Genomic DNA, 144,179 nt, shown 5'->3' with positions numbered 1-144,179 from the left:
AGTGAGGCTAGACACACGTCCCACACACACACACACACACACACACACACACACACACACACACACACACACACACACACAAAGAGAGAGAGAGAGAGAGAGAGAGAGAGAGAGAGAGTCTCCTGAACCAATCAACCTTGGCAATGAATAATTGAATGTGTATACAATGGAGGCAAGGGGTTTCTTATATAGCAATCCTAGTAAAATTTCCCTACTCAAGACTTTGACAAATAAGTAAAATAAATACCTTAAATCCAAACTAAATAATGGGATCACATTGGGCAGTTCACTTGAGATGAAAAAATGGTAACACCCTCTCTGCAACTCATCAATAGTGAGACCAAGTCAATGAAGAAGCTACCATGAACACCCCAATAGAAGGCCTTGAACTACTGGATATACCTCGGAGAGCAATACTACGTCCAATAATACCCCTTTGTAAACTATGAACACATCACGTCCAAAATATAAAACTCCAAAATAATGAACTATTGGAACACATCTTGTCCATAATCTGACCAACAACAATGAATTGGCATACCCACCTATAGTTTTTTAGACGTCTGATTGGTTCCCTGCTAGATGCATGTGCATTGAACTCCGACCTATGGGTCCAAACACCAATAACTTGAACTCCAACACAAGGGTCCAAATTAATTATAGGGAGCAATGATTACCCCTCTCTGCCACTCACAAGCCTCTCTCTAGCTGAAGCTAGTGGTGACACCTATCATTTGACTAGAAATATGACATCGAGGCCACTGTGGCCACAACCACGAGTGCCATGCCGATCTCCTCTGTCAAATCTTTATTACTGTAGTCTCTGTCCAGCTTGCCTTTGACTTTGTCTTTAAGTAAATTTTTGATTTTTTCTTTGGCTTCAAACTCTCGATCCAAATAAATCATCGAATCACAATCATGACAAATGTGGTCATACCTCGTGAGTACTAAGGCAACTAACTGAGTACTGGTACTGTCATCCTTGTCCAGTGACCTTTTTCGATGTCCTCTAGAGAACTCCTCCATTTGCTTTTGACTTCATAAAATCAAGCCAAACAAATTTATGGGTTCCTTGAGAACTGTGCCGGTGCATGGGCCGCTAAATGGATGGTTGACGATCTATTATCGATAGCCACTTGTTGCTTTTGGTTGTTGTCATCATGGGCACTCGAGCAAGGGGGGCCTGGTTGAAGCTGCAAAACTTGGTATTTTGTACCTTCTCGCACTCCAATAGGCCGCATAATTCCTCCAAGCCACACAAAATCTCCAAGAAATTCCACTCCTCTTCTACTTGGCAAGCCGCTCCACACCCTCTCTCAACTCCTACTCCCAAGCTGTTTTCACACCTCTTGCAACTAGTCAAAAGACCCACCTTTCCACCAAATTCTGCAAGTCAGGGATGTGCTCCGCAAATTTGGACTCCAGAAATCCAAGACAGTCACCCAAGGAGATCACCTCTATCGCTGAGTGGGAGTCAAAAGCCTTCTACCTTTGAGCGTTTCAAAATGCAAAGGGTGGGTGAGGATTCTTTTGCTCGTCGGCTGGAGTTTTTTCACCCTGTGTTTTGAAACACAAGTGGATTGGGGGGGGGGGGGGGGGGGGGGGGGGGGGGGGGGCGTTTTTGACATGGCCAGGAGTCCGCCTTAGTTGGCGTTTCAAAACGCTGTGTGCAGGGAGGGAAAGCGCCTAGCAGTCGCTTCCTGGCAGCGTTTCAAAATGCATGGGAGAGAGGAAACCATCGGCAGAAGCAGGTGGTAGGGCATGTTGCTGCTAACCAAGTGTCTCAAAACATAGGTAGGGAAAGAGGGGTCATCAAGATGCTGCCTTGTAGCATTTCAAAACGTTAAGAGGAAAGCTCTCAGCACCGCTGCACACAGCAACGTTTTAGAACGCAAGCATGGAAGGGGGGAGTCTTCGACGTTCTTCTCCAGACTTCTCCTCCATGCCAAGGACTTCAAGCCACCTGCTCTGATACCACAAGACACCAAGTGTGACTCCTTGCGGTAGGCAAGGTTGAGTTTTTTTGTGAAGAGTGGCTTTCTATAGGTGAAGAGGTGCTTCACATCAACCATATTGAATTGCTCAAATGGCTACCAGCAGCAGTACTTCAAGATCTAAGCCGGAAGACTCGCTTACTACTAATCCGAACGCATGCCTAAGAATTTGAGAGGTAAATTCATCCACTGGTTACAAACGATCCAAGAATAGATACAAACGTGGAATCCTTGACCTCCATTGCTCTACCAATGCCAATATCTAAACCTGTGGAAGATGATTGGCAAAAATGACCTTGACCAAGCAAATAAAGCTTATGCACATAGCTTGGTCGATAAGTTTTAAACTTTAGATCCCTTTTTTTGTAAAGCACTTACTTGTGTGTCTATGCTCGGGGGACCTTGTGTTCGGGGGATGTTGTGCTCCTTACCTTATTTTTTGTGCTAGGGGAGACTTGTGTTTGTGTCTACACCCTGATGTGTGAGGAGAAGTTTTTGTGCCTACACCCTATGTGTCAAAGGGATGCAAATTTATGTTCCTTCATCCTTGTTGTTGTAAATTTTTAAAATTTTAATCCCTATTTTTGTAAAGCAGTCACTTGTGTGTCTATGCTACCCTCTATGTGTTTTTAGGGGAGGATTTCTATGATTTCACCTTGTGTTTGGGGGATCTTGTGCTCCTTACCAGTGGAGACTTGTGTTTGTGTCTACACCTTGATGTGTGAGGAGAAGTTTGTGTGCCTACACCCTATGTGTCAAGGGGATGCAAATTAATGTTCCTTCATCTTCATTAAGGGGAGGTGATTGTGAAATATGTGAGTGTTGTTTTGTGTATCCAAAACCTAGGATCCACACCTTATTGTCATTGTACATATTACACAAGCCATACCTCTCGCTCATACTACAAATAAAACATGCAATCTCAATCATGAATAGTATAACAACTACCGTATTGTAGGCAAGATATTAATAAGTATAAGAGAGCACACATGAATGTTAGAGATGAGGAGGCCATCCATAATATAATTTGCTTCAACCTTGCGACATAAATTCATGCCACTTTGCATCATGGCATATACGTTTTTTGAAGGACTTGATCAACATGGTTGATGTCTGAGGTTTATATATCAATTACACTCATAACAAATGAATCTACTAGCACCAAATGGACATAGATCCAATCAATTGAGGATATAGTTCAAACATTCAACTTTGATTTCTCTTGGAAAGATGGCCCAATGGAATGTGCACTACTCTTCCAAAATCGACTATGGCAGTTTATGAATCGTTACATTTTACATAGAACCAAAGTTCTGGGCCATGTCCATGGATATGAGATTTAAAATAGGGAATTTCTTCATGACCACATTATTTTGTGGGCGGTGAGAATGACATCGAGCAAACATAATAAAAAATTTCTACGCATATCGTTGTAGCAACTGTGTTGCTAGACATGCAGAGACACTTCAAGAGCTTGTTTTGAAAAAGCAAATGCATGTTTGTCTTGGTGCATGTCACACACACAATAACAATGGTAAGTGCAAGTATGGATACTTGTATGACATTCAACCAAACATTGTTCCAATTCTAAACCCTCATTGCTTGAAGTGGATGTACTACCGGCCAAGTTATGAACATCAAAATGTTATGTCGTATCACATGACCATTCTCGTTCTTTGGGGGATTTAGATAAATATCCAACGCATCACAAAATCATTGCTATTTTATTATTTGATCAAATACAAAATGAAGTCTGAACAATTAGAACATTAAACATATGTACAAAGCCGCTATGAAACTAAGCTTAGAAGGACTTGACAATATTAAATTATGAGTCAAAGCTGTTACAATTCTAATAAAACCAAGTTTAGCGATAGAAATTGCTCTAAAGACTTGTTGAAAGTTTTGGTTATACCAAAGAGCAAGTTTTTTCACTATGTATATTCCTCGTCGCCGGAGCTCCAACATCATATCTTGTCAAAATCACATAATGTAGTGATGAACACTATTGACTTGTATTGGGCTAGACCAATTGCCCCTGAAAGTTTGACATCCTTTGAGTATCACAGAAATCACATTATTAAAAAACAGTCATCTTCAACCATACAAACTTCTACCGTACTGGATAGCTATGGGAATGTTATCAAGCATAAAAAAAGGCTTGTCAGATTTTTTGATTACCACCCATGACACCACACGAAGGCCTTCTTTTACAACAAATTATTATGTCATATATGATTTCGTAAAGAAGTCAAACTCCTATTCCTTGAAAATTCAACAATTATATACGTCTTAGAATGTTGGACAAGGAATCTCATCCAAAGCAAGAAGGGATCTGATCCTAACTTTTGAGAAGGCACCTACTATCTCCACCCGACCACCCATAGACTCTTAACGCATTGACTCTTGTTCTATCCCACATGTTCATAGCTAGTAGGCCTTTGGTCCTCACATTACTTCCCCCTCAGAAAGAGTTTTTTCATAAAAAACATCAGTGAAAAATCTCTTGTCAAAAGAGCATCAATGATTTCTTAATAAACCTTGGTTAGGTTTGTTAGCCTTCTCGTAGTAAAGGTGCATTGTAGAGCTATATGATTGCAATTTGACCAACAACTAGAAGCTCTAAAGAGGTTTTGTTTTTTGGGCAAAGTGAATGTCAAACCAATAGAAAAGACTATTGTGATTGAGGGCCCTATTTGAGTAAAATTGAATACTCCTGGTCTGTAATCCATTCCTTTCAAAAATCAAAATTCTTACATACTTGTACAAATTAAACAACCTAATGATTGGTGCTTGAACTTGGTTTTGCCACATAAAAAACGTTTAGTGCAGAGTAAATTGCCAAATTAGTGTTTTTCCACAGAAAGAAGAGCCTTGAGTGGAGTGAATTAACAAAATGCCAAAAACTTCTTAAATACATAAACACATATTCTCTTGCTTGCGCAAGAATTTACATGCCTACACAAGAACGGTCTTTACCCGTATAGCTACACAATGCTTCTAATTGGAGTTGCTAAAATCTTATGCTACTTTAATGAACATGACTAATTCAGAATGCATACTAGTAGTGTCCTTACAAAGTGAGAATGGATCTTGGTTTGAGCTTTAACCAAGGCATTGAACTCATAAATCTTATCATACCATCTTGTTGATTTTACTTAGGTGTGATGCCCGTAGTAGAAACTCCCTATCCATTTCCCATAGACTTGTAGCCTTGTCTCATTGGCTCACAGCCAACAGGACCTTTGTCCTGACAACTACCTTGGTAATGCAAAAAGCATTATGGAGTTAGAAATCAAGTGTAACAGCATATTATGAACACTTCTATTGCTTTTCTCACGTGGAACCAAGGCTTCAATCCTAAAGAAGCCAATTCTAGCTATTGTTATCATGGATTGCTGCCTTGATCGTCTATAACATGAGGATTATTGACAAAGACAAACCTCTAATCAGAAATAGCAATAGGAAAAGGGTCATCAGGTTCTCTACCTTCTTGAAAAACCATTTGATGCCACACATACTTTTCAAAACATCCATTCCACAGAGGATAACACCATTAGTAACTCAAGATAATGAGAGCTGGCAAGGTCACAACCTAGTTAAAGGTGAATGTATGGGTGCCAAAAGACCAAGACCTTGATGCATTTCTCAACAACACCTTTCAGATTTCAATTGGCCTCCAAAGAATACCTCAGTTGAAAATATTCTCGGAAGACTCATTGAAATTAAGCAAAAAGTCCTAGCAAAAACTGATTTTTTAGATTCACATCGAAAAGTCCTTTCTAGTCACAATTATGTTCCTAGGTGTTGAGAAGGCATTGTTGATGGATATTGATATGAATTTTAATTAAGAAAATGATATATGCTACGACAACAATAAAAGAAAAATCGCCTTCTTTTTAATGAATTCCCATGATTCTTTTTAATGTGTTCCATGTGTATGTGACTATGCGTGAGAGGATGCAACCTGCTTTGATACCAATTTTTGGAATTAGGGTTGTAAGGAAACACACAGAGCTTGGAGAAGATGAAGAAGCTTAAGACACACAACAGAGAGTGTATTGCGTAGTACAAAAAATGGAAAGATAAGTTAGCCCTAGAATGGTGGACGTATATACAATACATGGGGGAAAAACCTCCTAGTGAGGGAAAAAATACTCCGACGGTCCTAAGTGTGACCACACACATCACTACCACATATATGGGAGAGAGGTAGGGGAGAGGGAGAGGGAGAGGAGATGAGAGGGAGAGGAGAGGTAGGGGGAGAGGAGGGAGAGATTTATTTCTTAGGATGGAAAAGGAAAATAGAAAAATTGGCCTTCTAAAGAATGTAAGGCCAAAAAAGGACAAAAATGCTTTTTTATGATATGTATAGTGCTCCATACCACTAGAATAAACTATACGTGCCATTTCTAACTTATCACAATATCATTGGCCACAATAATGATCCAAATGTTTTTCACCAAAGACTAATGTACATAACAATAAAGATCCGTACACTTAGCATCGCCATGGGCTCTCTCCAATGAGCCAATTTTCTAGAATTGGGTGACTAATTACTTGTACAACCAAGTACTACATAATGTTGTCTAAAATGCAAAATCTATACAAGGGAAACATGTTGCCTAAATTGGAAAATTAGGACTATCAGTTTTAATTTGAAAAAAAAAATCCCTACTCATCAATGCTACCTAGAACAAAAAATTCACAAGAAAATGGCATGTTGCACAAATTTGCAAATTTACACTATCAAGTTTGATTCCAAAACAAAACCATGTATTGTGTTGCATAAAGTAGACTGTTGATGCCAAGTAGGTATGTTGCCTGAACTAGCAATGTGCACATATTAATAGTTTGCAGTACATAAGCCAACAAATCTTGTGTACATGGAATAGGTAGGACATACAATACAACAAATTTTTTGCTAATGTAGCTTTCTAGTTCAAAAAGAATCTATTTTTAGTAGGGGAAGACTTTACAATAGTTTTGCATTGTTGGAAATTTCCTTATTTTTCTCCTAAGACTCGATGATAACTTCATAGCAAACTAGAGAAGGTTTTATGTTGCTTGATTGAGGTACAAGCCAGTGTCTAAAGATAGAATTTCTAAGTGTGCTCTTTAGAAATACATGGCTGTAAATGATACACTAAGTAGTTAGGAGCATATATTATTTGTGCATAGGCTTACACAAAGTTGACTTGCACATTAACAAGAGATGCCCCCTTAGATGCATGAGCATAGGCTAATTACTAGGTGAGCATACTTGGAATATCTTTTTAAAATCAAAGCAGCTAGCAAAAGTCCATCAAACTAATCCAGCCAATTAAAAAGCTCTAATAAAGATGAAAGTAAATAGCCAATGAGGCGTACAAATTGCATATATATTATTTGCTAAAAAAAAGTAGTGGTCATGTCTAAAAGATGGTTATGTTAAGTCTCAAAAATAATATTTTATGAAGGGTGTCTATATCTTGAATTATATGAATAAGAGCTATACCTCCTACTCTAGAAAAGGTCCCTATTTTTTGAATGTATCATGAGTCCATAAATATCTGTTCTTTAGATCCGCCTATTTTGAGCTTCTCTCAAACTTTAAAACTAGTATTACGGTGGGTTTGCATAATTGCACACACAAAAGAGAGAAATATACACACAACAATATCTCATGAGTCCATAAATATACACTCCATAAATATGCACTCCCTCTCACGATAGAAGTACATATATATACATTCTTTAGATCCACCTTTTTGCTCTCAAACTTTAAAACTAGTATTACGGTAGGTATATTTTCATCACTGCACACACAATAGAGAGAAATATGCACACAAGAAAATATTCTCTTTCTTCTCTATGATCAAAATCAAAAGAGATTTAAGCTCAAATGATCAAATTATTTGCATCTCTTATTCTTGATAAAAACTGTTGGAAACAAATTGCTTTGTGCTCAACCATTGATTCATCCTCAAAGAACAATGGGATTGAAATGTTTGAAGGTGTTAACTTTCATAGTTGGAAATGTAAATTGAAGATGCTTCTTATGAAGGAAGGACTTTCGGCTACTAAAACAATCACCATCTAAAACTTGGGAAAACTATATGATTGGACTTTTTCAAATCAAAATGTGGCTTGCATAACTTGTTCACAGTTTAGGTTAAACTTGTTCACAGTCTAGGTTAAAATTTTACCATCACATTGATTTTTTGACTATATAAAAAGAATTTTATGATTTCATAACTTGTTCACAGTCTAGGTCAAACTTTTCCATCACATTGGTTTTTCGGTTATATAAAAAGAACCTTAGGAAAAAAAAAATTAAGCTCAAAATCATGACCAATGAGTCTGTGGAAGATTTGATTAACAAATTGAAGTCAATCTGGGTGTAAGCATGTTAACTTGTCATGCTTTTTGTGCTAGTTATCATGTGGAACCAAGCATATCTTGTAAGCATAATGAGAGTGTAACTTTTCAAACGTGTGGGAATCCATCAAATATTTCAAAATAGGGAGACCACCCTGAATCCACTTTCCTGACCATTTATGCAGTGTTACTCTGAGGGGAGTGGGGCAGTCAAAATGCATGGAGAGAAGCGGAGTGGGGCAGACAACATGCATGGAGAGAAGCGGGGCGCAGGGGCCAGAGGTAAGAGAGAACCAAAAACAAAGTCGAGGGCTGAACTTTCTGCTGCTTCTTCTCCGCCCTGAAAAAGGGTGAAGCTCTCTGATTCCCCAGCATCCCCAATGGAAAAGACCTTGCATACAAAGGGGAAGGATGACTCAGGTACTCTCTCTCTCTCTCTCTCTACCTCATTATCATTTGCGAGGATAGTTGCTGGTGCTGTCTTGGCTGGAGAATTGTCCCTTGATGTCGGCTTTAGCAGTAGGACATCTTGTGAATAGTCACTTGAAATACAATCGCTAAAGTCGAAGTCTAGCTCAAGAAGCACAAACCAGTGTTTGATTTGAACCTTGAAATTGGAAGGAAGTGCTCAATACTGCACTTTCCTACTGTTAACACACTCCTGGATACATTATTTTTTACCTACCAACAAATAGAAAAATCTTCTAATCTTGTGACATTGGGGGTGTGCAGGCCGATGGAAAGCTCCAAAGTTTACAATCCCAGTACAGAGCAAGTTCTGTATTACAGCAGAAGAGTTCAATGATGTTCATGGCCTCTCCTTGGCTGGTGCCAACCCCAAACTAGTGAGGTGGGATCAGATCAGTGATGTGGAGTGGTTCGGTGTTTTCACAGAGTCAAAGAATCGTAGTCACTATCGCATTAAATGCAGTTGTTTGCGTACTGATATGTTCAACCAGGTGATGCAATTGCATTACAAGGTGTACCAGAAGCCCCCAACAAACATGGAGATCAACTCTGCATTCGCCAAGGGGTTTGTAAAAGAATTCAGCCCGGCGGCAATTGCAAGTAGCTCAACCATGCAATTCAATTGGGCTGAATTCGCTATCCAGCATTTGCAGGACCTCCGAGAGAAAGGGTACTACGAGGCCCATGTCGAAAAGTGGAGGATGCGCAATGTATGTCAAAACATCGAGGAGGCGCAAGCTGAAATGAAGGAGAATACCAAGGAGACACCCATCTCTTGCAACAACACTCACCAACAAGCTGAAAGCCTGTCATTTTTTGGCGTTGAGAATTTGTAGCACATAAAGGCTGCCTCTGAAATTCTCAGCAAACAACTGCAAGATGCTAAAGAACATCTTCTAACTGCAAAATCAGAGTTTGAAGCTGCGAGGGTTGTCCAAGCAAGAAATGCTAGGGTCACCCCAATTGTGCTTGCTATGAGACAAATGCTTCACGACGCTGAAAATGAATTACAGAGGTTACTACAAAGCGACAACGTGGATGCAAAGAGGGAAATAGAGTGTAAAGTAAAAATAGAGACATTGGAAGGTTTGGCATTTCTTGACAGTGAGGACACTCTTGCTGCTGACTCAACTTGTCAGCGTGTCAGTGCGTGACTTTTATGCTTCCACCGTATGATTGGAATATGTGCACAACAAACCTATGTACTTACCATGCTCCTCTTTTTTTGGTGTGCAGATTAATGTGGAGGTTATGGAAGCAAAAGTGAATGCATGTGAAGGTCAACTGCAGCTCCTAATGCACATGAGCAAGATGCTACAAGGCTCCTCCATTCCCACTGCCCTGTGTAATATGGCTATGGGCACTTTTACAGAAAGTATAGAAGGGTATGCGATGGGACGATGATCAACCCGTGCAGTGGCTGCAGTTTGCCACTTGAAGTAAAGGGAACCAATGCCACGGTCAAGATGCCTTGGGGGCATAGCTACCACTTTCTTTGCTTTGCAGCTACATGCTCCTTGTCGACAAAATGTAGAGTTGTGACCTGCCAGCAAAGGATACCACAAGAATGGTGTTGGAAACCCACAAGGCAAAGACATCCAATCACACCGACATTTGGTAAGATTGTACAGGGTGTGCTAATTAGCATACCCAGTGTGTTAATTAGAATATTGAGTGTGTTAACTGGATATTCTAATTAGTATATCTTGTATGCTAATTAGCATACTGGGTATGCTGATTAGCATACTGGGTATGCTCATTAGCATACTGGATATGCTGATTAGCATACTTGATATGATGATTAGCATACTTGATATGCTGATTAGCATACTAGGTATGCTCATGAGCATACTGGGTATGCTAATTAGCATATTGGATATGCTAATTAGCATACTGGGACTGGTAGTAGCTACAAGATATGATAATTAGCATACAAGATATGCTAATTAGCATACTAGATATGCTAATTAGCATACTGGGTAAGCTAATTAGCATATTGGATATGCTAATTAGCATACCCAGTGAGAATATTGAGTGTGTTAACTGGATATGCTAATTAGCATACCCTGTGCTCAGTGTACAGATTAGAGTAAGTTTGGCATATTAGCATATGTAGTAAGTTAACTATCATATCCAAATGCTAACTAGCAAACTGTATATGCTGATTAGCATATTGGGTATGCTGATTAGCATACTGGGTATGCTGATTAGCATTCTGGATATGTTTATTAGCATATTGGATATGCTAATTAGCATACTGGATATGCTAAATAGCATACTGGGAATGCTCATTAGCATACTGGGTATGCTGATTCACGTACTGAGTATGCTGATTAGCATACTGTATATGCTTATTAGCATATTGGATATGCTAATTAGCATACTGGATATGCTAATTAGCATACTGGGACTGCTAGTAGCTAGCATACAAGGACTGTCTTTTAGCGTACAGGGTGTGCTTATTAGAATACCCACATTGTTAATTAGAATACTGAGTGTGCTGACTGGATATGCTAATTACCATATCTTGTATGCTAATTAGCATACTTGTGCTTAGTGTACAGACTAGAGTAAGTTTGTCATAATGGCAAATCTAGTAAGTAAGCTACCATCTCCAGATGCAAACTAGCATATTGGATATGCTAGTTAGCATACTCAGCAATTCGAATTAGCATACTGGTCTTGTCAGCATAATGGATTCCAATGTATGCCAGGCCGCACACATAGTCACAGCATATCAAACATTTTCTAGCATACATGACATGCTTATATGAGTCTTAATCCACGTTTTTTGTTGCAGGCCTGTGGCAGTCCCTCTGTGATGTGGGCACTGTGCATTACACGAAGGGCAAGGGAAAGGCTGTAATGGAGGACCTTTCGATCGAGGAGAGTGATGAGCTAGATACAGGTGAGAACCCTTCAATGGAGAAGGGTGTTGAGCTGGATGCAAGGAGTGAAGTGGTGGATGAGGGCTCCCAGCAGATGCCAAATGAAAGCATGAAAAAAACGGAGGAAGGCGGTGATGTGAGCAGGAACTTAGAAGATGAAAAAGAAGATGATTTTTTTGTCATGGCTCCTCGTGTGCCAGCGATGCCTGCTGCAACTGACAAAGCAGAAGCTTCTCAGCAGACAGTGGCTAGTGGCTCAGGGGAAACTTTGAAGAATGACAACATAGAAGATGAGCAAGAAGTTGGTGACAACAGCCCTCTCGAGGGTTTTTTGCGTAAAGCTCAGCTGAAAAGAAAAGTTGGTCTTGAAGAGGTACCCGAAGACATTGCAAGCACAGCCTGTGGTTCGGAAAGCTTCAAAGGTGAAAAGAAAGCCACCTGCTCAAGAGCTTGCAAAAAATTGTGTTAAGACTTATTGGTCCCTACCTTGTTGTGCCCTTCATTGTATATGCTAGACCATTTTGAAACCCAAATGCGTATTGTAACTGACATGCATTTTGTTGTCCAATGAAAATGTATTTTTGTGCAATATAAATCTGAGCAACAGTTCATTGTAATAGTTCATTATAATTTTTGCGGTTTTTTTTTAACTTGTTCATTTCGTATCGCGGTTTCCCTGTAGAGGAAGAGAAACAGGCGTTAATCGTCATGCCTGATGCAACTGTGGCCATGCAATGGCAGAAATTATGGAGATGGCGAGTCCACAAAGCCAGACAGTTAAGGAGACAGAAAATGGAGATTGAAAAACGCCTTGAACGATATTCACAGCTTGCCCGTAGTATTATTGAGCGCCTAAATTATGTGGACCCAAGTGGGCCGGTTATTTTTGCTGAATGGTATCCTCTACCAAACCTAATATGGGTGCCTAAGCATTTATGTGATGAAAAAAGGGCTCTGGTGCTAGACCTAAACGGTCTTTTGGTGGCAGTGGTAGAGCCTCGCTTTGGTGAAAAGCCCCCGGCATATGCAGATGAAACGCTGAAGTACGATGTACTTGATAAGCAGGTGTTCTGTCGCAAGGACAACCATTTTTTTTTTGGACAGGTGCTTGCAGTTCTTTAATGTGTTTATATAGAGCACAAGCCTCCATAGTAAAGTCATGAGTATTTGTCGTACTGTTTTTAAAGAGCAGGTGCCAAAGATTACTGGGTTTTTTGCTCAAGCGCACTGTACAAAGCAATCCTGGTAGATCCAGAGAAAACCTGTGTTTATGAAAGACTTATCCTTGTTCTGGAAACACACTCCTGGGTATAATGCCCAAAACACACTTATAATTGATAATAGCTTCTACGAAGTGTTTCAGAACCCACCACAAACTTGGCTTATTACTCCCAGTCTAGAGCACAAAGTGCTGAGCAGAGGGAAAATTTCCTTATAGAAATTTTGAAGTCCTGGCTTTTTCTTTGGCTGCAAACGGATGATCGGAAAGCATATGTTGCTGATAATGTGTTTGAGACAGGCTCAGATGAGTTTTCTGATGCAGTCGTCAAACGCTTGCTTGACATTCAAAAGAGGGATATAGAGGCTAAAAGACTGGAAGAAATTCATCGCAAACAGCGGGAAGCTGACCTAGAAGCAGAAAGAGAGAAAGAAAAGCTGGAGAGGGAAAGAAGAGAAAGTGAGCAGCATAGTGCCAACCTAGAAGCAGAGGAGGAAGCAGAGAGAAAAGAAAAGAGGAAGCAAGAAGAATACAAACAGCGAGAAGGAAAGCCCGATCACTACAAGCGCCCTCCAAGGAGGCCTTAAGGGTTTTTGGGGCAGTGACTGTCATTGTAAAATTGAACCCTATGTAAATAATTTGATGCTGGCAATTAATGTAAACAGTTTGATAGTTAGCATGCTCACACAAAACCAACTTTATAATAAAACTGCATACCCTTACAGCAAAGTGGTATATAGAAAATCCAGTGGATACAACTTAAAATCTGAAGGGCATGCTATTACAGATTTCTTCATAGCTTTCTGGAGTGATTGTGTACACCTGCCTTCTCCTTGGGACGTGCTCCATGGGTATTTTGATACATCGCACCATATGTGAAAGTAGGTGGACGATAGGCTGCTTGTGGTCTAGCTTGAAGGTGTATGCATCCAATTGCTTGTAATACAGTCCTTGCACAACATATGAGCCTCTGTCAATTACATTGCTCCATTCATCAATGTACCCCTTCTCCACCTTCTCCTTTTCTGCACACTTGACCAGATAGAAATCCACATCTTCGGCGTTGGTTAAAGCATCTGGATTTATAGCAAATGTGTCTCCAGAACATAGAGCGCTACTCAACACATCATGATGACCTTCGTATGTGAAGTCATCATAGCCAACGACTTCCTCTATCGAAACTTCATCTGTTTGCTCAAGTAATGGCTGCAGAATCTGATAATCCCAAGCCTCCACGTGAGCTTTATTGATGCAGTGATTCCACCTTCCGTTCATGCATACATCACAAAAGCATGCCAACTTTCTTGTCGCAAGGGCAGTTGGATCCTGCAGGTTGTGACCATGAATAGCATGCAAAAAGAGAGTTTTTGCCACAGTGGCACAATTCCACTTAACTTCCCTGTTAACATCTCCCTCTTTAACCTCCCAGAACACACGAGCACATTCCCTTTCTTTTGAAGGATATGATGCAGGTGCTCCCTGCGATAGGTTGGCCTGGCAATAAGCAACCACATCTGCTGCACACTGCAATATAGCTCCATTAGGTTTTAGTTGTTCATGGGTCAAGGTTCTTTTCACAACTGCTCTTGCACCATCATGCTCGCCCTTGCCATTGCCCTGATCCAAAGAACCAGCTCATCCCAATCCCTGTGAGTCCACCATATCTTGCAACAAAACAGAAAGGCCTGGCTCCCTTGAATTGTGAGGCCACACCATCTGACCACACCCAATGTTGTTTACAAGTGACACCCTCTTGTTGTAACCAGTCACGGTGTAGCATGAAGCAATGTTGCACAAACAATGTGTCATGCACCCTATCATTTAATATGAAGAAGTGGATTGTTTTGACTACCTCCCCTGCCTTGCGGTAGTACGCTATGTGCACAAAAATAGTTACTTGACTAGAGTGCCAATGCATTGACTGAATCTCATTTTTCTCCTTGAAGGCGTAATTTTCAGCAAAGTCAACAACTGAGACAATGACATCATCTGGAAAGCGAAGTATACAATCCTTAAATTGTTGTCCTTGCCATCATGCCACATAGTTATGAGTGATGAAGAGCTTCAACTTGGTCTGCAACAGTCGAAGAAACTCCCAACACTGCATTTCTTTATGCAAAAGATCTTTTCTTTTCTTACTATTTCCATGCCTGTCTTTTGCTTCTACATATGCAAATACTTTCACATTAATACTCTTACCTGGCTTTGCTGTTTCTAAGCAACATACTTCTAACTTCTTTACTCCACATATCTTACAGTCTCCCATCAGGCATTCCCTTCTATGGAAAGCTGCATCTGCTGGCTTTGGACAGAGAACGGACTCCCACATCTGTGTGACACCTTTGAACGTGTGATGTGAAGCCAGGAAGCCCCGCTGCTAATGTTCTTGCCTGTAGCACAGATATTGCATACACAGTTGCAACATGTATCATGTAGCCCAAAAGCATGAGCGCGTGTGGTTCAGTGCATCTTTCAAAAAGGTCATCTGCACATGGTATTCGCAACAGCATGTGTACCTATCCTTCAGCCTCCTGCAAAAGAATGGCTTTAACATCTCAAACATCCTCATGCCAATCTTGCAATCTGGATGTTTTTGTTTGAATCTTTGAAAGAGCTCAACCTCCAATATCCATATTTGATCAGTATGTTTACTAGGAGAAATAATCCAAACAGGACTATACACATTGCTACTTAATACATCCACCATAGAAACAAACTGGTGTGTTAAACAGCACATTGTATGGTCCTAACATGCATGTAACTGGGTATAACATTGTATACTAAGCATGCTAGTTATCATGCTGAGTATGCTAACTAGCACAACTGAGTATGCTAACTAGAATACTAGATGTGCTAACAAGCACAATCAGTGTGTAGTGTATCATACGAGGCATACTCATCAGCATGCTGAGTCTACTCATCAACATGCTAGTTAGCATGCTGAGTATGCTAACTAGCATGCTGAGTTAGAATACTAGCTGTGCTAACTAGCATACTCATCAGCATACTAGTTAGCATACTCATCAACATGCTAACTAGCATGCTGAGTATGCTAACTAGCATACTAGCTGTGCTAACAAGCACAATCAGTGTGTAGTTTAGCATACGAGGCATACTCATCAGCATGCTAGTTAGCATTGTTGAGTATGCTAGTTAGCATACTAGCTGTGCTAACAAGCATAATCAATGTGTAATTTAGCATATGAGTCATTGTTAACCACATGAATGTGTGCTAAGAAGAATAGAAGGTATGCTAACTAGCATACATATTGTGTTAACTAGCACACTTATTATGTTGAACAACATAGCCAGCACACTACAAATTCTAACTAGCATAAATCAGCTTACCCGTTATGCTACTTAGCATTCTCAACTGTGCTAACTAGCATACTCATGAGCATGCTAGTTAACATAGCTGAATATGCTAACTCGCATACTAGCATAAACCAGCTTACCCGTTATGCTACTTAGCATTCTTAGCTGTGCTAACTAGCATACTCAGCATGCTAGTTAGCTAGCTGAGTATTCTTACTAACATGCTATATTGCTAGTTAGCACAGCTGAGTATGCTAACTAGCATACTAGCTGTGCTAACAAGCAAAATCAGTGTGTAGTTTAACATATGAGTCATGGTTAACCACACAAAGTGTGCTAAGAAGAATAGAAGGTATGCTAAGTAGCATACATATTGTGTTAACCATCACACTTGTTATGTTGAATAGCATAGCCAACACACTAGCATAAAAGGTGTTAAAGTATTGTGCTAACCAGCGTCGTCTTCAAGATCACTAGGCATGCTAACTAGCAGAAGATTTATGATGAACACCATACCCACCATACAGGAATGCTAACTAGCATATACCATAAACTAGCTTACCCATTATGCTAGTTAGCATACTATGAAAGGTAGCTAGCATACTCATTGTGTCAAAGAACATTTTGAGCATGCTAGTTAGCATAATAGGTATGCTAACTAGCATAAAGGGTGTTATAGTAGCTTACATATTGTGCTAGATAGCATACTTATCATGCTAAACAACATACCCAACATACTAGGAGTGAGACTATGCTAACTAGCACACATGCTAGGTGGCATAGATAGCATAACATATTGTGATAACTAGCATGCTCTGTATGCTAGGTAGATTACTAGCATGCTAGAATGCATAAGTTATGGCGCAAGTATGTCATTGATCACCTGAGACTCATCCAGGAGGTGCACAGGGTGTTTTATGTAGCTTTTCCTTCCCACTCTCTTTCGACAAACATCCTTCTTGTTGGGTGAAACACGAGTCTCCTCTGTCCAAAATGTGTAGAACAATTCCTTAATTTCATCTGTGATAGGGCTATGATGGTGTTGCTTGTGATATCCAGCCAATGAAAACAGTCGAGCATTGACACCAGACTTCACCTGCCATGATTTTGCTTTGAACAAGCTGCGACGGTTGACTTTTAGGACCTTGGAGAATTTGGCAATAGGCATGTTTTCCTTTGAATTTATCATCATCTGCAATGCTGCATTCTTCAAAAACAGCTCCTTGTTAGAAGCTGGCTGCTTGACGATAGCTAGTGTGTTGTGGACATTGGAGACAATTGCACTCTGCACAGCAGCCTCCTCCTCTAAAGACTGATCACGGATTGCCAGAACAAGCAGATGTTGAGCAACAAGATTCCAGATTTCACACTTTGCTTCTTTGTTGAGACCTTCAGTCCTACTCTTGAAAGCTTTGACAATCTTGAAGGAGATTTTCCTTTTCTCCTCATCGTTGACGGCATGATGTCCTCGTTTAGTTGTCATCTGTCGGTGCTCCCGCTGTTTACGCTTTCTTTCTGTCTCATATTTCCTGATAATAGAAAGAGCTGGATGCTGGTAGTTGTGATTCATTTCCTGTAATGGCTCCCTTCTGCCTCCATTTCTAGTGGCAATAATGTTGTTTTGCTGGTTTTCCATATCTGCAAGTCTGCTAAGCTTTGACAACTCAACTTCGAGGCAAGAAGCAATGCGAGAGAGAGAGAGAGAGAGAGAGAGAGAGAGAGAGAGGGAAGGAGGGAGGGAGTAGGAACAGGGCAAACTGTAAACTGGTCTGAGAGTGAGACAGAGAAGGAGTCTGCGCCGCAGAGAGAGAGAGAGAGAGAGAGAGAGAGAGAGAGAGAGAGAGAGAGAGAGAGAGAGAGAGAGAGAGAGAGAGAGAGAGAGAGAGAGAGAGAGAGAGAGAGAGAGAGAGAGAGAGAGAGAGAGAGGCCACACCCCACGTCGTCATCGTAACTGAAAACAGAGGCCACACCCCATATGGGAGGGAGCAAATAATATATCTTATGGTTATTAAAATTTCAAACTTCACTTGCTCTTTGGTTTTGAATAGATGCTAACAAGCACCTCTTACTAGCGTTGTCCGGGACACCAAAAAGCATGACAAGTTAACATGCTTATACCCATCTACTCTTAAGTACAAGATCTGAAATAAAATATGATAATGATGATGCTACTGATATTGTATTTTCAAGCATAGAACTTGGATTCTAGAAATTGCAAGGAGACAATGCTTTTACCAGAAATGGATTCATATAGACACATTATAACCTTTCTTGATGAAGAAAGGTGTACCCACATCAGCATTCACCTTATGGGCACATTGTATATGCTGTTAATAATATCTTTGGTTGAATCTTTTGTCATCAAAATAGAAATATACCAAAAATTATTGAAGTAAAGCTTTAGCATCTCTCAAGTCAACTTTACTAAAGCAAATGGTATGCAAAAAGTTACTAAAGATATTGATGTGGATACCTTTTTATACATTGATGATTATTATGTCTTCTTCTAAGAGGAAATTTTTGGCTAACACATTCTCTATACCTTAGATAAGAAGGATAATAGCTATACCCCATATTTTAGAAAAGATCTCTTTTTTTAGGATAATTTTCTTGACCATAAACTTGTCCTCGGTCATAATAATGCTTAACACTAGTATCTTTCTAAGGTAGTTTTAGTCCGTGCAATTAGAGCATTCAAATACTCGGGGCATGTGATGCCATGCATTTTTACTTGGGCATAGGCATGCCACAAGATCACTCTATATTTAGCAAAAGGAATATGAATTAGTTGTAGGTGGTAGAAGCATATGCCACATTACAAGACTTCTACATTGTATAGAATTTTTAATAGATCTTCCGCAGTTTGAGTGTCTACTATAGACCTTGTCCAAAATGTCAAGATGTAACTTTCAAGTCTAGAACATAACACAAATTGATTTACCACCTTAAAGGATTCGAAAGACTTTTGACACATTTTTTCTTAGTGCTTTGTTCCATCAATGGTCTTCCAAGGATAAATTTTGCATAATCAAAGTTTGTGGAAATAGAAAAGTAAGGATGACATCAAGATTTGAGGCAAATACTATCCAAACTTATATATATGGGAGGACATTGTGGTTGAATCATTCAACCCACCTTCTTCATAAGTCAAGGATTTGGTTTAAGGCTTGGATACTAACATTGACAAAGGAAAATACTTAAGGAAATGAGTAATGATTGAAAAGTCTTTTGAGAGTGTAGTCTCAAATTGCCTTTTTTTCTCTCAAACTTACAACTAGTATTTTTGTGGGTTTATTTGCATCATTGCACACACAATAGAGAGAGATATGCACACAGGAAATTTTTTTCTCTTTCTTGTCTATGATCAAAATCAAAAGAGCCTTAAGCATTGCAAGTGATCAAATTATTTGCATCTCTTATTCTTTATAAAAACTATTGAGAACAAATTGCCTTGTGCTCAACCATTGATTCATCCTCAAAGAATAATGGGATTGAGATGTTTGAAGGTGATAAATTTTATACTTGGCAATGTAGATTGAAGATGCTTCTTCTGAAGCCTAGGACTTTGGGCTACTCTTTCAAAAACAATCACCATCTAAAACTTGGGAAAATTATTTGAATGGATTTTTTCAAATCAAAATGTGGCTTGCATAACTTGTTCACAGTCTCATTGATTTTTTTAATTATATAAAAACTATCTTCGGAAATGTTTTTCTAAGCTCAACATCATAGACAATGAATCTGTGGAAGAGTTGATTAACAAATTGAAGTCAATCTACTCTTAAGTATACGATCTCAAATAAAATATTGATGATAATGATGCTACTGATATTCTATTTTCAAGCGTAGAACTTGGATTTTAGAATTTTCAAGGAGACAATGCTTTTCTGGAAATGGATTCATATAGACATATTTCTTTTATGAGAATAATTGTTGTGCATAATAACAAGTCTTTCACAGGCATTATCTCTAGCTTTTCACGTTCGCTTCTATGTCTAGTAGCTTACATAACACTAGCAACCCAATTGCCTCGACAATATTTTGCAACGTAAACACCCATGATACATGATCTGTAGTAGCACTCTCATGAGGTACTCTTCTCTCTCTCTCTCTCTCTCTCTCTCTCTCTCTCTCTCTCTCTCTCTTTCTCTCTCTCTCTCTCTCTTCATGTCAAATTTTTGACATGTAGTTGCCATCTCCCATCTACTACAACATGCTCTTCTTTACTTTTATGCCTATATTGAGGTGGTCATTGATGTGCCATCACTCCTACACTATCTCTTGCTTGGCCTTTTTGATATGGTTGAGTAAGTCATGTTTTTAATACTCAGATATCCACAAGATAGTGAACTCAGACAGGTGGTTGATTCCAGTGATTAATTGAATGAGAGGGGCTCCCACATGAGAGTGGTTGTGGCTATGTTGGACAACATAAACAAGACAACCAAGCATGAAAGTTAAGAAAGAGGGCATGAACAGAGGGTTGCTAGGGTTTATGGGGTAAACTTGAGTGATAAGATGGGGTGATGAGAAAGTGGAACTTTTTGATTCCCCCTCTGTCATCAAGGATGGAATGTTGAGGGAAGGCTGAACCTGAATGGTTGGTTATGTGTTTCTCCTTGTCTATAGTCTTTCTAACCTTGTTGTTTTGTGATTATCAATGGGTTCTCTACTCGCACTTGCACATATTCTCTACCTCAGATTGAGTTTATTGCATAGTGATTCCGTCATTAATTTTTTAAAAACATGAATAGGTTCCCATGTGTGATTATAGCATGCACTCACATGTGAAACAGCTCCTTTGGACCTACCAATCGACATATTTTCTCTCTCTTGTGGATTTCAATGCATACCAAACTCTTGATGCTACTTTTTAATTAAACAAGAAGGGGTTCCCACATAGTGATACACCTTGTAGTGATGCAATATAATGACTAAGTTGTTTCCTCTAACCCCACAATCCGATTCAACCTATTCAATTTCCATGTGATGCCCGTTATCTCCTTTGTATCAGGTTTTATAGCTAGTGGATAACCTCTCTAAAATTTCCTCACTACAATCACCAATTAGAATTACAAGACAAATCCTATTTTCTTGATCGTATTACAAGCTACAAGAATTAATGTTTAACAACTTTAAGTTTTCATCACAGCAGATAGTCTATATTATGAGATGCTTGAGTAGGTCACAATTAATAGCATGCTTCTAAAGTAGATCCACTCTCTTTGTCTCTCTCTATGGATAAGTAATTTCTCTACCTCTCTCTCTCTCCCCCTATTTTAAACAATAGCAAAAAATTGAGCAACAAGCAAGTCCTCTATATGCTATTACATCATCAATGCTTATGAAACTCTTTGACCTTGCCCTATGATAGCCATCATTACTTTCTATATCAATTTTAGAATTGCATTCTACATTGGCCATGATATCTCATTTTGGAAAACTTCATCTTTGTTCAAATTCTAAATGTATTGTAGATGTTTTATCTCTTATAGTACACATATAGTAGCCGTGGAAATTTTGAAGATACAGACACGACTCAACATAAACAACACTACAAGATCCATAATATGCAGATACAGACATATAGTAGCCGTGGAAATTTTGAAGATACAGACACGACTCAACATAAGCAACACTACAAGATCCATAATATGCACCCAAATCTCCATGACTCTGTGCTTGCTTGGGCACCACACCTAAACTACACGGCAAGGCACAACTTCTGTTTCTTATAATTCTTGGGGAGACATAGTGCCAACTCTCCACCATACTTTTTGTATTGCACTTCTGTGTGACATGCATGATATAATAATTTGTATCTTCATTTCCTATTGCATAATAAAAAATTTAGCTATTTACATTGTTTTCTTGTAGCTTAACTACAACAACATCCTCTACATCAATCACCCATGTGAGACTTCTACTTGATTACAAGGCGAGTTCTACACTATAATTCCATTTGCTTTTCTAGTGCTTCATCATCAATGTTTTCACTTCACCATTACTACCGTCAATTTTCTTTTGCACATATTTTTCACAATACTAGACTCAATGTCGATCAATGTATTCAATCCAAAAACACATATATCTTACTTTTGTTATCACTATTATGCTCTATGTTAGATCATAACATGAGAATCTCAAGGCATGCAAGACAACAATCTATACGTTGTAAAGCTAGGAACCGAAGTGCAACCAGATTGAAACTTGCTCAACATCCATATGCTAGATCATGGTTTGAAATTAGTACACACAAATTGGACCAGACAATGTGACATTTTTCCCATGATTCAAAAATATGTTCGTCTTGCATAGCACTAGATTTCACATACCAAGATAAACAACGACATTGAAAAATTGACATAGAACCCCATGTTGAACTCACTTTAGTGTTATTTCTAGATGCTTTGAAACATGTGCATGTTAAATATTATTCATGGATAACATGCACTTCCTACAAAATCTAACTCCCATGCTCATGATTACATACCAAGGCTTCTTTTTTCATGACAACTACATGTACAATTGCTCAATGTTGTTGGCATTTCAATTAATGCATCAAAAACTACCCATGATATTACATGTGGATTACTAGAGAGAGGTCTCTACTAGATAATCCATTGATGTCTTGGACAAATAGTGCTACCCTACTCTCTACGACCCATGAGTTCCGTATTTCAAACATTTTAAATGTCCTTGATTTCAATATCAAAGACAAACCTATAGTGCAAAAGTACAAATGCATGGATCAGAGGACACATAGAAGAATAGAATTGAGCAGATGATCACAAGCTGTTTTAGGTGAAAGGATCAGACATCACAGAGAATTAAAACCTGTTGACATCATGACACAAGTGGTGAACAAGAGCATCTTTTCAATTCTGCAGACATTAATTGAGTCGTCAAGGTGGCCTGCATATACCATGTTTGATATGCATGAGTTGAACTCCATACAACTTCGCAATGCAGATATGCATCATGACCGTGTAAATTGCCAACTTGTAACTTGGTCTTCAAGGACATCATTGTTTCTAGATCTCTTTTGTTGTGATGGAAACACATCAAAACCACTGTTAAGGATTTCCATGGTTTTTACACTTTGAAATTCCACAGGAAGAGTGGTGTTCCCATCGTCTTCCTCATAGTACTTGCCTACCTTGTTTAATGGCACTAGCCTAGTGTTTAGCAAAGGCATTTCAAGCTCTTTGATCCCTTCCTCAATTTGAGTCATTGGGTTTTTTGTTAAATTTCTCTAGGCATTTTCCCACATTTCCCACAGTAGTCCACATGTTTGGTCTAATTCTGAGCAACTTGGCTAACGTTATCGTACATGTGACTGGGGCAGATAGAATACCTATTAACCCTTTTGAATTGATGACCTTGTTTGAAGACAATATCTATGATGGGACTGCAATAACATCTGACTTGGCCTCGTGTTCTCCCGTATAGGATAATAATGTTCTTAGTGAATGGAGTTGACTGTCCATAGATTGTACAGATTCTTTGTCTCCTCGATATGATTGCACTTCTAGATTCATTTGAGATCCAGCCTCAATTTCCTCTACTGGTGAAAGAATCACTTGTCTTCCATCATTAGTCTGGTTTACTCGTCTGCTTAGCTCACTCACTTCATTTGTCTCTCTGACTTATTTCCACAATTCGTCAAGACCATCCATTTCTTTACAACCCTCTAGTATAGCTAGGTGAAATCCCTCAAAAGAGTTATCCGTCGTATTCAACACTATCCTTGGTTCTAAAGTTGAGTCCTTGAGCTTTGGTACGTGATCATGACTGGTATCTAGCTTTATTCACTCTTGGTTTGGTGGGATTACTGGTGTAGGTGGGACAAGTATCACATCCTCAAGTTTTCCAACTGGTGGTTGTTGAGCCAGCAGAGGATCACACCCACATTTTTGCTCACACTCATCATTTTTGTAACCATTGATTGTAATAAATGTCTTTCCGACATTGATATTGAATTGAGCCATTCATTAAGTAACGGGACTCAATTGAGTTTCCAGCTTGTAATCCCGAAGTAATTTCACTTGTTGATGTAATTAGTTAGAGATGTTCTCACCTCCAAGGCTGAGGTATATAAGACAAAGTTTTTGTAACCTAAGGAGATTCAGTTTTTAATCAAAGGTGAGTTTTTGAGCGCCGTGACTGTGTCTGAGAGAGAGAGAGAGAGAGAGAGAGAGAGAGAGAGAGAGAGAGAGAGAGAGAGAGAGAGAGAGAGAGAGAGAGAGTCTTATCTACTTGCTACGCGAGCTACGGAGCCGCCATTGGAGAAGCGACACCGCCATTGTGTTAGCAACGGCGAGAGCTACGCACTGATACCAAGAGTGCGCGCTATCGGCTTCTATGTGTGGTAAGTTCCTACGAGCTTCGGTGTGAGTTTTCTTCCAACTCGTGTGTCGGAATAGAGCGTGCAGCATATCTATAGAACCACAACAAGTAGAGCTACACATTAGTACCATCGGGGTCAAGTTTCGATCACCTGTATTTTTCGGCCTGTCTTCATACGCGTTTACCGCACGGAGTGGTTATAGGTTGATTTTGCAGTTCAAGTCTTTAGGGTGTTGTTCTTACCTAGTGTATAGACTTCCCCTTGAGTTTGAGATCGATTCAATGATTCTAGATCCTGTTTCGTATAGCATTCGTTCGTAGTACGGATTTCAGTCACTTGCGTATTTTAGAACTTAGATTTGATTTCCTTAGTAGTGATTGTCATTAGAAGGTCGAGTAGGTGATTTGACACCCACCTAGTTGTTTCCATGCGCCTACGGGTCAAGCTCCGTCCTCGTCTGACAAATTCTGTTGTTGGTTGAGTTCTTGCTATTTAGCTTCCGCTAGCGGCGTAACCGCCTTAACATTTGGCGCCGCTGCCGGGGACGAGAGCCCTAAGTAGGTGACCTTAAACTAATCCTACGAGGTGAGCCGTATAAACTACTTTGTATACTTTAGTTAGAAAAGATCTAGGAGTGGTGGACTCCGAAGATCTCGAGAGATACTAGGAAGTGGGGTATTCCTGGGTCTTCCGTGTTGACAGTATTTTTAGTTTAGCTTAGATTTGTTTGTTGTTTTGTTGGTGTTGAGTAGTTGTTGATAGAAGAAGAATTTGCTAGTCCGTGAGTGGCAGTGGATCTCTTTAAAATCACAACTACCAAACCCATTTTATGATTAGGAATAGCTTAGGTAGGACTTCATTTGATCCTGATCTAGAGCTAGGAATCATTGGAGTATTTGCTTGATATGGTTGATTGCATGTTAAATCACTAAACCGTCGAGTTAGTAGTGAAACTTGCAATAAACAAAAGTCAGAGAAATTTTCTGTGTATCGGGGAGTTGCTGAGCACTAGAGAAAGCTTTAGGAAGGATTCTGTGCCAAAAAACTAGAAATCTGCAACTTTAGACATCATACGCGTATGATGTCTAAATGACCAAACAGAGACCAAAACAAAAATTTTGACTTTACCAGAGTGTTCAAAAGGGGGGTTATACCCTAATTTCAACTTAAAACAAGAGCATTAACACTCAAAGAAACCCAAAAAGACAAGTCGGAGTCCAAGAAACGCAAAGAATAGGAAATTTTGGATTCAGATCTTGTTTTTACATTCAAACCTGACAAAAACACTTGAAACTCAATTGTAAACATTGGAGAAGGCTTAAAACCAAGAATAGTCAAAATCTGGGACAAAAGACATCATACGCGTATAATGTCTTTTGGCACATCCACTGCTTATTTTTGATATCTGACCTGACAAGATTGTTACAAGCACTGTAGGAAGCATAAATATCAAGTTTTGACCCAAATTGATGAAAAAGACATCATACGCTTATGATGTCTTTGACCTAATTTTGGACATATTTTGATACTTTGCCAACACAGATCCATTGTAATAGCTGTCTAGAGGTTATATTTCAAGTTTCATCTCATTTGGATCACAATTGACCCAAAACAAGTCAAAAGCGGAAAATTGCCAAGAAAAGCCTAAATTAGCCATAACTTGCTCAAACAGAGTTCAAACTAAATTTTGTGAGTGGACAGAGCATAAGGGGGTTACTGAGAGTGAGCATAACCAAAATAGTCTAAATCTGTGAAAAAAGACATCATACGTGTATAATGTCTTTTTCAGCATAACTGCAACAAAATTCTCACTTGATGAAACAGAAGTTGTCCAACTGAAAAGATTAAACAATTGACAAAGTATCAATTAGTTTGGATCAATTCTGACCACAAAAACTTGAGGAAAACAAATTGCCAAGACGGAAAAGTTAAAGTCCTTTAGGGGAATTGATGAATTTGAGATCGGGCAGGAACCTCCAGAATAACCAACCAAAACAAGGGGAACCAGCAAGTGTCATATCAACCGAGGGAAGTGTAAACCAAAGTTGGGTGCAACCATTAGAGCCGATCTTTGAAGGAAGTGTCTCTGATACTTCTTCGGAGAGATCTTATGAGATTTTCACCGAACACGTGGAACACCTGAACCTGAACAACAGAGAAAATATGGCAGCAGGATCATCAAACCCTTCCGCCACAATGAAGCTATTGTTCATAAAATATCAGTACGACAATGAGCAAGGTGCCAAGATCTACAAGGATGGAATGGACCGCTATTGTGTGAAGATAGAAGATAGACCTAGTGAGTTCAAGGACTTAGTGCCTGTGAGCTATAGCGGAGATAGATATCTAGATGACGAGGGTACCATGTACTTGGTAGTCCTAAACCCTAACATTGTGGACAAGTGGGGTTTGATGGGTACCAAAGCCAAAGTAGATGAAGAACTTGAGGAGAAAGCACCAATAATGAACTTCCCTGATGAGAGGTTAAGAAGAGAAAATGAAACTACAAGGATCAACACTGATAACATCTATGTGGGGCTATAAAAATATAATAATGGGGAGCAGGATCTCTATTATAGATGTGAAGAACCCTACACTGGAGAGTTGACAGACCGAAAAAGACTTTATGTCTTTACCTACACAGAGGGATCGGAAGTGAAAATTGCCGCTTACGACAAGTATGGGAGGCAATACTCAACAATGGGCAAGAAAGAATTAGAAGGATATACATACTTTGGGGGACCACTACATCAGTATTATGTTACTTCTAGCTCACAAAGACCAGCACCAACAAATGGAGTGCAAAACTCAATGACAACAGGGGGACAAAGAACTCAGGTTGCTGACTCTTTCAGCCAACGTTCGTACTCGAAGCTTGGACCAATGGGATCATTACATTCCAGAGAGTCAATGGATACGAATCGAGGTAGTGCAGTTCCAATCCACACATATACCACTCCAGGTCCAAGGTTCGAAGCGGACCCATCACATTTACCTCCTAGTAGTAGATTCAGGACAGGGGAACCGACAAGGGTAACCCATGAAGTCCATGCTGCTAGAGAAGGCTTTAGCTGGGACACAGGAGCAATGAGATTGGTAGCCGACCATAGACGCATGAGACCATCTCAAGTAGCCCAGTGTATGCCAAAGAAGTATGGTGGTTCAGGAGATCCGTATGCCCATGTGTCACTCTTTAAGCAAGTCTTAAGAGCTGAGCAGATAACAGATTTCCATACACAATACGAGGGATTTGGTCTTACTCTAGAAGGTACGGCATTGACATGGTTTCAACCACTGAACATAGGGGGATTCCATGACATTGACCATTTGCTAAGAGAGTTTGCTGAGGAATTCTCAAAACGAGGGATTAAGCACAATACGGTCTCACAACTATATGCTTTTAAACAGAGAGAACACGAAAAAGTGAAGGAAGCTTCACTTCGCTTCAAACAATACATTGAGAGATGTCCAGTACGTGAACGACCACAAGATGACAGACTATCTGTTCTCTTTATTGAGGGACTGAGAAACGACACTCTCAAGAAGGACTTGCACTTGAAAGCTTGTACAAGTTTCGAGCAAGTAACGAGAGAGGCATTATACTTAGTGGATAACTGTACGGTTTATGGAGAGGTGTCAGCAGATACAGATTTTGCATCCAGTAGCTCCTCCTCCGTAGCGAGCGAGACTACCACTAAAAAGAATGTTCAAACAACAACCATGCCAAATGTAGAGCAAATGATAGAAGAGGCTCTAAAAAGGATGGCACAATACCAAAAACCATTGCCAAAACCACTGAAATGGTGTGCTATTGAACAAAAATGGACAAACCATCCAACAGAGGAGTGCTATTACAACAAAGGGTATGTAAGGGAGCGTCAGTATGCACCTCCTGCTCAATTAGCACCACCTCAAGTACATCCAGTACCTCGATACCCAACGGGAAATGTACCAGGACCTATGGGGATAGAAAGACCGCAACCGGTATTGGGACAACAACCACCTTTACCAGGAGCAAGACCAGTGGGCATTAGATATGCACCAACCTTAGAGAATCAGGAAGAACAAGCCTTAGTGCCTGTTCAAGCCTATTATGAAGAATCTGGTGCACACATGTCTCCAACTGTGTATTACCCACCAGAAGAACCCAAACAACCAGAACCATGGGGCATGATTGGGAATGTTGGAATACCAACAGTTATAAGTGCTTCTGATGAAGAGAGATACAATTTGGACGCAAGAACATTGATGTTCATAGCTCATGGAGGGTTAACAGGACAAAGACCATCCTATCTACAAAGGACGAATCAAATGGGACCAAGACCAGCACTAGGACCCTGTTACAAGTGTGGAGGTGACCATCAGATGAATGTTTGTCCACGTACGGAAATCATTAAAATTAACGCTTATTGCACTGAGTGTGGGGTTACTCACTTCATTGAGGATTGTTCAAAGAATCCAAACAAAGTGCAAAAGATGACATTGAATATGCTAGAAACTATTCCTACTAGCAGTGGTTCTGAAAATGAAACTCTGATACCAACGCAAGTTGTTACTAGAGCTCAAGCTAAGAAAACCACTAGAGAACCTGAGAATGGAAAGTTAGCGACTGAAGTGGTTAGTCAAGGACCGCGGAGTCAGAGAAACACATGGAAAGCTAGAAAAGCACGCATGAAGTTGAGAAAAGAACGTGAAGACGCTATTCTAGCTGAGGAACTAAAGCGAACTAAAGAGAGATTAGAAAAACTTGAGAGTCAAAACGGGAAACGAGAGATGAGCCCTGAAAGAACGAAACAAAAGAGTATCAAAGAAACAACTAGCTTAAGCTCAGGGGGATCAGTGCTAGTCGACAAAGTACACGAACCATTGGACGCACTGATGAGAGCTTACGAAGCTAGGTTAAAGAACAACCAAACACAAGAACAGAGGTGGATGACATACCCAAACGCGGAATTGGAAAAGCAGAGACTTGAAATGTGCCAGAGAATGATCGAGACTGCACAAGCCTTATTAGAACCACCAAAAGAAACAATTAATTGTGGAACGGAAAACCCAACTCAGCAAGAGACTATTGTTTCACGGGTAGCTGAAAAGACTCCCAGTGCACAAAAGCCTGAAAATACACACAAGGATGACCGCATAGTGTTGAACACAACCGATCAGGAGATAGAGAGTTTTCATCCAGTCATACAGAGGTCTTACGGAAGAGATGAGGATTACAATGAATTTTGGAAACAAGTGAGAGAGGCAAACTTTGCAAACGAGCTAAGTTGCCAAGCTAATCAGACAAATTGGGAAAAGGACATCAGGAACCCTCCCATAGTGGAATTTGAGGCAGGATCTCAAGTGGACTTGGATCTGCAATCTTACTGGGGAGATGGGGGCTCTGTTAGAACAATGGAGAGCAAACCTCACTCACTGAAAACCTTACCTTCATACTTAGGAGAGTATGAAGCAAAATCCGAGATTAGAGCACTTCCCTCACGAAGAATTTCATCAGAAAAAGTCATGGACTCGCAAGGATTGATAGAGATCTTGTCAACACCAGTGACATGCACTATCACTCTAGCTGAGCTTTTGAGGCTAAGACCACATATGTGGACCACTGTAGGAAAATGCTTGGAGAAATTCGGGATAAAAGACCCAACATCGAGACTGAAAGAGGGTATACAAGAGCTGAGCAAACCACAAAAGAACGCTAAGCCTGTACCCTTAAACAAGGTCGGAGAGTATTGCGAAGGTGAAGAGGGGAATACAACCTTACCAGTTGAATTCCAAGGAGTGAACACGATGGCAATACTAGACAGCGGAGCTGGGGTAGCCATTGCTACAAAAGAAATCTGGAAAAAATGGGGGAAACCAGCAATAAGGAAGACTAGGTTGAAACTCCAATTAGCAGATGGACACATGGAGAAACCTATGGGGTTATTAGAGAAAGTTGTAGTGACTTCTTGCGGCATTGAATACGAACATACTTTTGCTATTGTCGATTTCGGCAAGGAGAATAACTATGATATCATACTGGGAAGACCATTCATGAGACAGTTGAAAATGGTCCAAGATTGGGGCTACGATCACATATACCTGAGAAATATGGAAACCACTACACGTGTGAACCTAAAAGACCATAGCTACAAAGATGTGAACCGAACACCGGTAGAGGAGTTTGATTCAACTACTTTGGTGGGATCCGAATTTCCAGCTTGGTTAGGTAAGCCCAAGGAGTTATGGATGTGTGGAGCCTCGAAATGTGGAAGTCTGAAACAAGAAGAATGTGTTTTAGAAAGGGCTATCGAAGATGAAACTTATATAGGAGAACCCTTTCCAGAGGACACGCTTGAACCATTAGAATGGACACACATTCTAGCAACCCTAGATGTTTGTGCAATTCCGGATGGTCCCACAACAAAATTTTGCGACAAGGATGGGTACGATGTGGTTCCGTACTTCATGTTGAGAACTTTACTCGAAAAAGAAATTGAAAAGAACGATACACTGGAAAAGGAAGATGAAGAGGAGGTGTTTCACGACATTCCCAATTATCCTGAGTGGGGAAATGAAGCAGACAACGAGTCAACGGACAATTCAAGCGGAAACGAAGAAATTATAACGGATGTCCGATTTTATGATTTTCCGAACCAAACTAAACAACGCCAGAAACGCTATAGAGCAAAGAAAAAAACAAAGGGGGTTAGAACCAATCCAATGCCTAGAATAAGAGGAAAAAATCAATTCCTAATGCTAGTAAAGGCGGAAGATTGTGTTAAGGACAAGATTTCTGGAAGAATGAGAGGCAATGATCAAAAGAGCTTACGAAAAAATAAAAGAGGCTCAAGAAATCGAGTTCAAAGGAATGGAACGAAAACTGAAACTGAAAAATCAGAAAAGAACAAGCGCAACAGAGAACACACGGAGTCCAAGTTAGAACGTAGAAACAAGTACAGAGAGCTCAAGAAAACTCTGAAAGAAGTTTGGACAACAGAAATTGAGAGTGGAGAGGACGAAAACGCCAAAATCAAGGAAAACATGGATGTTCCCTCTCACTACAGGAAATTCACAATTGAGGATAGGAAGGTGGTATTAACCCAACCTATTCGAGAGAGAAGGGAGAACAAATCTTATGACGGACCGGAGGATGCAAAAAAAGTAGATTTAGCAGCTCCAGGTGAGACACCTAGACCGGTGTACATAGCCACAGATTTGTCTCCAAGCGAGGAAGAGAGACTTTTGAGTCTTCTCAGAGAGTACAGGGATGTGTTTGCATGGTCTTATAAGGACTTAAAGGGAGTTGACCCATCGATATGACAACACACAATCCCACTAAAACAAGACGCAAAGCCTAGCAGACAGAGACCATACACATATAATGATACGTTTGCTAAGCGAATCAAAGAAGAGATAGATAAGCTAATGGAAGCTGAATTCATATACGAGATTGAACACACCGATTGGGTATCTCGGATTGTGGTGGTACCCAAGAAGAACGGAAAACTCCGAGTGTGTGTCAACTTAAAGAAAGTGAATGCTGCAACAATCCGGGACAATTATCCCCTGCCGATAACTGATCATGTTCTAGAGCGTGTATCAGGGAAAACAGCATACTCTTTTCTTGATGGTTTTTCAGGATATAACCAACCAGCTAACCATAGCACTGGAAGATCAACATAAAACAGCTTTTGCAACGGAGTGGGGAATTTATGCTTATCGGGTTATGCCTTTTGGTCTAACCAATGCTCCCGCAACCTTCCAGAGGCTGATGACGCATGCTTTCAAAGAATACTTAAGGTTGTTTCTAGAAATATACATGGATGACTTATGTGTACATTTTCTTCTGAGAGATGAGCATCTAGAACACCTAAGAAAAGTATTTGAGAAATGTAGGACATATCGCATTTGTCTCAATCGTGAGAAATGTGTGTTTATGGTCCGACAGGGCAGAATTCTGGGACATATTGTCTCACAAAACGGAATATCCACGGATTTAGAGAAGATAAAAGTTATAGTGGATATGCCTAGACCAACCAATGCGACACAAGTACTGAGCTTTATGGAACATTGCGGATATTATAGACGATTCATTTACATGTACGCTATAATAGGCCAACCACTTTACAGGCTAATAGTGAACTTTGAATGGACAGAAGGAGTGTGAGGAATCGTTCAAGAAATTGAAAGAGGCACTCATTACTGCTCCAGTCTTGAAATCACCAGATTGGGAGAAGATATTCCATGTGCATATAGATGCTTCGGCATATGCAATAGGATGCATTCTGGCTCAGCCAGAAGAAGGAAACATGGATTTTCCTATCTGTTACGCCAGTCGACAGCTCAACAATGCAGAGAAGAATTACACCACAACAGAGCGAGAAGGATTAGGAATGATATATGCTGTGAAGAAATTTCGGCATTATCTTCTAGCCAACAAGTTTGTGTTTTTTACGGATCACCAAGCCTTGCTCTACCTAGTGAATAAACCATGCAATACCGGGAGAATAGTGAGATGGTTCATTATCTTACTGGAATTCGACTTCACGGTAGTAGTAAAGAAAGGAAAAACACATCTTAGAGCTGATCATCTTTCGCGATTGACGAATGGAGAAGACCCTATAGGAGTAGATGACGACATGCCAGACGCGTACTTGTTCAACATAGAAATGATACCGAAGTGGTCTCAAAATGTCGTTAACCTATTAACCTATGGAGGAGAGTTCGATAGAAGAGAATACAACCAGAAACATATTGCTATTCAGCAATCCAAGAATCTTCAATTGGTTGCAGGAAGGTTGTATCAATTGGGAAATGATCATGTTTTACGACTATGCATCAATCCTGAGGAATATAATATATATCTGCGCGAAGCACATGTTCAGGAATGTGCATTTCATTGTTCAAGAAGGAACACATATAGGAATTTGTTACAATTGGGAGTCTATTGGCCAGGAATGAAAGAAAGCGTACATGAATATGTCACTGTATGTATTGTATGTTCATCAAAACCGCCAGCAGAGTATTCGACATTATATCAGATAATGATCGCTCCAGAATGGAGTCAGTATATTGTTGAATATCTCACAAATAGAACTTTCCCAGAAGGAACGTCAAAAGCTCGTCAGAAATCTGTAGAGACAGAAGCTAGAGATTACGCTTTAATAGGAGATCAACTCTATAAGAGAGGTAAAGACAACCAGCTTAGGATTTGCGCATCAGAGTCTGAGTATGTGATAATCCTAGAGCAAGCTCATGGAGGAGTAGGTGGAGGCCATTTCTCAGGTGATAAGACAACAAAACTTGTCTTAGCCGCAGGAATATGGTGGCCAACATTACATATGGACGCTGAGGAATACGTTAAACGGTGCGATGACTGTCAGCGGACCAAAGTACCACTTAAAAGAGATGATATGCCGCTTAGACCAATGATGGGGGCAAGAGCTTTTGCAAAATGGGGGATTGATTATGTCGGACCCATTTCACCTCCTGCATATAAGACTCATGCACAATACATCGTTGTGGCTACAGACTATCTAACAAAGTGGGTCGAAGCAAAGGCAACTCAAAAAGCAGATGCCAGGACCACGGCACAATTTCTATATGAATACGTCTTTGTACGATATGGATTGCCAATAGAAATTGTGAGTGATCGAGGCACACATTTTATAAATGAAGTGATAGAGATCCTTCTAGATGAATTCATGGTAATCCATAGGAAATCAGCCCCGTATCATCCACAAGCAAACGGACAAGCTGAAGCAACAAACAAAACCATATGCACGGTCCTTACGAAGATTGTATCTGAGTCGAGAACTGACTGGGACCAGAAGTTGCATTCAACATTATGGGCATATAGGGTAGCATATAAAACATCAATAGGAACGACCCCATATAACATGGTTTTTGGGCTAAATGCTATCTTACCAATAGAATTCTTGATTTCAACCTTAAGGGTGGCTAAGGATCTAGAGTGGACAGGGCACGAGCTTTCTGATAGAATAGATGACCTGGAAAAGCTAGACGAGCTTCGCCTAAAAGCAGTAGCTTCTATCTACGCTCAAAAAAGGCGACAAAAAGAATTTTTTGATAAGCATGTGCGGACTAAAGAGTTTAAGGTTGGGGACTATGTCCTAGTTTACACTCTGAAACAGCATGCTAAGAAGCTTAAAAAGCGAGGGATGGGACCTCTGGTGATTAAAGATCTATCACCAAGTGGAGCCGTCAAGCTTGCTACATTAGACGGAGAAGAAATGCCCAATTGGATTAGTGGATGCAGAGTGAAAAAGTATCTTTTGCCGCTAACCCAAGACATGCTTCTCAAAATACATCAAGAAAAGCTGCGTGTCCAGAAAAAGAAAATGATTTTGGAGGAAGCGCAAGCCGAGGCGAAGGAAAGAATGGAGAAAAGAAAACTACTGCGTCAGAAACAGCGCAATGAAGGAGCAATACGAATAAACGCAGTCAGTATAACAGAAATGGATAATGACAAAGAAGAACCCATCATTGAATGCAAAGTAGGAACCAACCAAATCAAAGCCAGAGCACTATTGGATTCAGGAGCTCAAACTAACCTACTTTCACTCAGTTTATATAGACAATTGACAAATGACACTAAATTACAAACTGCCAAGCAAGAGTTAAAGAGTTACTCTGAGAATTCAATCAAAACTGTCGGATGCACAGTTTTACATATACAGATTAACCAGTATGTGTATCCTCATATGTTTTATGTGGTTGAAGACCAAGCTACACAACATCCATTATTGCTCGGACAACCATGGCAGAAGCAATACAATGCAATGATTGACTGGAGTTCTGAATCAGTGCTTATCAAATACGAAGGTGAAAGTCAATCAGTTAAGTTCACCAAAGGAGCAAAGCCAACTACAAAGGAAGAATCCACGAACAAGGGCAAACAACAACCAGAGAAAAAGAAGAAGCAATGGCAACCAAAAGTTTCTACACAACTGGATTGCTCTTCGACGAGGAAATCTCAACATTGGATAAGGAAGACAAGCAATAATATAACAGCTCAACCTTGGAAAAAAAAGGAGTCAAAGTTGGTATGGAGACCAAAAAAGGTTGTGCCAGAGAACACAAAGGTGGAAAACAGAGTCTTCAATACCAGACAACAGAGTGATTCCAGACAATTAAGGACAGTGAAACAGATTTGGATTCCAAAGAAGTTCATGACGGCACAAAGCTATAGCAAGCAAATTTGGATCCCAAAGATTTGTAAACAGGAACTCCCTTCAGTACAATCAACGGAAACTCCTAGGTATTTCCAGTCGAGGAAATCAACAAAAAGAACAAAGCAGGTTTGGGTCGCAAAGAGTTTGTGGCAAGCACAAGTGAAGCGGAAGCAGATTTGGATTGTAAAAAAGAACAACAAAGTAAAGAAGAATCCATCTACTGATTCTACTACCGAAGTATCACCAACCCAAAACCCGACCACCAATCCTTCAATCAAACAAAGAGCAGCTTTATTGGAAAGACTGTTGTATCATCGCTCTACAATTGCATTGGGAGCTTATGACCAAAACAACTACATTGCTTCGCCCACAGACACTTCATAGTCGTCCGGGAGGACTCAGACTAGGAGGGGGGGAGGTATACAGGTATACAGGAGCTACAAAGCAGCTACAAGCGAAAAAAATGCTACAAAGCAGCTACAAGAAAAAAAAAAAAACAAAGAAAAACAAAAAATTATATTACAAGGGCAGTGTCTTACATGATTTTGCAATTTTTATGTTTGATTGCGGATATTGATAATATTTATGCCCTTATATACCTTGTTTTGCAACAAGAAGAGATCCAATGATGAATTTGGGTCTCTAGACGTGTAAATATCACTAAATAAGAGTGTTTTTGGAGCTAAAAAGTGGAAAAAAGTGGTAATCCAAGTCCAGAAATCACAAATAAGTGTATATTCATATACACAGGGTTACCAGCTATTTATTGTGTATGTTTGGAATTTTTTGGCTTCAATTTGCTATTTTCCTTTATTTTTTATGATTTTCTTGATAAAAGTAAAAGAAAAATAAAAAAGCAGGTGAAATGAGATCGGAAAAAAAGAAAAGAATAGACGGTGACGGTCCTAATGACAAGGGCAACCCATGGTAAAAATTGAGTACAATTCTGAAAAAGTTACGGAAAGCCCGAAATGACAGAATTTTGGCAAAGTGGACAGATTTCTCAGAAACAGGTCAAACGGAGTCCAAATTGAGAAATTTCAAATCCTAAAGTGCATTTCACGACGAGATAGGAGCACATGTCAAATTTGGTAACAAGTGATCCGGGAAGCCCGAAGTTAAGTATTTTTCACATCACCTTCAAGCTCATTTCCACTATTACCTTCTTGGAGAGAGCAAAGAGCACACAGGAGCATCCGACCTTCTACCGCCTTCTACGACTGCTACGAGAGCTCAGAGGACACCAAACATGAGAGGTAGACTCGTTGCCATAAGCTTTTGATGCTTATCGTTAACTTTTGTCGCGAAAACTGACCAAAACCAAGAAACAAGAGCAGACGGGGAATGGGGAAGAACGCTAGGTAGGGGCACAACCGCCTAACCAAACCTTGCAAGAACTTAGAGGTGGGTTACCCTAGCATAGAAGATGGGTTTCTAACACTCAAAGCTCGAGAATGAACGACTTGAAAAACCCTAGGTCAACAGAGCCTGCAAGAGGCAAACAGGAAAAAGTTGTCGAAACGACACAAAACTTCTCAAGAAGCTTAACAACATCGAGGGCAATACAACCATGGAGTATCTCCCGGTTTGGATCACCAAAAGTAGGTCGGAACAACCGATTCGGCTGCGGACACACAAAGCGTCATTTTGGCATAACGGCTAAAATTGACAACCAAATGACATGAAACTTCACAAGCAGCTTCAAATATACATGGATGACTTATGTTTGCAAGCAAAACCCAAAAGAAAGCTGATTCACTTATCGATGGTGAAAAAGACGCTTTCGGGCAACCAAATGGAGAAAGATGGAGAACAGGGAGCCAAAGTCAAGTTCAACCAAATAGATGGCTTCACAACATATCCAATGAGCTGGAAATGCAACTCTCGAGAAGAAAAGTTGAAGAAATTCAACTCCAAGGCAAAAAGACGACTTCGGAGACTGAAATGCCTATAAGGGGGCTTTTTAGCTAAACTGATGACTTTTTAAGTTGAAAACTAGTTAGCAGGGCTTAGGGCACTAGCACAAAGCATTCTTTGCACAAAAAGACCAACATTTCAAGAAAAGACATCATACGCGTATGATGTCTCACAGCATGATTTTCACATCCATTTCAACATTTGAGTGCATATCCTCATTCCACATGTTAATCACATCCTATGAACCAAGTATCATGAGAATTGGAGTTAGAAAACCCAAGGAAAACCAAAAAGACGCAAAGTAGGCCATAAAATTGATTTTTGGTCCTAATTTTGTCAAAATAACTCCAACCTCAATGAAACTTTGTAGGATTGTTGATTAACACATCTACAAGCTATCTGGAACCAAAAAGCACAATTTTGACACAAAAGACATTATACGCGTATGATGTCTATTTGCACTTACAGAGCCAAAACTGCTCATTTGACATCATACATCCATTATATATATCTAATACATGCTACATATGAAGTTTGGAACCATTTGGTCAAGTGGATCATCCCATTAGCTCAATTGAGGGAAAATCCTTCATCCAAAGCCTATTTTAGCCCAAATCCAACATACTCAAGTCCAAACCAAGATTTGAGTAGGGACATTCCTTCACTAGTACATGGGGAGTCCACAGAACCAATCCCATGAAAAATTGATGAAAAAGACATCATACGCGTATGATGTCTCCAGAGCCATTTTTAGCCCAAAATCTATCCAAACTTCATAAATCCACTGAATAAGCCTATCTAAAGCCAAATCCAAGCTTATAGAGAAATTTGGTCCAAAAATACACTAAAAGACATCATACGCGTATGATGTCTCACTATGTGATTTTGGCACCTCAGGGCTTCAACCACCAAACAGAAGTGATCTACATGCCATTTGAAGGTGAACCACCAAGTTTTATCCAATTTGGATCATAAAATCCAATTCCCTTTCAAAATTTTGCCAAGAGCCTGAACTGGACTAAACTGGCCAAAACTTGACCAAATGGGATCCAAACTCAAATCCAAGCATATGATACTCATGTATACACTATCAGCTACAAGCACAACCAATATGAAGTCATTTTGACACAAAAGACATCATACGCGTATGATGTCTCCAGCATGATTTTGAGCCCAGTTTGCATATTTTTTCACCTACCCTGCATCCTTAGGCCCCGAATAGCTCATGTTTCAATTTTCAAGTCATTTGAATAGTTAAAAGCTTCATTTCGGCTTTCAGTACTAAAAAGACGCTAACTTCTGAAATTGGAGTTATAGGATCCATGGATTCCGCCAAGTCATCAGCAACAAAGAGAAAAAGACCGACAATCAAAGATGCTCTTGCAGAAGCAGAACCCTTTGACATTCCAGCAGAAACCCTCAAGCCAACCAAAACTTGGGTGGAGGAAGCAGTACTGGAACAAGAGGGAATAAAGATCTACCAGGGGACTTTCAGAGATCCTCAAGGGCAAGCGGTGGATATACCGATGATCCCACAAGAATTGTTGGATTATAGCAGGTCAGAGAACATCAGCAGGTACCTGGAAAGGGCAGACTTGCACAGATTCTTCACCTCGAGACCAGCAGGTGTAGATACAAGAAGAGTGTATGAGTTGGCAACCTCCATTTAGAAGGATGGGAAAGCCACATTGACAGCAATGGATGGAGAGAAAGTAGAGGTACAGATCACTCCACAGCTCATTGCAGATGCATTGAAGCTGCACAACAAAGGGAGCTCTATCAGGGAAAGAAGGGAGCCTATAGAGGTTTATGGGTCCAAGAAACAGAATGCAACCTATGGAGATATGGCAGACCAAAGAGCGGCAACCCTTTGCCGACTGTACAACCAGTTTCTCCATATTTGCAGTAAAAGATCGCAAAAGTATACGACACCACCCCATGCCATTGCAACTACCATCACATGGGCATTGAAGAGCAATATGCCAAAAGAGGTGAATTACGCTCAACACATCCACGAGCAAGTAATTGCCATGCACAACGAGAAGCCAAAGTATATAGGAGGAGCTGAAGTTCTGACAAGAATAGCTTATGAAGCTATTGGAGCCAGAGATCAATGGCCAAAGGTTCCCTCCCAGAATGAGTGGCTTAGAGAAGCCGATGAGGAGGAAGAACAGCCTGAAGTATCCAAGAGGGCGTCCACAAGAGCACGCAGGAAACTAGAAATAGTTTCAGAACCTGAAGAGGATGTGGATGAGCCGCTTATGAAGAAAGCAAAGAAGAAGGTTGCTCCCAAGCAAACCAAAAGTCAGAAAGCGGCAAGGATGGAAAGACTGGTGGAGCAGTTTAGAGCGGAAAGAGCTCTAAAGGGGGACTTTGAAGAAAAGTGGGTACCAGACCCCACTAAAGTCGGAACTAGCTCAGCCAGGCCACATGTTGATCAATATGATCAATATATTAGAGCTTATGAGGAGTCAGAGGCTATACTGGAGCAACAACCTGTCGAGCCATACACTGAAGAGGAAGTACAGCTTTTAAAAGCTGAGTTGAAAAAGGACGACAAGGGGAAGAAGAAAGTAGACGAGTCTACTGAACCTCAAGAGAAAGACGGGCAAGCAAACAAAGGGAAAGCCAAGATGACTGAGGACAATCAGCCCTCCTTTACTGATGTACCAAGCCCGAAGAAGACGGAAATCATTGTGGAAGAGACCACAGTAGAGATGGACACGGCTGGTATGGAAAAGCCGGAGGCCTGGACCAAGGAAAAGGAGATAGATCCAATTCAGCAAAAGAAAAACGATTATGAGGATCTGGTAGCGATAGGGTACACTGAAGAAGAGGCCCTTGAGGCAGTCTATGGGATCCCCCTACAAAAACAAGATGATCGGAGAGGGACAGAGGAAAAAATAAAGAGTACAAAAGAGAGTGAAGAGAAACTGGACGAGCAGAACGTACTAGAAGAGCCGAAGCCAGTGGAGGTGGTGGCAGAAAAAGCTTTAGAGTTGACAGATGAAGATGAAAAAGACATGCACATGGTGCATGAACTGCTCAGCAAGATCAAAGAAAGATCCAAGGCAAAGGAAGTGGAGATTGAGACAGCCAAACAAAGGGAAGCCGAGTTGCAGAGGAAATTAGAGAATGCTATGACTGAATCTGAAAGTCATAAAGCATCACTCTACGACGCGAAAAACGAGAGAGACGGCTTGATACTCCAGCTAGCCGAGGCTTCAAGAGAAGTAACAAGTGCACAGAAAGCAAGGGAGCGGATGGAAGACGACTTGGAGGCGGCTAAAGATGAGCTCATTGAGCTAAGGGAAAGAGTCGAGCTCCAAGAAAGAATAATCACTAGACTCAAGACTACCCCTAGAGCTAGCAGAGCAGGAACCGAACAAGAGGGAGCTCTTGTACCAGCTCTGGAAGACCAGGTCCGAAGCTTACAAGGAGAGCTAAGATTAGAGCAAGTGCAAAGGTTTCACATTGCGGAGGGATCATTGGCAGCAGAGGAGAGGCTCACTTTAGAAAATCAAACACTAAGAACAGAGAATGAGACCCTCCGCAAACAGCTCCAAGATCTACAAGAGCAACAAAGAAGAGAGACAGAGACACCACAAGAAGAATCAGGTGGAGCAGCCATAGAGCTACCAGAAACTGGAGAGGCAACCACAATTGAAGATCCAGCCCCAGTTCAAGAGGTGACCTCAACTTCAGGAATCTCTGAAGAAGAAGAACAAAGGCTCCATGATCAAATAGAAAAGTCAACAGAGGAGAGTGCCAAGGCGGAAATGGAATGGGAGAGGAGACTCCTAATCTCCATTAGACTTCAGGGACTAGACACAAAAGTGCTCCATGAAGAGTCGATGCAACCCAGCCTGCCTTTCCCTTTGATGAAGTTTGAAGTGATAAAAACAAAAAAGAGAATAGAGGAGGAGCAGTATGTCGCTCTTTACGAAGGCGACATCACAAAAGAGAAACAATCAAAGAAGATTGTAGATTCGCAGCCTAGATGGAGGAAAGGTTGGCTGAAAAAATACCCAGCCTACCTCATCTACTTGGTAGAGGCATCAAAGGAGATTCGGGAGGATGCAACCTTCTGCCCGGTGCCAAGAGTCAGAAGCTGGAAAGAGCATGGTAGGATTGCAGAAAAGAAGCCAAATTGGCTTAATTACCCCAGGATGCCAGGACCAAAGGCAGGAGAGAGAATAGATAAAGCCTACATGGTGAAAACCCTAACGCGCACCATCAAGCTCTTTACTGGCTCTCCTGACCTTTCGTGTCAGATGCTCAAGAAAATTTGCAGGACTCTCTTAGCTTGCATTGAAGTGTTCGCGCCAGATAAAGCCACGACCTCGAGTCTACTATCGACGGCCGACACAGTGACTGATATGATGTATGATCTTTCATTGCAGCCTTCTCCAAAAGTGTTGCACCTCCTATAGCAGAGGATTATGTTTTTGCCTAGCTCCCACATGCAAACATTCGAAGAAGCTTTCTACACCGGCTTTTTCACCCACGAAAGTAAAATATTCGGCCCAACCTTGACCATCGGCAACCTACGATACGAATCACATTTGCAGATGCTCAAGACGACAGGACTTTATTGACCAAGCATAAAAGTCATGTCAGGGACGACATGAACGCGGAGGGGGGGAGTGTTGAGCCAGCAGAGGATCACACCCACATTTTTGCTCACACTCATCATTTTTGTAACCATTGATTGTAATAAATGTCTTTCCGACATTGATTTTGAATTGAGCCATTCATTAAGTAACGGGACTCAATTGAGTTTCCAGCTTGTAATCCCGAAGTAATTTCACTTGCTGATGTAATTAGTTAGAGATGTTCTCACCTCCAAGGCTGAGGTATATAAGCCAAAGTTTTTGTAACCTAAGGAGATTCAGTTTTTAATCAAAGGTGAGTTTTTGAGCGCCGTGACTGTGTCTGAGAGAGAGAGAGAGAGAGAGAGAGAGAGAGAGAGAGAGAGAGAGAGAGAGAGAGTCTTATCTACTTGCTACGCGAGCTACGGAGCCGCCATTGGAGAAGCGACACCACCATTGTGTTAGCAACGGCGAGAGCTACGCACTGATACCAAGAGTGCGCGCTATCGGCTTCTATGTGTGGTAAGTTCCTACGAGCTTCGGTGTGAGTTTTCTTCCAACTCGTGTGTCGGAATAGAGCGTGCAGCATATCTATAGAACCACAACAAGTAGAGCTACACATTAGTACCATCGGGGTCAAGTTTCGATCACCTGTATTTTTCAGCCTGTCTTCATACGCGTTTACCGCACGGAGTGGTTATAGGTTGATTTTGCAATTCAAGTCTTTAGGGTGTTGTTCTTACCTAGTGTATAGACTTCCCCTTGAGTTTGAGATCGATTCAATGATTCTAGATCCTGTTTCGTATAACATTCGTTTGTAGTACAGATTTCAGTCACTTGCGTATTTTAGAACTTAGATTTGATTTCCTTAGTAGTGATTGTCATTAGAAGGTCGAGTAGGTGATTTGACACCCACCTAGTTGTTTCCATGCGCCTGCGGTCAAGCTCCGTCCTCGTCTGACAAATTCTGTTGTTGGTTGAGTTCTCACTATTTAGCTTTCGCTAGCGGCGTAACCGCCTTAACAGCCTGCTAAATATAGGGACCCCCTTGACTACATGTCCGTCCTGGCCCTTGGCCGTGCCGGGTCCTACCCTTGGCATGCTATTTCTTCTGAAGGTACTGGAATAATGCAAGAAATCCTTGGCGTAACTTTCCATGCAGTTGTGAGCCAGATTTCCTACTCGAGTGAGTATCTTGAAAAGTTCATAACTATTGAGGGATAGAATAGGGAGTGTCCTCATGTCAGACTTCTGAATAGTTTGGAACACAAAGATCTACATGTTCATCCCTAATGACGGTTACTTGCCAACATACTTTGTCAGCACATCCTTGACTTATGAAACTATTGAAACCATATCCAACCCCACCACAACAGGCGTTCAAAGTTGAAAAAACTTTACTTAAGAAAATTCTAGAATAGGGAGAGAATCACCCATTAAGAAATCATGCGTTGTGCTAGCATATGCTCTTCACAGATCCTTTAGCAAAAAATATACCCATACTGAGCCATTACCTTTTATGGCAGGGTGTAAATTCACCATAACTCTGCAGTAGAAATTGCACTCTCAGTGCAAAAAGGTGCAGAGAGAATAAAGTTCATGAATTGGCATGCCGCTCCAAATAAATCAGTGTTAAACACTAGGGCCCATAACACCTAGTGTGTATGCATTTAACACAAATTTATCCAAACCGCAATTCCATGACGGGACTTTCCACGGTACGTACGTGAAAGCCTTTCAACAAGAGTTGGACCACAACCGAATGTGAAAGCTCAGTCACACCTAGGTACCAACCATGAGACATTCTCGGTAATGTAGCATACTTGGCTATATGTAGAAACGACCCTCCGTTAAGGTAGTTTTATAGCACTTGTCATCGCAACAAGTCTGTATCGAGTACCCGACAATTTCTGGCCACTGAAATTGTTCCTGATACTATGTGCTCCAAATGGTCTAATGAACGGATGCGACTAGCACATAAGGACTTTGTCGCGACACATCATTAGGAATTAGGCACCAGTGTCAGTCCCAGAGACGCATATTCTCCACGTGTGGAATATGTCTCGAATAAGGATGTCTGTAAAAAAAACATCCTTCAAGTACGAGATGTACTTGTGTGTGGAGGTAACTACAAACACTCTACGACGGGAGTGACCCTCATTATCATTGCTCCACATTGGCTAAACTAAACTCCTTGAGTTCCTAGAGCATGTTGTATCCCATGTGACAGCATGTGCCAAATCGAACCCGACAAGTGGGTTCATAACAGCATAATGTACAGTGGACACTACGGCCCAAAATACTTTGTTCCAACATTCCCTTGGCATGGATTTGATATGTTCAAGCGTATTTAAACGACTTGAAAAAACCAAGCAATGCATACTAAAAACTGAAATAACACCAAATCATTAGATGTGTACCTGGAGATTGAACTGAATGTTCACTTACCCATAGTCAAATACAGAGGAGCACGTCGCCCACCTGTTGAGAAAACAAGCAACATGGTACTGGAAACCCTGGGTGTTGCCTTTGCAATCCAAACCTATTGATTGGAATCTACATAGTCAAACCCCTTGGTAAGACCCTTTGTAGAAACTGCTCAACTAGCAGGTAACAATAACCAACATAGTCAACCGTGTACAAAATGATTGGAATGAACTTGAGAAGTTGAATTCATCCACTACCGCGTGGTATATTGAGGACTTCTTTCCTTGAAAGTATAATGAGAATAGATCAAACCATGATCCTCCATGACGAGGGGGTGATTTAGCAATCATCCGCCGAGTCTTGCCCCAAAATTGTGCTGCCATAGACACTCGTAGTGTTATAGAGAGAGCAGGAGATCTACACAAGTGAAATACCTAGCTCATACGGACAACCATGCTGTCTCAACTGATTGCTGCATCTATACGCCGTGTTATAGATCTGCCTATACGAGTGGAGTTCATTCAAAATTCAACTCCATCGTCACACCAAAACATGTAGTGCATAAGAAATATCCAGAAGATCTGTAATGGCAAGACTCTTGCTTGGCCAGTAACATCAATGGAAACTCCAAGGGATAGATTTGTTCAAGCTGGAGAACAATCACCCAAGATTTACCAGCCGTGGGTCTTACCCCAGGTCTTGACAATGGCTCTTAGCCTGTGTGGCTCATAGTCCTAATGTGAATAACAAATTAGTGTTCAATGGAGAAACTGATGAAGACGAATTGGAGTGGCGTCTTGACCACTTACTAGCTGAGAGTGAGAGCACCGTGGCTCAGGCTAACTCACGAGCAAAACATGTATCAAAATAGTCGTAAAAATTTTTCATTATTCTTTGAGAGAGAGAAGAGCATGCTGGGCTAAGGATCTGTCCTTATACGACTATGACGTGTATAGTTGATTGTCATGCCCCTATGCATCTTATGTCTCGCATGCAGCTTATCCTATAAACATGCAACAGTTGTCCGATAGGACTCTTAACGGGAGAGGGATTAGAAAAACAAGTCACAGACTAACTCACCTATCTGGTATGTGGTTGTGACGACACCAGTGTGACTTAATGATAGCACGTTGCCTTTGAATTAAGTCCGAGTTTTAGGTTCTTTTAGTGGTGTTGTTTTTGGACAGCAATCAAAAACCATTCGTAATGAATATTGTCCTTGACAGAGTGATTGTGTGAGAACGTACTTGATACCATCTGGGTAGCATGCCTTGCATACAAAGGTGGAAGCCCGTGGCTACCATGACAGTTGTAAACGTAAACATTAACACCAGAAGTGCCTTGCACCGATTGGACCGGTAAACTTGGTTTCCACCGCTCTTGACTCCAAGTCAATGGTAACACGATTTAGAAACCGTGTTGCACGTGAAATTGGTTAAGCATTTGGTGGTTCACAACAAATCATATTGCAACACGTATACCCTATTGCACAGATATTGTATGCATCTTATAATGTTGTCGACGGATCGTATACGCCGAGATGATGAAACTGGTCGTACCAAAAATGATTATTTCAGAAAAGAAATTTGTGCATAACACTACCCAATGCCAAAAAATGGACAATACTCTGAAAAGCCACATGCACGTATGAAGACATATAACTACTGTGCCCAGCACCAAAACTGGAGTTTATGTTTATAACTACTGTGCCTTGCACCAAAACTGGAGTTTATGTCGAATCGCCAACTAATGCATCATTCTTACGTTGTCGAACATGTGGACACTGGCTTTTTTGATGCGTTCCTAAGCAAATAAAGCATAATTTTTGACTTTTTGCACGTTGAAAGTCGGATTGTGATAGTGGCTTCCTGACCACGTTGGTCATGACCAGATTTGTTTCTGGTAGCATTTTGTAAATTAATTGTGTGAGATTTTCCACTTGCGTAGCCAATATTTGGACCCTTACAGCTAGCTTGCAAAATCGGGCATCAAAAGTTTGCCAGTCCTGTCGAGTGACAAACTCCCAGGCATCTGGCAAGTTATTGTCATCCTCTAGAATATCAAACACACTATGTGGAAGAGGAGATAGACTGCCGGGGTATGCATGATTTGTCCCTGTGGTACCCTCCGTGAGAGTATCCGACCACACGACATCCACAGGTGGAGGTGACTCCAAGTATTCGAAGTCAAACATGTGTTGATCATCAATTTCCGCACTCATGGTGAAAACGTGGTGTGCGAACAAAAGAGAAAGTAATACCTTGGAGTACAGAAATGCGCGTAGCTATACCGAATGTAGAAACTTGTAGCAAAGATTGGTGATTAGCCGTGCTAATTACACATGCGGTTGTATAGAAGGTGAACTCCAAATGGCCGATGAAATTGAAGGTGATGAAAAATTGGAGTGTCCCAAAGAACTTGCTCGCATCATGTGCAGTCCAGCAAGTTGGAAGTCGTTGAATGTAGACTTGATGGATGATCTTGCAAACGTTCATCTGCAATTTGTGATCCGAAATTTTTGGCTTTTAAACCCTGATTCGGAACAAGGTCATAGCAGTTTGTGATTATTAGCTGAATAATTATGCCTTCAATGGAACCGAACGCCGAACTCGAAGCCGGATTGTAAATCCCAAGCAACCGTGAAATCAGCAATTAATTTGCAGCCGAGGTTGCACTTGAAAGCACCTATCAATTCATAGTGGCCGACACAACTGGGTTTGCATCTTATGCAATCGCCAAATCAGTTGAAATTTGCGAGTTTTCAAAACTGCAAAATCTGGTTTTCAAAATCTACGGAGCTCTGAAAAATGGCTAAAATTTGCAGAGGTGCCAAACCGTGTATGCATGAAGGTACTGTAAATGCCAAGATGTCGCTTGTATGGGGGTGTATGCCGAGGTGGGCATGCACCCTTCTTTAGATACTTTGCCCAAGGCCGTTGGCCTTAGGGCACTTCGTGTGAAAAGGAGAATGAAGCCGACGATGGTGTGCTGCTGCAGAGCCGTCGAGAGAGAGAAGAAGAAGCGCCACCACCTGCTTTGCTCGAAACTGCCCGACCCAGTGACGAATTAGGTGCAGCTCGGTCTCGCACTCAGTTCAAGCCCGCCATCAACCTGTTTCGCGCAGGTGATGATGCCACCTCCCTCCTCGCAAGCGGGGTTGCCCAGGCAGTGGTCGCAGCCGATCTTCCTGTGTAGAGCGGCTTCACGCCTCCTCCTCTTGCCTCATGCAGATGAAACATGCAAAAAAGACCACGCACTTTCTTCTAAACTTAGCTCTGATACCAGTGTAAGAACTAGGGGAACTAGACCCAGGATCCTCCTCCCAAGCCCCCATTATATAGGCGGGCTCCTAGCCCCTTGCCTTAGACGGATCCCCTATCCACACGGTCTAGTCCGGCCCCTGGCCGAAGTCCATGACTCCCCTAGTCCTTAGGTTTGACCCTTGTCTTGACAGCGGGAGCGCTTTCTTGAGTACCCTGAAAGCTCTATCCACTTTGGCCACTTCAGCAACATCCTCCTGTGTTGCCGAATCTTCGTGCGACCTTTTGTTCAATGATAGTGCACAGAGGATTGACACTAGGTCTTTTTCCACCCGCGTCTTTCTTTGTTTCAGTTCCTCCTTACTCAGACTAGTAAGGGAGCTTTGACCGCTATCATCGGCGCTCGGTTTTGCAAAGTCGATAGCCTTCAGAGCGTCGGGATGCTCTTTGCCTGCCAGTGCTTTGGCGTAGGACGACTTAGAGGAGCTCGCCATGGCACGGTGAAAGGTCTCACCGACACCCCCCCTTCTATTCAAAACTTAACCCAAATTACAAAAAGTACGTTGCTCACACAAGCAACACCTTTGCTTTGCCAAAAAGTAAATAAAATGGGAAGCCTGAGAAGAAGGGCTGAAAATTTGATTATTTACTTTAGAAGGGCACTAGCAAAAAATGATTATTTACTTTAATTTTACAGCTAAAGCGATTATTAATTGGGGTACTCTTATTAACTATGAACGTGTAGCACATGAAGATGGCGATGGCGATTGTCCTTTGCTTTAACGCCAAGCTACTTAAGCTTTGGGTTTTGACACGCATGTACCGATAAGCTCAAGCAAGGGAGAGCGAACGGAGATGAAACGCAGGTGCCACCACACTCAAGCAGGGGCGATGCCTACGAAATGAACCTTTCTCTCCCAACGAGACCACTCGCTCTTCACCAACCCGACAAAGCGCTCCCAAGGACGAAACCCCTGTTCGCCTAGCTCACTATCACTCTGTTTCTTCAGGTTTTCTTTTAAAAGCAGCTGTAGAGTGTGACAAGTGGATGCCTTCTCCTTGCTCAAAAATTTTAAGCTCCATTATATATAGCATAGATATAGATTTTAAGCTCCATTATATATAGCATACAAGTATAGATATAGATGCATTTCAAATCCTACCCTTTACTTTTACTTTTTCTTTTAGATCAGATGTTATGTAAGGTTTTCTTTGGAGTGAACCATTGAGTGACACCTCATCTCTCTTCCTTTATATAGAGAGTGTAGATTTCAAATCGTACCTTTCACCTTTGCTTTTAGATTAGATGTTTTGTAAGGTTTTCTTTTAAATGATCCATTGAGTAACACATGGAGTCCCTCTCCTTCCTTGAAAATTTTAAGCTCCACTATCCATTCTACTCGAGGAGCTCAAAATTTAGAACTACCACGTGGTTTCACAAGATTTTTTAGGCATGCATCGGAGGGAGGTGGGAGAAAAGAAGCTCAAGAGATGTTGGTTGGGGCGGGACGGGGGCCGAGGCGGGGGCGAGAAGAGGTAGACTTGGGGCTGACGGTAACTAAACAAGATGCATCGCACACGCACGCACATAGAGAGAGAGAGAGAGAGAGAGAGAGAGATTCCTAAAGCGTGGGGATTCTCTCCATGAAAACGCTCAACAATTGCGAATTGGGTCCCTCTCTCCATGTAGGTTGTTTGTAGCAATTACAACCTCTCTTTCTCCCTCTACACTCCTCTCTCTATATCGATGTGTGTGCAAGAAGTGTGTGCACCTCTTGCAAAGGGGCTCTCTCTCTCTCTCTCTCTCTCTCTCTCTCTCTCTCTCTCTCTCTCTCTCTCTCTCTCTCTCTTTTTGTGGGTGTGTGTACGTGTGTGTCTGTTGCTGGAGAGAAGGCTACATTGCCCAATTTTCACCATTGGGATCCACGAGCCTATGTGTGTGTGTGTGTGTGTGTGTGTGTGTGTGTGTTTTGCTTGTTGTTGGGACAGAGGGATACATTGGGGGAGGGAACATGGTGAAGTGAGGTGTTTGGGGCTGTTGATGAGTTGTGAGCGGAGAAGCCATGAGAAGGGAAAGGAGGATATGGGAAGGAGCACATCAGTGTGAGGGGGGGATGGGGGAGATGAGGTATACGTTGAAATTTGAAAAGAACTTTTTGCATATGTGAACAAAGAGGGGGAGGTGATGTAGAGAAAGGGAAGAAGAGGACGTTCTAGGCATACAAAGGGCTAGTTGTGGTAAGGTTACGGATCTGAGGTTGACGACCACTGATGGGAATAGTGGCATGTTGAGTAGCTAAGTAGATGTGCAGATGTGCAGGCAGAGCAAATGCAGGGAGCACTGATTCAAGCAGTGTTCGAGAAAAATCAATTTCACAAACATCCCCCTAGGATAGAGGGAATTTTGCTAAATGTCCTGATTTTTTTTGTCCAATTTAATATTCTTAAAATTTTCAAGCGGATTTTTTTCCTTCTTCCCCTCTCTTCAACCAACTGATTTTGTTTTTCGATGGGCTCAAGGCTAAGCTAAGGCACACTTGCTATTGGGACAGAGGGCTGTGTTGGGGGAGGGGGAGGGAACATGGTGGAGTGAGGTTTTGGGGCTGTTGAGTTGTAAGTGGAGAAGCCATGAGAAGGGGAAGGAGCACATCATTGTGAGGGTGAGATGGGGGAGATGAGGTGCACAATACTTTGAAATTTGAAAATAAATTTTGGCAAAGGTGAACAAAGAGGGGAAAGTGATGCAGAAAAAGGGAAGAAGACAACGTTCAAGGCATACAAAGGGTTGGTTGTCGTAAGGTTTTGGGGCTGTTGAGTTGTAAGTGGAGAAGCCATGAGAAGGGGAAGGAGCACATCAGTGTGAGGGTGAGATGGGGGAGATGAGGTGCACAATACTTTGAAATTTGAAAATAAATTTTGGCAAAGGTGAACAAAGAGGGGAAAGTGATGCAGAAAAAGGGAAGAAGACGACGTTCAAGGCATACAAAGGGTTGGTTGTGGTAAAGTTAGGGATCCGAGGCTGATGGCCATTGACAAGAATAGTGGCATGTTGAGCAGCTAAGTAGGTGCGCACCAGAGTACACTATCAACAGGATGCCGTTAACAAACAAGATTCAAGAGCATGAACGTGGCTGTCCCAAATGCAAGGTGAGGAAGAGGCCGATACTCGGCTAGCATAACAAAAGGCATGCTTAAATGTGGGACTTAGGAGCCATGGGTACCTTTGACATAGCTTGTAGAGTAGGAAGAGGAAATGTGAGCAACCCTCGTCCCCATCTCTCAAGTCTCCTAGCTCCTCGACATGCAACTGTAATCCCACTTGCAGGTTGCATCTTACAGGTTGAGAGAGAGAGAGAGAGAGAGAGAGAGAGAGAGAGAGAGAGCATTGTGGCACACATATAATAAAAGAGTGGCGCATGTGGTGGCCGAAGAAGAGGAAAACAAAGCCTCTAGATTTAAAGAGCATGCATGTAGTTGTAACGGCTTGCCACACTTGGATGCATAGAGATGCAATGTCATAAAATCTAATATCTAACCAACCCAAATATTTTTCTCATATTAAACTGATCATTTAATGTGGGAGAATAACCGGGACCAATGGTTAAGATATAGACATGTGCTTATAGATCTATCTCAACACGGGGCCAATGGTAAAGGGGCCCAAATGAGAGATGGTCTATCAAAGAGCAATGCTAACCAATGCAGCATAAAGACCTTAGGGTTAGCTTCATTGAAGACCTCCAATTATAGTTAGTGAAAACGTCATTTGACCTTAGGTAAGCTAGGGCTAAGTTTGAAGTGGGAACCCTACCCAAGATTAAGGTGCTTGAGGTGCTTGATGACTAAGGTGCTTGAGGTGCTTGATGACTGAGATGCTTGAGGTGCTTGTCATGCTTGAGATGCTAGGGTTGTACTTGAGGTGGGAACCCAGCCCAAGCTTGAGGTACTTAAGGGCCAAGCTTGTGGTGGGAACTGGGCCTAAGCTTGAGGGGCTTGAGGTGTCAAAAAGTCAATCATCAATCCCTATAAGTAGGGGGAGAGCCCTACAAGAGAGGGGATGAGAGAGAACACCCACACACTCACACAAGGCATGCTTGGTACAAAGAAAGAAAAAAGGGACACTTGTCAAGTTCCTCCTGATGTTGCCCTCATGGTGTGCCTAAAGTCTATTGGTTGGCCACCCAAGGGGTCCAATGATAATTTAGTGGATTTAATTAATTGTTTTTACATATATCAAGCCCTCTCTCTAAAAGGGAAAAGGGGGACACTTGTCCCAAGGCTACCCTTGTTGCTTTGTATGACTCTTGCTTGTGATTGGCTAGGCCTGGAGGGGTCCAATGAGCTTCAAGCGCGAGCTACAAGGGGGGATCGACCAAAGCAAGTAGGGGGCCTTCTTAGGGGGTATACTCTCCCACACACTCTCTCATGGTGTGAAGTGAAAGAGCTCCCTCTCCTTCTCCAAGCAACTAGAGAGGTTGAGAGCCTACACCAACACTCTTGGCTATGGAATGAAAATCCAACCAAGAGCCATGCTTCTTTGCTTAATCTTGCCATCTTCTCCATCTTCATTAGTATGCTATTATGTATGCTAGCAAGAAGAGTGATGATAAGTGAGAAACTAATTCTTTCTCCTATAAAATGTTTCTTCTTCTTCTTCCCTACCCTCATTCCTTGCTAGCTCTCTCCACCTTCGAAGGTGTTTGAGGTCTTGAGATTGAGGCTTAGGATCGTTAATGCTTTTTGCAAATTTTATGTTATGCTTGTGATGCATGAAGCTTTCCATCTTCATTGCATCACCTAGGTCACAAGGAACACAAAGATTGTATTGTAACAAGTCTCTCTTAATGGGAGAAATCATAATACAAATGCCTATTGGAGGGGGGACAAGCTCCACATAAATCCGGTCCTCAACTGTTGTCATGTTCTCTAAATTCTCTCTCTTGCAAAAGTATTGTTCATGCCAAGTTAACTAAATGCTATGTTTATGTTGCTACCATCAATTATGTTCCACTATGCTCACAAAGTACTTTCACCAAAGTACTCTCTCTAATTTCCGCTACTCTCAAGTTAATATGCCAATTTCATTACATGCAATGATAGGTGGGAATCATGAAATTCAGCACACATGCTTGTCAAAGGTAGAGGGAACAAAGGGATGCCGAAGGCTGTAGTCAACCCCATTAAAAAGAAACAAAGACAAGGCATCAACAAGTGGTGTGTGTGTGTGTGTGTGTGTGTGTGTGTGTGTGTGTGTGTGTGTGTGTGAGAGAGAGAGAGAGATTCGGGCTAGGCAGCTCATCTAGAGAGAAACCACCACTCTTCATTTGTTGAAAATAGCTCAATGTTGCTTGGCTTTGTCTTTGTTGCACTTGCCTTAGAATAAACGAATTCTGAAAAACCGCATCATTAAAAGGAAGCCAATGTGTAAAATGCCATCCATAGCAGCTTCTTGCACAATGCCACATTTTCTTCAAAATGCAAGCATAGGTGATTGCATTCGGAAGGGCCCTCATTTTTGCATTCAATGAGAATGATCTAGAGTTGCGTTTCCTAGCCTAAGTTACACATGTTATCCAATAAGCGACATCTACAAAATAACATCTTGAACCAAACCTCATTTGGAGAAAAGCACTAACTTTTCGTTCAAAACACAGCCCAATGCTTCTTGACCTTGCAAGCTTGCTTCTATCGAGGTTCCTATTGAGTGTCACCCTATAGAAATCTCTTATCCTTTGAAAACAATCAAGTTTTTTTTTGTCATGCTCATGTTGAAATCTCGGCTCTAGTCCTTCATTGAGTTTTGAGCTCTTGACTCCAATCCCTTACTTGCACCAAAGTGGCAAGCCTGAAAAAGGCTTGCCATAATAGAGTAAATAGAAAAGTCGCTATTATGTATTTGAGAACAACTAAGAAGGTCAATCCCATATTGAAGCAACTAAGAAAACCTGGAGTTGGATATACTCTCTCTCTCTCTCTCTCTCTCTCTCTCTCTCTCTCTCTCTCTCTCTCTCTCTCTCTCTCTCTCTCTCTCTACTTAAACAAATCTTTGATGTCTCCTGACATCAAGAGTTTCTACTCCCTTAGCCTCCTCCTCTCTCTCGCTTGTAGATGGAAACCCATTCCTTGCTCAGCCCTGCATCCGCATTTGGATAGCCAACTTCAACTATATATATGCCATACCACCCCCTCTTCTAACTTGCTATTATGTATTTGAGAACAACTAAGAAGGTCAATCCCATATTGAAGCAACTAAGAAAACCTGGAGTTGGATATACTCTCTCTCTCTCTCTCTCTCTCTCTCTCTCTCTCTCTCTCTCTCTCTCTCTCTCTCTCTCTACTTAAACAAATCTTTGATGTCTCCTGACATCAAGAGTTTCTACTCCCTTAGCCTCCTCCTCTCTCTCGCTTGTAGATGGAAACCCATTCCTTGCTCAGCCCTGCATCCGCATTTGGATAGCCAACTTCAACTATATATATGCCATACCACCCCCTCTTCTAACTTGCATACAATCACAAATCCTCATCTTGACTGCAGTTGTATCTTGTGTCAAGTGTACTGTAGAGAGAGAGAGAGAGAGAGAGAGAGAGTACAATCAGCTTTTTCCACTCTTGCAGCATCAAAATGATTGGCCATGGAAATAAGCCACAACTCTTGCGGTAGGTGGGGGCCCTGTCGAAGCCTATTGATACTACCTCTATGTCTCATCAAATGTTTTATTCCGATGAAGATGCTCTGTGAAACCCTATCTTGCCCCACTGAAACCCAGACCCTTTCCCATTGCTTTCTTGCTCACTTAGCTTACGTACACTAGCATCCATTGTCCGCGAAAAGTGTGCCTCAGCTTAGCCTTGAGCCAATTGAAAAACGAAATCAGCTGGTTGAAGAGAGGGGAAGAAGAAAAAAAATTGCTATAATTTTTTTTTAAAATAGAGTTAATGCAAAAATAATTCAGACTATTTAGCAAAACTCCCTTTATCTAAGGGGTTGTTTGTGAAATTGATTTTATCATAACAATGCTTGCATTGGTGCTCCTTGCGTTTGCTCTACCTGCGCATCCTATCCACTTGCCTCCTCTTCCACCAGCACTGACTACTCCATCTATCTGCCAAGGGGTGTGCTCATGGATTCAAAGGTTCATGGATGCTCATTTTGAGAGAGAGAGAGAGAGAGAGAGAGAGAGAGAGAGAGAGAGAGAGAGAGAGAGAATCTTTCCATTGATGGCAATGAAGTGTGTAAGTTTCACCTTTAAGGACCGAAGCTAGAATATATGAATGGACACAAGCTACATGTGAGTTTGTCAAAGCATTGAAGTGGTCACAAGCAATGGTGATGAGCGGATAAATAAATATGTTGATAGGGCCCTCACAAAACATATGCCTTAAAGGCCACTCATTTTGTAGTACACACACACACACACACACACACACACACACACACACACACATACACACACATATATAAATACGTACATGCATACATAGATACATAGAGACAATATTTGAAAATGAGAATAGTGAAATGAGAGAGAGATAGTGTGAATATTTCTATGTGTTCTCATGAGTGAGATTTAGAAATTGTATAGTATTGACCATTCAAAACCATTGGTAAGAGCGAACGAGACCCGTCGTAGGCATGTCGCGTGAGCTCGTATTTAGTATAGATGCTACTTATTGGGGATGTACTTCAAATCCACTCAATACTTCAACATGTTTGAAGACTATGCTACTTAGGACATGGTCACGCGAGGCTTAGTTATCGGTAAGCCTCAATCGATTTTTACCATGGCAGGTACAAACGCACAAAGTGTGACGGGCAGCAATGGGGGGGGGGGAGAGAGAGAGAGAGAGAGAGAGAGAGAGAGAGCGCTTGAGCTAATCGTCAGCTAACCAACATAGTTTTCAAACTATGTCTTTTTTGGTATAGTAACACAACTAAGCAGGTGAAAAGTTGCAAGCTGTTAGCGATGATCGACTGCAATAACAGGCAAGTATGCCTCACATGACCATAGCCTTATTAGGGATACAAGACATGATATTATGAGGTGACGTAAAGGCACTTTAACAAACAATGTGAAGGGTCACGTTGGCAAGAATGGACCAAGCATCCACAAGAGGCTAAGAGCCTCCTAAATAAAAGCACTCTTTTAAAAGAAAACTTCAATCGGTCAATACTTCAAAGTTCACATCGAAAAAAAAAACAAGTGATAAAATCACAAGGCCTGCCCTTGGGAGGGATATGCTGTGGGCACTTTGGAGAAGACATGCAGCATGAACAGTAAAAGGGAGAGAATTGCCTTCAAGCATCACTTTGTAGGAGATACGCATCCTCCACAATCAGAGGGGAGAGAATCACCTTCAAGCATGTCTTTGTTTTTGCATAGTCAATGGTAAGAGTGCGGTTGCGATAATCATCAGCGAGTAGTCTCCATTCAATTGGTAACATCTGCGCAATCAAGATGGAAGGATCAAAGTCATGGAAAGTCTAATGAATGTAGAGGTAAGTATGAAGCTACCCATCACTCTATTGCTACGTACATGGGAAATGTCATTGAATGCATGCGCCATATAGACACATGCTCTTATGTTGTTAAGAGCTCTTCAAAATAAGCAATGCATGGAGAGGCTCTAGGGGGGAGAGAGAGAGAGAGAGAGAGAGAGAGAGAGAGAGAGAGAGAGAGAGAGAGAGAGAGAGAGAGAGAGAGAGAGAGGAAAGTAAAGCCGCATGCAAGCTCTTCTTGTCAACCCCGTATGTGTTCTTCTGCTTTACATACGGATGGCCATGGTTTACATAATATTTCACATCAAAACCACGGCCTAATTGTTGCAATAGAGGAAGTAGCTTCCCATGGCTGGGCCCTGGGGTGCTAGATAAAGAGCTTGTAACAAAAAATGGATAGAAAAGGCACATGGAGAAACTGTAGACCCCTAAAGGTTACGATGTTGCTTTGCATTCCACAATCTTTCCTAATGCCAACATATAAAGGTGAAGACTTGCCATTGTCCAAATTCCTTTCAATCAGCATATAACAAAGGCGAAGGGATTCTCTTGACTCAGCATCTCTCTCTCTCTCTCTCTCTCTCTCTCTCTCTCTCTCTCTCTCTCTCTCTCTCTCTCTCTCTCTCTCTCTCTCTCTCTCTCTCTCTCTCTCTCTCTCTCTCTCTCTCTCTCTCTCTCTCTCTCTCTCACACACACACACACACACACACACACACACAATGACCTAATGGGGATAGACTCGAGGTGCTTTTGAAGTTGTAAGCAACATTAGGTAGGCTAGGTCTATTGGACTTTCACAAGCATCATCTATCGGAGGATGAACGTTTTTGCTCTTTAAGTGTGGACGGAATAGGCTTTCATTTGAAGGCAGTGATGGTGGCTAATTTAACATTGTGCAAAGAAAAAGAGAATCTACAGCAGATTGCACAGGCTTTGAGCCGCGAGAAAGTAAAGTAAGCTTACACGTGAAGTCTTCTCAACTGCAGGAGGTTAGTTACTTGCATTCTTGGCCTATGGTAGGAAGATCTTGACGGGGAAGATCTCGAGGTGCGAGTGTGTGCTCAGGCTGTCAGAGCGAGGGCGAGGGTCGCTAGGGTGGGAACGATGACTAGACCTTGGATTGCAATCTGCAATATGGTTGTTGGTTGCCGGTGCAACGTCATGAATATGGTTGCTGACATGATGTATCGTGGATGCTAGCTATTGGCTATCAAGGGACTCAAGTCTCGCTCCTATCTAGCTGGTGATGATGGGATCGATTTCGGCATGCTGGAAGAGCACTTTGACGCATTCTTCTTTGCCTAGAAAGAGAGTGAGGCAATGTTCTATCAGGTCCTGCATCTGCAATTCAACATAATTAGCAAAGCAATAATGTGAGCTTGCATAGCAGGTGAGGGCCGAGGGCCCGAGGCATATTGCTGTAGCACAGTAACGATGACAATATCAATAGACATAGTGCTAAAAAAAACCACTCCAATCACAAGCTGGTTAATGTCGACATTAGTGTCAGGATACAATTGTATTGAGTGATGTACGACAGACACAATACAATACAAAGTCTAGCTACTATAGAGATAGTAAATTATCGGATTAGCTTGTAATTAGTGCCCGATTAATGGAGCCAAACTTGTACAATAGGTTGTCATGCGCTACAGATTAATAAGGTCGAGTGTAGACATATAACCTAGCAAGAGACACATGCGAGCCAATACGAGGATCACTGTAAGAAAGACAACAAAAACATTAGAACGAGGCGGGAGTCTTTTGATGTTGGGTATATGCTACGCACACGAGAGAGATCATTGGGTGTAGCATACTGATGCAAGGATGAGAGAGAGAGACAGAGAGAGAGAGAGAGAGAGAGAAAGAGAGAGAGCTCTTATGTGTCAGCGCCAGGATTGAAGGCATGGCCCTTTGCGGAGCCTTGCCCCCCCTCAGCACTAAGGGGCACGGGAGCTTTAAGGAATCCCAGGCGGTGGGATCAAAGGCGCGGAAGTGGGGCGCGGGGATTGATGGCATCGGGGCGCTACACGTGGCAAAAAAAAGTAAACTTGGACGGGTTTTGGTAAACGGGGGCGCCGGGAGGTAAACTCGGACGGGAGGGTGACGTGGACAGGAAACGTGTCTCGAATGGGCTGAGGTGGAGTCCCAGGTGGCAAATGGTGGGCCAACATGGCATTACTTTCACGCGGGCATCCCGTTTTCAAATTTGCCCTCGCAGGAATGCAAGGTAATCAGAGATAATCGGAGGTGAGATGAGAGTAGGAGAAGGGGAGGCTGGTATCTGAGACAGTAATCAGATGAAGACTCTGTAGGAGATTTAAAGCTCAAAGGCAGCATGGATTTGAACCAGGTAGTGTGTGTGAGTGTGTGTGTGTGTGTGTGTGTGTGTGTGTGTGTGTGTGTGTGTGTGTGTGTGTGTGTGTGTGTGTGTGTGTGTGTGTGTGTGTGTGTGTGTGTGTGTGTGTGTGTGTGTGTGTGTGTGAGAGAGAGAGAGAGAGAGAGAGAGATAGAGATGTTGTGTATTAGATGCCTCCCATTGATGTAATCGAAGACCAGCCATTGACTGGATATTTCAATGGTGAAACAACGATCGAAGGAGAATCTTCAGATGACTCGCCAATCAACGAGGATAATGGCATGGATTACTGGCCACAAAACAATGGAGCTAGTCCCAGCTCAGTCGCATGTTGGCATTCGCAATGCTCTTGGGTTGCCTTAGATCCGTCTTCATACACATCAAAAACATTTTTCTCCTTCGACGAGATGACATACTCCTTAATGGCCAAAGATTTGGGAGGGACAGAGACCATGTCACTAGCAATGCTTCAAGCGATCGATGTTCGGGGATTGTTTGATTTAAAGAAGTGGAATAGGATGAAAGACTCCTTGATGCTTTGTCCAGGTATAGGGCTGGAAATAGGCTGCCTGCACTTGAAATCTACTGGCCTAAAGGTTGCCTTTATGGAAGATTAGGCACATATTGTTTATGCAGCCCATTGCCCTTTGACACATGACAATCATCTTGGAGTGACTGCCACTCTCAAGGCCGTCCAGAAGGAATGGTGTACAGACAAGAGACAACATGGGTTGCCTCTTGATTACATAAAAGACTCAATCACTGCATGTGGATGCTTACTAAAAGAGAAGATTATTGATTGTGATGTAGCTACGATGCCTATTAGTAGCAGAACCGCAAATTGCCCAACCTCTTCAATCGAGACAACAACATCTCAAGTCGAGCAACAGTTGACAAGAATCATGATAAAGCATCACACACAGCTGGTCCTAGTCAGATCTTCAAAGAGGCATAGAGCATATAAGTGGCTACAAGAATACATTTGCCATCGAGGTGGAAGCATAGATCGGAGAGGTGCGGATAAGCGGCGACAACGAAAGTCAAAGAGGTGTGGGTGCCTGTTTAGGCTGGTGGTTCAACACTGTCATGATTGTGAGAGGGTGACTATCGCAATCCATGGTGATCACACCGGGAACATACCTGGCTCACGTGTTGACCTTTACCACTTGCCAGTGCATTCAACTGTAGTTGCATGCTGTATGGATGATTTGTTTGATGTTGGGATGTGCCGCCATGTCGCCAAAATGTCGATCTCCAAGGAAAGGTTTCACATGGCAAATGCATCTGAGCTGGATCGTGTAATCTACAGATTTTTTATGATACCAAAAGAGGTGCAAATGTTGTTTCATCAAATGCGCACTCGTGGTACTTAGCTTGCCATTGGAATTTCTAAGAAGCCTTTTCTCTGCTGAGTTTTTGATAGCATTTGATCCAACATTTTTTTTTACTGTAGGTAACTCTGTAGGTACTGAATGGGGTGCGATGCTTGCCGAGGCTCTACGTTTGCAAGAATTGAAGAAGGTAATACTACATTCTCAACTTCTTAAGCTGGATGGGTGAGCATGCATCCTCAAGTATACTTCTCGTATGGACAGGTAATCTTTGTGCAGCCTTACAGTCCCCAAAACCCTGATGAGAACAAGCGGCCATTCATCCTCCTCATTCAGGACGAGTGGATGCTACAAGTCGCTCTTCGTTTCTCTCGTCCGGAACTCATGGGTCGTGGATAGCACTTTAAGACAAACATTTATGGTCTACCGCTCTATATATGGTGCAGTCTTGCCAAACCAAAATGGCATAGGGATTTCGATATGGCTGATGTTATGCAGCAATGATGTGGGTACCAGCCAGGAAAAGGTGGCCCTAGAGCTCACGTTCAAGATGATCTTTGCAAGGTTAGGTGACGTTCGGCCCGCAGCCATTATCATTGATAAGAGCTAGCAAGAGCTCGAAGCCATCCTCAAGGTTGTGGATCAAGATTCTTTTTGCTGGAGAGAAGACGAGGATGGAAGGCGGCAACAAGTCGCATGCAAAGTTTTGCTATGTTGGTTTCATGTCAAGAAGGCATGGGTTGAGAACCTATTGCCCCATGTAGCTGGTCATTTCTTTGATGTGTTCTTTGTGCTAACTCATGTCTACAAATCGACTATCGTACTCACATGGCGTTGTTGTGCATAGGTCCCTAAGGACAAGCGCGATGATGTGTACAATCGCATGTCGAATTTGATGCATGCAACAAGTGAGGATATATTTGATGCAAGGTGCGATGAGCTATTGCAGGTGTATCAGGCACATGAAAATATTCGACGGTATGTATCCACTGGCTGGTGTGGCAGCACATGCATGTGGCTAAGCCCTTGGCCAAGATTCGATCGTCTATTTCAGCATGGGAATGTGGATACTATAAACTTGGTTGAGAGATTATGGCAATATGTCAAGTATACCTTGCTAAATGCACAGATAAACAGGTCTCTGTTGGTCTTGTTGAATGCATTGGTGGGCGATTCAGTGCATGGGACATATATTGGGGGAACACTTCTCGAATTCTTCAAGCAAAAGCAGGAGATTGGTAAGAGCGGTTCTCTTTCGCTTGAGAGTATGTCTTTGCTGTTGCCAAATGTTGAGCTCATGTTGTTTCAATTTGACAACCGTTCAGCTGATTCTGGGCATTTTAGTCGTTTTGGATCAAGCAAGCAACATACAGCCAAGCTAGCAGCAGGCGAATCAATTCTTAAACGATTTGAAGCAGATCCAAGCACCCTCGAAGTGATAGAGGAAGGACACATGCGATTCAAAGTCCTTAGCACTACTTCAGCCTCAAACTGGTATCATGTGAGCATGCAATCCAACTACTGTGATTGTGCGGATTGGGGATCAGAATGTAAGCATCTATATGGCCTTCGACTGATAATTGAGAGGCACTTTCCTCATCTTCACGAAGTTCTCCCCATCGTAGATAACGTTCAAGCTTTGAGCCATGTGGACCTACAACCCATAGTTGGAGCAGGGGAAGATAATATAGCACTAGAGCATGACAATTTCGATGTAGCTGAGACAGCTGTCAACAACATAGACAATGAGATTGGTAGCTGCATCTATGACATGAGAAGCATGTTGAAGAGTCTAGAAGAGCAGTTGGTGCAATGTGATAGCTCTTTGAAGCCAGCCATACTAATGCAACTAAATCTTTCACGAAATAGTCTCGCCGCCTTGATCATCCCAAAGGAGATTGAGCTACCAACAAAGGGCTCGATCAAGCAAGTCCAAGCTCACGTTACTCTAACTCGACTCGGGCATGGGATGCCCGTAGAAGCAAGTGAATCCAGCAAGGAACAGGTTCTCGAGGCCGACCTGCCACCATCTAAAGGTCCAACTACTCGTGTTTTGCGACGCAAGCATCAGCGTGGACGGAGTCGAGTCCGCTTTCAAAGAAAGCCTCGAATACATTGTCCTCATTGTTGCAGCAAAACTCTCATGCTCGATCCATTGGAGAGCATTTCATGCCATACATGCCATGCCCTCCTTTCGTTATTGCTCAGACATGCCCCAGGTGGAGCAGAGTCGAGCTTGCTTAATCGTCATGTCACCCTCTTTGGTGAGAGCATCCAAAAAGGGATGATTGTCTGTTGCAAAGCTGGCGAGGTTCCCACAGAAGAGAGAAGATTCACAATCTGCTTGCTTGATGGGTCAGTACTCGAGGCAGTCCTTGCATCCCAGCAGCGAATGGTTCTCTCTACATGAGAGACATGTAGCTTTTTTCTCCCTTATGCAATCTGCTGGGCTGATTTGATGACCAGTTTGTGAGCGTTCGGCAGGCACTTGTGAGCCCATTTGCAACTATCTTTGGACTGATTGGGTGGGTTGTTTTGGGAGCAAGCTGTGAGCTGATTCCATCTGCAGACTTCCAACATGTTTGGCTGATGACTATTTACCTTGTTTAGGCTATTAGGCCGATCTTTTTGGATAACATCTTGCTTGATCGTGCGTGAGCGTTATAGCTCGGTTTCGAAAAGTTATTCTGCCAATCTGTCATGAGCTCATTTCAGCTACCAACTTGATGCATTTTTCCTGTAAATTGTGTACGATCTCTATGGACTACGACTGCTCTAAGTGGATGGCATTGAAACTGACCTTTTGTGAGAGTCATGGATGGGTTGTTGCTAAATGTATGCCTTGTTTTGCCAGCCAATTTTTCTTATCCGATTGTGTACGATCTCTGAGCACTAGGGCTGCCCTAATTGGATGGCATTGAGGCTAATCTGATTTCTCAGCTGATTTCACTTGCAAACATTTAGCATTTTTGGTATCTGATTATTTACAGTTTTTGGTATCCGAAGCATCAATGGCATTTATGGCATTCAACAATTTACAGTTTCTGGGTTAGAGGGTTGATTTCCTTTTTGATTTTTTGATGTTTTTTGGATTCTTGCCATACATGCGAGTGAGTTGTTTTGCCGCCCATATATGAGGTGTGTGCCGCACCAGAGATCAAGACATTTACGGTCACCGACTATTTACGTTACTGGGGATGGAAGGTTGATGTTTTGTTTGACCATTCTTGGGCACTACGACTGGTTTCCCACTAGATTTGGTGAGCATTATGGCATGTTTGAAGCCGGTTCATGCTTAAGAGGCTGGAGAAAGTGAATGCTTACTGCAGTGACTTATGTTGGGCAGCATAGACCCTGGCAAAGAGTGGCTCCTTCGTATACTTTCACCGTATTTTGACCATTCAAGGTGCAAGGTTTGAGATGTTTTTCTGTTAGGCTTTGTGTCATAACCATGTAGTGAATAATGCCTTTGCTTTTATATGATGCATTTTTCACTCACCAATGCCGAGATGAACTTTGTGCTGCATCATGGGCTTGTAGCACTAACATCTTGGCGAAGAACTTCACTCCTTGGTTGCACTATTCGTATGTATAATCAATATTCGTATGTATAATCTGGCCATGCATTTGTTTGATTGGTCAGGTGACAATTTAATCCATTGAACAAAATAAATACTCTCCCAATGCACACAAATACTATGTATCGTCCTTTAAGTTTGCAACCACGATGTGCCTACATGGTATGCCAACAAAGGGTTGTCAGTTTGTCATTTTTAATACAAGCACCTTTGCTTTTCTGAGGATACATAAATCTACCAAAGATAAAATTTGGAAGTTAAGAGTTGCTATTCTCTATGAGCAATCAGATTATTAAAACATTACAAAGAGAGAGGGAGAGTTTCAATCGCTGACATTCTGACAAGAAAGAGATTCCAACAAATGTACACAAAACTTAGCTACGACGAGCTTAAAATGTGTTCAACCTGCTTGCTAAATCTGAAGCAAAGGAAATCCATATGTGTAAACTCAACAAACACCCCACTTGGAATAAATAAAGGCTATGACAATGTCACGCTCTCACCACTCATGGAGCTTCTCAACACCCACAACGCAATCCGAGCCAACAACCACCCTTAAAGAGATAAAAAAATAGAATATATGCATGCTCCAAACACCTTAGCAATACTAACAGCCAACAATAACATCTCACCACAACACCTAAGCCGGGTCATTCCAGCTAATTCAACTTAACCACATTCATGAATGGTACCAACACATACCACAACCCATAATGAGCAATTGTAAATTGACAAAATAACAGCACTATGACCGATCAATTGACAATGAGATTGAAACGTAAGGTTGATCATTACGTAGAATTAATTAAAACATCCAAAGGGTATGCTACATTGCGCATAAATGCGTAGCTAGGTAAGCCATCCACAAAAAAAAACATTCACTTAGATCCGCTCAAAAAGGAGGGTTCAAAATCCATAAAGTACACCGTTGTATAAGTATAGTGTCAATTGAGTTCATATGCTGGATATGCTCCCAAAACACCAGCCCCCGAGCGTGCTATTGCTCATGCATCTCTAGACCTCCGCCAAACAACGTAAGCACCAATCATGCAGCTGCACCCTCAGAGTGCATACGTCCACGTCCTCGAACCAATCCTTTGTAAGCCAATGTCGCCCAGGCCGGTCTTCCAATCCACCTGCAATCAGTTCCCTGCTGAACAGTGCCGTATGTTAGTCCATGCAATGACCCTCCCTAACAACCTGTCGACACTATTGCACAATGTAGCATGATCTCACCTCATGATCCTCATGACATAAAATCCGCAATCGATCGCATTTGTCTACTGAGGCACATCCACAACTTTGAGCTCAATCTCTTCCTTGGAATCAGCCAAAGCACGTCGAATATCGTTGTCATGTACAAATTCTGCCAGGCTTCGAAGGCCACTAAGGCACAGCCATACAACAAACCAGGTTAGCTGAATTTAACCACATCTGTTGGGCACAACAATCACATAATGAAAACCAACCTTTGCACTTGCTCTAGGCACTCAAAAGGGTTTGTCAAACCCTTGAGGGAATCAAAATGAATCAGATAGTGCTTCTTGCCAGGCAATCGGAGGAGCCTTGCTCCCCTATTCAGGTAGAGAGCAAGAAGAGTCCAGTGATGCCTTCAAGCACACATTGTTAGTGTTACGATGAGAAGTAGTTCAGAATTCACCATACAAAGCATTATGTCACCCTGAAATAACTGCAAATGACTGGCCAAAAGCAAAAGACCAGCTCTGACATGTCAACACCGCTAAATTGCCGCTGAAGAAAATTGGACAGAATACGTCCCTCCATCGTAAACCAAAGCGAATCGACAAAGTATACTTTCCTTAGGATGGTCGGAGGCAAGGTGTGCTCCATCCACCTGTGCAAAGATTTCAGTTTCCAAATTAAAACACATGCAATCCTATATGTGCGTATAGCCATTTACAATGATCAGGGAAAGAGAGAACTTACTGGCCAAACAAGTCAATAGTCCTACTATTGGCCTCGCCACGCAATATGTCAGTTACTAATCGCTGATCTACATTAACTGATAACTTGAACCGGTCGGAGGTGAAAGTAATGCATGCAATAGAGCCAAGCCTAACATGCGATAACAATCAAGGCTTAGCATGCAAGTTTTATAGAAGAAGAAGAGGCCCAAAAAACCAGCAAGCAAACGAACAGTAAGAACTGGCTCATGACTTGTACCCACCTGGCAGCTGCGATGTTTCCTCGTGTCGTGACAACCCTACCTCCCCCTTCTTCCATAACTCTTAACTGGCCATTTTGTATGGCAAAATTCAGAGACACATGTGTGGTTGCCGCTGCACCAGGTGGGGATGAGACATCAACAACAACCCGAGTCTTCATTGATGAACAAATTTGCAACTTTGGTCTATGTTGTTTCACAATTCTCTGCATGGTTAAAAGAAGATTTATGCCAAATCATTCGAACAAATTTGACACCCTAAACCTGCCAAGAATAACAACCAAATAATGCATGCCACTACTGCAATTAGGAAGATGTCCCACTACCTCCTCGTGCACAAGATCAACGTTGAGCGTCATGGATGCAAACCGGCTAAATGTATCTGTATTTGCAGCAGGCACCTCCTTTGTGTCCACAATCTCAAGAGGCAGTGAGGGCGGTGTATCTCCAAGCCCAAGGGAAGTCGAGTCAGCGGAGTCCTCTTTCGCGTTGCTTGCTCCCCCCTCCTCCTCCCTACATTCCTCTTTGTCTTCTTGGCCATCTTTATCCTCCTTGATGTCTTCATCCTGCATCCACTCATAATGTCCAGCCTCTTCATCTTCTCGGTCCGACTGAAAATCATCCGCATCCTCCTCTTCTTCCTCTAGCTCCTTGCCCTTGAAGTTGTCCATGGGCTGGTTGTCCTCAATGTCATCCATCATGACATTTAACCAAGGAGGTAAAACCTTGAGCCGCCTTTGCATTCAATTACCAAATAAAACCACAAGCTAGTCCCCCATTGAACCCAGCATGTTCAAATGAATGTAGCCAAAAAACCAGCACCAAATAAAACCACAAGAAGCCTGTAAGAAACAAGCAATTTTACATAAAATGATTTCAATCAAGACGTCGAGAATTAGCTTAAAATCCCTCCGAAAGCCACCGGTAAACTAGGACAACTACCAGCAAACAATGCACTGCCTTGTAACTAGGACGAAGAAAGCAAACATGCCTCAACCACAAGTAATTAATGCATTGCCTTGTAAACTCGGACCAAGAAAGCAAACATGTCTTAACACAACTAGTCATAGACTTCATCGGGCCTAAATTAGCCATTCAAACGGGATCTAGTGCAATGTGAATGCTCTCAGTAAACTAGGCCGCTTTTGGGCAAAAAATCCACCTTGAACTAGGATGCCACAACAAAGTGGACCATGCAAGCAAACATGCCACAACAAATGTAGTAATAAGCCATGCTGCAATAATATGTAAACTTGGTAGAGTCGCCATGAGTTTTTCAATAAACTAGGACAACTTCTAGCAAACAATGCACCTTAAGATAAGCTGGGACTAGGCAAGCAAACATGCCTCAACTCATTAATGGTAAATGGTTTGCAAGGATAATCTCCAAGGTCATTATGCCTAAATCATCCATTTAACGGGAGAAATCTCAATGTGGACCTAAACCCGTCTCAATAAACTAGGACAGCATTAGGGCAAACAATCCACCTTCAAGTGAACTATGACTAACAAAGCAAACATGCAACACCAAATGTAATAATAAAGCATGATGCAATAATATGTAAACTCGAAGGAGTGGCCATGGTACTCACATTCTTTTCATAGCCTTCGTCGATTCGCTGCTGGATGCGATCCATGCGCTCTTTTGAGGACGCAAGGTAGGCTGCCATGCGCTCTTTGACAATCTTCTCAACAAACTCTACCTTTGAGACTCTTCTAAACTCAGGCCTGAGCTTATCCCACTTCTCAGTTGCTCGAAGACGATGAAGGCGCTCTGTTTTTTTCAGATTTAATGCAAACTTCCTATCTCTATCCTCGAAGCGCATCTTCGCTTGCTTGTGCCATTGTGCACTGTCTCTTGCATTTGGCAGTTTTGCTCTTGAGCCCAATTCAGCATTGGAACGCCTACCTCCCTTGCGAAGGGGAATGACCACATCAAGCCCATGCTCTGTCTTTAGATGCCTCTCCATCCGCAATCGAACCAACTCAAAGTGGAACTGCTGAGGGCAATGATCGCTCGCCCGACATTGCCGTGCAAGCCTTCCATCAGGCAAGAAGACCTCAACATATGGAAAGGGTTCAACCATGGCTGAGGATGCACCAATGCCTCTATCTCCTTCTCCCTTCAAAGAATCCATATTGTTTTACGCTCCGTCGCCCACCGTCTCGACACACGGCTGATCCCTCTTGCCTTCACCAAATTTTTCTTTATCAAGGTTCTTTTCGTTTGCCTTAGCTCTTCCAGCCTTCTTCTCATCCACTTCGTTTTCATTCTAATCAGGCTCTTCAAACATGCCTTCCAACTTCTTTCTTAGGCACGGATTCGCTGATTTTGGTGTCTCCACTTGGGCCATATTGCCTGAGCATGGAGAAGGTTGATTCTCCGTTTGCTTTAACTCCTTCTCTCTTAGCCGAGGGCTACAACGAGGAACTTTTACAGGCGAAGCCTCCCCCGTGCCCCTCCCAAGATCTGACCCATGCTTCTTTCCAACTAGCTTCTTTGCCTGCACCTCTTGATGTGGCCTTCTTGGCGCCATAGTTTTTCCTGTGGTGATCACCATACAATGAACGTTTTATTATAAGAAACACCAGCAGCCATTCATCATAGCATGGCAACATGCTTGCAAGCACCATAACGGACAAGCAGGACGACTCATGTTGGCAAAAATATGCATGAAGCAGAAGGCATCGGGACACAGCTCTCTCTCTCTCTCTTCCACACACGCAAACCTGCTGCCCGGTTCTCTACAAAATTGTTGTTGTCCGTGGGCTCATAGAGTGTGTGTGTGTGTGTGTGTGTGTGTGTGTGTGTGTGTGTGTGTGTGTGTGTGTGTGTGTGTGTGTGTGTGTGTGTGTGTGTGTGTGTGTGATGCAACATGACAAGCAACAGACAATAATAACATATTTTCTTGGAGGTGGTTTTGGGGCGGTGTCACACACACACACACACACACACACACACACACACACACACACACACACATACCTGGTAATCCCGCCTACTGTCCCAATTTGTACCTGCACCACAATCTCCACCTGGCTCCAATCTTCGTCTGTGTAGATCGTTCTAGAGGCCCCAGATGGCTCGTCTAACGGAATGCAAGCCCTCCCCCAGGCCCTCTCACATCAGCTAGCAGCAAAACTCCCTCTGCTTGAATGCCCTAAACGCAGTCACTCACCCCCCATCCTCGGGCTTCCATCCGCATGCATGCGACGTACAAGGTATCATGAAGTGCAGGCCGCCCACCTCAGCCCACCCCCACCACCATTTGCCACCTGGGACTCCACCTCAGCCCATTCGCGCCACGTTTCTTGTCCACGTCACCCTCCCGTCCGAGTTTACCTCCCGGCGCCCCCATTTACCAAAACCCGTCCAAGTTTACTTTTTTTTGCCACGTGTAGCGCCCCGATGCCATCAATCACCGCGCCCCACTTCCCCACCCTTGATCCCACCGCCTGGGCTTCCTTAAAGCTCCCGTGCCCCTTAGTGTTGAGGCTTGCCCCCCACTCAAGATCGAACACCTGCATCTCACCGATTCTCACGGATAGAAAAAGTACACCTCAAGCTGGACTTTGCTCTGTGCCTCGAGTGTTGTCCTAGCTGCAAAAAGGCAAGGACCAGCAATGGTGCCTTTGTTTTTCCTTAGTGAGGAGCGCTACCTCCTCCCCTTGACTCTGATTCGTGCTGCAAGAAAGTATGTATGATTGCAGTCCTTGAGATTCTATGCTAGTTACTTGTAGGCCAATCCACCCCTCCTGCTGCATGTTGTCAAGATTCGTCATGGCATTCCCTCCTCCACACACGCAAAGAAAAAGCTAAGGAACCCGATGTGGACGAAGAGGACGTGTACCAGTGCTCTTCATTGCTATCATTTTCTTTGGCAAACATTAGAAAAACTAAACTTTCTCTCCCCTCATTACCTGCTCTGTGCAACACACCCTGTCCGTTCTCTGGCATCTCTTCCTCCGCCTTCGCTTTTTACTCATCACAACCACCATTAGCTTCAAAGGCCCCGGCAAGGGTTGCAAACTTGCGAGAGAGAGAGAGAAAGAGACAACATAGCACACCATTCAGATGCAAGACACTGCATCCGATGCTACTTCTATGAGCTTTGAGGAAATCTCTCTCGCTCTCTCTAAGATTGACAGACCAAAAAAAACCTCCCTCTCTCCCTTCGCCTTTGCGTTCTCCAATGCATCTGCTATAAAGACCTTGCTGCAGACCTCGCCGCTTGCGCAGAACCCCCTTCATGCCTATGACCTCCACCCAAAGCCCTACCTTGCCAGCTTTCCTCTGCATGTTGCAGACCAACGCAAGAGAGATAACCAGGTGCAGGCGGCTTTGCCTTCCACAGCAACAAACAAGCTGCCCACCCTTCTAGTGGGGGCCAGATTGCAATTAGACAACGACAATAATGTATTGCAGGCAGACACGCCTGCAAGCCAAGCTAGAGCAGCAGATGGCAACGGCCAGCAACAACAGATGAGGGCAAAGAGAACTACGTAAGCCATGCTGCAACAAGTCAGAAAGCAGGGATGCATGTAGAGAATTATGGCTCCATCAGGCACGGCTATGGTTAAATATCGGCCTGCTAGGCCGCGTGTAGGTGGACATGACTGGCCCAGTCGGTCACGTCGCTTTTTGGGGGGGGCAGGAGACATCTTCAACATATGTAGCGCATGCGCCCCATCATGTGCATATGCACGCACGTAGTGCAGTGGTTAGAGTAGTGCTCCTGGGATGTGAGGTTGGGGGTTCAAGAATCCGTGTGAGCTGCGCGTGTTAAGTTTTTATCAACGGTCACCTAACGGCTACATTCGACCGGCAACCGGCGACCCTTGCTTTGCCATGCGGCCTAGCAGGCCGAAATATAACCAAATCCATCAGGCACAGGCTTATAATCAGGCACATGGTGTAATGGAGGTGAGGCTGGCTATGGCAGCTCAAGGAGAAAGGCACAACAGGGATGAAGAACGGCAATAGGCATGGGAGGTGTGGTGTCAGATAGTTTTCTGCACAGGCCAGCTACTACCATGGCCAATTTGCTCCTGCGCGTCTCAACCAGGGCTGTCCTCTCATGCCCATGGGCTTTGCCTCCTTAGCATGCTTGCCCTCCCTCTTTGTGAGCCTTAGAAAACCTGCAGGCAGCTTGCCTATTTTCCCCACCTTCCCCTGGTTTGCAAAGTCTGCACACACAAATTGCTCTTTCCCACCTCTCAGCCACGCTCGCTAGCGTGCTTCTCCTCTACCACCCCAAAAGGACCTGAGCAGGTATGGCAGCCTTTACTCTCTCTCTCTCTCTCTCTCTCTCTCTCTCTTCTCTCTCTCTTTTCCCCAAAACCCCGAAGTCGCCCTTGCAAAACAATATGTGCGTGAGAAAGAGAGAGTCGTGCATGCAAATCATCTGACAGAGCAGTCGATACACTACATAGCACGTTAACCCTAGGCTTCATACAAGTGATAAAATCACAAGGCCTGCCAAATTAAGGAAACTAATAAAGAACATGAAAGTGAAACAAAAAACTACTAGGATGGTAATCATATTGATCCATAGAGAAAGTGATTTAAAGATAACATCATAAATGTTGACCACGATGAAGGATTGAAGAGTATCAAAGTGGTGTTTTGATAGGATAAACACAAACATGATGTATGGAATCATGTCAGGCCTAATAAAATTATCTTCTTGAGATGCAATTTTTCAAGTACCCTTTCATATGCTTTGTGTAATGCAATCAATTTATATAATTTTTCATGTAATGGAATTTGCCTATTCAATTTAAGAGTAGAGGAATTTAATGAGAGTACTTTCAAGAAATGATTTTGTGAGCATAGCGGGTAGACATAATTGAAGATAGCAACATAATTATAGCAATTAGTTAACTTGGCATGGACAATACTTTTGCAAGAGAGAGAATTTAGAGAACATGACAACAGTTGAGGACCGGATTTATGTGGAGCCGGTCCCCCCTCCAATAGGCATTTGTATTATGATTTCTCCCATAAAGAGAGACTTGTTACAATACATTCTTTGTGTTCCTTGTGACCTAGGTGAAACAATGAAGATGGAAAGCTTCATGCATCACCATCATAGCATAACCTAAACTTGAAGAAAGCTTTAACTATACCAAGCCTCAGTCCCAAGACCTCAAACACCTTCGAAGGTGGAGAGAGCTAGCAGGGAATGAGGGTAGGGAAGAGGAAGAAGAAACATTTCATACGAGAAAGAGCTAGTTCCTCACTTATCATAACTCTTGTGCTAGCATACATAATAGCATAGTAATGAAGAAGAAATAGATGGCAAGCTCAAGCATTGAAGCATGGCTCTTGGATGGATTTGCACTCCATAGCCAAGAGTGTTGGTGTAGGCTCTCAACCTCTACTTGCTTGGAGAAGGAGAGGGAGCTCTTGCACTTTGCATAGTACACAATGAGAGTGTTTGTGAGTGTGTGTGGGTGAGTATACCCCCTAAGCACCCCCCTAGCTTGCTTGGGTCGACCCCCCCTTGTAGCTCATGCTTGAAGCTCATTGGACCCCTTCAGGCCTAGCCAATCACAAGCAGGAGCCATTACAAGCAACATGGGTAGCCTTGGGACAAGTGTCCCCCTTTCCCCTTTGAGAGAGAGGACTTGATCAATGCAAAATCAATTAATTAAATATCCTAAATTATCATTGGACCCCTTGGGTGGCCAACCAATAGGCTTCAGGCACACCATGAGGGCAACATGGGGAGGAACTTGACAAGTGTCCTTGCTGCCTCTTCAAGCTGGGGCTTCCCTTGTGTGTGTGTGTGTGTGTGTGTGTGTGTGTGTGTGTGTGTTTCTCTCTCATCCCCCCCCCTTGTAGGCTCGCCCCCCTCATTGTAGGGAATATTTTTGACTTTGGATGAGCAAGCCCTTAGTCATCAAGCATGCTAAGCACTTGAAGTAGGGGGTGTTCCCACAAGCATCTCAGGCAAGCTTCTCAAGGCACCTCAAGCACCTTAATCATGCACCAAGTCAAGCACCTCAAGCATGGAGCCAGTCAAGCACCTCAAGCATCTTAATCAAGTACCTCAAGCAGGACAAGCACCTCAAGTACGACAAGCACCTCGAGCTTGGGCCGGGTTCCCACCTCAAGCTCAGCCCTAGCTTACCTAAGGTCAAAGGACTTTTACACACATTATTGGAGGTCTTCAATGAAGCTAACCCTAAGGTCTTATGCTCCATTGATTAGCCTTGCTCTTGATAGACCATCTCCCATTTGGACCCCTTTACTATTGGCCCCGTGTTGAGATAGATCTATAAGCACATATCTATATCTTAACACTTGTTCCCATTTATTCTCCCACATTAAGTGATCAATTTAATATGAGAAAATCATTTGGGTTGGTTAGATATTAGATTTTATGACATTACCTCTCTCTTGAAATCATAGTCGTCCTCGACTATGAGGTAGAAGAGATAAAGCCTTAGTCATTAGTCAATCGTACTTAGCAGGTAGAGGATCCCTTTTTTACCCTACGACATCTTTCCAAGATGGATGACTAATCCATTTGGTGCTTGGGAGACATAGCTGTTGTAAGCATGTCTGCTCTTTAGTCCATTTCATTCTCCCAAAGTAGAGTGACAAATTCTACTTGGTGTTTGAGAGACGTCGTCATCACAAACATGATTCTAAGCATGCATACTAGTTAAATTTGTGCACAATTAAAAAGAGGATTAGTCTTATAAGACAAAAACATGAGTCATTTAAAAGAGAGTTGTACATTTACTTACTCTAATGTAGCATTGTAAGCATTGACAAGGTTCATACTATCCTTAAGTTGTACTCCTTGCATCCATTTAGCATCTTCAAAAGGATAATTTTTGAACTTAATAAGATACCGTCGGATTATCTTACCATGTCGTAGTACCTTGTCTTCATGCCGAAGGACAGCTTCGGGTTGTAGCACCTCTTCTTGGTCTTCAACTTCGGGAGGGTCTTCAATAATTGGTTCAGTTGGTGGCTCTCCTTTGTAGGGCTTAAGTAGGCTTACATGAAAGGCATTGTGTATAAGCCAATGGTTGGGCAACTTGAGTTGATAAGCCGTCTCATTGATGGGCTTCAAGATTTGGAAAGGACCATAGTATCTTTTTGCTAGTTTAGCATAATACTTTTGATGGCCCGTAGGATTTTTGCCCGTCGTTTGCCTTAATCGAGCCTTAGGAAACTTGAGTAAGACCCAATCATTTTCTTTGAACATTAAGGCTCTTTTGTGCTTATCAGCAGCAGCTTTTTGCCTTTGTTGAGAGATGGCTATAGCCTCCCTAATCTTTTGAAAAGATTCTTGTAGGTCACGGCTATACTCATCGGCGGCGAAGATCTTCCCATGTACTTTGAGTAGCAAGGGACTTTTAGGTCTTCCCTCTATGATCTCGAAAGGTGCTTTCCCCGTAGAAGTATGTACAGTATTATTGTAGGCATACTCTACTAGAGGTAAATAATTTTCCCATTGTGAGAGTTGATCTACTTCGGTAACATAAGTCTTGAGTAGATCGAGTATCGTAAGATTGGCTATCTCACTTTGGCCATCCGTTTGTGGGTGATAGGCCGAAGAGAAATTCAATCTTGTTCCTAGATTTTCAAAGAGACCTTTCCAAAAATTACTGGTCATTCTAGGATCTCTATCTGACACGATGGATGTGGGTAATCCATGGTGCTTGAAAATCTGAGATATGAAGAGAGTTGCCATTTGATGTGCCTTAATAGTCTTTTTGACAGGAATAAAATGTGCTTGCTTGCTAAACCTATCGACTATTGTCCATATTCCTATATTCCCATGGATAGACTTGGGTAATCCAAAGATGAAATCCATGGATATACTCTCCCATGGTGAATTTGGAATAGGCAATGGCTGGAGTAATCCAGGTTGCTTCCCTCTATCATACTTGGTCTTTTGGCATACTACACATTTTGAAACATACTCTTGTATGTCTACTTTCATGGTAGGCCAATAGAAATACGTCTCTACTCCTCGGAGAGTAGGTTGAATACCTCTATGCCCTGCATATGGAGGAGCATGGGATTCAAACATAACCTTCTCACGAAGGGAATGGGTAACACATAGCCTATTGCCGTGGAGAAGATAACCATCCTGCAAGGTGAATGGTTCCTCTTTCTTCCCCAAAGCAAGGGCTGACATTATGTCTCTAAAGTCAGGGTCAGTAGCATACTCATCTATCATAGAGGATAGATCATTGTGAGTAGCTATAGACACCGCATTAACTTTTGGTCGTTGTGAAAGTGCATCGGCAACTTGATTGTGCTTACCAGCTATGTGAGCAATATGGAAATTAAATTGCGAAAGAAAATTTGCCCACCTCATTTGTTTGTCGGAAAGTTTGGTTTGCGTCATGAAATACTTGAGACTTTGGTGGTCGGTTCGTAGGATAAATGGAGTCCCCAATAGGTAGTGCTTCCATGTATCTAGGGCATGTAGAACAGCTAAAAGCTCTTTCTCATAACTGCCCAAGACTCGTTCATCACTATTGAGCCTTCGGCTCTCATATGCTATGGCATGCCCTTCTTGAAGCAAAACCGCTCCAAGGCAATCACCACAAGCATCACATTGGACCTCAAATGGTTTTGAGAGATCCGGAAGCACGAGGACTGGTTGGGAAGTAAGCTTCTCTTTGAGTTTTTCAACAGCATTTTTCTCCTTAGCAGTCCATACAAACTTAACGTTCTTCTTTGTTAAGTCGTGTAGTGGTCCTACTACTTGAGAGAATTTTGCTATGAAGCGTCTATAGTATGCACACATACCAATAAAGCTTCTTAGCTCATGTAGATTCCTTGGGTTAGGCCATGATTTTATTACCTCTAACTTTGATGGATCCATACGAATACCATCGTGAGAGATAATATGACCTAGATATTGAATCTCTTGAAGGAAGAATTCACTTTTCTTTTGGTTGAGAAAAAGTTTGTTTTCCCTCAAGGCTTGAAAAATCACTTGGAGATGTTGCTTATGTTCCTCCAAAGATTTGGAGTAGATGATGATATCATCAAAGAACACTCCAGTGAATTTACGATATGGTCTAAAAATTTTCTCCATGAGACGATTGAAAGTAGTTGGTGCATTAGTCAAGCCAAAAGGCATGACTAGATATTCATAAAGACCAAATGTTGTGCGAAACGCGGTCTTTAGGATATCTTCATCCACTATCCTTATTTGATGATAGCCACTCTTAAGGTCAATCCTACTGAAGTAGGTACAGCCTTGTAGCTTATCAAACAGATCTTCTACCCGAGGCACGGGAAATCTGTTTTTGATAGTGATATGGTTTAGTGCTCGATAGTCCACACACATACGGTATGTACCATCTTTCTTTTGCACTAAAAAGGACTGGATAACAAAAGGGAGAGGAACTAGGCCTCACCATCCCTTTGTCTACCAATTCCTGTACTTGCCTCATAATCTCCTCTTGTTGAGCTTGTGAGACTCGATAAGGAGGTTTGTTAGGCGGTGAGCTTCCTGGAAGGAGCTCAATACGATGGTCATCATCCCCTCGTTTTGGAGGTAGGTCCATAGGGATATCATCGATGAACACATCTTGGAATCCTTTTAGAAAAGTAGACAAGTCTAACTCTTTTTTATTCCTATCATTTTCATTTGATGAAACATTATTAGCTTTTAGAGACTCTTTGACATAAATCATGTACGCAGAAACTGAGCTCTTCATTGATTTATCAAAAGAAAGAGGATTTACAAGTGGAATAGTGCGACCACGCTCACTAGCATCTATATACATGTTCTTTCCCCTGTAGGTGAAGTAAATTCTCCTTTCAGGGAACTTCATGTTGGCAGCCATGCGATCAAACCATGGTGCCCCTAGGATAACATCCTGATGTTGGAGAGGAGAGATGAAAAAGTTTTCTTTGTCGACATAGCTTTGGACATGAAGCCTCAACTTCCCAATCAAGGGAGTAACGGAGGCTTGTTGTCCCTTGAAAGCTGCATCAGCTGTTACTATATCTCCCATCTCAAAAGCTTGAATGCCCAACTTGGTGGCCAACTCTATTGATATGAAGTTGAGAGTAGAGCCAGGGTCAAACAAGATGAAGGCATCATGCTCTCTTACCTTTCCCCAAGCATAGGAGAGTGATGATCCTTTGCAATGAGAATCCTCTTTTGGAGCTTCGATGGTGGAAGCCCTAGGAGTCTCATTGCGAGTATTCTTCTTGGGGCAAGAACGATAGCCATGTCCTTGCTCCCCACACTTGAAACATTTATGGTCCTTGCGAAAAGCTTCAAGCTCTTCAGGAGAGAGTTTGTTTTTACCTTTGTAAACTCCCTTCTCCTTGGACCGATTGTTGTTGTTGTTGGAAGTGCCTTGGGAATTATTTTGAGCATTGGATTTCCCCTTTGCATCATTTTTATCTTTGTTTTCCATGGGCTTGACATTACGTCTAGCCCCTTGATGGAAATTGATGCGTGAAGCAACCATGGTGTGATGGATTACTTCGGTAATAGTACCAGGCCATTGAGAGTTGATGTATTCGGCAATCTCTTCAGGTAATCCCGCACAGAATTGTTGTCTTTGCTCGGCAAATTCTATCTTTTGAAAGACAGTAGCTTTGAGATGTAAATCCCAAAACTTGTCTACATACTTGTTGATAGACTCATGAGAGAGAAGCTTCAAGCCGCGCCATTCGGTAAGAACTTTATCTTTAGTATCGCTTGGAAGAAATTGCTTCATGATGGAAACTCGTAGAGTTTTCCATGTCTTTGGGGCTTCTCCATTGCCACGAAGGCTAGCCCACCATTGACGAGCTGATTTTTGGAAGTGCATAGCTACATGGCGTAGCTTGGAGGACTCTGTGAAGCCCTCGTCCCCAAAGGCCGCATCAAATTGCTGGATGAAGGCCAACACTTTGTCGGTAGCACCAAAGGTGCCATCGTAGGTGAGAAAAGAGATACTCTTTCCTCCCTCCTTGAACTTCTTTAGCTTTTGTGACCTTCGCCATGCAGGAAATGATTTGCGATGTCCTCCCCTCTTGTATTCTCTAGGAGAATAGCCATAACTTTCATCGGAAGAGGAGGAAGGTGAAGAAGAAGGAGAAGAGGGTGACCTCTTCCTAGCCCTTTTCTTCCTTTGTTTCCTCTCTTGCCTTTCAGAGTGATGAGGAGAAGGACTATAGGTTGCTCTTTTCCTCTTGGGAGGAGTAGGCGATCGTCTAGACCGCCGTCTTCGTGGAGCCACCTCTTCAGAAGAACTTAGACTTTCATTGCTTTCTTTCTCTTTGGATTCCTCCTCTCGAATGGGAGAGAGTCTTCTTTTGGGGGTCTCTTCAAGAGGCCTCCTAAGCTCTCTCTCCTCTGGGAGAGGAAGGAAAATTCCATAAGCACGAAGTTGTTTAGTAACTTCGGCTTGCATAGCAGGGTTGCCCATAGCTTGCTGCAACCTAGCGACGAAATAATTCACAAACATGGGAGCATCATCATTAGCACCTTCATGTGCAAAATCAAAGCTATCAATGTTCATTCTACTCTCTGATTATTGTCAGCCATGTTAACAAAATTTATGTTTATACTTAGTGTATGCTTTGGCAGTTCAAAACCTTAGTTGCCACTCCTCTTAGCCTTTGAAAATCGGCTCTTAAGTATCTACAGGCACGGCTCAAAGTGGTTAATTATAGAGAGTAGAGGAGTAGGTCTAACATAGCAGAGTTGCCAAGGGCTAGTTCCTTTCGGACTTCTTATGGCTCAATAATGGTAAAGCCGTAGGCAAGTCTAAAAAGACTCCATTATTAAGTCCAAAGCTCCCGAGGTGTGCACCATCCCCCACATAGTGGGCTTAACAAAACCGATATTAGATCCCAGTTCCACTTACTCTATTATAATTAACAACATCAACCATTTATAGGCTACTTAAGAACCTCTCTTCTTAAGCAAGAAAAGAGAAACCAAATGCTCTGATACCAATGTAATGGAATTTGCCTATTCAATTTGAGAGTAGCGGAATTTAATGAGAGTACTTTCAAGAAATGATTTTGTGAGCATAGCGGGTAGACATAATTGAAGATAGCAACATAATTATAGCAATTAGTTAACTTGGCATGGACAATACTTTTGCAAGAGAGAGAATTTAGAGAACATGACAACAGTTGAGGACCGGATTTATGTGGAGCCGGTCCCCCCTCCAATAGGCATTTGTATTATGATTTCTCCCATAAAGAGAGACTTGTTACAATACATTCTTTGTGTTCCTTGTGACCTAGGTAAAGCAATGAAGATGGAAAGCTTCATGCATCACCATCATAGCATAACCTAAACTTGAAGAAAGCTTTAACTATACCAAGCCTCAGTCCCAAGACCTCAAACACCTTCGAAGGTGGAGAGAGCTAGCAGGGAATGAGGGTAGGGAAGAGGAAGAAGAAACATTTCATACGAGAAAGAGCTAGTTCCTCACTTATCATAACTCTTGTGCTAGCATACATAATAGCATAGTAATGAAGAAGAAATAGATGGCAAGCTCAAGCATTGAAGCATGGCTCTTGGATGGATTTGCACTCCATAGCCAAGAGTGTTGGTGTAGGCTCTCAACCTCTACTTGCTTGGAGAAGGAGAGGGAGCTCTTGAACTTTGCATAGTACACAATGAGAGTGTTTGTGAGTGTGTGTGGGTGAGTATACCCCCTAAGCACCCCCCTAGCTTGCTTGGGTCGACCCCCCCTTGTAGCTCATGCTTGAAGCTCATTGGACCCCTTCAGGCCTAGCCAATCACAAGCAGGAGCCATTACAAGCAACATGGGTAGCCTTGGGACAAGTGTCCCCCTTTCCCCTTTGAGAGAGGACTTGATCAATGTAAAATCAATTAATTAAATATCCTAAATTATCATTGGACCCCTTGGGTGGCCAACCAATAGGCTTCAGGCACACCATGAGGGCAACATGGGGAGGAACTTGACAAGTGTCCTTGCTGCCTCTTCAAGCTGGGGCTTCCTTTGTGTGTGTGTGTGTGTGTGTGTGTTCTCTCTCATCCCCCCCCCCCCCCTTGTAGGCTCGCCCCCCTCCTTGTAGGGATATTTTTGACTTTGGATGAGCAAGCCCCTTAGTCATCAAGCATGACTAAGCACTTGAAGTAGGGGGTGTTCCCACAAGCATCTCAGGCAAGCTTCTCAAGGCACCTCAAGCACCTTAATCATGCACCAAGTCAAGCACCTCAAGCATGGAGCCAGTCAAGCACCTCAAGCATCTTAATCAAGCACCTCAAGCATGACAAGCATCTCAAGCACGACAAGCACCTCGAGCTTGGGCCGGGTTCCCACCTCAAGCTCAGCCCTAGCTTACCTAAGGTCAAAGGACTTTTACACACATTATTGGAAGTCTTCAATGAAGCTAACCCTAAGGTCTTATGCTCCATTGGTTAGCCTTGCTCTTGATAGACCATCTCCCATTTGGGCCCCTTTACTATTGGCCCCGTGTTGAGATAGATCTATAAGCACATAAATATATCTTAACACTTATTCCCATTTATTCTCCCACATTAAGTGATCAATTTAATATGAGAAAATCATTTGGGTTGGTTAGATATTAGATTTTATGACATTTCATATATATCGTTAACTTAAAGATATAAACACAAAAAATGATAGGCAATTTTGAGATTCTAACATGTTAAATGACATGAGTTTTTTTTTAAGCACATGTTTTGATAGGCAAAATAGCCCTCGACAAAAAAAAAGGTCAATTTTAGGCCTTGATCTAAGGTTAGATCCCACTTTAAAATCTTTACGACTCTAAGCTTTAAAAAAAAACATAAGCATAGTGAATTGAATTAAAAAATCTCCCTTAAGCTCTACACCCTAAGCTTTAGATCCCTATACTCTACACCCCACTTAAAAAAATTCTACATTTTTAAGTTCTAGAGCGCCTTTTACAAATTAAAACTGTAGATCCGTAAGTTGTAAATCCCATTTTAAAAGCTTTAAAGTTCTAAGTTAGTAAGCCCTAAAACTCTAACATCTCGGGGTGACCCTCCCCCTACCTGTGAATCCATGTAACATTTTCACTTTCTTTAATTCAAATTTTTACCTTCTAATTTAAAAAAATTCTAGTTTCTCATTGGATTAGCTTTAAAATCTTTTTAAAAAAAATCTTTAAAGATTAAAGCTCTAAAGGATAAATTCCTTCCATAAAGTTTTAACCAACAAAAATGACAACTTTAGTTATTACCTAATCCTTGACAAAAAAAAACGTCAATTTTAGGCCTTGATCTGAAGCTAGATCCCACTTTAAAATCTCTACATCTCTAAGCTTTTAAAAAAAACATAAGCATACTGAATTGAATTAAAAAAGCACCCTTAAGCTCTACACCCTAAGCTTTAGATCCATATGCTCTACATCCCACTTTAAAAATTCTACATTTTTAAGCTTTAGAGCGCCTTTTACAAATTAAAACTATAGATCCCTAAGTTGTAAATCCCAATTTAAAAGCTTTAAAGTTCTAAATTAGTAAATCCTAAAACTCTAACGTCTCGGGGTGACCCTCCCCCTACCTGTGGATCCATGTAACATTTTCACTTTCTTTAATTCAAATTTTTACCTTCTAATTAAAAAAAAATTAGTTCCTCATTGGATTAGGTTTAAAATCTCTAAAAAAAAATCTTTAAAGATTAAGGCTCTAAAGGATAAATTCTTTCTATAAAGTTTTAACCAACAAAAATGACAACTTTAGTTATTACCTCAAGTTTCAACCGTGAATGAAATTCTCAAAATGAAAAGATGGGTAAAAGAACTTCTCAAATTTCAAAATGAAGAAGTAACTCTTGGGATTTGTGGAGCCTCTAAGCTTTATCATTTAACATATAAGGCTCTCAAGTTTCATGCTTTCTAACACATTGGGCAACACAAAATCTTTTCTTTGATATATGAGAGTTAATTTCATTTTTCAAAACTCAAGACATGTCCATCATCATTAGATTTACACACTCTTCATTTCAATGAGTGCCCACTATCTTATTTCAACCACTCAACATTTTAAGTCTATCAAAAAATACTTGATAATACAACTCAATTTTATTCCTATTTTAGTCAGCAAAAAGAGAAGTGATCTCTATAGCCTTTGCCATTTGGGCAGGCCAAAAAAGGTATGCCTAAGTCCGTCCTTCACTAAGGAGCCAAAAAGAACTTTCTAGAGGAGTGGTCGGTGGGTTAAGTTGCCATGGGGTAACGAGTTGAACATCAGTTCTTCACTCTACTGGTGGTGGTGGCAGATCATTGTCTACAAATGCCCCGCTCCAAACTCGAGGGATCTACGACAAAGGTTTAATCTGTCGTTGATTCCATCTAGATGCGATAAAAGAAATTAAGGCTCCCCGCCATTGCGATTGCGCCTCAAGTCCTAGACCTCCCACTCATCACTCTCACGCCCTATCCAACCTACCTATTGTGATTGGTTGCAGGCATCATGACTCCATAACTATAACCCCCCCCCCCCCCGCCCGCGTTGATCTGACGGCTCAAAGGGCTCTCGCTCCATCGATCACGCTCTCCAATGTAGATCCTTCGACTCCCATCCTGTGGCATTTATAGACGAGGGTGGCAGACCACAACCTCGATAGAGAATTCTACAGAAGGCAGGCTACTCACATCATTGACCTCATTAAGAACACGATTTAGGTGCCGTTGATGTAGTAGTGAGCAAGGTGAGACCCTGTTGTGGAGGCCTTCATTTCGAACACAATCACAAGGTTTGTTTGGCTGACATAGTAAAATACATTAGGAGTTTTTAACGACCAAGAAAACGTGCATAAGTTCTTTGATGAGACTGCAACAATCGATCAATTTTCGAGGGGGGGGGGCTCAGCACTAAAGGCCACATGGTCTTTAATGAAGACCCCGTCATGGAATCGACGGTCTTCTAAACTACACATACAAATCTCGAGGTGAATGGACGTCAAGCAAAAGCGTGCATATTCACGGCCCCCGGTTTCGAAAAGTGAACATCTGCAAGCAAAAGTAAAAAACTAGGCTAGGACACACTCTTTGAAAATCAAACGGCCAAGTTTACCTCGCATCTCGCAAGGTGCAATTGGTGACCGTAGATCTCAGGAGATCGTCTTTAATACGGGTCCTTCATGAAAGATCTGGTCACTGGTGGCCTTTAGTGCGGGGGTAGTTCTAGAGAATCTGGACGTGGTCATTTTAAAGTGTGTCACTGTGTGTTGGTTGAAATTGTTGAATCATTCCAAGGGAACGTGACGGTCGAAAGTAGGCGGGTTGAAAAATTAAAAGGTCGAGACTCCAGTGGAGCACGCGTTTACTGCGTGCCTAACGCCAAATATTTTCTGTATTTCGCCCCGAAACACTCCTAACATCACTCATTTTTGGCCTCTTTCCTGCGCGCATCTCGTCTGCCATTATTCGTCCGCTATGGAGTCCTTCTGTCCTGCCGATCGCCATGGCGAAGGTGTTTCTTTCGATCGGATGGTGTCTGAAGGCGTCCAGATGTGTCCTTTTCTCAGGAACATTGGCGTCTCAACCAATTTCTCCTTCTCGTCTCTCTCGAGATTTCCTGCACCGGTATGCTTCTCTATTTGTTTACGTTTTTGCACGCTTATGCATCGGTATTGCAGATCTTGAGTGTGTGTGTGTGTGTGTGTGTGTGTGAGTGAGAGAGAGAGAGAGGAGCCTCAGTGGCAAAATAGGTTCTTTTAACGATGGCACTAGAACAATTTCGTGTGAATTTTTCCCAAGTGGGAACGACTCTTCACCTGCTTGGTAAGTGGAAGCTCTTTTGCTGTGTGAATGCTACAAAAGTCAGTGAGCTTGAAGATGCAAATGAAGATTGTGGAAATGGCATACTATGAAAGTGTTTAAACCAAATGTGACTAGTTCCTACACAATGGCTAGGTCTAACTTTGTTTCGGTTTAGAATAATGTATTTAAAACATACTTGCATACGAGTATGAGTATGAGAAAGAGAATATTTCCAAACAAGAAATTATGTGTTAGTCCTTGTGAACCCTATGCAGTTTTGTAGGATATTGCTTCTAGCCGTGAGGAGCTCCGTTTGTGGGGTGTTCTCTTAGGGGATGAACCTTTATAATGCCAATGGGCGCACTATTGGCTTTTTTTTAATTCTTTTCTCTGTACCATCATTGCTTTTTCTCTTTGTTTTTTGATTTTAGATTCTACTGAGTTTGCGTGAGAGTAATGTCTTAAGAATGCTTATCTTGTTTATTTTGAATGTGTGATTTACAGGTGAGAGGAAATCATGGTCCCATATTTGAGGATGGCCCTAACTTTGATCTGGCTTTCAAGCTATTTCATGGCCAAAATGGGGTGGTTCCCTTGTCGCAGCACTCTCAATTGGGAGGTAAAAATGTTGAGGAACAAGCCTCTAGTATAAAATTCCATCCTTTAGCAGCTTCTGCAGCAGCCATAAGCTTATCAGCACTAGGAGCATCCGGTCCATTTGGCTTTGATGCGTTTATGTCAAAGAGATTACAGGCAAAGAAGAACAATAAACCTCAGAAAAAGGAGAAACAGTATGAGGAGGAGAAGAAACGACCAGCTTCTTCGGTAAGTTCAGTCGATCCTCAATATGTTTGTAGGTCCCTCTTGAATCGTCCTTTGAAGCTTATTATCGTTATGAACTATTCAAGTATGGGCTTTACTTGTAATATTTAGGTGCTGTCTTGTTTGCCTTGTTTTGCATTTATTGTGTCTACTGAGCTTGCAGTTCTGATAATTATGTTTCTCCTATAAGGTGGTGCCTTCAAGTCCCTTGATGCTGTCATGGCAAAATTATCATTAGTGTCATTGCAAATGGTCTCTGTAGTTCTGAGGCTATATTGTTTGGTTTTTGTTTTTTTTTTGGTTCGTTTTGTTAACGCTTTTGTTGATTGCAGCCATTTCACTTGTTTTTCGTTCAGCTTGGGAAAAGCTTAAAAAGGCCATTTTTCTTGTGCGTATGGCTGTGTTTGTCTTCTTTGTCCTTTAGTTTGGACGATTTGTACAATGATTTCTAAGTTTTGAACATTATTATTTTTTTCACCATTTCACAGAGTTCATTGCAGCATTATTTGTATTGAACAGCAGTCATAATTGTTGTATAGCAGCAGAATGATGGGCTTCTTTTGTGACTATCCAGATTTCTAAACAATCAACAAAAAAGATATTTATTTTCTGAAACCTGAACATCAAGGCTTACTTGAATGTGTTCCTTTAGAAGTTGTTGTGTGAAGTTTGATTTCTAGGATTAAGTTTTTAAGATGTCTTATCCTTTTTTGCTTAAAGTTGAGTACTTGTTTTAATTCAAGTAAGTTGCGTCAACTTATTTTACGCATGCCTTTTCTAAAAACATTTTTAAGTTAATAATGTTTTGTTTTATTTAGTTTTGTTTTGTAGCAAACAAAGTGATTTAGTTAGTTTGTTTGTTTTTGTTTTATCTTTTCTTTTCTTGTGTCCTTGCTTTTATAGTTTTATGAATGCTTTATTCCCTCTTATAATTCATGAGTTCAGACTATTCTGAACTATGAAGGTATATGTATGCTTACTTGATAAATAAGGAAAGGGTAAATCAATTTGTTGATTATGCGTTGGCGTCTTCCTTCAGTAGCCAACAGGGTCATGATAGTAATCGAAGGTGAAAACCATCTGCCTCTAAATGCCCAGTAGAAGAAAGTGGGGCACATATCTGTTATTTATAGTAACAATGCGCGGCTGTAGGTCTTTGTAACTGTCTGCAAATGACCAACACACCCCCGTGCTGCCTTGAACAAACCAGGGCTCTTTCAATCATACTCAGCAAATAGGTGTCCTTTAACCTGCAGTCTGCAACTTCAGAATGAGCTTTCGAAAGTAGCTTTTCTCGCTACTACATTCATGGGCCAGTATTTTGTTGGAAATTTTCTTCTCCTCAAGTTTGGATGTTTGCCAAGTTAATGTCGGTTACTGCTATGTGCTCGCTTTTATGCACAAGAGCACGTGTAATATTGGATAAAAGAACTCGTTCCTTTTTCTTGGGCATCTTCTGATTATTTTTTCCTATTCTCGAGAATAGTCGCCCTGTTGGTTTACCTGTTTCAACATATGTTTGTGCAGGAGCATGAAGCTTGGAGTAATGACTGGCTGCAGACAGGAAATTGCCCAATTGCCAAATCTTTCAGAGCTGTAAGTGGTGTGCTTCCGCTGGTTGCCAAGGTTCTACAGCCGCCTCCTGGTTTAAAGGTGCGGTGCCCGCCTGCCATTGTTGCTGCTCGTGCAGCTCTTGCTCGAACAGCAGCTGTGAAGGCTTTAAAACCACAACCTTTGCCCAGTCGAGTGCTAGCTGTTGGATTGCTAGGCATGGCTCTAAATGTGCCTTTGGGGATATGGAGGGAGCATACCGAAAAGTTTTCTCCGGCTTGGTTTACTGCTGTGCATGCGTCAGTGCCATTCATTGCTATGTTGCGCAAAGCTGTACATATGCCGAAATATGTTATGGCTTACACATTTGCAGCATCAATCCTGGGACAAGTTATTGGATCAAGAGCAGAGAGAAGGCGGATTGAACTGGCCAAGTTAAAGTCAGTCAAAGGGATTGAGGTACATAGTAGTGCTGGCGAATCTGGACTGCATTCGGGGGCTGCAGATTGCGAGGCAAGGCTAGAAAAGATTCCCATGGAAAACATGGATTCTTCATTCCCCTCACTCTGTGGGAAGGATACTTGGAATTTCCCGGAAAAGGCTGGTTCTACTTTGAGTGCTATACAGGTGGTTTAGTACAAGTCGCTCACTTGTTACCTGTCAGAATTTGGAGGTTGAAGAAAATGGGCTATACCCTCAATGGGTGCTTAAATAAAGCATGGGCATAGTAACTTCACATACATGCATTTTTGATTTATTTTGAGTCTTCGGCTCCTTGTTTCTATTTTTTGACTGCATGGATGTAGAGGAATGGCTTTAGTGATGGAGACTCTCTCTCTCTTTCAGTATCCCCCCCCCCCCCCCCCCCCCTCCTCTTGGGCTTGTACTGCACTCTTACATTTATGAACAGTCGCAGCATTTTGTGGTTTACTGTGGTGGTAATACAAGGTTTCTGATTGTTATACTGAGTGTTCTGTCAGCTTAAGTTCAACATGAATTTATGGCATCACATTGTTGGAGGCAACTTTTATGTGATCCACTTGGATCTTCTTTGTAAGTTTGTGGCGAGGATCAAGTTGAATGATATGAGACAATATAGCATTGAGTGAAGTTTGGTTCTCTTTTGACTCCAAAAGTTCCATTTAGATGTCCCTATCTAGATAGTATCCTCACATGAACATGAGAGTAAGTCTTTGTATACTCTTAATTTGTTTGTTCTCCATGGGTTTTTGATTTTCAAGTTTGATGCCTCTTCGAAGAAAAGGGATGTTGAAATATGTTGTTTCTGTTTTGTGATGAAATAGACTGCATGCATTACGCTCGTTTCATTCTCAGAGAATAAGCTCTAGCTCACTATGCTGTCTCTAGATTTGAGGAAATTCTTTACAATTGGTAATGAGATCTATCGTCCGTGGATTTTTTTTAGTAGGGGAGCAAGTTGTAATGAGATCTGTTGTCTCTGAGGTGTTGGTTTTTTTCTTTCTTTGAGTAGATATTGGAGAAGAAATTCATTCATAGCTTGTTAACATATACCTACAATGGTCATTAGCAATTGATAATTTACCTGTTGGAAGCCATGGCCATGATTGGGAGTGGCGTTGGCTACAACTCGCCAGCTTTTAGCTACGGACTAGTGTTACTCTATACTGAGAGAAGTTCAAAGTATTAAGAAGCTGGTGATTATCTCAAATAGCATCTTTCTTGATTCAGCTTTCCAAGATTATAAAGCACTTATGTACAATTCGATTCCTGGACCAATAGTTCTTTGCTAATATGGTCTGGCCGGGTAGCTGGGGAATGATTACTACTTGAAATGTGCGGAACATACATCAGGAAATTTGAGACTTGTGACTAGTTAGAAGTGCCGACTGTCTAATCTCATGACAAAGCTGCTTTTAATGCTTTTGACTTTAATGAAGTGATTAGTTGAAGTTATCCATTGCTTGCGCACACTTGGCAAAAGCCTGCCTTGGAAGTTGGAGGAGGAAAATCACTTCTACATTGTGGAGTCTATTGCCACAGAGTTCTCTCGGATTTGTAGATGCCTTCCTTTCTTTAGGCTTGTTATATGTCTACAGGCCCCCCGTGTGCACGTGTCTTTACACTTTTTAGTCTGTCAATGATAAATATCCAATCAAACCGATCATGAACTTGGATACCTAGATTGAACCATAGCCACGGGTTACGATAGGTTCAAACCACTCCCTTGCGGTTTTTCAGGTGCGTGACTAACTAGGAGACATGGAATAAATGACATGGCATGGAAAGTCTTTTTACTCCCCCAAAGGGAAACTTTGCTTCTTGCCCTCCATTGGCTTGCTGACGGTTGGAGAGTCTTTCTCCCTCGTCAGCTTGCTAGCTCTCACCCAGAAAGGTTAAAAAGTTTAGGGAAAAGAGATGAGCAAGAGGAGGGAAACAAGAGGCAAGGGAAAGGGAGAAAGATTTTGAGACACCCCACTTACAATTTGAAGTGGGGTTCATAAGCTTGGCAAAGCGCAAACAACCACAACGTTCTAAGATATACCTTCCAAGTAACTTTAACATTTTCAAATGCACTAAAATTTTCAAGGAAAGAAGGCAGTATCTTTGGCTTTAAAAGCATTTGGTGAAGTTTTGTTCTAGTATCAAGTGTGGCATAAAGGCTATTCCAGTTATAGGTTTTGACTTCAAGGCTTGTGGGGCAGATCTTTGAGGCAAAATACTGGCTAGACTCTTGCCCCACGTGCATATCATAGAAGAAGAAGAGGAAAATATAATTTAACATTATAGGATCTACTCTACCAACCCTCAAAAGGTCCAATCAGTCTTGAACCGAAGACCTATTACTCAAGGTAACCTGTCTACCACCCTTTGCTTCAATACCATTGGACACACAAAAAAAAGTGAAAAGAAAGAGAGGGTGAGAGGAAGGCATGACTGGATCTATCTTTATGTCTAACTTTAAGCACATTTAATATGACTTTAAATTTTGTGCCTTCCTTACCGATGATTCTTGCATGGAAAATTTGCAACTTAATACATTATCTCCATGTGAAAATTTATCTTCCCTTGAATGCTTCTTCTTTATTCATAGCTTATATTGAATGGGTGTTTCCCTATGTATCATAGAAAAGCTATGAAACTTAATGCATGAATGCAAGGTTGTGTTTGCTTTAAAAGGTTATAGAATCAAAAGCCATCTTAAAATACTAACGCATCAACTTTAAGAAATGAGTCGTATCTATATTCAACAAGCAATATCATACATCACTCCTGTAACTACTGTACAATTTTTAACTTTTTGTGTTTTTTGAATCCATAAAAGGAGGCTTTAAAAACAAGAAGGAGCGCTTTGTTTTTAATTATATGACTTAGTAGACATGATATCACATTGTTAGCTACTACCAACACCAAAATTGACGTCCCATAAAACCTATGCATAATTTCCAATTATAAGAGAGTTAATTTTTATAAATGCCTAAAGTGCTATAGACATGAAAATAAAGGATAAGAAGACATACTACCAAAAATAAGCCATGAAAAAGATGGAAACAAACACTATTCTTGGTCAAACTTTATACAAAGTTCCATTCTCACTCGATGAGAACACTACAAGTGTGTAGCTAAGTTATAATGCAAGATCACATTTTTGTTATTCAAATAGAAACTTGTGTAGCAGTATAGGCCTCGATTGTTTGCGTGTATAGATGTAAGCCAAGTGTATAGATTTACAGACATAAAATAAAAAAAATGTCTCAAGCAAAGTCCAACTTCTAATCATTTGCTTAACCGATCTGTGCTAATATGTAAGCATTCCAAGTTTCCAAAAGAAATTGCTTCAAGAATAGGCTCTCGACCGAGGTAGGCTCTGTTATGAGTCTATGGTCCTTTTTGGCCAAAGGGACAGTCGCTTTAAAGAATCTAGCATCAATCTAAATGCAATCATACAGCTTTACAATGTTCAACCTTTGCTATGAACAAATAGTTGGTGCTTTAGGAAAAAAAATTCCACTGATGTTTTCAAGGATGAAAACTCTCCTTTAAGGGAAGAGTAATGTCTAGAAAAAGGTACTAAAGGCTAGGAGCCTACAACTGAGGGCTAGGAGCCAACGGAAATATGCGTTAGAGGGATCCCTATTCCTAGTGGATGCATGGCAAGGGGTCCTAAGTATAGGGGCATAGCCGGCCTATATCAGGAGAGGCTAGGTGGAGATTATGCATCCTTAGGTCACAATTCCCTTGTTTCTTACACTATGTGTTGAAAACAAAGGCTTTATTTGTGAATTCCTTGCATTGGCAATGATGACAAGGCTGAAACCAGATTTAGGACCAACGTGCCAGCACTTTGGAGAACATTCAAGTTTTACAAATTTTATGTCTACAATGCTTGTGAAGGAGAATATTGATAAAAAAGCATCTTCACAAGGTGCATACAATTTTGAAGAGGTCTTCTACAACAAAAGAGGTAGATGTAGAAGATGAGGTGTAGTTCAAGGAAGTGGCCATGGTTGATAAAATCAAAATCAAGCAATCGACATATCTATGACCCTCGAAGGCACAATACACATGGTAGAGAAAATTACGAAGGCAAGGTGAGCCAAAAAAAAAAGTCGGAAAAAATAACACAAATAATAATAGCAGAGTATATTGGACATGTGGCAAGTAAGTCCTCTTTGAATATATGATTGCAAAGAAAGCAAAATAATTATACGAGTAGCAGGGGTGTAGATGGGCTAGAGAGGTTGATCATATTGTAGCACATGATGAATATTGTCTCTAAATGTATCTAATTTCGAAGATAATGTATGGTATGCGGATTTGGGTGCATCAAGTCCCATGGCCAATTATGGTGAAAGATTTAGGGACTTTGCAAAATCTTGAGTCCTTGAATTGAGGATGATAGTGCACATCATATTGTGCATACATGAAATCTGTCACTATCTATGACAAATTCCAAAGTCAAGTACCTTACAAATGTGTTGTATGTACAATTGTATATTAATAGACTGGCCGTTCGTAGGTAAGGTACAGTTCAAATGGTTTTGTATATAGGAGAATGCAAAAGGAATGGAACTGTGACTTGCACAAGGAAAAGATGTGGAAAATTCTTTACTCTTGACGCAGATGTGCCTAAGAGGAAACCTGCCATGCACAAGTATCCAAAGTTGGTTGCATATTTTAATATTTGGCATGAGTATATTGGCATGCAAGTGTGCAAAGGCAGAAAAAATCTTGTTATAGGTTTATTAGTGTTTAAGACGAGTCGTGGCTACAACAAGGAAAGGTGTGAGAAAGCCTAGACATGTAAGTAATAACATTTTGGAGTTGGTACATTCTGATGTATGGGGCCTTCCAAAGGCTGTATCTATGGATAGATGTAGGAGTGTATAGGTCATTTGACAACCATACAACAAAAATGTGAGTGTATCTCAAGGAGGAGAAAATGAGGCGTTTCCTCACTCTTAGATTTATAAGGATGCAGTTGAGAAACAGACATGTACAAAAGCTTGGGTCGGTTTCTAATGTCAAATATTTAAGAGGGAAAGAGTACCTCAACGACCTGAGGAATTTTTCGAAAAATCATGAAACTGAGAGGTGGTTTTTATGCAAGCATACAAGAAAAGTATGGGTATATGTCATGGAGAAGAAAAGTCGGGTGTTTACTCACTTTCAAAATTATAAAGCTTTGGTTAAAAATTAGACTAAGTACATCTCTCAATTTGGGCTCCCGGTCACTCGAATTACGAGCAGCTTGAGTTTTAGCAATCCCACAGTAAGTATCAAACCGTCACAAGTGAGAACTGTTTTGTTGTAATATTTATTTGCTTTTCCCCAGGACAAGGTGTGCAGGGTTTCGTCTCTCTTCAAATACATGGAGTTTATGGCTTGATGGTGGATGGAGGCAAAGCTTGTAGACATGTCCAATGGGTATTCTTCAAGTGCTACACTTGTTTGCTTGTACCAGAGGCTGCTGCGTAAAATTTGACTGGCTATATCATGCTTCCTCTAGGTTTCTCCTTAAAAAACTGCACCTTGAGTAGATCAGGCTGCATGACATGAAGGCAGTGATTATGAAGTTTTTCTTCCAGAGTTCCCCTTGGCATAGACCAGCTTATACACCTTTTAAAAACTCAATTATTCTCTCCCCCATCTCACAAAGTGCTTGCTTGTTGGCGCAGAAAAAATTCTCTTAAATATGGTCTTTAAGGAGAAATTTGTGAGCGAATTTGTAAGCAATAGGGGAGACTTGAACTATCTTGTAGAAAAGCAAGACACCCAAAAAAGAGACCAGGAGACGATTCGCTACTTTCACACAGAAAAGAACTGCAAAAATGCATTAAAACTTTATTGCTAACAAAAGCCTTTACAGAACTCCTTTTAGTAGGCAGGTCCTTGCACAAATCTGCTAGAATGATGGCTCACCAGAGACAGTATGCTACAAAACCCTAAATGCCAAATGGAAAACCCAAGCAGCAAGCAAGCCCTCTCTACGCACACTCTTTGCCTAGTTTTAAAAGCAACCAAGTCGTTGGCAAGCCTCCCTTTGCCTAGTTTTAAAAGCTAGTTTATACTTCATCTTCATTAAGAAGCATGTTTGGGATTCCCTTGCTGACTGGAAAGCGTCTACCTGTTTCCGGACAGATTAACACACCTTCTTCCAGGTGTACCTACACAAAGGGAATAATGCAGAACAAAATCTTTAAAGCAGACCCAAGGGTACAATCAAGCCCATCCACATACATAAATTGTTGAACAAACCTCTAGCAAAGCGTGGTGGAATCTACGAAGAAATTCCTCATCTAGAAGCATATCAGGGTCCACTTGCTCTGGGAGATCATCCACACCAAGCTGCAACAAAAACAAAATATGTAAATTTCTATAATGTGTCCCCTTAGGAAGTAAATTATGGAAATAATTTCACCCCTTCGGAGGATATTAAAGAAAATGAAACATACAGCACGCTACCACACATTAATGCTAACTTTACAGCCCCAAGTAATAGAAATTGCTCGTCTACTAATGTGTCAAAACGTTTTGGCAACTATGCTAATCTTAAGTAGGTAGTTTGTCAGTTGTGCACTGCATGGAGATTTTCACACTCAAGAGAGCTAACCATGTAAAAACGGTAAAACCTTACCTGCATCATGGATGCAAACATGACCATATGTGGGTAATTAGATGGAAGCATAGCCTGACCTGAGCCATGAGGCTCATAAAAGACACAGAGATGGAGCTCCTTTAACTAGGCCAGAAGGGTGAGCACTTAGGGGCGGACAGGGCTGTCAGAGATGGGAAATTTTGAACTGTATCACAGAGCGGCTGGGGCAGGCGGCAGGGCTGAGGGCTATAGGGTGTGTGAGACTATGAGGCCTTTTTTTATTATTCTTCTTTTTTTTTTTTTTTTTTTTGGGGGCAGGTGTGTGTGTGTGTGTGTGTGCACCAATAAGGGCCTATTGTGTGCACCAATAAGGGCCTATAGTGCATAGGCTGTGGTCTGCGCTCTCTGTCTTGGTACCACTCAGGCAATGTGGTATCCCAGCCCGGCCAATTCAGCGACAGCACACCGCCCCCCCCCCCTCTCCCTGGCCCCCAATGGGAATAGGTGAAACCCTTGTGGGGTTGATTTTTTATATGATTGGAATTGTCACCACTTATCCGTCCCGAGAACTTCGTAAATCTTGGGGACAAGGAAAAGGAAAAAAAGCCTTAGTTTTCTTTGATCCTAGAGCTACATGCTGTCACAGGCTTGGACACTCCGAGCGAGAAATTAACAACACACAAATAGAAACTTCAAAATCACTGAACTTTGAGAGAGAGAGAGAGAGAGAGAGAGAGAGAGAGAGAGAGAGAGAGAGAAGCGCGGCATAGTCCTGGCATAGTTCCGTGCCTAGAGAGGTATTGGCCCCAAAGTCTGGCAGCCCTTTCGGTATTACTTTATTATTAATCATTGCAAAGTACAACTCCCGAGGGACCTCTGCTCTCAGATGCTCTGCAGAGAGAGGCCCCAAGGGCTCTTATAAATAGTACATGGGATGCCCAAAAGCAGAGCCCCAAAATCAAACAGTTCAATAGCACTTTCACCCAAAAGCTAGCGTTGGAGATTCCAAAAAGCAACCAGCGTAATTGCAAAATCCGTACAACCTGTCACAAAGTGGTGACGTGGCATGTCCTACCGCTCGGTAGTATGATGACGTGGCATAACAGTACGACAGTGACATACTATATGGACAATGACGTGGCAGGCAGTCCGTAAGGACCCCAAAAAACACGCTGACTGGCTGCTGACGTGGCTGTACGGAAATGCCGCTGTTTTGTTGCTGCTGACGTGGCAGAACTGTACGGAATTCCACCAGTTGCGCTGACTTCTTTTTGCTGGCAGATTTTGGCCGAGTTGCTTTTGGAAGTATTGCTTTTGAGTTTACTGCTTTTGGGGCTATGCTTTTAGCATCCCTTGTAAAAATAAATAAGCCCAAGGGGGTCTCACTTCTCAAAGCATCTGGACGCAGAGTCTGAGAGCGAGCACCCGCAGGAGTTGTACTTTGCTCAAAGATTAATATAAAAGGAAGTACCGAAAGGACGCCAGTCTTTGGGGCCAATCTCTCTTGGCACAGAACTACGCCAGGCCATGTCAACTCAATAACTGTGAAGTATTTTAAGTGAATCTCTATTGTGTCGCGATAGAATCTAGACTTGGGGTGTGCAAGTTTGTTACAGTGGTATCAAAGCACGGCCGATTTCTCTTCTACCAAGAAATCGGATCCTTCTTCTCGTGGCACCTATGGATTCCGAAAAGAATTAGTCGACCCCTTTTGCCACCGCTAAGGCGAGAGGAAGCACGGAAAATTCAAGCGACTTAGCAAAGAATGAGTACGGGCCACCCCGGCGCACACAATATGAACTCAAGGAGATGCAACGTCGTCAGAGCAGGTTGACGAGTAAGCAAAGCAGATGCTTCAGTTAGTCAAGGATCCCCACTATGCAAAAATTTTGACCCAGCACTCGATAGCTGAAGTGCATACCCAGTGGTAGAAAGCCGTCGAGCCACCAATCAAACCGGCAATCAAGAAACCTCCTACTCCAGGGATGTTCACTCAAGAAGAACTCCATGATGTGGTCCAAACCCAAATCAATCAGCTTTAGGATACGAAGCAGCCATCGAAGAAACCATCGAAGAAGAAATTGAAGAAGTGCAATAAGGGAACTGACTACATCGGTTATTTGGGCCGTCAATCTTCCTTTTTTTTTCAAAGAAAAAGATCCTTCCTTTAGTTAATGAAACTAATTGCCCATAGGGCTACAACCACCTCTACTAGAGAGGGCTACAACAATCATAAGGAGAGACTCTCCCAATGAAAAAACAACATATGTACAATGAGGCTAAATCAAGAGATGGGAGGAGGGAAAAGCCACACAGGTGGACAGTAGTGCAATCTCATCACACCTTGGACCATGGTGAAGAAAGGCCAAGGGCGCCACAGTCGAAGGAAAGCCTCTCTACGCTCCCGCATGTGGTCGGAGCTGCCCTGGAGTCTCTCGAACTGTCCTCTGAGAGCATGGACAGCTCTAGCCAAAGATCTCGAACAGTCTCTGCTGGTGGTACAGGGCAAGCCTCAAAGATACGAAAGCACTTGCCCGCAAAATGAACCAGAGTGTCACACCACAAATGAGCTCCCAACACTCCTCTCTCTCATTGCACCACTCCTGTGGAGTAAGCTCTATAGCAGATTGGGGTGTAGGTCGACCCCCCTGCATCACTATCATCCTGTTGGTGGAGGACAGCTCGAACTAAAGCACCGGGCCCGTGAGAGTGGACCAAGCAGCTGCCCCCCAAGTGTACCGCCGTGCCGTGGAAAGAGCTAGCATCAACCGAAGGACACGAAGCCAAACCTGCTATGCCAAAGGACAATCCCAAAGACAATGCCAAGAACTCTCCACAAGATGGTCACAAGCTGCACATGCTGCCAAGAGACCACTATGTACAAGCCAGCTCCCAACTGCTGTAGCCCGATGTGCAACCAACCACTGGAACAAAGTAACTCGCCGCGCCTGTCTGAAGTCCCACAACCTCGGCCAGAAAGCTGACAAGAACTCAGCTGTGAGACCCTCCTCCTGCCAATGAGGTGCTGCAGCAAGACAAGCCTCTCTCTGTGCTACAAGTATGTGACGTCCCAAACGAACAGTGTACTGAAAGAAAGGGACGCTTGGATGGTCGGCTGAGGAGAAAGGGTCCCTCCAAATCCACTCTCCAAGATCCCACTGCACTCGTGCCAGTAGACAACACTCCCAAGCCCATAGTTTCCAATGGCCAGTCTCAAGAGCTGCTGGGTCAGGATCTATGACACAAGTCCTCCCACAAATGCCCTCAACATGGATCCTCTAAAAACAGCACTGCCACCTGTGGGGCCTCTACTGAAACACGGTGTAAACGACCCTCACCCTGTAGCTCGAAAAACAGGGAGGGAACAGTCCCCAAGCAAGCCCCAACTGCGATGAGAACCTCTAGTCGCGTAAAGGCTCCCATCCATCTGGGCGTTGCTGACTCGAGAGACGTGAGCCACTCTGCTGGTTCTGCCTCTGTGATGTCTTGACACATGCTCTGCATCCCTCTCATGCCCTGAAGCTGGATACTCTGAAGCTCCTCTGACAAGCCTGAAAACTGTAGCCAATATGGGACCCCAAGAAACATGAGGCCTACGACCAACCAAGTGGCCTCTCTGAGTGCTAACCATGGGGTTCCAAACCACGGGCTGTCTCAGGCGCTCCTCCGTGCAAGTAGATTGATGCTGCTCCAAGCCACTCCGCAGCTGCTCCCAGGAACAGAGCAAACTCACAGCAAAACGGTCCTCTAGCCTCCTGCTCAGGCAAACTCTGAGAACAAGGAAGAGTGATGACCTGCCAGGCCACTTTGGCCCGGGCTATCTGAGTGTCACGTCCTAATCAAAGGAAGTTCTTGATCAGCCTCTCTACCTGGCTGATGCAGGAACTCGAAAAGATCCAACAAGAAGTGATGTACCACATAGTAGCCAACAACACCTGGTTGGCCACTACAACTCTGTCTGCCAAAGAAAGTCGTGCGGAGCTCCAATGTAACAACTTCCTCCTGATGGACAGAAGGAGGGGAGCAATCTGCTGCTCCGGAGACAAGTCCAAGCCAACCTGACAACCCAAGTACCGAACTGCAGTCCCTCGGGGAATCCATCTGAAACCCTCACCTGGCATCCAATCAAGCGTAGGAGCACTACCAACCGAGAAAGCCACTGTCTTTCTCCGGTTGATCAGTGCGTCTAATGCACAAGAAAAGGTCTCAAGAGCCTGCTCCCACCTGTGAAGGTTGGCCTCTTGGCCCTCCAAGTACAAGGCTGAGTCGTCAGCAAATCAGCATGCAATAGCTCATCTCCCCGAATAGGGAGCGCTAAGCCATGTAGACCAACCTGCTGTGAAACCAAAAACCTGCTCATCGCCTCAGCATAGAACAGAAAGAGGAAGGGGACAAGAGGGCAGCCTTGTTTGACCAAACGTGTGAGCAAGAAACGATCTCCTCTACCACTTGAAAAAAGTACATGACTGTGTGCCCGTCTGTAGAGAGCTGACACACCTCTCATCCACGCATCTAAGAAGCCCATCTTGCGTAGAGTGCCCTCCAAAAAGTCCGAGTCAACTCTATCGTAGGCCTTCTCAAAATCAAGAAGAAGTATCACCAAATCCTCACCACGGAGGCGCACAACGACAAACGCCTCCCAGAAAGTAAAGACGTTGTCAAGGATACTACGCTCCTTGACAAAACCTGTCTATGTCCCATGTATGATGCTCTCTAGAAGTGGCTGAATCCTCAAACTCAGAGCCTTGGTAAGAATTTTGTAGGCCGAGTTGAGGATGGTGATGGGCCGCCACTGTCGAATCTCATCCGAGGAGCCACCCTCCTTGGGAATGAGGTAGATCAAGCCCTCACTCATGCTTTCAAGCATCTCTCCTGTGTGTAGGATATACTGAAAAGCACTGCAGAGATCTAAGCCAAGCACGTCCCAGTACTCTAAGAACAAGCTAGGAGTCAAACCATCCTCACCTGGACAGATACCACGGGGAAGTGCTCTGAGGGCCACGTGGAGCTCCTCGAACTGTAGAGGCAGGTCCAGACTCTGCCGCATCTCCTCAGTCACAAGACAAGGCATCTATGCCCACACCTGCTCTCTGCATGCATCCTGACGCTTTGACTGAGGCTCTGTTGACAGCAGGTCACGGTAAAAGAGTGTGGCAACTGCACGCATGTCCTCTGGCTCTGAAGCACCTGACCCGTCAAGCCTCCTCAACTGGCTGACCATGGCATGCGCCTGTCGTGGCCCCACTGTCTCAAAGAAAGCCCCTGTCACTCTGTCGTCCACCTGGGTCCACTGAGATGCCTGACGATGAAAAGCAAACTCCAAGTGCCTCTCCTCTGTGTTGGCAAGCTCCTAGCGAGCCAAACTATAACTGCTTCTCTAACTAAGGACTGTCTTGATACTGCTCTTGCATCCTCTGCAAGGATGCAACACCTCGTCAGAGACGCTGCTGCTACTCTCTCGTTGCAGCCAAGCACACTGTAGACTCTTGGAGAAATAGCCGACTAAGTTGAGCAAGTCGAGAGGCCACTCTCTCAGCAGGAGAGTCCTGCAAGTCTACGCCCTCTGTCCAAAGAGCCACCACTCGCTCTTTGAGCGCAAAGTCCAGCAAGACCCTCTCAGCGATGCTATAATAAAGAAATACCGAAAGGGACGCCACGTTTTGGGGCCAACACCTCTAGGCCCGGAACTACGTCGGGTCGTGTCAATTTAATTTTTAATGTTGTGAATAAGTGATTCTCTCGTGTGTCGAGCTCGATTCCAGACTTGGGGTGCCCAAGCTTGTGACACTGATAACCACTCTTCAGATCAATTTGGCTAAAGCAAGTAGAATGTCACAAAGTGATGACGTGGCTACCAAGAGCAGAAACCCTAAAACCTGAAAACCCTAATTTCTGCCAGAAACCCTAATCTGCAGAAACCCTAATTTTTGGAAACCCTAACCCTAACTGCTGGCTGAAACCCTAAATTTGGCGGCAGAAATTCCACGTGGCAGCAGTACAGAAATCGCGGTTGTGTGAGAGGGAGCAAGAGAGAGATTTTTGCTTTATTTTAATGGAAAGCCCCAAGAGGGCTTGTGAGAGTAACCCTTTTGCTTTTAACTGGAAGATTTTGGGGCTCTGCTTTTGGGCATCCCTTGTAAACTTTAAATAAGCGGTAAGGGCTCACTCTGCAGAGCATCTGGACACAAAGTCTGAGAGTGAAACCCTAACCGCTCTCTTGTACTTTGACATTGATTAATACATAAAGAACTACCGAAAGGGGCGCCAGTCTTTGGGGCCAATATCTCTAGGCACGGAACTTCACCGTGCATGTGCAAATCTATTGTGATCTGTGAATTGTTTTGAAGTGGTTATTTGGTGCTGTCGTGATTGATTCTTGACTTGGAGTGTCCAAGTCTGTTACAGTGGTATCAAAGCACGGCCGGTTTCTCTTCTACGGGAAATCCGATCCCAATTTTTTTTCCGCGGCACCTATGGCTTCACGCAAGGATCATTGACTCCCTCTTCATCTGGAGATGCGGGATCACAACGAAGATTCCGGTAGAGAGTATGGCCCGCCTCGGCCTACTCAGGTGGAGCAAAGAGAGATGAAGCGTCGTCAATGGATCGGCGATGCAACAAAGATGATGCTCAGTTTTGCGAAGGATCCGAAATTGGCAAAATATATGAGCGAGACTTCTTTCCAGGAAGTGCATGCGCAGTGGCAGAAAACCACTACACCACCCCGAAACCCGCTCACGCCAAGATTTTCTCCACTCTCACGCCGCCTGCTTCTCAAAAGGCCTACCATGCGAGTTACCACCTGCTCGTCCTGAAGATCATACCATTGATCTGATACCTGGAAGCACACCACCGAACCGGCCACCTTACCGTGTGAGCCGAGGACAGAATGAAAAGATTATGAAGCAAGTGAAAGACCTCTTGGAAAAGGGTCTTGTCCAGCCTAGTACTTCACCGTATTGCTCTCCAATGTTGTTGGTTTTGAAGAAAGCCGGATCTTGGAGAATGTGCATTGATTATAGAGCTCTCAACAAAATCACCATCAAGAACAGATTTCCGATTCCTAGGATCGATGATATACTCAACAGATTACAGGGATCCTCGTGCTTCAGCAGGATTAATTTGAAGAGTGGATATCATCAGATCAAGATCGGGCCGGGAGACGTCTACAAGACAGCTTTTCGGATGACTTTTGGGTTATTTGAGTTTTTGATGATGCCTTTTGGCTTAACCAATGCTCCTGCGACATTTAATCGGATGATGGACAAGATTTTTCGAGAGTACAGGCTATTTGTTGGCACTTTCTTTGACGACATCATTGTTTTCTCCAAGAATGAGGCAGAACACAGAGATCATCTGCTTCAAGTCTTTCACGCATTACGAGATCACAAGTTAGTGATTAATGCAAAGAAAAGTGAATTTTTCCTACCAGAGATACACTTTTTGGGACACATTGTCTCAGCAGCAGGAGTGCAAATGGATCCGGCCAATATATAGACTATACGTGATTGGCCCGATTTGAAGAATGTCCATGAAGTTAGAAGCTTCTTGAGACTGTGTTCGTACTACAGGCGGTTTATTAGAAAATTCGCAGAGGTTGCTTCCCCTTTGCATATCTTGACACAAAAAGGAGTCCCTTTCTTGTGGGGATCCACAAAGGTAACTGCCTTTCAGACATTGAAAGAGAAATTGACTACACGACCAGTTTTGACTTTGCTGGACTTGCAGAAGTCATTTGAAATATATTGTGATGCTTGTGGTTATAGTCTGGGTGCGGTCTTAATGCAAGAAGGCCATGTCATTGCTTACGAGAGCCGATTGTTCTCAAGGCCGGAGATGAGAGCACAGATTTATGAGAAAGAGATTTTGGCGGTGATCCATGCTCTTACTCAATGGCGGCATTACCTACTCGGAGCGTATTTTACTGTCTTTACCGAGCATCAAAGTTTGCGCTACTTCTTGTCACAAAAGCAGCTTTTGAAAAAGCACACGCGGTGGGCGAACATCTTGTCACAGTTTCACTTCCAGATTATCCATGTGCAGGGAGACAAGAATGTGGTGATAGATGCTTTGTCTGGGAAACTGTTTGTTATGGCTGTTTCCGCGATACATCATAGGAGCTTCGAGGATATGGTCGACCAGTATGCCACAGATACAGATTTTGCAGATGTTTTCACACGGATACGAGATGGGGAGACAGTAGCAGGATACTCCATTCGGGAAGGCTACTTGATGAGAAAAACCATGTTGTGCGTTACACAGCTGTTGAGGGAAAAGGTTATGACTGAATGCCACTGTCCACCTTTTACGGGTCACCGCGGCATTGCTACCACCATGAAAGGGGTAGAGAGATACTTCTTTTTGCCGAGACTCAAAAAGGATGTGGAAGAGTTTGTGCGCAATTGCTTAGTATGCCTGAAGGTCAAGTTTGACAGGCATAAGGCACAAGGATTGTTACAGCCTTTACCCATACCCACCCGCCCTTGGGAAAGTATTGCAATGGATTTCATTTTTGATCTCCCGAGAACACAAAGTGGTCACGATGGTATCTAGACTGTTATTGACAGATTTAGCAAGCAGGCTCATTTCATTCCAGTAAAGAAGACAATCAAGCCGGATCACTTAGCGAGACTATTTATGGCCCAGATCTTTAGATTACATGGCATGCCTGAGACGATTGTCTCCGACAGAGACCCCAGATTTACGAGTTTGTTTTGGAAGGCAATTTGGGAGAACATTGGCACGCGGTTATAGTTCTGGTCATCGTACCACCCGCAGACTAATGGGCAATCTGAGATTGCAAATTCAGTGGTTCTCGATTTATTGAAGGCTTATATCTCAGATCAGAAGACTCAATGGGAAAAGTACCTACCTTTGGTGGAATTTGCCTACAATAACACAATACACACTTCGACGGGGAAGGCACCATTTGAGATTGTTGAAGGTGCTGCGAAGGTTCCACCCTTCCTAAGCACGAAAGATAAGATTTTTGAAGTGGATAAATATACGCGAGACTTAGATACAGCTTTTGCCAAGGTTCGTGAGACTTTGCAGAAGTCTCAAGAACGACAGAAAAAGGCAACGGATCGCCATCGTCGCGACTTGAAATTGAAGGAGGATGATTGGGAGCTCTTACGTTTTGAGAAGGCACGCCTGAGAAAGAAAAAGGGAAAGGAGAGGTTTTTCTGAAAGCTTAGTATGCGATACTACGGACCCTTTCCAGATCACTGAAAAGATAAATGATGTCTCCTTCCGATTGAAATTGCCAGATACTTGGAGGATTCACACTGCATTTCATGTAAGTCTCTTGAAACCTTTTAAAGGTGATGTGCCTGAAGATGGGGAGCCTAATGAGCAACCCGAAGTGGAAGAAAACGAGGAGATCCTTGTTCCTAAATAGTTTGCACATAAGGATACAAAGAATAAAGGTAAAGTCTGAAGGCGGTTCTTGGTTAAGTTCAAGCCCTATCCTGCATTGGATGCGAAGTGGATGGAGGAGGAGGACCTAGCAGATACTCCTCAGATTGTGAAACTTTACCTCGATGCTTTTGATTTAGCATAGTCTACTCCAAATGGAACCCAGAATTTAGCTTGGCCGGAGATCTGGTGCAGTGGGATGCACAAGAGGGGAGTACTCCGCTCCTTTGTCAACAGATGCCTTGATTTAGATACTAGAGTCACTGTTGTCTCTTTGAGCTTCAGAGATACTGAAAGCTGACAGTATTTGTTGTATAATTTTATGAAATGGAATTCCTGATTATGATACTGATTTGTTCTTGACTTCTTTTAAGTGCAGGAACTGATAGACGAAATGACTACAGCATTTTGGTCTGATTGATCTCAAATAGACATGGTTGCAACTTGCAATAGAGGTTAGTCAATCGGACATCAATGAGGTCCCGATTGGATCTAGATGCGATTGCTAGCTACATTGCGGATAAATCATGGTCTAAGATCCGAATAAATGTTGAATGTCATGTGATGTCCTGTGATGTCCTGTCAATTGGTACATGCCCTATATGTGTGTTCCTAGTACGTAGGCACTAAAAGTCAGTGTCTGCTAAGACGGTTTATGGCCTCTGTTTGTTTTGTAGGCGTAATCAAGGGCGATTACAATGCTTTCAAGAGAGGGGTATGTCACAAAGTGATGACGTGGCTACCAAGAGCAGAAACCCTAATTTTTGCCAAAAACCCTAAAACCTACAAACCCTAATTTATGCCAAAACCGCTAATCTGCAGAAATCCTAATTTCTGGAAACCCTAACCCTAACTGCTGGCTGAAACCCTAAATGTGGCTGAAAACCTAAATTTGGTGGCAAAAATGCCACGTGGCAGCAGTACGGAAATTCCAGATTTTACGGCGGATATTGCGCTGATTTTTAGCCTTCCAAGCAACACAATTTGCTGCTTTTTCTTCCACGCAAATTGTGTGAGAGGGAGCAAGAGAGAAAGAATTTTGCTTTATTTTAATGGAAAGCCCCAAGAGGGCTTGTGAGAGTAACCCTTTTGCTTTAAACTGGAAGCTTTTGGGGCTATGCTTTTGGGCATCCCTTGTAAACTTTAAATAAGTGGTAAGGGCTCACTCTGCAGAGCATCTGGACAAAGAGTCTGAGAGTGAAACCCTAACCACTCTCTTGTACTTTGACATTGATTAATACATAAAGAAATACCGAAAGGGGCGCCAATCTTTGGGACCAATATCTCTAGGCACGGAACTCCGTCGGGCCAGTGCAAATCTATTGTGATCTGTGAATTGTTTTGAAGTGGTTATTTGGTGCTATCGTGATTGATTCTTGACTTGGAGTGTTCAAGTCCGTTACATAGAACCCTCAAGTCTGTCAAGATTATCATCAATCCTCGAATGGGGAATCTATTTTGGTTCATTATTTCTTCATTTTGGGCTCGGCTAACTATGTAAGGTGGCCGGTTCAATGATGTACTACCGAGAATTAAACCAAATCTGTGATCTTAAGGACGTGAAGGAGACAACTCGCCTGGTAGGACCTCAGAGAAACAGTCAGCCTGAGCTTGCAAAAGATCTTGTTATTCTTTTTTTCGAGGAACATCATTCACTTCTTTCAAAAAAATCGAATAAACAAAAAGACTGGATTTCATCAAGTGGGACGGACTCACCTTTCATTTTTACATCAAGAACAATCTCTTTGCCCTCCTCATTCTTCAAGATGTCCTTCCTTGCCCTATAATCGGCCACGGCACTGTTCTTGGGGAACCAAGGGATTCCTCGAAGGACGTCATACCCTTCCAAAGGCATGATATAAAAGTCCTCGTGCCCTAAATACCCCTGATAATGCAAGGTGGCCCCATTTCCTTCGGCGTAATTCCAAGTCAAGCCGCCAATTCAATTCAAATAAAGTTTGCCTTGGCTTCTCCATCAAAGAAGATAAGGGCTTCCTAGCCTGGCACTTTGCCCCATGCTTTGCAAAGTTCAATACTTTCGTTCAGCTGGTTAGGGTTGGCGGTCTCCACAAAATCTGGTACCTATCACGTGACACATCTAACCCTATGTGTACATGGACAAGCTACTTCATGATAAGGGTTCAGTTCAGTTGAGTCAGTCTAGAATAGGAAGTGATCTGGCACTTTTGTGAGTCTGTTCGCAAACCGTGCATGTCCAGACGCTTAGAGTAGACGCATATCCTCTGGTTGCACACAACATGATCATCAGATTTCCATCAAAACCCATCAGGAGCATTTTTACAGTGCATAGACCCATTTTCTCTATTTTTGACATTTTTCACTTGTTATTTTTAAGTGACTTTTGTTGAGAACTGGGTAGGGAAAATTACCAAAGCAAGTAAATAAGAAAACCTAGCGCTAGCACTTTCTGGCAGAAGAGACAGCAGGAGCTTCGGTTCAACAGGCACCTTCTCAACAGGGCACCCCCCCCCCCCCCCCCCCCCCCCCCCCCCCCCCCCCCCCCCCCCAGCAAGGCCTAGCGTTTTTGCAACACAGCAGCAAGGCTAGCGTTTTACATCCACATGACAGCCTTGGCGTTTTTCGTGGCAGATCAGCCTCGGCGAGCACAAGACACAGTAGATCAGTCCCAGCATTAGCAGGTTCCACAGCGACAGCAGAGCAGCCCTAGCGTTAGCAGTTTTCCTCAGCAAGAACCATTTTCAGCCCTAGCGTTTTTGCATCAGCCTTACACCATCAACGTTTTTGCAGATCTTCACAACCAGAAGACCAACGTTTTCAGTTTTCAGCAAAGACACTCCGCAGAACAAGTCCCGAACCTCGCAGATCTCACCTTCCCGCAGTAGATCCTCACCACACTGTCAGATCAACGAGTGTTTGCAGTTTCAGCCCGGAAAGCGCAGATTTCAGCATCTGCATTTTCAGCGCGTCGTCGTCGCATCGTCACCATCGACATCGTCACCGACATAGAGTTGGAAATCAGCAGATAAAGATTTGCAAATTTCAGCCTTAGCATTTTCAGATTTCAGCCCCTCTTGTCGTCGTCGACATCGTTGGCAAGTCCAAAGCATTGTAGAGATTTGTGCAATCATAAGTAGACTGCTCTCGCCATAGAGAGTGGGGCCTTCGGAGGAGGGTTTGACAACATTCTGGTGTCGTATTCTCTTCTCTCTATCTCTCAGTCTCAGCACCTTCATTCACAGTGTTCATCACTTTGTTTGTGTCCATTGCACTCTCTCATTAAAGGAACGGAAGGCTCTCCCTTCCATAAGTAAAAGGAACCTTGAGCACAGTTCGGAGCACTCATCTGGAACAAAGTTCAACATTCACTTCCGCTGCGCCTTACATTGGTATCAGAGCTTTGACAGTGTTCTATATCACTCAAGGAAAGAACCACACAATTATTTTTGCTTGTTGCGGTCGCACGTAACCCAAGTCCTCTTGGGCGTGTCGATCCCTAATCGTGTTTTGAAGAGTGACAGGAAACCCAAGAAAGAAGGGCTTGTCCAACCTCCCCTTGGGCCTCTTTTCACTCATTGAGAGCAAACCGTGCGCTTGGCGGCCGGCCAATTGACGTGAGGTAGGAAAAAGCAACCTTGGTGTGAGTGCAAGGCCGCCAAGGGGTGCGTCCGCGGAAAAGAGCAGAACTCAAGTGAAGAGAAGATCTTTCTCTAGCATAGATTGCAAGCTAAAGAAGAACCGCAAGAACCTCAAGAACTCAAGAACCCAAAGACCCAAGACCCACAAGAACCCAAGTTCCTCGTGAACTTAAGAACCCAAGACTTCAGTGGGTGTTGATCACTCAAAGCGGAATGGATACTTCGCTTGGAGTTGGTGAGCATGGGAATGGCGAAGAAGAGTTTTCCTCACCAGGAGGTTTTTCTGACCCTTCCCCATCTACGCCAAGGATTGCACTAACTCCTATGGAGGCTTTCGACAAGATGATGATGGAGAGGGAGCTAGAAAGCGACGACAGTATGGCAGCCATAGAGCGTAAATATGAAGAACGAGAGAAAGTACAAAGAAAGCCTAGCCGAATTGGATCGCAAGTGCGAAGAAAGACGATTAGCGTATGAAGCACAGAGCGCCCAACACATGAAAGAGTTGTTGCAACTTTTTTCTAATGTGCGAGCGCAGTTTGAAAAGGAACAAGAGAAGAAGGAGACTCTTTCAGTCTCTTCTTTTCCAAAGCATGAACAGGATAAGCATGATGAATTGAATGATAATGATAAGCATAATGATTTGCAGGAAGATGATGTGATTGTTCACAAGGATGATGGTTTAGTTGATACTTTGTCTAGTGAAGCTAACCTCATTGCAGATCCGATCAATCACGAAGAACCGATCTTGGCTCTCGAGCCTAGGTCCAAGAAACCCCTCAAGAAGAACCGATCTTGGCTCTCGAGCAGGTCCAAGGAACCCCTCAGGAAGAACCAATCTTGGCTCTCGAACCAAGGTCCCAAGAACCCTCACAGGAAGTATTATATGTTCGAATGATTAGTCACCACGCATTGTTTGAGTGTTTCATTCATGATGCTTTCCTGTATTTTAGTCACCGTCCTTATGTGATCCCTTTTCATCGGCATGACATATTGTACGATGAACACGCTTTACTCATGAATGAGCATGGATGTATGCTGATAACTCATGAAAAGATGAAATGTTTGCACCCAAGGAATTCACATTCCATGTCTCTTACTTGGCATGACACAGTATCAGAAAGAGCACAAGAAGGATTGAGCATCAAGCATCGGCATTTCCATTATGATTTGCCACAGTTGATTGATTTAGATCAGAAAGACAAGATTCGATCTCATTGTTTGCATGTGTTTGATGAACGGTTTGGCACTCCGTCTCTATGTTCATCTACATTGCAGGCACAGTCTTTAGAGAAGACAAGAGCTTTTACAGTCACTTTACATGGAATGAGTATGTTTTATGTTTTTGTGTTGGAAGTGGTTTCAAGAATTTTCACCCTCGGAGATTCTTGAAGAAGGTAGACGCATGACTATAGACGAAGTTGAAGCATTGAAGGAACTACAAATGGCTATCGCTTTCGGCGCGGCCCAGACAAGCGAGTGTTGCAGACCTTTATGAAGTTCAAGTATCGCATGACCCACGCATCAGAGTGGGCCGACGAAGAGTCCTTTCCACGATTCCAAACGATGTTGGCGATCTCCCTCGATGCCGTACAGTTCCGTACCAGTACCTCACTTTGAAAAGGAGGGGATGTCACGTGACACATCTAACCCTATGTGCACATAGACAAGCTACATCATGACCCTATGTGCACGTGGACAAGCTACATCATGACCAAGGTTCAGTTCAGTCAAGTCAGCCTAGATTAGGAAGTAATCTGGAACTTTTGTGAGTCTGTTCACAGACCGTGCATATCCAGACACTTAGAGTAGATGTATATCCTCTGGTTGCACACACCATGATCATCAGATTTCCATCAAAACCCAACAGGAGCATTTTTACAATGTATAGACCTATTTTTCCTATTTTTGACATTTTCACTTATTATTTTTAAGTGATTTTTGTTGGAAACTGGGTAGGAAAAATTAGCAGAGCAAGTATATAAGAAAACCTAGACCTAGCGCTAGCACTTTCTGGCAGAAGAGGCAGCAAGAGCTTCAGTTCAACAAGCACTTTCTCAGTAGGAACCCCCCCCCCAGCAAGGCCTAGCATTTTTGCAACACAGCAACAAGGCTAGCGTTTTGCATCCACAAGACAGCCTTGGCGTTTTTGCATGGTAGATCAGCCTCGGCGAGCACAAGACACAGCAGATCAGTCCCAACGTTAGCAGATTCCACAGTGACAACAGATCAACCCTAGCGTTAGCAGTTTTCCTCAACAAGAACCATTTTCAGCCCTAGCGTTTTTGCAGATTTTCGCGACAAGACCAACCAGTAGACCAGTGTTTTATGTTTTCAACAAAGACACCCCGCAAAACAAGTCCCGAACCTCGCAGACCTCACCTTCCTGCAGTAGATCCTCGCCACACGGTCAGATCAACGAGCGTTTGCATTTTCAGCCCGGAATACGCAGATGCTGAGCAGATTTCAACATCTGCGTTTTCGTCGCGTCGTCACCACCGACATAGAGTCAGAATTCAACAGATAAAGATTTGCAGATTTCAGCCCGTCTCGTCGTCGTCGTCGCCATCGTCGGCAAGTCCAAAGCATTGTAGCGATTTGTGCAATCATAAGTGGACCACTCTCGCCATAGAGAGTGGGGCCTTCGGAGGAGGGTTTGACAACATTCTGGTGTCGTATTCTCTTTTCTCTATCTCTCAGTCTCAGCACCTTCATTCACAGTATTCATCACTTTGTTTGTGTCCATTGCACTCTCTCATTAAAGGAACGGAAGGCTCTCCCTTCCCTACGTAAAAGGAACCTTGAGCACAGTTTGAAGCACTCATCTTGAGCAAAGTTCAACATTCACTTCCGTTGCACCTTACAGTACCAGTCCTGCTTTTGTCTTTCCTTTTCTTTCGCGCTCGGCTTCTGCTTTGTAAATCTCTAGCTTATCTTCTAGTGGTGCTTTGGTTGTCCTCTTCAAGAGTTCTGTCCAGCTCTTTCTACGAGTACAAGTTCCGCTTTTTTTTTCTTTTTTGCGCTAATTTGTCCTTTCAGCTGGCCATCTCGAGTAAATCTCATCAATCGGGTAATTCTTCAGGTATTTCGCAAATCTCTGGTCTCTGGATCAATCTTTTCACACATGTATCAACCTGCACTTGACGTTTATACTCCACTCTGACAAACTTTTCCGCCAAGAAATTTGTCCATATCTTCATTCTTTTCTTCAATTTCCGTGCCGAATTCCAACTTTTCTTTGCATGTCCACCGAGAGGTGTTATCTCTGTCAGATTCTCTGCGAAAACCCATGTGTAACTTGGGTTGAAGACGGGAGTGCGTCCGATGCGCGATGAAGATGGGATGGAGTGGCTAATAACTCCGGGGTCGAGACACGAAGATTCTCTCACAAAAACCTATGTATGCTACAAAAAGGATCGGATCCTCCATAAAAGAAGAATCTTTCTGAGCTCTAATACCACTGTCACAGGCTTGGACACTCCGAGCGAGAAATGAATAGCAACACACGAACAGAAACTTCAAAATCATCGAACTTTAAAAGTGGAGAGAGAGAGAGAGAGAGTCGACACGGCCCGGCATAATTCCATGCCCAAAGGTATTCGCCCCAAAGTCTGGCGCCCCTTTCGGTAATTATTTATCTTAACCATTGCAAAGTGTTGGGTTAAAGGCCTAAATAACCTCTTTTTATACTTTGTCTAGGTTCATATTGAACTTGGAACCTGGACACATTTTTTTAAAGTCACTTATAATAAAAGTTGGAAAACCTGAAACTCACTTATTGAGTTTTCCCCAAAAACGTGCGCTCTCTCTCTCTCCCTACTTCGATCCCTAGCGCTTCCTCTCTGCTGCACTCCGCCTCCTGCTTCTTACCCCAATCCTGCACTACATCGCGACGCGCACCTACCGGTACCTTCTGCTTCGCGCTTTCAACTGGTATCAGAGCCCTAGGGTTTCAAAACAGCTCTGCGCAGTCTCCTGGACAACGAGTTAAAATTGCTCTCCCGCAATCAATTTCGCTTCCATCGCAAAGCCCCGCGAAGCCCCTTGCTCCCGGAGTCGAAAAGGTCACCAAAACTGCCAAAACAGCCCAAAATAGGCTGTTTTCAGGTCAAAACAACTGATTTATAGGTTATAACAGGTCAAAACAGCAATACGCAGGTTTACCAAAGTTGTGGGATCACATGTATTGATATTTGTCGCAACAAATTGAGTGAAAATCTGAGTACAGGTGCTTGAAATTGCACTTTTCCGCTGAAATTTCAGATTTGGAGAGTTTCATGTAAAGAAATTGTGGTCTATTGTATGCAAAGTCTTGTGGTTGCTCCTATTTGCTGAAATTTTCAGCCTTTTGCATCTCTCTTGTATACATACTTGTGGTTGTATTAAAATGGCTTCTTCCTCTTTCCCATCTGACACTAGAAGTTTGATGGAAATCAAACGGTTCGATGGTCAAGGCTTCGACCTATGACAAGAACGCATGCAAGGTATCCTTTTCTTAAAGGATTGAAGATGCATTGGAAGAGAATAAGCCGCCTGGTTTGTTTGACGAAGAGTGGGCCAAGTTGAATAAGAAGGCTATGGCCTACATCAAAATGGCTATCAATGATGACATTTTGACGGACATCAAACGTTTGGACTCTGCTTATGCAATATGACAAAAGCTAAAGTCCAATTATGAAAACACCACGCCTGTGAACCAGGTGTATTTGATGCGAAAGTTTGTGAATATGCAACTTGATGACTCGAAGTCAACTTCTGAGCATTTGAGTGCTTTTACAGGTGTGTTGACTGTCACAAGTCGGGAGCGTACACGAGCACTTAGAAAATCTGAAAATTATAATTCTTTGAAAACATGAGAGAAGGGAGAAGATCGACACAGTATTGGGGACCAGAAGATGGGTTGGTCCCCCCCCCCGTTAAGAGTATTCTTTTATTCAGGGAGAATTCTTATACAAGCACGAGAACCCGAGGAAACCCCTCCGTTCTGTAATCTTAGACCCGTAGGTCGTGCTTTCCCGTAAAGGGCTTGGGCACAAGGCCGTTCCTTCCCGTAAGGGACTTAAGCGTGAAGCCGTACTTTCCCGTAAGGGACTTAGGCGCGAAGCCGTACTTTCCCGTAAGGGACTTAGGCGTGAAGCCGTACCTTCCCGTGAAGGGCCTTCCCGTAAGACGGGAGATTCCTACAAAACAAACCACACAGAGCAGCAATTTTCAATGCGTATCAACACCTTATACCTATCGCTCCTTGCTCGGAGAATCGACCTCCGTACTCAGTCGTCACGCGAACACTTGCAAATTCTGTCGCCATGCTTTACTCCAGAATCCCAACGCTAGTACTTCCTGCTGCTCCCGGCTCCTCCAAACTGAAACGCTGGCTACCCTTTTATAGGGTCTGACACCCGGCAGGAATATGGGTCCAAAAGCAGAGCTTGGCGCTCCTAGAGAGAGGAGAGAGAAAATTGCATTTTCTAGAGAGAGGAGAGAAAGAGAGAGATCACAATTCAGCCCCCCTGCGTAGGTTTTAGCGCTGGCTTTTTTTTTAAGGGCCTTGCTTGCTTTATTTTATTAATAAAAGCCTGGTCACTTAAAAGTGACCGGCCACTTTAATAAAATAAAGTGTGAACTTGTTCACCACTTTAAAAACTCACTCAGTTAGTGAAAACAATGCTACACGGACACATTCCAGGCGTCCCCGGGTGCAGGACACGACACAGATGCAATGCAGACACAGACTCCTCGCGGGAAAACATCTGTCCTCCCGCGACCGTTACTGCTTTTCGTAAAAAGCGCATTGAACCCATCTTTATTCTTGTGCTTGCGTTCTTACGCGTATTTTCTTACTCAGTTCGGATTTCCTCCTTAGCCTACGGGATGCATGCACTCGTCACCCATCATGTGACGCATCAGAGGCACTCGTAACCCGGCCCTTTCCACCGAACTTATGGAAACTCCTTCGCGATGTTTATCGTCACCCATCAAATGACACATCAGAGTTGTCCGTTCCTGACGGCAGTTCCTGTAGCTACAATCTTTTAACAGTACTTAGTGCACATAATAAAATATCCTAAAAAAGAGATTAATCATTAAAAATAAGGAAATAGTCCAATTAGCAACATTGAGTCAATTGCAGGACACTGGGCTTCAACAATTCGATGATAAGCTAAAAGCTATTTTCTTGCTTATGACATTGCCAGATACTTGGGAAACCTTGGTTGTCTCTTTGAGCAACAGTCCCACCCTCACGTATGACGGTGTGAGAGGGTCTATTCTCAATGAAGAGATTAGACGCAAGTCTAGTGGGGAAGGTGGCAGTTCTGCCTACAATGCAAGAGGTAGAAATCAAAAGCGTGATGCGGGCAACAGGACTCAAAATAGAAGTAAGAGCAAGACAAAGGATAAGGATGTCACTTGTTATCAATTGGGCAGAAAGGGTCACAAGAAACCCGATTGCAGGTATTTCAAGAAAGAGAAGGAAAGAAAGAAGGAAACGCAAGATAAGAAGAAGAAAAATGAGAAGAAATGGGAAAAATCAGCAGGTGATTCCTCCAGGGATGCTGAAATTGCAAATGTATCCTCTAGTGTGGTCATTCAGGAGTTGTCAGACGTTGAGGAAATCTTGGTTGCAGCTTCATGCCCCTCAGATTTGGTGATAGCTAATGCAGAAAACATGCTTATCTCAAAGAAAGATGTCATTGATACATTGCTCAGTGCTAATGATGGCCTATCCCAGTCATGGATAGTGGATTTTGGTGCTTCATTCCATGTGACTCCATCTTTGGAGTGTTTTGCTACATATGCTGCACGTAATTATGGCAAGGTGTACCTTGGTGATAATTTTGCTTGCAATATTGAGGAAATGGGTACTATGCGTTTGGCTCTTAACAACGGTCAAGAGCTTGTGTTGAATGATGTCAGGTTGGTACCAGGCATTAAGAAAAGTTTGCTATTTGTTGGCCAGTTAGATGCACATGGTTATACTACCATCTTTGCAGGGGATTCATGAAAGTTGCTTAAGGGCTCTATGCTTGTTGCAAAAGGGTCTAAGAGAGGTACTTTGTACTATCTTCGATGCAAAGCTTTGCTTGGCAAGTTTCTTGTTGTTGCTGAAGTTGCTTCACACACGGAATTGTGGCATAAGAGACTTCGCCGTATGAGCCAAAAGGGTATTGATGTGCTTTCCTCTCTGAAGAGAGTTGATGTAAAAGGCAAAAACTTGGATTTTTGTAACGATTGTGTCACGTGACACATCCAACCCTATGTGTCCGTGGACAAGCTACAGAATGATCAGGGTTCAGTTCAGTCAGAGTCAGTCTAGAATAGGAAGTGAACTGGCACTTTTGTGAGTCTGTTCGCAGACCGTGCATGTCCAGACACTTAGATTAGATGCATATCCTCCGGTTGCACACAGCATGATCATAAGCATTTCCATCAGAATTCATCAAAATCCATCAAGGGAATTTTCCAGTGCATTAGACCTATGTTTGCTATTTTTGACAATTTTCACTTATTATTTTTTAGTGACTTTTGTTGGAAAGTAGGTAGGGCAAATTTTGCTAAGTTTGTATGAATAGAAACCTAGCGCTAGCACTTTCTGGTAGAAGAGGCAGCAGGAACTCAGTTCAACAGGCACCTTCTTAGCAGGACCCCAGCAAGCCTAGCGTTTTTGCATCTGCAAGAAGGTCTAGCGTTTTGCGCCCAGATCAGCCAACGTTTTTGCATTTGCAGCAGCCTGGCAACAGCAGAAGACAGATCAGCCCTAGTGTTAGCAATTTGCACCAGCAGCGGCAGCGTTTTTGCAGATCAAGACAAATCAGCCCAGCCCTAGCGTTTTTGCATCAGCCTGATCCCTCAATGTTTTTGCAGATCTTCGTGACGGAATCAGCCCTAGACTCAGCGTTTTCAGTTTTCAGCAGTCAGTTTCCGCAGTAGAACCCCCAAACCTCGTAGATCTCACCTTCCCATGGGCAGATCCTGCGAAGTTTGCAGATTCAGCCCGGAAAACGCAGATTTCAGCATCTGAGTTTTCAGAGCGTCGTCGTCGTACCGTCGTCATCGACATCATCACCGACATAGAGTCAGAATTCAGCAGATAGAAGATTTGCAGATTTCCGCCCTTAGAGTTTCCAAATTTCAGCACGTCTCGTCGTCGTCTTCATCGTCGTCGACATCGTCGGCAAGTCCAAGCATTGTAGAGATTTGTGCAATCATAAGTAGACCGCTCTCGCCATAGAGAGTGGGGCCTTCGGAGGAGGGTTTTACAACGTCTCTGGTGTCATATTCTCTTCTCTCTCTATCTCTCAGTCTCATACATTTGCACGCACAATGTCCATTCACTTTGTTAGTGATCATTGCACTCTCTCATTAAGAACAGAAGGCTCTCGCTTCCATAAGAACAAAAGGAACCTTGAGCACAGTTCGGAGCACTCATCTTGAGCAAAGTTCAAACATTCATTCCGTCGAGCCTTACATTGGTATCAGAGCTTTGGCAGTGTTCTGTATCACTCAAGGAAAGAACCACAGAAATTTTTTTGCTTGTTGCGGTCGCACGTAACCCAAGTTCTCTTGGGCGTGTCGATTCCTAATCGTGTTTTTGAAGAGTGACAGGTAACCCAAGAAAGAAGGCCTTGTCCAGCCTCCCCTTGTGCCTCTTTTCACTCATTGAGAGCGGACCATGCACTTAGCGGCCGGCCAATAGACGTGAGGTGGGAAAAAGCAACCTTGGTGTGAGCGCAAGGCCGCCAAGGGGTGCGTCCGTGGAAAAGAGCAGAACTCGGGTGAAGAGAAGATCCTTCTCGAACACAGATTGCAAGCGAAAGAAGAACCTCAAGAACTCAAGAACCCAAGACCCACAAGAATCCAACTTCCTCATGAACTTAAGAACCAAAGATCATAGTGCATGGTTATCACCCAAAGCGGAATGGATACTTCGCATGGAAGTGATGAGCATGAGAGAGGCAAAGAAGAATTTTCCCCACCAAGACGTTTTTCCAACCCTTCCCCATCTACGTCAAGGATTGCATTAACTCCTATGGAGGAGTTGGAGCAGATGTTTATGGACAGAAAGTTAGAACGCGAAGCAAGAACAGTAGAAAGAATGGCAGAATTTGCTCGCAGACACGCAGAAAGAAAAGCAGAAAGAGAAGCAAAAAGAAAGGTAGCCACAGAGCGTGAGCATGAGCAAGCGCGACACATGCAAGAGTTGTTGCAACTCTTTTCTCAACTGCAGGCACAAATGCAAGAGATTCGAGAAAAGGAGACTCTCAGTCTCTTCTTCTCCAAAGCATGACACACAAGATTTGCATGATGATAAGCATGATGGTTTGAATGATAATGACAAGCATGAAGAATTGCATGACAATGACAAGCATGATGATTTGGATGACAAAGACAAGCATGTTGATTTGCATGATGATCAAGATGTGATTTCTCACAAGCATGATGATTTACATGATGATGATGTGATTGTTCACCAGGATGATGGTTTAGTTGATACTTTCTCTAGTGAAGCTAACCTCATTGCAGATTCGATCAATCACGAAAAACCGATCTTGGCTCTCGAGTCGAGGTCCACAGAACCCCCACAGGAACATTCGATCAAACAGGAAGAACCGATCTTGGCTCTCGCGCCTAGGTCCAGAGAACACTTTCAAGAAGTATTGTGTGTTTGAATGATTAATTAGCACGCCTTGTACGAGTGTTTCATTCGTGATCGTTTCCTGTATTTTAGTCAACGTCTTTATGTGATCGCTTTTCCTAGGCATGACATATTGTACGTTGAGCACGTTTCACTCATGAATCAGCACGGATGTATGCGGATTTCTCATGAAAAGCTGAAAAGTATGCATTCAAGGAAGTCACATTCCATGTCTCTTCCTTGGCATGACACAGTTGTAGAAAGAGCACAAGAAAGCATGGGCATTTCCGTTGTGAATTGCCACAGTTGATTGATTTAGATCAAAAGAGAAAGATTCGCTCTCATTGTTGGCGTGTGTGTGGTGAACGGTTTGGCACTCCATCTATTTATTCATCTACATTGCATGCACAGTCTTTTAGGAAGACGAGATTTTTTCCAATCACCTTACATGGAATAGGTATGTTCATGTTTTTGTGTTGGAAGTGGTTTCATGATATTTTTACCCTCAGAGATTCTTGAAGAAGGTGGACCTACATCCATAGAAGAAGTGGAAGCATTGAAGGAGACTCGGAAGACTTTGTGTCGCTTTCGGCGCGGCCCAAAGAAGCAAGCATTGCAGACCTTTATGAAGTTCAAGTACCGCACGACCCATACATCAGAGTGGGCTGGCGAAGAGTCCCTTCCAAGATTCCGGAAGCTATTGGCGATCTCCCTCGACGCCATACAATTCGGTACCAGTTCCTCACTTTGAAAAGGAGGGGATGTCACGTGACACATCCAACCCTATGTGTCCGTGGACAAGCTAGATCATGATCAGGGTTCAGTTCAGTCAAAGTCAGTCTAGAATAGGAAGTGAACTGGCACTTTTGTGAGTCTGCTGTTCGCAGACCGTGCATGTCCAGACACTTAGATTAGATGCATATCCTCCGGTTGCACACAGCATGATCATAAGCATTTCCATCATAATTCATCAAAATCCATCATGGGAATTTTCCAATGCATTAGACCTATTTTTCCTATTTTTGACAATTTTCACTTATTATTTTAAAGTAACTTTTGTTGGAAAGTAGGTAGGGCAAACTTGCTAAGTTTGTATAAATGGAAACCTAGCGCTAGCACTTTCTGGCAGAAGAGGCAGCAGGAACTCAGTTCAACAGGCACCTTCTTAGCAGGACCCCAGCAAGCCTAGTGTTTTTGCATCTGCAAGAAGGTCTAGCGTTTTGCACCCAGATCAGCCAGCGTTTTTGTATTTGCAGCAGCCTGGCGACAGCAGAAGACAGATCAGCCCTAGCGTTAGTAATTTGCACCAGCAGATCGGCAGCGTTTTTGCAGATCAAGACAAATCAACCCTAGAGTTTTTGCATCAGCTTGATCCCTCAACGTTTTTGTAGATCTTCGCGACGGACCCTAGACTCAGCGTTTTCAGTTTTCAGCAGTCAATTTCCGCAATAGAACCCCCAAACCTCGCAGATCTCACCTTCCCGCAGCAGATCCTCGCCGCACGGTCACATCCCGCGAAGTTTGCAGATTGAGCCCGAAAAACGCAGATTTCAGCATCTGAGTTTTCAACACGTCGTCTTCGTACCGTCGTCATCGACATCGTCACCGACATAAAGTCAGAATTCAGCAGATAGAAGATTTGCAAATTTCAGCCCTTAGAATTTCCAGATTTCAGCCCGTCTCGTCGTCGACATCGTCGGCAAGTCCAAGCGTTGTAGAGATTTGTGCAATCATAAGTAGGCCGCTCTCGCCATAGAGAGTGGGGCCTTCGGAGGAGGGTTTTACAACATCTCTGGTGTCGTATTCTCTTCTCTCTCTATCTCTCAGTCTCATACACTTGCACGCACAGTGTCCATTCACTTTGTTAGTGATCATTGCACTCTCTCATTAAGAACGGAAGGCTCTCCCTTCCATAAGGACAAAAGGAACCTTGAGCACAATTCGGAGCACTCATCTTGAGCAAAGTTCAAACATTCGAAGTTCAACTATGCGTTTGGCTCTTATCAATGGTCAAGAGCTTGTGTTGAATGATGTCACGTTTGTACCAGGCATTAAGAAAAGTTTGCTATTTGTTGGCCAGCTAGATGCACATGGTTATACTACCATCTTTGCTGGGGGTTCATGGAAGTTGCTTAAGGGCTCTATGCTTGTTGCAAAAGGGTCTAAGAGAGGTACTTTGTACTATCTTCGATGCAAAGCTTTGCCTGGCAAGTTTCTTGTTGTTGCTGAAGTTGCTTCACACACGGAATTGTGGCATAAGAGACTTGGCCATATGAGCCAAAAGGATATTGATGTGCTTTCCTCTCTGAAGAGGGTTGATCTCGCAAAGCTAATCCTCTTGATCTTATTCACTCCGATGTATGCACTATGCCTATTAAATCTTTTGGTGGTGCATTGTATTTTGTTACATTAATTGATGACTGTACTAAGAAAGGATGGGTGCATTTGTTGAAAAGTAAGAGTGAGACTTGTAATGCTTTTAAGAAGTTTCATGCTTTTGTCACTACGCAAAAGAGTACTAAGCTTAAATGTCTCAAATCTGATAATGGAGGAGAGTATGTATCTGCTGAATTTCAGCGTTTTTGTGATGAAAATGGGATTAAAAGGGAGTTGACAGCCCCTTATAATCCGTCTTCTAATGGTGTGGCTGAGAGGTATAATCATACTTTATGCGAGAGAGTGCGTTGCATGTTGTCCACCACTAATCTTTCCAAAGAGTTTTGGGGAGAGGCATTGAAAACTGTAGTTCATATTTGCAATCGCTCTCCTAATAGTACGCTGAAAAATGACATTCCAGAGGAGGTTTGGTCTGACAAACCTGCCTCTTATGATCATTTGAGAGTATTTGGCTGTGAAGCTTTTGTTCATGTACGCAATGACTTGAGAACAAAGCTTGATATGAAGTCCATTAAAGGAGTCTTCCTAGGTTATGGGGAAGAAGGTGAAATGGGCTATAGAGTGTGGTTACCACAGTTTAGAAAGGTAATACGCAACGGAGATGTAGTGTTCAATGAGGCAAAATTGCTTAAGAATGCTACAAAATCTGATGCTGACAAGAAAACAGCCAGATTTCAGCCTTTCGTGCCACCCATTGATGTTGAAAAAGAGCCTCATGATGCATTACCGCAAGCTGAAATTGATAATCAGCCGGTTAACCTTGAGCCATAAGAGGTAGGACATGATTTTGATGCTCCTAATGAGGATGGACAGCCACCTGAATTGGCTGAAAATGATTTTCAGCAGCATGATAGAGCTGAAAATGAGTTGCCTTATGATGTAGAACCATTGCCTAAGAATGTAGATCATTGGGTGCGTAGGTCAACTCGTTTGAGAAGGCAATCGCAGAGATTTAACCCCTGTTTGGATCATGTAATGTTGACAGATGAGGGTGAACCTCTTACATATAAAGAGGCCAAATCATGTGAGTCAAGCAGTAAGTGGGAGCTTGCGATGCAAGAGGAAATGAAATCCTTGTATGCAAATGATACTTGAGATCTTGTGCCATTGCCTAAAGGGAGAAAGGCTCTTCCTAACAAATGGGTATACAAGATTAAGATAGTGGATGAAAAACCCAAGTACAAGGCAAGATTGGTTGCAAAAGGATATGCACAGAAAGAAGGAATTGATTTTCAAGAAATCTTTTCTCCTGTTGTAAAGCCTACAACTTTATGTGTCCTTTTTGCTCTCATTGTGGATGAAAAACCCAAGTACAAGGCAAGATTGGTTGCAAAAGGATATGCACAAAAAGAAGGAAATGATTTTCAAGAAATCTTTTCTCCCGTTGTAAAGCCTACAACTGTGTCCTTTTTGCTCTCATTGCGGTGCTTGATTTGGAATTGAATCAAATGGATGTAAAGACAGCGTTTTTGCATGGTGACATTGAAGAGGACATATACATGAAACAGCTTGAAGGTTTTGTAGTTCCTACACGCGAGGAACTTGTATGCAAACTGGAAAGGGCTCTGTATGGTTTGAGACAATCATCACGACAATGGTATAAGAAGTTTGACACTTTTATGTTGTCTCAAGGCTTTAAACGCAGCCATGCAAATCATTGTTTGTATACGAAAAGGGATGAAGATGGTAGTCCCATCATAATTGTTCTCTATGTTGATGACATGCTGCTTGTCGGGAAACATAAGACTAGTCTTGATGCTCTGAAACGTAAGCTAAATTCAGCATTTGCTATGAAGGATTTGGGTGATGCAGAGCATATTTTGGGCATGCGTATTAAAAGAGATAGAAAGCTGAAATTGTTGTTTTTATCTCAAGGAAGGTACGTTGCAAAATTACTTGACAGATTTAATATGGCTGATGCTAAGTCTCTTGGGGTACCTTTACCTCCATACACTAAGCTTAGCAAAGCAAATTGCCCAAAGGATGAGATGGCATTGAAAGCAATGAAGGGAATCCCTTATGCATCAGCTTGTGGTTCTCTTACGTATGCTATGGTTGCCAATCGTCCCGACATTGCTTATGCAGTGGAAGTTGTTAGTCGATACATGTCGAATCATGGCAAAGCGCATTGGGAAGCTGTCAAATGCATTCTGAGATATTTGAAAGGTACACAATCAAAGTGTATCTGTTATGGCAAAGGTGACTTAAAGTTGCAGGGATATTGTGATGCAGACATGGCAGGTGACATGGATACCAGGAAATCTACCAGTCGATATGTATTTGCCATTGCTGGTCATGCAGTCTCTTGGTGTTCTAGGTTACAAAAAATTGTGGCATTGAGTACTACTGAGGCTGAATATATTTCAGCCACAGAGGCTTCAAAAGAGGCCATTTGGTTGGGTAGACTTGCAAAAGAACTTGGCTTGTCTGCTCATACACCCGTGTTGGGTTGTGATAGCCAGAGTGCTGTCTATTTAGCCAAAAATGCCATGTTTCATGCGCGTACCAAACACATAGATGTGCGGTACCACTTCATACGACAGGAATTGGAGGATGGTCTAGTCACCTTGACTAAGATCCATACACAGGATAACCCTGCAAATGTTCTCACCAAGAGTCTTGCTAAGGCTCAACATGAGCATTGCATACAGCTGGTGGGAGTTGGTTAACTTAAAAGGCATCATTTATGCCTTTAAGTGGGAGGTTGTTGGGTTAAAGGCCTAAATAACCCCTTTTTGTACATTTTTATACTTTGTCCAAGTTCGTGTCCACGTTCAATATGAACCTGTACACATTTTTTTAAAGTCACTTATAATAAAAGTGGGAAAACCCAAAACTCACTTATTGAGTTTTCCCCAAAAACGTGAGCTCTCTCTCTCTCCTTGCTTCGATCCCTAGCGCTTCCTCTCTGTTGCACTCCCCCTCCTGCTTCTTGCCCCAATCCTGCACTACATCCCGACGCGCACCTACGGGTACCTTCTGCTTCGCGCTTTCACAAAGTACAACTCCGCTCGCAGACTCTGCGTTCAGATGCTCTGCAAAGTGAGACACCAAGGGCTATTATAAAGAGTACATGGGATGCCCAAAAGCAAACAGTTCAAAAGCACTTTCACCCAAAAGCTCTGGTCCCCAAAAGCTAGCGCTAGAGATTCCCAAAAACAACCAACGTAATTTGCAAAAATCCGTACAGCTTGCCACGTGGCACCTGCAACGGAAATTGCGGAAATTTCGTACGGCCTTGCCACGTCAACATGTCGGCACATTTTACGAAAATCCCTTTCAAGGTTCAAGCTTCTGTCTATTATGGTTTCGGGCCCCACAGCCGGTGCTTCATAAGTTCTTCAAGTTAGTCCATCCAGTTTCTCTTGTCCACTTGGCCATTTCTCTGCCAGATGATCATGCCATCTGCCTCCAACGGGCCTTGACAGCGACAACTCCCCCCCTCTTTTGGCAACAACAAAGACGACCCCCCCCCCCCCCCCCCCGTTTTTGTGAGTGGCTTTGCATTTTAAAACGCTAGGAGCCATCGGCCTATGCTCAACCACAATTCTCAAGGAAACCGGCATATTGTTTGGCTCGAGATTGTGAAGCCAAAAGCAAATGTACGAGTTCGCTAGAGGACAAAGGCAAAGGCAAGCTTGACCAGGACAACAGTTCCAGTACCCAGTTAGTTGTCTCAGTACGCACGAGGTCCGACAACCGCTGTTATAAATGTGACAACGCTTTGTTTGGCTCGGGAGTATGAAGCCAAAGACAAAAGCAGGAACTCACACTGCACAGGAAGACAAAGACAAAGGCAAACTGGACAAAGATTACGGTAATAAAGATTTGACAAAGGAGATCAATATGGCACACGTGGTGGCGGCCACAGTGGCCACGACACCAGATTTCTAGTCAGAGGACAAATCCCGCCACTAGCTTCAGCCAGAGAGGCTTGTGAGTGGCAGAGAGGGGCAAAAGTGCTCCTTATAAATAATTTGGACCCTTGTGTTGGAGTTCCCCGTGGGTCGGAGTTCAAGGCACATCCATCTGGTAGGGGACCAGTCAGACATATGTAAAACACTATGGATGACTCCACCAATCCGTCGTTGTTGGTTGGATTATGGAAAGGATGTGTTCCACAATTCATTATCTTGGAATATTTTGAGGTGATGTGCTTTTAGGTGTTTATTTTACTTATATTTGTCAAAGTCTGAGTAGGGCAATTTACTAAGGTGGATATATATATGTGTCCCCTTGCCCCCATTGTACATTGTATCAATTATTCATTGCCAAGGTTAATTGATTCAAGAGACTCTGTGTGTGTGTGTGTGTGTGTGTGTGTGTGTGGATAGCTTCCTACAACGTCAAAATTCTCTTCTTCTTCTTCTTCTTCTTCTTCTTCTTCTTCTCTCTCTCTGTCGCGCGCTTTCTCCGCTTGGTCTCTACACTTCCGCATCGTCGACTTTGACAAGACATGCATGTCCAAGCACCAGAGTTGCGGGAAACCGAAACAGAAACGGAAATGGAACAGCAAAGTTTGAGAAGGTTGAAACGGGAAACACCACGTTAGCCAAGGTGTGCTATTACCCATCTTATAAGATACAAATATGACCACGGATATACCAAAAACCACAAATTTTGATAGAGTATAAGAATTAAGATTCAATATCAAGGGACAAAGGCTTCATTTTCATCATGCAAATGGGACTCAAGAGTCAAATAAGACCAATAAACAATGACTTGTTGCTAAACGTAGAGGGCATGAATATATGAAGAGGTCTCTTCTTCAACTTCCACAAAGTGATCACCAACATCTCCTTCATTAAGGTCATTGGGTCTTTGGCTCCTCTGGCTTGAAAGAATTAAAAGGATTTTTTTTAATGTCTCCTAAATGAAACGACAAGTTGAAATGTTTAACGCTGTCACAAGACGGGGCACCACGTGCCAATGGAAAAGAACAGACTGAACAAACTTTTAGCACTTCAATAACAACTGAACTAAAAGAGAGAGACGACACGCGACACGGAGTGGCGGAATTCCACCCCGGAGAGTATTGGCCCCAAACCTTGGCGCCCCTTTTGGTATTTCTTTATATTGCATCAACACAGTACAAGCCGGAACTCCACGCTCTGCACCTTCTCTAGGAAGCATGCCAGAGAAGGAGCCCTTAGCACATATTTAAAGGCCCTTAGCCTATGAAAAGTAGTTTACATGAAAAGCCTTCAAACTCAAGCTTCTCGTCCAAAAGCAATGCCAAAAAGCTGCCAATGTAAATCACGGATTTTCGTACAACAGTCAACACAAAACACGAAAATCCGTACAACCTGCCACATCATCATGTCAGCGCAATTTCCGAAATTTCCGTACAGCTGCCACATCATCAACTGCTACGCACGACTTTCAATGTGTGTGTGGATCCTGCTTTATTTTAATCCTTTGTCACTTGGAGCCCCATCAGACGGGGTCCCCATAAGTTGGTAAGACTTCTTCTTCTCTTACTTGTTCTTCTTAGGGTTTAGGCCCCTCGGCCGACATCTGCAAGTTGGCTCCTTTCTTCAGGGCTTTGACACGTCAGCAGTTTGTGACATCTCCCCTTCTTGAAAGAGAGTAATCGTCCGCGATTACAGCATATCTGCAAAACAACTGAAGTTAGCTCAAAAATTTCCGAGGGACGTTCCGAGGAACAATCAGTTTGCTCTTTTTCTTACGAAGTTAGCTTCTCCTTTCGGCTCTTTTGATCAAGGAGTTAGCTTCTCCTTTCATTCAGATCGAAACTATTGATATACTGGCATAGTAAAATTAGCCATCACACCCAAACCGCATTGATCTTCCGCGAGTGTCTTGATGCACTAAAATTACATACCCATGCAATCTCATCCAGTTAGGAATATTCAATAGTTGGCACATCACAATGCAACACAAATGCTTACATGTGCATGTTACAAGACACAACAAACAGCGCCATTGAGCACTCCCCCGAGATAAACGGTCTGCGGTATGAAGCTACTCAACAACTACCTCGTCACTCCCCCTGCAAATAACCTAAAAAGGTCCGGGCCATGAGCTCAGAGGACTGTACAACCAAACGGTCCCCAGACCGCAGTCTGCATCGCTTGGAGGTTCAAGCATACAACCGAACGCTCCCCAAGCATCGGCTTGCGTCGTTCGGAGGTTTTCTAGCATACAACGGAACGCTCCCCACGCATCGGCTTGCGTCGTTCCGAGGTTCAACAATACCAAAACAGTATTTCTCACTTCTCCACCCGAGAGTAAAATCACAAATCATTGAAACCAGTATTTAAAACCAGAGTCAAACAATTCAAATCGGCACCAAGACAGTTTAAAACAGATAGCATCCATTTCAAACAATACTTTCTCAAACAATATTCAAAAGTGATATTTCTCGTTTTTAGGTGCAGTAATGTCCCATCCATCCCCACCATAAAATACGGTGGATTGCACGAGCTCGCTACTGCTAGCGCTCACACCCCCCCGCCCCCGCCCCCCCCCCCGGCCATCGCATCCTCTCCCCCCCCCACACCTGCTCGCGCTCGCTGCCCCTGCCCCCCCCCCCCCCTCATTTGTCTACCCTCGCAACCCTTTCGCCATCGCTGCACCTGCCCGTCCCTTGGCCTCAACCCTCCGACTCACCCCCCCCCCCCCCCCCCCCCCCCCCCCCCCCCAGCTCTTGTTCTCTTTTCGCCTTCCACCTGCCTGTAGGCTGTTTTTTCTAGCTTGCTGGTATACGCCTCGACACCAACACCCCTATCTTTTCAGCAGCAGACACAGAATGGCAACCTCTGCTCCACCTCAGAGAGACTCCACAGAAGCCCCCTCGCCCGATACCGCGGAGCCGACCCTTCGACTTGCTCTTTTGAAAGAAGAGCAAGCGAGCTTGATGGCCGAAGTGGAGCGCTTGCAGGCCACTTCGGTTATCTGTAAAATCATTGGCACTCGACCCAGCCGAGATAAACTGCAGGCCCGTCTTCTCTCTGATATGGGCAAGATTACAAATGTCCAGATCCTCGGGAGAGGGTACTACCAAGTCGAGTTCAAGTCTGCAGATATGGCGACCAAAGTGATTTCGATGAGCCCGCTCGGCATCAGAACAGCTCGAGCTTACTTCCGACGTTGGCATCACGGTTTCGACCCCACTACAGATGTGCTCGAGGAGGAGGCAGACTTGCCGATTTCGGTTGCTTTCCAGGCCTGAGGCGAGAGTACCATCCCCTCCTACCCAGGATTGGTTCCATGTTCGGGGCAGTTTTGGAGTCTCCGCGCACGGCACCTTCAGTTGTGGCCAAGGCCGCAGGTCTGCCTATTGTGCGGGTTCTTGTTCGTGACACACTCCCTCCCCAAGGTGGTACTGCTGCCTAGGGTGAGTGGGGGATGGATTAGACAAAGTGTGGAGTATTCGGGTCTCCCGAACCAGTCTTTCATTTGCAAACAGATGGGCCATATGGCAAAGGCCTGTCCTCGCAGGAGACCTCGACCCACAGCGCATGTGCAGCCGCCCAAGGTTGAGCATGCCAAGCAGCCAGGTACAAAGGATACACAGACTGGTACTTTGACAGAGACTAGTGACCAGCCAGCTGATGGTTGGCAGTAGGTGCCTGGCCGCCGCCGTCGGGGGAGAGCTCACCCCACTGCTCCTCCTGGTGGCCGACCTGCTGCAGCTCAGCAGCACTGGGTTCCGACTGGGAACCGTTTCGACCCCCTTCAGCAGGACCTACCTAAGGAGGCCCGTCCACTTCTGTTCCTCCACCACCGCCTCCTCCTCCCTCAACCGCAGCCGCCCCGCCTTCCCCGCCTCCTTCCCCCTCCCCCACCTCCACCTTCGCCCCCCGCCCCTCCCCTCTCCTCGATGGGGCCCATAGCCTCGTCTCCGGACCCCTCCGCCACTCCTCCTCAGACACAGGGTACTGGCCACGCTTCTGCCGCGAGGCGTTCTCTTGGTAGTGCTTTCGCTACGAGCCGTGTGGCTCGTGAGGGACAGCCCCACTTGAGACCGCCTTTTCTGGTGCTCACTTCTCCCTTTGCAGCGATCCCCAAAGGTCTGACCAACTTCGACATTCGCAGACGTTGGGATTTCTTCGATTACAGCTTCACTCGGTTTCTAGGTGATTCCTCTTCCGACTTGGAGGAGGCCAGCTTTTGAGTCCACGTCCTCTTTCTTGCAACTAGAGGTAGTGAGGCCCTGGACACAGCAATGGGTTTCTCCTTTTTGTTGTGTGGTAGGGATACCACGGAGTGCACCCAGCACACAGTCCTGGACTGGCTCCAGACACAGGCTATTGAGTTCTCACATCACACAGGGGACTTAGCAATGACAGATCTGGTGCAGACACTTTGGCCTCTTGCCAAGTTCAACGTGACACCTCCAGATGCAGTAGGTTGCAGGCACATTGTGGTACACTTGTTTGCTGACACTCATTGCCCTCCGTGTTATGTTTTTGTGCATGAGGATTCTTGGACAGAGGATGTAGCCCTGCGGGCTGCACGCTCGGCTTGGGTCCGGGCGGGACAGTCACTTCTTGCACGCTTGTCTAGAGGTCGTTCGGATGCGGGTTACTCCCCATCCAAAGCGGCCTCAAAGATAGCGAGGTTGACTGTTGTTGCAGCATCTGTTTCTCTGACTCCATGGGATCATCTCATGGAATGTGCAGGGATTAGGAGGGCCCCAATTTCAGCGACAGAGGGGTCGGCTACGTCAGGAGCTACAGAGATGCCTTGTGGGTGGTGAGATTGACATTCTTATGCTGCAGGAGCATCATCTTTGTGAGAGCTGCATTCGGCGTTGTGGTCAGATTTTGCGTCGTCTCTATGAGACTTTTTGGTCAGCTGCTTTTGGACCTGGAGGCATCCAGGGTGGGGGGTGTGTGACTATTGCGGAATCTCTACAGCAGGCCATTGTGGGCAGAGGGATTATTGTGCCAGGCAGGGCTCGGTGGATCACTATGCAGGTTCAGGGTTGCATTGTGGGCTTCCTGAACATATATGCGCCCAATGTGGCGAGTGCACAAGTAGAGTTTTGGTCACAGATTGTTAAGTCTCTGCCGCAAGCGGAGCAGTGGTGCATTGGGGGTGACTTCAACATGTTGGAGGACCCTTCTGACAGGATTGGTGGTAGCCACGCTACTGTGCAGGGAGTTGAGTTGGCAGCTTGGGAGAGGTTTAACTTTTGTATGACTGAGGGTTTCGGAGGTGTGGCAGCAATCTAGCTTTGTGAGGCCCCCATGGCCCAGACAGCCTGGCCTTCTCTCGTTCGGACCGTAGAGTGGGAAGAGTGAATCTATCGCGGATAGATCGCTTCTACACTAGTGACTTTTTCTGTGACTCGGGTGGGACAGTTGGCATCCTGGCAGGGACTTCCTCCTCGAACCATGCACCAGTGATCCTCACAGTGACAGATAGGCAGAGGCGGGGGAGCACGATGCTATGCATCCCTGAAAGGGTCTTGCTGGACTCTGCACTCAGAGAGCGAGTAGAGGCTCTTTGGACAGAGAGCTTGGACATGAAGGATTCCCCTGCTGACAGAGTGGCCTCAAGACTAGCTCAGCTTAGTCGTTTCTTTCTCCAGGAGTCCTTGACTCCCTGACTGCAGCGAGAGAGGAGGAGCAACGTCTCAGACGGGGCGTTGCTTCCTTGCAGAGGATGCAGGAGCAGCATCCAGAAAGTCCTTGGTTGGAGGAGCAGTTACAGCAGGCTCGCGAGGAGCTTGGTAGCACAGAGGAGCGGCTCCATGAGTTTACTTTTCATCGACAGGCATCTCAGTGGACGTAGGTGGGTGACAGAGTGACTGGTGCTTTCTTCGAGGTAGTGGGACCTCGACATACGCATGCCAAGGTCAGTCAGTTAAGGAGGCCCGACGGGTCAGTTGCTTCTGAGCCAGAGGACATGCGTGCAGTTGCTACTGACTTTTACAGTGAGTTACTATGTGCAGAGCCTCAGTCAGAGAGTCAGGATGCATGCAGGGAGCAGGTGTGGGCACAGATGCCTTGCCTTGTGACTGAGGAGATGCGCCAGAGACTTGTGCTTCCACTTCAGCTTGAGGAGTTAGACACGGCTCTTAGTGCACTCCCTCGTGGTAGCTGTCTAGGTGAGGCTGGCTTGACTCATGGTTTATTCTTGGAGTACTGGGACTTGCTTGGCCCTTATCTCTGTAGTGCTTTCCAATACATCTTGCACACAGGAGAGATGCCTGACAGCATGAGTGAGGGTCTGATCTACCTCATTCCCAAGGAGGGTGGCTCCTTGGATGAGATTCGACAGTGGGGCCCTATCACCATCCTCAACTCAGCCTACAAAATTCTTGCCAAGGCTCTGAGTTTGAGGATCCAGCCACTTCTAGAGAGCCTTATACATGGGACCCAAACTGGTTTTGTCAAGGAGCGTAGTATCCTTGACAACATCTTTACTTTTTGGGAGGCTTCTGCCCTAGCGAGGCTTCGTGGTGAGGATCTGGTGATTCTTCTTCTCGATTTTGAGAAGGCCTACGACAGAGTTGACTGGGACTTTCTGGAGGGCACTCTATGCAGGATGGGCTTCTCAGATGCTTGGATCAGAGGGGTGTCAGCTTTGTACAAACGAGCACATAGTCAGGTACTTTTGTCAGGAGGTAGAGGCGATCGTTTCATGCTCACGCGTTTGGTGAGACAGGGCTGCCCTCTTGCCCCCTTCCTCTTTCTGTTCTATGCTCAGGCGATGAGCAGGTTCTTGGTGTCGCAGCGGGTTGGTTTGCGGGGCTTAGCACTCCCTATTCGGGGAGATGAGCTATTGGACGTTGAGCTTGCTGACGACTCAGCCATCTACTTGGATGGCCAGAATGCCAACCTTCACAGGCGTGAGCAAGCTCTTGAGACCTTCTGTTGTGCATCTAGCGCACTGATCAACTAGAGAAAGACAGTGGCTTTCTCGGTTGGTAGTGCTCCTGTGCCCGATTAGATGCAAGGTGAGGGTTTTTAGGTGGATTCCCCCAGGGATTGCAGTTCAGTACTTGGGCTGTCAGGTTGGTCTGGACTTGTCTCCCGAGCAGCAAATTGCTCCCCTCCTCCTGTCTATCACGAGGAAGTTGTTACACTGGAGCTCAGCACGACTTTCTTTGGCTAGCATAGTAGTAGTGGCCAACCAGGTGTTGTTGGCGACTATGTTCACTTATTGCTGGATCTTCTCGAGTTCTTGTATCAGCTAGGTAGAGAGGCTGATCAGGAACTTCCTTCGGTCAGGACATGACACTCAAATAGCCCGAGCCAAAGTGGCTTGGCAGGTCATCACTCTTCCTTGTTCACGGGAAGACCCAGCACAGCAGAGCAAAGCCCTTCTTGGGAAGTTCATAGTCAGAGGACTTCTTCCAGGTAAGGAGCCCTGGAAGGAGTTCTAGCTACAGCGGCTTCGTGCTAGGGTGCCTCAGGTTGGAGGCCCCTAGCGACCTTCGACCATATGGATCTTCACTAAGATGCGTAGAGTTGGTTTGAGCAGGAGACTGGAGGACCGCTTCGCTGTGAGTTTGCTTCGATCTTGGGAGCACTTGCGGCGAGGCCTGGAGCAACGACAACCTACTTACACGGAGGAGCGCCTACGACAGCCCCTTGTTTGGAACCCCATGGTTAGCTCTCAGAGAGGCCACTTGGTTGGTAGTCGGCCTCATGTTTCCTGGGGTCCCATGGCAGCAGGTCCAGCGCGCTCTTTAGGTGACTACTTAGAGTTTTCAAGCTTGTCACAGGAGTTGCAGGGTTTCCAGCTGAAGGGCATGAGAGGGGTGCAGAGCATGTGCCAGGACATCTCAGAGGCAGTTCCAACTTCCAGCTGAGTGGCTCACACCTCTCGAACCAGTAGCACCCAGGTGGATAGGAGCCTTCACACGACCGGAGATTCTCATCTCAGTCCGGGCCTGCTCAGAGACTGTTCCATCCCTTTTTTTCGAGTTACAAGGTGAGGGACGCTTACAACGAGTTGCAGTAGAGGCCCCGCAGGTGGCAGAGTGCTGTTTTCAGAGGATCCGAGTGGTGGGCATCTGTGGGAGAACTTGTGTCATCGATCCTGACCCAACAGCTCTTGAGACTGGACACTGGAGACTGTGGGCTTGGGAAGTGCTATCCACTGGCACGAGTACAGTGGAATCCTGGAGAGTGGCTTTAGAGGGACCCTTTCTCTTCTGCAGACCACCCAGGTATCTCGTTCTTTCAGTACACTGTTCGACTGGGACATCACATACTAGCAGCACAGAGAGAGGCTCGCCCCGCTGCAGCACCTCATTGGCAGGAGGAGGGTCTCACAGATTGGCCTTTAAGGTACGTGACCAGTACGTAACATTTGTAACAACAAAAAGAATAGTGACTTTAGCCTTTTTCAGCCTATACATACTAGGAACTACATAGAGTCTAGACATAGATACTACTTCAAACATCCATTAGATACTGCTTCAATGTCCATTAGATATTGCTTCAAATGTTATCCGTACTTAACTCTTAGAATACATCACTTAGTCAAATTTCAATAGCACTAAACATGAGTCACGATTGCGAAAAGTTAAAACTTAAAACTTCAACATACCATACATAAAACATCAAGAGTCAAGATTGAGGACTCATTATCAATTCTCATACAAAGATGGATACATCATACTATAGTGACCAGTCTAGACTCTACCATCAAAAAGACAGAAAAATGGGAATACACTATATAATACAATAAACTTTAGTCCATTGCCCAATGGCAAGATGCCCCTAAAAAAACAAAAAAAAACAAAAACTAAATTTGTGAAAGGGAGGAAAAAAAAAACGTACACTATCTATCCGTACGTACGGAACCGTACCGTAAGGTTGTACCGTACTGTACGGATCCGTACGTACGTACGGATGCAACCTTGGTTCTTGGCAGCCTTTTGGGAGAGGTTGTGGGACTCCAGACAATCGAGGCAAGTCACCTTGTTTCAGTGGCTGGTCGCACACAGAGCTACAGCAGTTGGGAGCTGGCTAGTGCATAGTGGTCTCTCGACCGCATGTGCAGCTTGTGACCATTTTGTGGAGAGTCAGCGTCACTGTCTTTGGGACTGTCCTTTGGCACAGCAGGTGTGGCTTCGTGTTCTTCAGTTGATGCCTGCTCTCTCCACGGCTTGACAGTACACTTGGGGAGCAGCGGCTTGGTCCACCGTCACGGGCCCGGCACTTCAGTTTGAGCTATCTTCCACCAGCAGGATGATAGTGATGCAGGGGGGGCGACCTACAATCCAGCCTACCACAGAGATTACTCCCCAGGAGTGGTGCAATGAGAGAGGAGTATTGGGGGCTCATCAGTGGCCTGACACTCTGGTTCATCTGGCGGACCCGTTGCTTCCGCATCTTTGAGGCTCGCCCTGTGCCACCAGCAGAGATTGTTCGCGATCTTTGGCTAGAGTTGATCTACACTCTCAGAGGACAGCTCGAGAGACTATAGGGCAGCTCCGACCGCATGCGGGAGCGCAGAGAGGCTTTCCTTCGAGTCTGGCGTCCTGGGCCTTTCTACACCATGGTCCAAGGTGTACTCCAATGGCACTACCGACCACCTGTGTGGGTTCTCCCTCCTCCCATCTCTTGATTTAGCCTCATTGTACATATGCTATTTTTTCATTGGGAGAGTCTTCCCATCATGGTTGTTGTAGCCCTCTCTTGAAGAGGTGGTTGTAGCCCTATGGGCAGTTTCATTAACTAATAGAAGGATCTTTTTCTCGGAAAAAAAAAAAAAAACAATGTTCAAAAGTTAGTAACTAGAAAAAAACTAGAGAGGTCATTCAGGGCTTTGTTCGGACAGCCGAACTTTGAGGACAACTGCCTTGCCCTTCTGCATCACGATGATGGTTTGATTCCGGACCTGGAGAGTTGCATCATTTTTATCGTGCCACGGCATACCCAAGAGAACGTCGCAATTGGAGAGTTGCATCATTTTTATCGTGCCACGGCATACCCAAGAGAACGTCGCAATTGCCCAACTTCATAATGTGAAAATCGACTTTTCCATGATAATCTTGTATAGTCATTGGAAGTGCACCGATGAGCGGTACCACTTTCTGAGTTTGCCCCGTGGCTAGCTCATCTTCAATTTCTCCATCCTCTGCATCATAATCAAAGTGCATCTACTTCAGGGATTCTGGAATGAAGTTCTCCATAGCTCCGGGGTCAAAGAAAATGAGGGCTTTCAAGTTGTTGACTTTTCATAAGCTCTGGATAATTCATTAAAACTCTCGAGGTGTATACCATAAATATCGGGTACTAGTCAAATAGCAGGTCTAGCCTTCTTGGCCGGAGGTGGCCCCGAGGATCTATCTGACGTGGGAGCAAAAGGTTGCACTAAGGACGTCGAGGCTCGCTCAGGACATGTATTGAACGTATGCCCTGTTTGGAAACATTCGAAGCATCGGCCTTCTTGTAACAAGGCGTCTAGTTGACGACGTGTCAAAAGAGGCCGATGAGGTTGGTTTTCACAAGGTTCCCGAGAAGTTGTGCGTTGTTGTCGGGAGTTCTGATTAGTGGCCGGAGGTTCTTCTGTGGTAAACTCCAACTTTTCTTTCATGAGCTTGTAGCCGACCGCGGCATGGTCCATAAGCTCTTGCATGGTAGAGACTTGCTTGGAGAGACAATATTCCTGCAATGGTGATGGTAGTCCATTGGTGTAGCGCTCGCACTGGTCCTCCAAGGAAATGAACTTAAAGAAGGACACCGGAAGATACACGTCGAGAAACCTTTGGTTATAGTCGTCCATGGTTTCGGTGGCAAGCATTTTCAAGTTGCCCCACTCTTCCAAAATCCAGACTTCAAAGATCGAAGTCATGTAACTACGTGCAAAAACTGTCTTGAAAGCTTGTCAGGTCCTTGTAGCATGTGGTTGTGTCGCGATTGGACTCCACCGTTGCATAGCATTATCTTTAAGAAATCCAGTTGCTCGAGAAATCTTGGATTCTTCTGTATAGTTCCCCAAAGCATAGATGTTGTCGAATTGCTCTAGGAACTGCAATGCTTTCTTGCGATCTTTCACCCTGGAAAAGTGAAAAATTTGACTCTCGTGCCGCCATCTTTGAAATCTTTGGGTTGGTTAGGCGCATATCCCAGGTATGGATAATAAGGGTATCCATATAGCTCCAACCATTGTAGCCTGGTGGCGGTGGTGGTGGTGGAGGTGGGGGCAATGGCGGTGGCAAAGGCAGTTGCACTGAATCAGGGTCAAATGGCTGCATCATATTCCTGAAGACTCCCCCGATCGGAGCAGACGGCTGAGAAGGCTGTCAGTTGGAAGCTCTCCTACTTTCTGATGCCGGAGGAGGATGTACCACCTGGGGCATCAGAGGGGGTAACATGTAGTTCAAAAATTGTTGAAAACTTTGCAGCATCGAAAGATTCTGCTGAGGATGCCGCGAAAGAATGTCCTGAAGCTCGTTGAGCAGAAACTGCAAATATTCTGTTGAATCCATGAATTCTATGTATTGGGTTCTTTATGGCTTATGCCGTGTAAGACAGAGTGATGAAGACTGGAGCGCGCTCGATGCGCGATGAAGTAAGGGTGAGAGTGGCTAATAAGTCATGGGTCGGGACCCGAAGATACTTCAAGTAAGAATTCCAATAGCTCTGTCTTCTCTTTTGGGAAACCGGTGTGCTTTCAAAAAAGCACACGCCTGATGCTATGATACCATTGTCACTGTGCTTTCAGAAAAGCACACGCCTAATGCTATGATACCACTGTCACAAGACGGGCACCACGTGCCAATAGAAAAGAACAGACTAAACAGACTTTTAGCACTTCAATAACAATTGAACTGAAAGAGAGAGAGAGAGAGAGAGAGACGACACGTGACACGGAGTGGCGAAATTCCACCCCAGAGAGTATTCGCCCCAAAGCTTGGCGGCCATTTCGGTATTTCTTTATATTGCATCAACACAGTACAAGCCGAAACTCCACACTTTGCACCTTCTTCGGGAAGCATGCCAGAGAAGGAGCCCTTAGCACGTATTTAAAGGCCCTTGGCCTATGAAAAGCAGTTTACATAAAAAGCCTTCAAACTCAAAAGCTTTTGGTCCAAAAGCAATGCCAAAAAGCTAGCAACGTAAATTACAGAATTCCGTGCAGCAATCAGTGCAAAACGTGGAAATTCGTACAGCCTGCCACATCATCATGTCAGTGCAATTTCTGAAATTTCCGTACAACTGCTACGCACGACTTTCAGTGTGTGTGTGGGTCCTGCTTTATTTTAATCCTTTATGTCACTTGGGGCCCCATCGAACGGGATCCCCATAAGTTGGTAGGACTTCTTCTTTTGTTACTTATTCTTCTTAGGGTTTAGGCCCCTCGGCCGACATCTGCAAGTTGGCTCCCTTCTTCAGGGCTTTGACACATCAGCAGTTTGTGACACAGGCCCGGATTCTTGCCTTCTGAAACTCCACATGGCGCTACACCTCTAATTCCAAAACATTTCAGTTCCAAAAACGCGTTTCAGGCCAAGAGGGTGGTGTTTTGCCATTTCATATGTTAGTAGCGCCTGTTTCTAGGCTTTTCCCGCTACACTGCCAAGCGCGTTAGAGTAGCTCCATACCCTTTGATTGCACATGAGCACAACTAATTTTTGTAGGTAGGCACTGAGGAGTGTTCCCATACCCTCTGACTGCACATGAGCACAACCAATGTCTGCTAGGTGCAGACACTCGGGAGTAAACTTATTCATAAGTGACATATAAGCATCATTTTATAAAGTCATGGAGGCTCAATCCGACACTACTCGACCAAGACTTTCGCACCTGTATAGGAGACCCTAGGGGTAAGACATCCAAGTTTCGCAGTACAAGTACCCGCAGCACAAGCATCTTCAAGGTTTTTCAACGATCAGCCGTCTACAATTTTCTTCTCTCAGCAAAAGTATTCCAAAGATATCCTTGACAGCTTCGAATTGGAAACCTTCAATGGAAACCTTCAAATATATCAACACTCCTCTTCAACCCTGGGAGAGGGAGAATGTATCTTGCACCTTGCTTTACAACAAAGCCTAAAAACTCAAAAGTATAAAAAGTCATCTGCTTTTAGAATCGTAAATAGAAAGCCCTCAAAAATATTTCCATATTTGTCAGCGGCCAAAAAACCACATCAACAACCTGAAAATTACGCCATGATTTACGGTGAAAATTCCAATGATTTGCAGGCCTGTCATGTCAAACTTTAGTCCACTCTTCTAGTCAAGAGCAGGCTCGGCTTTTCCTCTCCTCTTCTGGTCCGATCGTGGTTCATTGAGTTGTGACAACCGAGGTGAAGCAACACTCCTACTGAAGACTCTAACAATAGACCAATACACTTGCAATGGAGCAAACACACCCACAACAAGTATGGGCCCCTACACAACCTACATGGCAAAGTTTTGACAACAACAAGCTAATGTGACAACAGCGCACGATAGCGTCCAATATTCCTACAAGCAACTTACACAAATGTTATTCTATTTCCCTTGTGTGAAATTAAGTCAAACGAGCTACATTTATTTTATAAGCATTGTTGTTAGAGTCGCTTGCCACAACCTAAATGATATAAATAAGGGGCCTCGATGCCTGTTGTAACTCAGATTCTAAGAGTGGCTCGCAAAAAAATTTGAAAGCTTTGCTTGAAATCAATATTAATATAGGAATACCACCAATTTGGTAGCCAATGGAGGCCGCGCGTCCCAGAGAATAACTCCGGCTCCCACATCGCTTTTGCGCTTCTCTTCCATACGATGTTTTTAACAATTTTCAATCTCTATGCAAGTCTTAACAGTGATTTCACCTCTGGCACATCGTGCAGTAGCAATGATTAAGTCTCTAGATTAGAAACAAGGTAGACTATAGATAAATGAAGATTTGTTGCTTTCCCAAACCCTTAACTAGTGCACACTTCATCAACCTTGTCTAGGCCAAGACCAAAATTGTTGTGGAATGCTAGTGAGGAGACATCAGATTTCAAACAAAACTTTGAGAAAATTGAGAACCAAGAGCAGCAATCTATGAACAACATTGTAAATGCACATAGCCGAAGAAAGTAAATATGTCTACGTACTGGAATACATAGACCATCAAAACACTGGACAACAACTTGCCTGTCAGCTTTTTTTTCCTCGAAATACATGTTTAAAAAGCAATCTGCAAGCTAAATAGAATATGTAGCGCTCTCTCTCTCTCTCTCTCTCTCTCTCTCTCTCTCTCTCTCTCTCTCTCTCTCTCTGTGCACTAAAGACTTACAGAATGAGAAGCATCTCGAAAAGCTTTCCATTCCAGTTTTGGAAAGATATGCCTGAGGAAGTCTGGATTCATGTCCACCTCTTTAGTCTCCACGGTAGTAGCCTCTATTGCAAGGGGGAAACCATTTGTGACTCCCTTTATGTTGCAGGAAAGCATGTTATGTGTAAGAAGCCGCATGTTCCTGATCTCTCTCTCTCTCTCTCTCTCTCTCTCTCTCTCTGTGTGTGTGTATGTGTATCGTCAGCACTACTCAAATACTCTGCTCCACTCTCACTGTCATTATTTATTCCACTTGCGAGCAGATTTAATCAAATCAAATGAGCCCGTTGCGTCGCCTTAATTAGGTGTTTAATGCACGACTAACTACCTTCCAACTAGAGTGCTACCACTTACGTAGTGAAGTGGCTAAATCTCCCATGATATTCCATGACTTTGATTCAAAAAAAGAAAAAGATGTCAAGCAAGTGATAAAATCATGAGGGCTGCCTCTATCTAAACTAACATAAAATGGCGGAAGGGAGAGCCCTTTACAGGTGTCGAAATCTGCTACATGAAGGCTAAACTTCAAAACTGAGAGAAGCCCCTAGGCGACCGAAGGCAACCGACTGCACTAGTATAGTTAAGAAATTGAGTGCCCATGCAAAGAAACCCTTCATTCACCAGTAGTATATATTAACAATATGTACACACTACTAAAATAAAAGGACCTAGTCAGCTAGATTACAACCTTGCTCATGCTTAATTGACAGAGTTAGTGGCACCCTCCATGAACTTCTCTAAACTCTTGAATGCAATGAGCCTTGAGAATACTTGGCTTGCCATCTAGGAGTATACTCATAATCACAAATGCATGCTTGGTAACAAGCTCTTGTAGTAGAAAGGTCTCATGCCCACATTGAAATTAAAGTGGTAATATCTCTTCTTGTGTTGCAATCAACACCACGCTTGTTAGGTGCCCCAACTACATCAGACTTGACATATCTGAGTGTTTTCCTAATAGAGATCAACCACGGAAACACTAACCATGAGATGATCATCGAGCACTAAACATCCACTTGATCATAAAAACTGGCTATCATTGCTTATGACCAGAAGAAAAGGAATTGATAATCCAATATTGACCTCTCAAAGGCAAGGTGCCATGGAGAAGATGGGAGTGGGCAAACATGCAAAGCTATAAGGAGATGAGGTTGTTGTCACCACCCATGGTTAATTTTCAAAGCTACAGGGAGATGAGGTTGTTGTTACCGCCCACGATTAATTTTCACATTAGTGTTGCTCTTTTAATTAATTGATGCTACACCAAATAATAGTTAGCAGATCGTCCAAGCTATTTGCCGAGCTTCATCGTTCTCTCCATCAACCACTACAAATCCATTCACGCAAAGTTGGGGATGTTGAAGTTTTCCACATTGGGCACCCCCATTATGAGCATGATTTTATAATGAGCATTATCACAAGATTTTAGCTTTGTGCATTACGTGCTTGATCATGTGACAGAGACTGTTCTTGGTGACTACTTGCATGTGAGGCTGAATTCATAAATGAGGACATGGGCCTCCTCTAGACATAGTAGATGACGATATGGTCCTCTACTCTTTAGCAAGGGGAAGGAGATCAAGTAGACAACCTCAAGTCAAAAATAGAGAGAAGATGATGTCACAAAAGAGGTCAATTGAGCAAGTTTCACGTGCATCAAGTCACGAGTAGACATGTCATTGGCTAGAGAGTTATTAGATAACTTAGGCACAAGAGTTTTTAAATAACTCTTTAAATAGGTTAAAGGTTCTAGTAATTTCACATTTTTTTAAAAATTTATGTTTGCTACACCATCCGGGTCCATCCGTGTCGCCCAAGCATTGTTGAGACACCCTCCATCCCTAGCTTTATTCATGTTGCCCAAGCTATTGTTGCAAGAGATCTTCTCTGCTCTGCCATAGCTCTTCCAACTACTTTAAAGATATGAATTGCTCTACAAGCCATGCTACTGCAAGAATCTATCAGCTACGAAAAAAGTGTTGGTGTTTTGCTTCACTTGCAAAGGCTGGATGTGCTTGATCTTCTACTAATGGAGGTGTTAGAATGTCCCATCCGGGAAGTGCCGGTCTTGTTGACGGCACTACTGCCAAAGCTCTGTGGACATGTTGCACGTGTGGATAGTGTCGAAATTGTCCACCAACTTGCCATAGGTAAGCACTATTGTAGAACGACTTCCAATGGGAAGGTGGCCAGCAAGCAAAAGCTAGCAGTCACTGGAGACATGGTGCAGAGCTGTTGTGCGTGATGGGATAGTAGACATTGAGGTATTCAGTAATCAAGGGCTTGTGCTCGCATATGACACACATGGGCTACCACAATTATGGCAGCAAATTAGGGCATAAGACAACTCATCGAGGTAGCAAGGCAATGCCACCATGGTTGGGTTGCCTACGAGTGGACGTACGGTTTCTCACATGTTGATCTTTTGCCTTTCCAAGCAACGAACACCAGAGAGAGAGAGAGAGAGAGAGAGAGAGAGAGAGAGGCCCCACCCCACTCACCCACCATAGAGCGGAATCGGGTAGCATTGGTGGATGATCAGGCTATATGCAAGACCTCAATGGTTGCACCTTGTCAATCTCTATACATCCCGTATAAAGAAATTGAACACATACAATCCAGATAGCGCACATCTCGTCGAGCTTTACATAGTAAAGCATAAAATATCATCAGCATAGCATAAGAAAGTTGTCCCTAGAATGAGAAAGCTCTCTATTTACCACCCTTACCTTAACAAATGGTCATGCAGCCGTATTGTATGCGAGAAAGAGAAGAGAGAGAGGTCTCCCATATTGGACCTTCTCATGAGCACGAAGCACAGAGCACGGGGCAATTTGATGGTTTCAATGGATCTAAAAACCGCATATTTGGCCTCAAAAAGCACATTCATAACCTCTTTGAGAAAGCTGACAACTTGAGAGAGAGAGAGAGAGAGAGAGAGAGAAAGAGAGAGATATCCATGGCACCCTAGAGAGGATCCTATGCTCTTATATATACAAAGACATTATAGAAAGCCATGCTACTGCAAGAATCTATCAGCTACACCAAAAGTGTTGGTGTTTTGCTTCACTTGTCAAAAGCATTTTGCTCCTTAGAAGTCCATGAATACTTAACGTTCTTCTTTGTTAAGTCATGTAATAGTCGTGCTATTTGAGAAATTGCACTGAAGCTTCTATAGTATGTACACATACCAATAAATTTTCTTAGCTCATATAGATTCCTTGATGTGTTGCATTTGTACACTCGTACCAAATAAAATATACGTATAAACGTCATTATACGCCAAAATCCCAAATAATCATCGAATAGTCGTATTTTTTCTTTTCGATCAAAAAACTACTTATATATAGATCGTCGCCAATTTTGATCAAAATCAGCGACTCTAGTTGAGAGTGCAATAGACAGTTGAAGTTTATTGAGGTATAACTTTAAAGTTGTTTCCATTTGTTCTAGCTTGTTTTTGTGTCTCGTGCCAAACTCGTGTGATGCAGTAGTTTTTCTCTCACCACAGAGTTGGCTTGCAGGTTATAGGCCACTTCGTGGTGTGTAGCCATCCGGCTCACTCCAAAAGTGAGAAGAAACTAGTCGTTTTTCTGGTGCTTTGCAGCCACTTGGCTTACTATAGAGAAGGGTTTTAGGACAGAGTTAGATTCTCACTCGGGTGATGCGGTAATATATCTCTCACCACAGGGCTGAGTTAGAATTTAGTGGTCGACTCGTGGAGTGCAGTAGGCATGATGCTACACCTCTCACTTCAGAGTGGCCTATAGGTTTCTCAATTTTAGAATCATTGTTTCTATCACGTAGAAATGCAAGAGTTTTGCTCATCAAACAGAGAGAGGAAAGATGCATAGTTTATGCCCTCTTCATCTCTATGTGACACACTGTTTACTCTTGTGCTTCGAACTCCAAAGACACATCATTGTTCATCACTAGATGACTTGGTGTTGCCTTGGATGTAGCTACATACGATGTTTGGTCTACATCTGAGATTGTTATGTTGTTCGTCGATGTTTGTGTTGTGAGTTCCACACACTTCATCAAGGATTAGATTTAGTCACATCATCGTTCTTACTACATAGTGAGGAGGTTCGGGGTGGGCAACAAGAGAGATGGCCTCTAAACACCCTTCAAGGCTCCCGTGCTGCTCAATTGGGACTGGGGAAACCACAAGCAAAGAACAACAACAAACCCACAGCCAAACAAGTGAAGGGGCACCACCTAGTTATGGTATGTGAACTAGGATGCAAGAGATATTTTGTCACACCCAAGAAGATGCACCACATGACACACACAAGCAATCTCACACCAAGACACACTCCAAATGGAGTAGAGAGAGCTAGAGCAAAGGGAAGAGAGAGAGAGGCATGGAACTTGCGTAATACCTTGTTCGTGATTTCTAAATGGAGATGGTTCTTTATGATGCTATCGTAGAGCTTGTACAAAAATAACACATGCTTAGTAAATGCTAAAAATTGCCATCACACACACATTGTCTTAGGGTGTGGGAGACCTCTCACCACAATACCCTCTTACAATGGGCACAAAATTGGCAATGAAAACACACTAAAACACTTTCTAAAACAAGATCAAATGATAAAAATTTAAAATACACAACTCACCTTAAATTCACCAAACCGTATTGCACAAGTGGAAGGACGAAGATTTGAACGTCGAATCACGCCTTTGATGCACCAAACCTCAATTTATTGATGATGGAGGAAAATATATAATAGTGGTTTTGAGATTTTTGAACTCACACTCTCTCAATTACAATGTGTAGGTTGAAAGCTTCTCTCACACCAAAAGTGAAGCTGACAAAGTGATTGCTACGTCTAAGTCTCTCCTTACGCATAGAGTGTTGGGGTGCTATGTGAGATATTGGAGGTGATTTACAAGAAGGAGAGGGGCCTATTTATAGGTTGGAGACCTCTCATTAAGATTATTGAAAATCCTAATTTACAAGCTAACAAATCAGGATTATGATTTTTTCTTAATATCAAAACATTGCGGGTCTTCTTTTTCTACTTGAGTCATGGATGTGGACTCAAAAGAGAGCATCATTGATGGTAGATAAGGTGAAAGTAGAGTTTTAAGGAAGGAGAGAGAGAGAGAGAGAGAGAGAGAGAGAGAGAGAGAGTTACTATACACATGTAGGCATGAGTTGAAGTGTCTTTTATGGTTAGGTCAATGACTATTTTGTGTTAGTATGTTAGTGGTTAGTGTCAGTAGTTTGTAGTTAGTAGGATGGGATAAAATTACATGGCATATGCACTGCAACGATAAATAGTACCCTGTAGCAAGGTACACATCCTTACCAAACCCAAAGGTGTCCTCATGGTTGTCAAGGCTCTGCTTTCTATTGCAAGCTGAAATTGATTATACCCTGGGTAGAGGTCCCCCATTGAGTAGATTGCCCTCTTTGAAAATGCCTCTACAACCTCATCCACAATCGGTCATGTACTTACATTTCTATTTGTCACCTTGTTCACTGGTTGCATATCTTGGATGAAGCGTAGAATACCATTCTTCTTTGGAACTGTGAACCACCCGTTTGAGTATGGAGCACAAGAAGGCAATTTTTTCATTCAGTAGCTCTACTAACTTTGGCAAATGAGCGTTTGGAACCGAAATAGGCTGCAAATTCCAAGGCACATGAGGTATTGCGAAAATTACCATAGGAGCTACAATAGAAGTATCAACACATCCTATCTCATGTGGCTCAAATGCAAAAGCCTTACCATGCTTTTAAAGCATTTCTTTGAAGCACTTTGTCCTTTCCAGTGTTAGAAACTCCACGCAACCAATCTGCAACTCTTGAAAAGACTCCTTTGTGAAGTTATGCCCAATCTTTTTAGGATTCCTCAAACTTGGTTGCAAAGAAGCCTACTCAATCTTTTCCCTGTTGTTGGGTGGTAAGGGTGAAGCTACTGGTTCCACCTTGTTTGCTACACTCTTGTATTTAGTCTCGACATGGATTTCTGAGCCAAGTTTTTGGTTTTCTTTGAAGGCTTCTATTACTTGATACATTTCCATAGAGCATACTTCCACAACTTCATTTCCAAGATGCAAGCTAGACTCCATCATAGCATCAAGCTCACCCATAGTGAGGCGGTCCGGGGCGGGCAACAAGAAGAGCAACCTCTAGACACCCTTCAAGGCTCCCGTGCTGCTCAATGGGGCTGGGGCAAAACACAACACAAACCAAAACAACAAACCCACAGCCAAATCCCAACTACACAAGGGGCACCACCTAGTTTAAGAGCGAACTAGGACGCAAAAGAGGAGAATCGTTAGAGCAACCCACAAACAAGCAAGGAATTTACACTAACCCTAACACCAATGGAACACTCTCACACACTAAAACATGAGAGAGAGAGAGAGAGAGAGAGAGAGATGGTGTACAACTTAGCTTCAACTTTATATTTTGCACAAAAAGGAACTTAGAGCTTGCGGAATCAAGTGACAAGATTTGGTTATAGCATCACTAGCACATTGTCTTAGGGTTATGGGAGCCCTGTCACCATCCACCCTCTTACAATGGTAGCCAAACAATAGCTTATGAATCACAAGCAACAAAACAACAACCTTCAATGAAACAAGTCACCTTATGAAGTTGAATGAGTTTGCCAAGCCAAATTGGAGGAGAAGCATGAGCCTTTGGACATGAATTGCACCCAAAACTACCAATTCATTGATGTTGAGGTAGATACAACAATGGTAGGAAGAATATCTTCCACTCGCACTCACTCAAACTAGCTCAAGCTTTTCTATGCACCAAAGTGATGGTGTATAGAAAGCTTACTCTCTCTTTACAACCAAGATAGAACTGGCGTGTGCTATGCTCAATCTAGTGTGCAATGGTATAGTGATGTCTTTTACAAGGAGGAATGGGTTCTATTTATAGGTTTTAGAAGCCTTGATTAGGATTAAGCCTAATCAATTTTATTAGGAAAGATCAAGGATTATGAATTTTTATGAATTTCAAATGATAATGGGGTCTCTCTTTTCTCTTGAGTCACATGGATGTGGGCTCAAGTAAGAGAATTATTGATGTGGTGAAAGGAGAGAAACTTCCATGGGAGTGAGTGAATTTGGTTTACTTGTGCGGTTGCCTACTCCATATGTTGATAGTGTGGGTGCATTTTTACAAGAGAAGTTAGTTGTTAGTGGTAATAATCACTAGAATTGTTAGTGATACATTTACAATGGGTAGGATGAGTTGATTTGATGAAGGAAGAGGGGTGAATTAAAAGAGAATCATTGAGATGGTGAAGCTTTGAAGAAGCTTGAACTCACCCTTGTGTAGATTGTGGAAAAAATGACCGCTAGTCTTCTTCTTCTTCTTCGCTTCTTTACACCGCCGCCACGGTTGACCACCACGATGAAAAGAGGATTTGTTGATGAAAAATCCTCAATTTGCAGAAGTTATCATGGTTAAGATGCTGAATTTTAGATATTTTTAGGAGAGGTAAATGAAATTGTAACATAGAAGCAATAGAGAGAGACATGGAGAGGGTGTATGTATGTAGAGGTTCATAAAAGAACTATAGGGATGAAAGAGAAGGGTAATGGTGAAGAGGGTGGGAGAAGCCATGGAAATTGCAGGTTTGAGTGAGGGAAGAAGAGGGAGGGATGTGTAAGAGTGAGTAGGTGTGTGGAAGGGTGAGAGAAGACTAAGGGCTACTTGTGAGAAAAGTGGGCAGACTGGGGTCCACTCAAAAAATCATAGCTCACCGCTGGTAGCTTCAAAAATCATGAAAAAATTTGAGG

The 144,179-nt window shown here is 43.2% G+C and overlaps 3 protein-coding genes and 2 pseudogenes across 3 annotated transcripts; 2 read left to right on the top strand and 3 right to left on the bottom strand.

Annotated features, from left to right (window-relative positions):
- The first annotated feature begins 58,639 nt into the window (after positions 1–58,639).
- On the top strand, positions 58,640–62,767 carry LOC147440713 (uncharacterized; annotated as a pseudogene).
- A 2,013-nt stretch (positions 62,768–64,780) lies between these two features.
- Positions 64,781–66,621, bottom strand: LOC147440712 (uncharacterized). Its single transcript, XM_086483570.1, is given in 8 exon segments — positions 64,781–64,885; positions 64,972–65,009; positions 65,012–65,121; positions 65,205–65,347; positions 65,428–65,590; positions 65,683–65,811; positions 65,924–66,126; positions 66,247–66,621. Coding segments are annotated over 8 exon segments (1,266 nt in total).
- Positions 66,622–67,425: 804 nt separating this feature from the next.
- Positions 67,426–69,004, bottom strand: LOC147440711 (uncharacterized; annotated as a pseudogene).
- Positions 69,005–83,211: 14,207 nt separating this feature from the next.
- On the top strand, positions 83,212–86,841 carry LOC147440710 (uncharacterized). Its single transcript, XM_086482557.1, has 3 exons — positions 83,212–83,468; positions 84,150–84,470; positions 85,995–86,841. Exons 1-3 carry the CDS (start codon positions 83,319–83,321, stop codon positions 86,652–86,654), a joined length of 1,131 nt encoding a protein of 376 aa, XP_086338683.1. The 5' UTR covers positions 83,212–83,318; the 3' UTR covers positions 86,655–86,841.
- Positions 86,842–92,313: 5,472 nt separating this feature from the next.
- LOC147440709 (multifunctional methyltransferase subunit TRM112 homolog A-like) lies at positions 92,314–136,737 on the bottom strand. Its single transcript, XM_086482556.1, has 3 exons — positions 136,368–136,737; positions 92,757–92,846; positions 92,314–92,665 (listed from the first exon to the last, which is right to left on the bottom strand). The coding sequence occupies exons 1-3, from the start codon at positions 136,542–136,544 to the stop codon at positions 92,564–92,566; spliced, it is 369 nt and encodes a 122-aa protein (XP_086338682.1). The 5' UTR covers positions 136,545–136,737; the 3' UTR covers positions 92,314–92,563.
- Positions 136,738–144,179: the final 7,442 nt, after the last annotated feature.

The sequence above is a fragment of the Adiantum capillus-veneris genome, chromosome 15, assembly GCF_014529385.1.
Source record: "Adiantum capillus-veneris isolate H3 chromosome 15, ASM1452938v2, whole genome shotgun sequence".
Classification (NCBI taxonomy): Eukaryota; Viridiplantae; Streptophyta; class Polypodiopsida; order Polypodiales; family Pteridaceae; genus Adiantum; species Adiantum capillus-veneris.
The sequence above is the reverse complement of the archived record's forward strand: the minus strand, read 5'-3'. Positions and strand labels throughout refer to the sequence as shown.

Excerpts from the sequence above, each read along its gene's own strand:
- LOC147440710 (XM_086482557.1), top strand. The coding sequence starts at position 83,319 with ATGGAGTCCTTCTGTCCTGCCGATCGCCATGGCGAAGGTGTTTCTTTC. Across the intron at positions 83,469-84,149 it reads TCTCGAGATTTCCTGCACCG|GTGAGAGGAAATCATGGTCC; the intron begins GTATGCTTCTCT and ends TGTGATTTACAG. Across the intron at positions 84,471-85,994 it reads AGAAACGACCAGCTTCTTCG|GAGCATGAAGCTTGGAGTAA; the intron begins GTAAGTTCAGTC and ends ATGTTTGTGCAG.
- LOC147440709 (XM_086482556.1), bottom strand. The coding sequence starts at position 136,544 with ATGCGGCTTCTTACACATAACATGCTTTCCTGCAACATAAAGGGAGTC. Across the intron at positions 92,847-136,367 it reads TTCGAGATGCTTCTCATTCT|CTTGGTGTGGATGATCTCCC; the intron begins GTAAGTCTTTAG and ends TTTTTGTTGCAG. Across the intron at positions 92,666-92,756 it reads TCCACCACGCTTTGCTAGAG|GTACACCTGGAAGAAGGTGT; the intron begins GTTTGTTCAACA and ends CCCTTTGTGTAG.